The 106741-nt window shown below is 42.9% G+C and overlaps 2 protein-coding genes and 1 non-coding gene across 12 annotated transcripts; 1 reads left to right on the plus strand and 2 right to left on the minus strand.

Annotated features, from left to right (window-relative positions):
- Window positions 1-2941: 2941 nt before the first annotated feature.
- On the plus strand, window positions 2942-72499 carry Pxk (PX domain containing serine/threonine kinase like). 10 transcript variants are annotated; one of them, XM_075988546.1, is made up of 19 exons: window positions 2942-3146; window positions 21194-21244; window positions 23501-23548; window positions 32898-33084; window positions 40747-40824; window positions 41251-41324; window positions 42017-42091; window positions 44632-44736; window positions 45960-46061; window positions 49015-49176; window positions 49519-49636; window positions 50771-50849; window positions 52576-52624; window positions 57050-57127; window positions 57593-57679; window positions 59072-59138; window positions 62294-62356; window positions 67804-67825; window positions 71325-72499. In XM_075988546.1, the coding sequence occupies exons 1-18, from the start codon at window positions 3045-3047 to the stop codon at window positions 67821-67823; spliced, it is 1545 nt and encodes a 514-aa protein (XP_075844661.1). In that variant the 5' UTR covers window positions 2942-3044; the 3' UTR covers window positions 67824-67825; window positions 71325-72499. The 10 variants fall into 10 exon arrangements, with proteins under 10 accessions (XP_075844661.1, XP_075844665.1, XP_075844663.1 ...); XM_075988550.1 differs by having other exon boundaries at window positions 62297-62356; XM_075988548.1 differs by having other exon boundaries at window positions 67807-67825; window positions 71325-71465.
- A 1214-nt stretch (window positions 72500-73713) lies between these two features.
- Pdhb (pyruvate dehydrogenase E1 subunit beta) lies at window positions 73714-79387 on the minus strand. The gene is made up of 10 exons (XM_075988555.1): window positions 79268-79387; window positions 79141-79194; window positions 77813-77920; window positions 77657-77719; window positions 77540-77575; window positions 76908-77193; window positions 76325-76435; window positions 75945-76036; window positions 74668-74809; window positions 73714-74240 (listed from the first exon to the last, which is right to left on the minus strand). Exons 1-10 carry the CDS (start codon window positions 79307-79309, stop codon window positions 74095-74097), a joined length of 1080 nt encoding a protein of 359 aa, XP_075844670.1. The 5' UTR covers window positions 79310-79387; the 3' UTR covers window positions 73714-74094.
- Window positions 79388-86028: 6641 nt separating this feature from the next.
- LOC142859266 (U6 spliceosomal RNA) lies at window positions 86029-86135 on the minus strand. The gene has a single exon (XR_012912176.1). It is a non-coding gene; the product is annotated as a U6 spliceosomal RNA (small nuclear RNA).
- Between the last annotated feature and the right edge of the window lie 20606 nt (window positions 86136-106741).

Raw genomic sequence — 106741 nt, forward strand, 5'->3', positions numbered from 1 at the left:
AAAAAAAGAAAGTGTCTGTTGGTGGCCTCGCAGTCTGCGTGAGTCCCTGAGGTTTTCAAGCCTGAAACACCTGTTGCCCTGAGAATGTCTAAGTAGGTTGTGAAGAACTTCTCTCTGCTAGCACCTCCTGCCCACTTCATCACACATCCTGGTCTCTTGCTGCTTCAAGCAGTGTGGATCCCTGGCCTAACCTGTGACTTCACGTCATATTTGTTTCTAGTTTATGAGCCTCCAAAGTTTGACAGTAGGTGGCATCCGTCTTGTTTTTCTTAACTTTCCAATGCCAAACTCAATATTTGGTGTCTGGTGTCTGTTCAGTAGTTCAGCGGGTTTCTGATAGAAGCACAAATGGAGCTGAAAGTGTAGCTAGCATGCGAAACACTGGGTACACAAAACACTGGGTACACAAAACACTGGGTTCTTAAAGACTGTTCAAACCCCACATCTTTCATGAGCTGCCCCACAGTCCACTAGCTGTCGTTACTTCTTATCTCTTATGCTCCCATGGTGTCTGGTGCCTCAATCTCTGTACTTCATACAGACTGCCTTGCAGTCACTGTCTCTGTGACCATCTTTCCTTCCTCCTATCTATATTATTGGAAGTCTGGACTGGGGGTGCAGGTCAGTGGCAGAATACCTGCCTAGCCTGTGTGAGGCTCCGGGTTTGAACCCCAGCACCATAACCAGCAAAAATAAAACTTCCACTCATTTTCTGGTTTTTCATTTGTGGATCCTTTTGATCCAAGGCCTTCCAGTAGCACAACCGCCTCATTTTGTTTGTGCTGATACACTGGAAATGGAGCTAAGTACGATTTGCTAGATTCAGAGAGGCATCTGAAATCTGTGGTTTGGTAGAGCACTGGGCCTGGTTATATAATATTTTGCTACCTAATCATAAATATAAAATATTGTAATTAAATGCATTTTGAAAAATATGATTCTGTTTCCTACAGGAAGCACTTTGGTCTGTTTCCCTCTGGTGGTTTTCCTGTATCTATCTACAGAGAGATGTATTCCTCGTTTCACTTATTAGGTCAAGAACATTCTTGAACATCATTAGATAGTCTTAGACTGGTTTTGGTGTTAATGATTGATCCCAGGGTCTTGCGGAAATCAGTTCTCTATCTATCACTAAGCTACACCCCTAGCAAACAACCTGGGTTTTAGCCTTGCAGTAATGGCTGATTCTACCATGGTTCGTGTGATCTTATTGGGGATTAGATGCTTATCCTTTGTATGCTGTCCTTCACAACAATCCCTCATTGCTCCCTTGGTAGAACCCTCTTAGAGACAGAAGTCGTTTCAGGGTGAGATATCTTCAAGCCCTTCGTATGCATTATTAAACCCAGCACCACCACTCGTCTTATTTTGTGGTAGGTACCCAGTGAATAATTGGTGAATGAATTAATGCCCTCCCTGAGAATGAATCCAGCACACAGCAGCAGGATATGAGTATGTCTAGCCTTGTCTTAGTCAATCTCCACCATGACAGGAGTAATGCAGGGTTTGGGTTTCTGCTACTCTGACAACGAAGTACCCCATTCATTGTCATTAAACAAAAACAAACAGAGGAAAAGAGTTGGTATCCTTCTTAAGCAACACACGGTTTAGCTTTCCTAGATTGCTGCTTTAAAGCACATTGAGATGAAAATGAGATATAGGAAGAGTTCTCATTTATTTAGGGCTAAATTAAGAAGTTGCATTCCCCCTTATCTCCCTCTACTGAGCATTCCCTAAGGGCACTCTGTCCTTATCACTTGGCTGCTTGGGGTTGCCCAACAACCTCTTTGAGCTTAAAGTGCCATGGAGACCTTTTCTGTGACGTCAGTTGCGGTGGTGGTGGATTCACAAAGCGACTTTGTTTCTATGGATGAAATGAAAGAAAGTTAATGGAAACAAACAAGAGCTAGAAACCTGTTCTATGAATTGTCAGATTGTAATGTATATTTGAGATTTTTAATATGTGCAAAATACTTTCCCATCCTGTTCATTCCTATGACTTTCTACATAGATATTGGTTCAGTTTTGCAGGTGGAAAAGTGAGTGGTTTATTCAGGGTCACATAGTTGACGTGAATGCCGGATCATCTGATTGAAGTTTAATTCCATTATTATCTTGGAAAACTGTGATCTTGGATTAAGATAAGCAGGGTAGATTTGGTACTGAGAAGCGGATCTTCAAGTTTGATGGCTAAGTTTGAGGTTCTTGGAGCCAGAATGCTTAGACTCTCAGAGTCTAAGAAATCCGAAGGCTCTTGGGATTTGAAGACCTTTGGTCTAGGACCCAAGCATAGAAGCAGGGAAGTCTTTGCAACTGTTATTTTTTTTCCTTCCTAATTCTTAGAGCTTGTTGCTAGAGGGTTTTGGAGTTAAACCAGTTATAAGGGTACATGCAGCACCCAGATTCTCCTAAGGATCCAAGTTCAAAGCCGGAATCAGGATTTGGTTTAGAAAGTCTGGTCTACATACTCAGACTGAGGGTTCTCCCTGAAAGTGATTTTGTTGTTGTTGTTGTTGTTGTTGTTATTTCCTGATCCCTAGGGTCCCTGGGCAGGGAAGATGTGATAGGGAGCAGTAGGGTCTCAAATCTGCCCATTTGAGCTTTTGAAGGTTTCATCTGTAAAGGCTCAGTCAGGTCTGTTGGATTCCAGGACTCTAGATACAGCGTCTAGATCTGAGGATTCCTGGTGGTGATGGTTTAGTTTTGTGCTCCTGGGTCCCAGGCGGAGTGCTCATTGTAATGGGTGTACGATGCAGCGACCAGGAGGTGCCAACACAGCAACACGAGGCCTCTGACAGCAGCCTTAGGAGAGTCACCTACCGTGCGGTACAAGACGGCGCTAGGACCCAGCGTGGTCGGGCGGACGGGTGTTGACAGCCCTCGAGCCGAACCGACCGGCGTTAGGACCCCGCGGGCGGCGGCGGCGCGTGGGGCGGCGCGCGTTGACAGCAGCAGCGGCGGCGGCGGGACGCGGCGGGCGGGCGGGCGGCGGGGCTCGGCGCCTCCGGTTCCTTCCCCGGCTTCAGAGGCAGCGGCGTCCCGGGATGGCTTTCATGGAGAAGCCGCCGGCCGGCAAGGTGCTGCTGGACGACACGGTGCCGCTGACAGCGGCCGTCGAGGCGAGCCAGAGTCTGCAGTCGCACACGGTGCGCGGCCCGGCCGGGGCGGGAGGCCGGGGCCGAGGGCGGGGGCCGGGCTCAGGCCGGACGGCGCAGCCGGGCGCGGGCACCGGAGCCGGGCAGGTGTGGGACCCCGCTGCCCCGCTCCTGCTCAGCCGCGGCCGGAGCGCCTCGTGTTTGCCTCGGGGACCCCTGGAGTGGCAGGAGGGAGCCAGCCCTAGATACTCGTAGTAAACACAGGCGAGTTCGTTTCGCCTACAGACAGTCTTTTATGGGGCTTTAAGGCACGCTTGTTTTCATTTGCCCGTGCAATTTTTTTTTGAAAGGCGCTCTATGCATTGTAATTTACAGGCAATAAATCCAGGAACCATTGAAAAACCGGGGAGCTACTAACCTCTGGGACTTTAGTGAGGAAATGATGAATGGGGTGGGGGTGGGAGTGGGATTTCCTTAGATTGTAATGTTTTGTCAGGCCACCAAATCAGATTCCAGCTCACAGTCTTGTTTATCGTGTTTGGGGGTTCATCATTTGGAGACTAAAGCCCCACAACAGCCCTCCGTGTGTGTGTGTGTGTGTGTGTGTGTGTGTGTGTGTGTGTGTGTGTATGTGAGTGAAGTTCTTACGCTGTTCAAAGAGATCTTTCATTCTGTCGTATTAAAGCGGTACTTTTCGGAACCCCAGTTACCTCTCTGACAGCCTTGTTTTTAGGACCTGGATTGTTCAAAGCATTCAGCCTTATAGAAATGACTTATCTTTTTAAAAAGTGCGTTTGTCTCCCTAGGCTAAAAATCTTTTTTTTTTTTTTGTTTTGTTTTTTTGAGACAGGGTTTCTCTGTGGCTTTGGAGCCTGTCCTGGAACTAGCTCTGTAGACCAGGCTGGTCTCAAACTTACAGAGATCCGCCTGCCTCTGCCTCCCGAGTGCTGCCTAGGCTAAAATCTTAAATCCTATTCTAAAACTTGTGAAAAGGCACTAAATAGCCATGAGTTTGTTAAACTTGTAATTTGTTGCAAAGTGAGTATTTAAAAGGCCCAAGTTTAGGGCAGGACGTCATCATTCTTTCAAGTTATATTTTTGACTGGATTACTGGCAAGTAAGTCTTATAACCTCTTAGAGAACATGTTGAGTTGTTTAGGTCTAGTACTGAAGAGATGGATGTGATAGGTGCTTAGAGACTACTTCCTGTAGAAAACCTTCCTTCCTAGCTAGCTATTTCCCCTAGACAGACACCACTACAATCGTGTCCTTTCCTCTCTGTCACACTGTGACAGGGGAGACAATTCCCGTTCACTTTTGGGTCTCAGTCTGATAGTATTTCACTTGTGTCTGTTTGATGGGTAAGTAAATGAATTGTAGTCTCATTGTGCCCCTTTTCCTGTTTGTGTAAAGCGAGATGGTGAAAATCAGAATGAGGCTTCTGGGCTGCCTGCTCAAGTGCTCAAGTGAGGTGCTGAGAGATGTAATGGGATCCCATTGTTACGCGGAGCTTCTCATTAAAACAAGCACAAAGCGAGAATTTTAGGGCAAAAAAAAAAAATTAGCAGTTTTTATAACGATGACTGAACAGGAAAGACAGTGACTCACAGGAGACCAAGACAGGCAGATGTGGGATAAAAAAAAATGTATCATTGTCTTGCGTAATTTTTGACGATTCTGTGTTCTTGTCATCTTAGTGTGAGACTGAAAAATGTTGCATCAGCCCTAAACTTTATTGAGAAAAAGCATACACTGATGCAAACTTCCTGGACTGCGAATCCTCTGAGTAAGTCCCTTGGAAACAGAACAGCTGGAAAGAAGTAGTTATTGAAAGTGGTGCATGGGAGAAGAGAAAGGCATTGCTCTCTTTTGGGCAGATTGAAGGTAGCTTTACAGTTTGTTGGTCAGCAAATCATGTCTTAAAAGTCAAAGATGCATCCTTCAAAATTCTGCTTTCTAGGAAGTTGCTCCTTGGCCGTCGACAGAAACACATGGAGGGACATATAGTAGCGGCTGTCCTTTGATTTGAAGAGTCAAGCTGGAGTAGTCACATAACTTAGGACAAGTTGCTGACCCCTCCCCCCTTGTTTTGTTTTGTTTTATTTTGCGATGGGCGCCTCACTATGTATCCCTTACTGGCCAGAAGCTTGATGTGTAGACCTGACTGGCCTTGGACTAACAGAGATCCTATCCAGGGTGTATTCCAGCTCACTAAGATTTTTATTTGTGATGCTGCTGAAGCCGGCCTTGAACCCTAGCCTTCCTGCTTCCACTTTCTGAGTGCTGGGGTTACAGACTTGCACCCTCATGAAGCACTGAATGAAGGAGAAAGAAAGCAAGAAAGAGAAAGAAAAAGACATGGCTGCTTAGCTGCTCCCAGGTCTGGTGGAGGAGAGGTTTATTGTAGATATGTGGAGAGCTGGTCCTTGTGGGGGTAGAGGGAGAGGAAGAAATGGGGAGAGCAAGGGTACCAGGTGCAGCATCCAGGAGGCCCAAAGGCACAAAGGAACTAAATGGTTGGAGCGTTCGCGGTGGGGGGCAGGGTATGCCAGCCAGGAGGACCCTCAACAGGTAGGGATTCAGGGAAAACCAGGTGGCCAAGTCTGATTTGATGTGTTAAACAGGTACCTCGGCCTTATTTCTCTGGGTTCGAAACAACCAGTAGGTCTCTCTTTTATTTCAGTTTTGTGATATGTAAATAGGAATAATCAGTGCCTGTTCTCAACTGCTCTCCTCTTGTTACAAGGATGAAAAATCATCTTTACGAAGTATTTGCAACGTTGCTCCCTTCCGTCTCTTTATTTCCTAGTAACCTACATGTAGGGGGTTAGTCACGTGTAAGTATGTTATTCCAAGTAAGCTCACTTCTGTCCACAGTTACTTTAATTTGTCAAATTGCTTTGTCTTGGAAAACAGAATTTACAGCTCAAAATTATAGGGTAAATCTGATTTAGGATTTATGAAGGGAAAAATTGTGTGGGGAAAGCATATACACCAGGAGGAAAAAGGATACAGTCATTTCCCAGAAAGACACTTGGATAAGCAGCTAGCTGGTGGGGTGTGTGTTGGTAGGTGATTCATTGCCTGTATTGGGCTTGAAAGGTTTTCTCCTTCCTTCCTCCCCCCACCCCCCACCCTATGCTTCTTTCTTCTTTCCTTTTTTTAATGGAGCACAATGACTTTGGCTTCAAGAAATTGCTCAGAGAGGACTGAAGAGGTGTCTTAGCAATTAAGAGCACTTGTTCATGCAGAGGACCCAGGTTGGGTTCCTAGCACCCCCGTGGTGGCTCAAAGTTGGTTGTAATTCCAGTTCCAATTCAATCCAGTGCCCTCTTCTGGCCGTCAGGGGCTCCAGGCCGGAAAGTGGATGCACATAAAATAAACTCCCTCCCTCCCTCCCTCCCTCCCTCCCTCCCTCCCTCCCTCCCTCCCTCCCTCCCTCTCTCCCTCCCTCCCTCTCCTTCTCCCTCTTTCCCTCCCCCTCCCCCCTCTCTCTTTACACCCCCCCCCACACACACAGGCACGCACACCAAATAAGAAGGGCTGGTATTTAGGGGCAGGAGGCTTTAAGTGGAAAAGAGGTTTTCTAAACCAAGGATTATGGTAACTGACCATCAGGTGAGTTGTAAGCAAGCTTAGGAGAAATAAGAGAAGAAAGGGAAAATGCAAATTCTTGGCTACACGAAGGGGAAAACAAAGGCAATAGACTAAAAAAGTGCAGACTTCACAGAACTAGAGCCCAAAGGACTGTTATCAGGTGGACTACTATTCCTTCTTGCTGCGTGATAGGGTGGCCATGTGGCTAACCTTTTCGCTTCAGCTTTCTCCTGTTGACCATTCTGCCAGTTCATCTGGCTTAGGGCCCACTTACTCTGCATCTGGTGCATTCTGTTCTTGAAGTAAAAGATCATTGAGTGATATTTATAGCATAAACAACTAGACGGTTCTGGCTTTCATAGAACGTTTGTTGTATTGGATCTGAGGGCTTTCATTTTCTAAGGTTCGCACAAGTTACCTGCCATAACATATATGGGTTCGGAGGAGTTTTGTTTTGTTTTGTTTTTCAAGACAGGGTTTCTTTGTGTAACAGTTCTAGCTGTCCTGGAACTAGCTCTTGTAGACCAGGCTGGCCTTGAATGCACAGAGATCCACCTGCCTCTGCCTCCAAGTGCAGGGATTAAAGGTGTGTGCCACCACTGCCCAGCTGGAATTTCTTTTTGGTTTGTTGAGCTTAGTTAGTTAGTTTGTTTGTTTCTTTTGTTTTTGTTTGTTTTGTTTTGTTCTTTTTTTTTTTTTTTTGAGACAGGATTTCTCTGTTGCTTTGGAGCCTGACGTGGAACTAGCTCTTGTAGACCAGGCTGTAGACCACCTTCTTCTGCCTCCCAAGTGCTGGGATTAAGTGTGTGCCACCACAGTCGGGCGAGCTTAGTTTCTTTTGTTGTATTTCGGTTTTTGTTTGTCGACACAGGGTTTCTTTGTGTAGCCTTGGCTCTCCTGGAAGTTCTGTAGACCAGACTGGCCCCAACTCTCAGAGATCCACCCACCTCTACCACCTGAGTGCTGGAATTAAAGGCCTGTGCCACCTCCCCCGCCCCACCCCCCATCCCCCACAAAGCACATTTAGTTTCTTTTTTGTTTTGTTTGGGGGGGATTTGTTTGTTTGTTTGTTTGATTTGTTTGTTTATTTGTTTGATTTGCTCAGAGGCAGGTGGATCTCTGAGTTGGAGGCCAGCCTGGTCAACTTTGCTAGTTCCAGGACAGCCAGGGCTACACAGAGAAACCCTGTCTTGAAAAACATAAAGCAAACCAACCAACCAACAAAAAAAAAAAAAATGACGTTTGTCTTCAAAGCCTAAGTAAGCCAGTATTCAATGTCGGAATTATCTTGACTTCGTTTTCAGATGCTATATGGAGGTTTCTTCAGAAGTCCACATTATACTGAATACTTATAAAACAATTCCTCTGAAAATATTTGCATAAGCAAGTGCTGAGTATGTGGTAGGAAATGGCAGCGCTTGAACGCACTGCAGTAAGGTAGTGGTGGCAGCTCTTTTCTTGGCCTCCCCTCACTCATCTGCCGCCTCGTGTCTTCAGTTGTCCTGCAAAACTTGATTAGTGCAGTCGGAAAACCCTCCGTTGGGAGAGTTTAGAGACTGGCAATTAGTTCATGAGAGATTCTAAGTCATCTCTTCTTATTGAAAACATTCTTTATGCACCTAATTTAGGGACCAGTGATACCCAGTCCTTGTCTGTACCTCTTTTGAGCATTGCCCTGTTAGAAATGTGTTGTAATAGGGAAGTAAGAATGTGGCGATGTTCCCAGTGGGAAATGTGGGTTCCAGGGCAGGAGTTTGTTTTATGTGTAAAGAAAAGTGTTTTGTTCTTGCTGAAACAGCCATTCCTTCCGTTATGATCTTGGGATTGTTCAAAATACAGATAGTCAATGAGAAATTTGTGTGTTTGTTTGTAACACAGGGGCAAGCCCTCGGTTCTCCACTGCAGGCCAAGTGTCATTTCCTTCTAAGCTTCCGGAGGCTTTCGAGGGCTACATGGAAATAAAGCTACATAGGAAATGTTGCAACTTTTGGTGTTCTGAGAAAGGGGAAACTGGACCTGAACTGGAACTCTGTGTGTGCATGTGCGCCCGTGTATCTGCGTCAGTGCCTGTGTATTCATGTGTCTGTGTATCTGTGTATCTTTATATGTGTGTGTGTCTGTATATGTGTGTATCTGTGTGTCTGTATGTTTATGTATGTGTGTATCTGTGATTGTATGTATCTGTATGTGAGTCTGTGTGTGTGTGTTTGTATTTGTGTGTCTGTACCTGTGTATTTATGTGTGTACCTGTGCTTGTGTATGTGTCTGTATATGTGTGCATGTGTGTGGGGGGGCATATGTGTGTGTTTGTGTGTATGGTAGAGTTTGGTGTCTTCTTGTCTTTTTGTTTTATTAAGTACTTATTTTTTTTTGAAATGAGCTCTTACTGTGGAGCCCTGGCCGGGCCAGACCTCACAGAGATCCACCTGAATCTGCCTTCTGGGTGCTGGATTAAAATTGTTTGCCACCTTGCTAGAATCAGCCACCTTTTCTTATTTTTTAATTAATTAACTAATTTTAGATTTGCTTATTGTACATACTATATGTATGTGTGTATATCATGTATGTGCCTAGTGCCCATGGAGGCCAAAAGAGGGTGTTGGATGCCCTAGAACTGAGGTCACAGATGCTTGTGAGCTGCCGTGTGGTACTAGGAGTCAAACCCAAGTATTCTGCAAAAACCATCTCTTCAGCCCTTTTTGGCTTTTTTGGTTTTTGTTTGTTTTTTTTGAGAAAGTTTCTCATTGAATTTTCAGATTAGGCTAGACTGATGGCCAGTAAGCCTTAATGACCCTACTGTGCCTCCTGAGTGTTACCATTACAGGTGCATGCTGTTCCTGACTTTTTTATGTGAGTGCTAGGAATTGAACTCAAGCCCTTATGTTTGTGTTTACAAATGCTTTATGGACTGATTAATGCTCAAGTTCCCTTGGAACTTTTTATTTTTTTAATTAAAAATTTTTATTGTATTTATTCATTTATTTGGATGTGAGGAGAGAGTCGAGGCTGTGTGGGTCCCACAGCACACGTATGGAGGTCAGAAAACAACTTGCAGGAATTGATTTTCCTGTTCTTCCATGTGAGTTCTAGAGATCACATTTGGGCCATCAGGCATGATGGCAAAGCACCTTTACCTGTTGTGCTGGGATTAAAGGCAAGCATCATCATGCTAGATACACACCCCCACCCCCACCCCCCGCACACACACAACACAAACATACTTTTTTTAAACAGAGTTTTACCATGCAGGCCTGGTTAGTAAGGAATTTACAGTGTAGACCAAGCTGTCCTCCAACATGTAACCCTCCTCCTCTGCCTTCCAGTGCTGTAATTAACAGTGAGAACCTCCACACTAGCTCCCCCTTGGAGCTCTTAAGTGCTCAGGTTTGGAAAGGGTGTGGTCAACTCCTTTTGTGGGTTTGAACTGGGGGTCCTGGGAGTAAAGGGGAGATTCAAGTGTGCTATAAAGCGGTCATTGTCCTTTGTTTTCAGGTTGAGACCTTGACTGAGAACACAAATACTTTATCTTGGGTAAACACTTGGATTTTGGAGTCTCCAGTTGTGTTGCTGGTGACCAAACTTGGGGGAAGTCTGGCCATCTTTAGCATTTCCTCACACTTCCTAAAAAAACCACAGTTGAAAACCTAAAGGAACTTTTGCTATTATTGTTGCTTTGGAATAACTAACTGAGTGGTCATTTTTTGGTGACTAGGACACATGCTCTTTTGCTAATGTGATTATATTTCTTTCAGCTTGGGAATTCCACTGCATTGTGATAGTTTCTATTCATGTTTAGACAGTCAAGCACACACACTCACACACTCAAAAGAAGCGGTAAGCTGGAAGAGTGAGATGTGTATATTTAAAAATAATGTACTATACTATCATATATATGTTATTCTATGAAAACTGTACTTAAAACACTAGATGGATTATATGCCGCAAGAAAGAGAACAAACTGCTTTAGTTTGCAGCTTGCATAGTGCATTTTGGTACGTGTGCACAGATGACTAATTAGTGACCTAGGGGAAGGGCAAAGGGTTCTGGATCAGAATGTAGTGTGTATGAACCTTGCATTGGATCCACTTGTTAGTCTCAGCACCTTTGCTGCGAACATTTAAAGGAGTTTTCCCGTATTTTTTTGACTTGGTTTAGAACAAGTCGTTTCTCCTCATTAATTCATTTGAGCAGCCCCACACACCCTGCCATGATGAGGAAGGAAGGGGTCTTTTTCATTCAGGCCCTCCATTCTGCCCAGGGACTCATGCACTTCAGCCCTGCACACGTTAACCCCTTCCTCTTCTATGAGGCTGGAAGTAGGCGTGTGTACACCAGCCTCAAGTGTGTGGCCAGTAGAGAACAGCCCACTAGCCCAGCCAAGCACAGAGAATGGGCAGTCTCCTGTCATACCCTAGGCATTTCTGCGTGTGGGCCTGAAGATCAATCACCACATTAACAGGTTGTCTCACACTCCCAGACAGGGTGAAGTCATCAAGACAGTTAGGAGAGTATGTTCTACCAGCCTCTGACTCCCACGCTGCTACTGATGCTGCTACTTTTTTTTTGTAATTTCTAGGAAAGCCCAGAGACATTCCAGTTGACCACAGAATATCTGACTAGCTTCCTACAGAAGGCTTTCCTCTCCCCTGAGATGTGATAATCCTTCTACCTTCTTGTTGCCCAAGACATATCTCTATGTATGTTCCTTGCCAATTGCGTTCTGTGCAAACTTACATCTGTCTGCCTCCTATCTTGATTGGTTTCCTGGGTGAGCCCTCATGCTCAACCTGTCTGCTGCTTTCTCATGTGTGTGTGTTTGTTTATGTGTTAATGTGTATGGTGCATGCAGGTAAATATGTGTGCCCATGTATTGCATGACACTTTTCCAGGGAAGTTGCAATACAAATCACAAATGTCTGTTCAACCCAGGTCAGGAACTGATGCTAGAACTAAGTACAATATCACCAAAGTTCAACTTGGTGAGCCACTGAGTTTATTGGGGTCAGTAATAAGAGCAGGGATGACTCAGAGGCAGCTGCTTCACCAAAAGCCCACCCACCCCAGCATGGTTCGGGAAAGCTGCAGCCCTGGAGCTCCCTTCATGACTTGTAGGCAACTTGACAGGTCATTGAGTCTTTCCTCCTGGTAATTCCACTGGCTAGTCCCTTAGAGATAGATAGGCTGGTTGGACACTGCTCTGAGTCGCTTCCCCAGTCCTTACTGCTTATATAAACTTGGGTAGGAAGGAGTCTTATGTATCTGATAAATTTCAGGGACTTCTTGAGACTTCTGAGTTGTTTGCTTTCTGCATCTGGCTCAGTGACATAGTGCTGGAGCCACAGCATGCCCAGCCATGTTTGGCTTTCCACGTGTGTGCTGTGGATTTGAATCAGGTTGGCAATCAGTTGTCAAACATCTGAACAGCATTTTTCTGTAACTTGCTGTAGACATGTTCTATGTTATGGGCACTTGGGACGTGGAGTGCATGAGTTGATTCCTGCCTTTGTATATTTATTTCCATTTGTTCATTGTGGTGAGGGTAAATACAGAAAAGCGGTGTTCTCAAACCAGTTGTGGAATCTCTTGGATGCCAGGCTCAGGGGATTTGAGCAGCATTGAGGAATCTTGAGCAGGTGTGTAGCACAGGAGAATGATGTTTTAGGAAGCCTGATTTGCTGCTGGTATATAGGGTACTGTGTAGTGGATAAAGGAAGGACATAGGGAAGTCATGAATCAGTGGACCTCGGGATGCATCTCTGGTCTATAACAAGATGGGAGAAGGAGGAGAGGGGAAACATGGCAAAGGAAAAGTTGAGCAGGTGGACAAGTGCACCAGAGGTCAGAGGGTAGTCAGTCTTAAGGTCTAGACCTTTTTGGTTTTTCAAGACAGGGTTTCTCTGTAGTCTTGGCTGTCCTGGAACTTACTCTGTAGACCAGCTTGACCTTGAACTCATGGAGATCTGCTTGCTGCTGCTAATTGTAAACCTTTTAAAATAACACAGAAATGAGTGTGGTGATTGTCAGGCAGTTGATGTTGCTCTTTGCTAAGCTATAAAGTACTTCATGTCAATCATTAATTTCTTTCCTTTTCCTTCTTCCTTTTCTCCTCACCCCCATGTTAGGTTGGATTTGTTAAAGTATAATTTACATGCAAAAATTAATCATTTTTAAGTATTCAGTTTGGTAACTTTGAAAAAGACATAGCCGCCGGGCGGTGGTGGCGCATGCCTTTAATCCCAGCACTCAGGAGGCAGAGGCAGGCGGATCTCTGTGAGTTCAAGGCCAGCCTGGTCTACAAAGGGAGTTCCGGGACAGGCACCAAAGCTACAGAGAAACCTGTCTCGAAAAAAACCAAAAAAAAAAAAAAAAAAAAGAAAGAAAGAAAGGAAGAAAAAGACATAGCCACTATAACTATTTCTACAGCAAACATTTCTTTAGCATCCTTTGTAGTTGGTATCCTCTTCTGGTCCCTGGCCACTACTACTCTGTTTGTTGTTCCTGGCATTTCATCTTTTGTGGCGCATACTCTATAAGTAAAACTGTACATGGTGCAGTATTTAGTTTCTGCCTCCCCCACCCTCTCAAAGATCATTTTGCATCATCCTCTCAAATTTGTGGGAAGAAAGGCATGAGTTCAACCTTAAGGATTTTTTTTAATTGCTAAATAGTATTGTATTGTGTGTGTTTGTACCACAGTTTATTATCTCACACCAGCATTTAGTTATTTACAGTGTGTATTTTATTATAAAGCTGCCATGAGCATTTGGGCAAGTCATTGTGAAGATACATTTTCATTTCTGAATAAATACCTAGGGATGAAATATCTGGATGATATACTAAGTATATATTTTACCTTGTAAGAAGTCAGATTTTTTTCTAGGTTTTTCATTTGATCTCATAACTGTCTGAGTAGACCTAGACACCAACAATTTGGAAGTACCCTGAGAACCACAGAACCAGGCAGTGATTTGGGTGAACATTTTTTCAGTTCTCCACCCTAGCCACATAGGCATGGCATTAATTATCACACAGACTAGAGGCTGGGAGCAGCACCATCCAGTAAAGATGTCACATGAGTGGCACATGTAATTTTGCCTTTTCCAGTAACTACATTAATAGCAGTGAGAAGAGGGTGCTCGGACGGCCAGAAAGGCCATCTGTGCAAACACTCCCTGTGCAACCTAATGACCTGAGCTTGACCCCTGGATTCCTTGATGGAAGACCAGAACGGATTTCTAAAGTTGCCCTTCGATCTTCCCTCCACATGCATATGCATGTGTGTATCATGACATGGCATGTATGTGCCTACACTCACACACACATACACACACACATCATTCTCTCTAATAATTGAAAAAGTAAATATTAAAAAACTAAAAAAAGTGAAATAATCTAAATAAAGTATTTTGCTTAATATAATATATCCAAAATATAATCTAAACTTGAAACCAGTATAAAATTGTTACATTTTACATTTATTATTAAATTTTGCAATGTAGTGTGTATTTCAGACTAGTAATATTTTAAGTGATACAAAGCCATGTATTGCCTCTAGCTCCTCTACTGAACCACACAGGTATAGATACTGAAAATAGCCAGGCAGTAGTAGTACATGCCCTTTAATCCCAGCACTTGGAAGGCAGAGGCAAGAGGATCCCTGTGAGTTGGAGGTCAGCCTGGTCTGCAGAGTGAATTCTAAGACAGCTGCCTACTGAGTGCTTGGATTAAAGGCGTGTGCCACCACTGCTCTGTAAGATTTGTGGTGTGTGTGTGTGTGTGTGTGTGTGTGTGTGTGTGAATGTGTGTGAATGCAGTATGCATAGAATCCAGAAGAGAGCGTTGGGTCCCCTGAGACTGGAGTTATAAGGCAATTGTGAGTTGCTGCATGCCATTGTTGGGAACCAGACTCCTGCCCTCTGTGAGAGCAGCAAGCATCTTTAGCTGCTGAACTCTTTCCTGCCTGCCCCTCCTGTTTCTCCAGAACCTGCCAAATGTTGATGATAGGGAAAATAATGTTCATATTTGTACAGTTTCTCTGGTGCCCAGATTACACTCACTCCTGCAATTTGTACCCATGTGGTATGAGGTTGACTGAAACATTTGGGGGCACTAAAATCAAAAGGCTGTGTTCTGGGCACATCCTCCTGACCTGATAGACTGGTTCTGCCTACTGAGCTGAGTGACTGAAAGGAAACTACACAGTGTGAAAGTGTCTGCCTAGGTCGTAGGCACTGTAACAGTTCTGGAGACAAGCATTCACCTACAGACACCTTGGAAGCTGTGGTGCCTGGCCACTGTCCTAGATGCCTTAGCAGTGCTGTGTCTGTCATCCAGCATTCACCACAGCCTGTTGGAAAGATAAGATTATGCAGAGGCTCAGAAGAATTAGGCTGGGAAACTAGAAGGGTGGTAATCGAACCTTGAGTCAGGATGTCTGTTGTGGTTACCCAGTGTCCTTCTGTCCTGAGGACATCTAGGAGCCCTGTCTTTGGAGCAGTGGACGAAAGGAGGTAGCAAAGAATGTCCCCAGGAGTTGGGGACACTGTAGCCCTCAGTTGTACTCAGGTCAGTTTCCGCTGTATCAGCCTCCAGAGATCCAGAACCACAGAAAAATCATCACTGCCAGCAGGACTGTCTGCTTAAGACTTCTAGCTCCTTATGCGATAGGTAGTTCATGCTTTATGTTCAGTGCATCCATTTCTGCCGGTGGGTTTTTGTTATGTTTTGTTTTGAGACAGGGCTTCTCTGTGTAGCAGTCCTGACTGTTTTGGAACTAACAAGAACTGTCCTGACTGTTCTTGTAGACCAGGCAGGCCTTGATTTCACAGAGATCCCCCTGCCTCTGCCTCCCCAGTGCTGGGATTAAAGGTGTGCGTCACCACTGCCCGGCCATTTCTGCAGTTTTGAGACATTCCAGGAATTATCGAACAAATAAGTGAAAGCTATATTTTATTTAATAGTTTTGTTGGGGAGTCTGTGTGTGTTGATGCTTTACTTTGATATAAACATTAGTTACACAGGCGATGGTGGAGCACACCTTTAATTCCAGCACTCGGGGAGGCAAAGGCCAGGTGGATCTCTGAGTTCAAGGCCAGCCTGGTCTACAGAGCAAGTTCAGGATAACCACGGCTACACTGAGAAAACCTGTATCAGAAAACCGAAAATGAAACAACAAAGCCGTATTCAGAGTGCTTCCTTGTGTAACGTCTCTGACTGGAGCGTCATCTGTCTTTGAAGTCTATGCAGACCAGCTTTTCTGCTGGGAGAGAGACCATTCCACAAAGGACAGCATGAACTTCCAAGGCCCGAGATCATGGATGGCAGTTTTCACTGCAGGGATCAAAGTGGGCTGTGGTGCTTTTCTTTGACTACTCTGTGAACAGAGGGAAAGTACTCGGTTTGGTTTTGCATAAAGCAAACTGGGGGATTTTGTTTTGTGACGAGTAAAGCTCAAGGTGCTACGACCTGTAGTTAGGAGTTTTAAATAGAGTCGGTGGTTGGGAAGGAGATAGGCTTGGCTTCACTCACCTGCCAGAACTTATACTAAGACAGTTGTGGTTCTTCAGATGCCTTTAAAAACCCTCAAGATTTTTATTTGTTTGAAGATATTTTTTGCACATTATTGGTTTGCACAGCATTTGATGTAGAATAAAGTAGGTTCTAGCACTGAGAACCTGCAGATGAAGCAGAGAAAAATGAGTTTCAGAGCAAAGAGTAATCGTTAACTCTGTGAAACATTAAAGATGGTGAATAGCCAGGCAGGTGGCCAGTGAACTGAACAAATTTTTCTGTTATGGTTCTTCCTCAGAAACTTGGTGTCCCTGAGTAGGATGCCGCCTGCTGCCTGGGGGTTACAGCTGCACGCCTTGTAACTTCCTAAGTTTGAACCTTAAGAAGGTATATTTTATGCCAGGTGGATGTGGCACATACCTTTAATCCCAACACGCTGGAGAGAGAGGCAGGCAGATCTCTGTGAGTTTGAGGCCAGAGTGAGTTTCAAGACAGCTAGGGCTATTACACATAGAAACACTGTCTCAAAAAGGGGGAGGGGGGGCTGGAGAGCTGGCTCAGCGGTTAAGAGCACTTGGCTGTGATTCCAGAGGACCCAGGTTCAGTTCCCGACACCCACATGGCAGCTCACAACTGTCTGTAACTCCAGGATTGGAAGCCCTCACTCAGACACACATACAGGCAAAGAACAACAATGCACATAAAATAAAAATTTTTTAAAAAAGTATTTCTTCCCTTTGAGTCAAGGTCTCACTACGTAGCCAGGCTGACTGGAAGCTTATAATCTTCCTGCTGTACACTCAATACAAGTTATATGACAGCTATGGAAATACTATTTATCCTGCATTAGCCCCGTGAGTCTTGACATTAATTCTTTAGAGAGATAATCAGTCTGAGACTAATGAGATCTTGTGGAGCTTTGATTTTTACCTATTTGTAGGTATGCATGCAGGCTTCATCGTTCACAAGGGAGCAGTTAGGTGACTAATGTCCTGATTATTTGCTTTGTTCTTCTGCTGACCTCACTTTGTGCTGGGTGGGATCTGGAGCATAAGAAATATGTGATCCTAGCTCTTTAGACCTTAGTCCAGCTGGAAAGAACTGTTTCCCAAAATATTGATATGGAACAAAAATAGCAGTTAACATTTAAAAAGCTCAGCACTCCAGGATTTAAATATTTGGAACAGCAAACTGAGAGGCATAAAACAGGAATCTTTAGGATATAAGCAGTCTGATAAGGAAGCTCTAAATAGAAAGAAAAGGTTAGGTCAGTTTGGTCAGGATTTACAGGGATATCGAAGGTTGTCTGGGTATTTAACCTAGTGGGAGCCATGGAAAGTTCCAGAGCAGAAAAGTATTGTTTCTTCTTTATGGTCACTTGTTTGCAGGATGTTTCTGGTTCCTTCTAGTGAAGGCGAAGGTCTTGTAAAGAAGTGAGCTTGGGGGTGAACTCAGAGACTTAGCAAGGTTAGTGGGCCCTGGAGACAGACAGGCTGCCTGGCTCTCATAAAGCTCAGTTCAATTCTCCACGTTTAAAATCCCAAGGTGAAGTATGTACTGTGCCCAAGGAAATAAAAGAACTGAGCCCTTGTGGAGAGAAGAAGAAAAGAGGGCAAAGGCCTTTGAAGTTTGGTAGGTGTTTGGTTTAATTGTGCCCTCCCTCCCTGGTAGAAGCTTTTATTTCTGTGATAGAGCTCTGCTTCTGATTAGTTCCTTTCCTCCTTCCCTTTTTCCTTAGGCAGGGTCTCATGTAGCCTATGGTCTGCCTACTATATAGCCAAGGCTATCCTTGACTCCTGATCCTCTTTCCTTAGCCTCCCAAATAGTGCTAGGATCACAGACATGTGCTGACTGGCTCATGAGTCATCTTTTATTGGCTTTATTTATTTGTTTGTTTGATTGGTTGGTTTTTCGAGACAGGGTTTCTCCGTGTAGTCTTGGCTGTCCTGGAACTCTCAGAGATTCACCTGTTTCTGCTTCCCAAGTGCTGGGATTAAAGACATAGACTATAACTCTATTTATTTATTTCTAATTATTTATTTGTTTGTTTGTTTTCAAGACAGGGTTTTTTTTTTTCCTTTTTTAAATTTTTTTTTTGTGCAGCACTGGCCATCTCTCTCTGTAGACCGGGCTGGCTTTAAACTCACAGAAATCTGCCTGCCTTTGCCTCCTGAGTGCTGGGATTAAAGGAGGGCACCACCACCACCTGGAGATTGGTTTTATTTTTTAAGATAGGGCCTCACTATGTAACTCAGCCTGGATTAGGATTTACCATCCTCCCGGGTCTGCCCCCTAGGAGCTGAGATTACAGACCTTGCTTCCAGTTTTCTTTCAGAGGCTGTGGAACAGTAGTCATTCATTACCCTGGCTGTGTATTGGAATCACCTAGGGAGCTTGTAGTAACTGTTAATGCTTGTGTGTGGTTCAGACAGTGAATCGTTAACTCTCTCTGGGAGATAGGACCTAAGCAAACATAGAAATCTTTTCTTTCCTCTTAAGTTCTGTAGGTGATTCTGGATGATAAGACCTTCTGCTTTTGTGTCTGTAAAACATCTCTAGAGAGCTCTGTGTATGTAACCCTCTATCCTTTAAGTGTCACGGTGGTTGAGAGCTGTGCAGAAATGAAGAGACATGTTCGTGAGGGTGGTTGAAGGTTTCCTTAAGCCTCGTCTGTCCTTTGTGTCAAGATGTTTTGTGTTTGTAGCCTCACTAAAGAAACTTGATGCGAGACAGATTCAAAATAAAGTTTTCCTAGAATCTCATCAAACTAAGGCAACTGAGTATCCAGTCACTGTGTGGTAAAATCCAAAATATACCTCTGGAAGTGCTTGCTTGGAAAATGATCTGTGTTGAAAGCATTAATCAACGGTTTTGGAAATGCCTGCTCCTCACCCTTGCACCTTCAGGCCAGAGTTAATAGGTGTGCACCATTAGGGCAATCTAGTGAATTCTGTGCACTTGATTAGACCTCCATATTTTTTATTTGCGAGAAAAAGCATGTGTGTGGGGTATACATGTCCCATTATGTGTATAGAGGTTAGAGGAGCACCCACAGGAACTCTTTCTTCCATGTGGGTTATAGGTATCCAAGTCATCAGCCTTAGTGGCGAGTGCCTGTATGTGCTGAGCTGCCTCACCAGCCCAAGTACCAGTATTTTATTTTATTTATTTTTATTTTTTATTTTTTGGTTTTTCGAGACAGGGTTTCTCTGTGGCTTTGGAGCCTGTCCTGGAACTAGCTCTGTAGACCAGGCTGGTCTAGAACTCCCAGAGATCCGCCTGCCTCTGCCTCCCGAGTGCTGGGATTAAAGGCGTGCACCATTGCCCAGCTAAGTACCAGTATTTTAGAGATGTGGAAGTAGGCCAGTCTTACAGCTTCTGCAGGTCAGTGGAAACTACCAACCACATTGGAAGGTTGAAGGTCCTGGGAGTGATCAAGATGAAGGTTCTGGTTCCCAGTCAGCTCCGCCAAAGCCGTGCTGTCTTGGACAGTTCTCTATATCTTGCTGAGTATGAATTTGTCCCTTAGAGTGGCTGCCCAGAAGTCTGAATGACTAATGTAGAAGTTTAGTGTAAGTTTCCCGTTAATTCTCTTTTCTTTCTTCATGTATGCTCCATATCATGTGGTCTTAGTACATGTCCAGTTTGAAAAAACTTCAGCCCCAGACCACAATGACTTGCCAAAATGCCCACATGCTCCACCCTCCTTACAAGCCAAGGTTAAGTATGTGGTGTCAGGGGAAGCAGGAGGGAGGGGCCTCTCTGGGGAAGTGGCTACAGATGGCTAGGTTAGTGGCAGCCTAGGCTTCTTGGGCCTTGGTGATTCATACTGTCCTATCTACACATAGGGTCTGTTCCACATCAGAGAGAGTGAGAAGGGTAACACAAGTCACTGGAGAATCTGGGGTACCATTGCAGCCTGAAGCTCAGGAGAAAACTGACTTCACAGTCTCCTAGGCTTTCAGGCAGTGGGAATCTTCGTGAAGCATTTCATTGTGGCAGTTCCGGAAATCTGAAAAAAATCGAATGTCTTTTTAGTCAAGGAGGAGTACCTTTGATCCACTTTAGTAGAATCAAAATGTTCTGAGAAAAATTACCTTTCTAGTTTTCCATTCTTTTCGGTATCTTTAACTATACAACATATGGTGTCTCCAAAGTACAGAACAGCCTACTTCTCTTTAGATCTTCATAGGTTTAGTTCTTTACCAAATACATCAAATTGATTTTATGGGTCTCTTTAAAACTTAAGTTTATTTTTAAAATAAAAAAATTAACCGATTTTTATGTGTGTGTTTATGAAAGCAGGCATGCCCCTGCCACAGCTCTCATGCGAAGGTCAGAAGACAGCTAGCTCTCAGGAGACAGTTTTCTCTCACCATCTTGTAGGATTCAGGGATGAAATGAAACTTTTTAAGTTTCATTAATTTGTTGTTTAAGATGGGGTCACACATAGTTTTGACTTGGTGCTTACTATGTTGACAAGACTGGCCTTGAACTCAGAGGCCTACATTATTTTATGTGTATTTTTTCAGCGTGTCTATATATGTATACCATGTGCATGCCTGGTGTACTTGGAAGTCAGAAGAGGGGATCATATATCCTGGAACTGGAGTTACAGATGCTTGTGAACTGCCCCGTGGGTTCTGGGAACAGAATCCATGTCTTAACAGATGAGCCATTGCTCCAACCCTTTCTTTGAAGTCATACATTTACCATTTATCCATATATGAGTGTTTTATTGAAACAGAATCTCATCATGTAAAACAAGCTGGCCTCCAACTTGTCATTCTCCTGCTTTAATCTCCCTGGTTCTGGGAGTACAGATGCTGTCCGCCATGATCAGCAGCTCCCTGCTGCCCCTGTGCTAAGTATTGAACCCAGAGCCTTCTTCATGCTACTGAGTCTATGACCACCCAGTCACATCCCCTGCCCCAATTCTTTTTTTTTTTTTTTTTTTTTACAACTAAGGCTCTTTCTTTTATCCCTTTTAGGAATATATCATCAGGGTACAAAGGGGAATTTCCACAGAAAACAGCTGGCAGGTAAGTTTTTTTGTCTATTAGAAAAAAGTGTTTACATTTGTGGCCACTGGGTATCAGAAAATCTGGAAAAGTCAGAATATTTATATAGTACAAATCATATTGCTCTTGGGTGTAAGCCTTTAGTTTTCTTTTTGTCTTTTAAAATTATGTATATATGTGTGTGTCTCTCTCAGTGTGGGTTTGTGCAAGTGAGTTCCACGTCTACCGAGGCCAGAAAAGGAATTTGGATTCCGTGGGGCAGGAGTGACAGGCGGTTCCACATGACATGGTTGTTGGGGAGCAAACTGGGCCCCTGTAGGAGCAGTGTGAGCTCTTACCCCCTGAAGCATTTCTTCAGCATCCTAAGTCTTTAACTTTAATACAGATGTACAAAGCCTTTGTTCCTGGTGGTTGGTTACCTGGAACAATAAAAGCAGTTCTCCAACTTAGCCCAGAAACATAACGTGAGTCACCAGGTAACAAGAGTGTACAGTCAGGTCACTGTCCTTTATGGACTAGTTTACTCTTGCACAGCTGGAGCTAACTCTTTCACTGTCCTTAAGGAGGGCTCGTCTTGAGGTCCCTGGCTCTGCTTTTCTCAGTGCTGGCCTTAAAGAGAAAAAGACAGTGGGGAAAACTAGTGGTCTTTCCCATCCCAGTTGGCTTGCAAAGGGCAGCTGAATTGTTCATGGGGCTGTGGCCATCCTACCCCTTCTAATAGTATTGCCTGTGCTCTATGACCCAGCTCGAGCCTTGGCTCCACCTTAGGCAGTCTCTGACCACAGTGCTCCAAACAGTCTTTTCTTTGCCTAAAGTTTCAGACTGCTTTTATTTGGATATTTATCACATACATCTGCCAAGAGTTTATGAATTACTCACCACTGATTTAAACACATTAATTTACCCCACTCTTAGAGCACTCCTCTGTAGCAGCATTCTTTGCACTTTCCACTTCGGAGGTAAGTAACTGGTCTGAGGGCACACGTTTTCAGTGTTGACAGAGCAGCGTTGTAATGTGTATTTCCCTCCAGTGAAGCACTGTGCTACCATTGGCTTCCTTTATCAGGGTTGACTTACATGTAACATTATGTACATTTGACAAGAATCATCCTACCAGAATAGTCAAGCCCTGGTACAAGTTTTTCTAGCTCTTATTACCTTATATGGGGTACTTAACAAAAAATGGGCTCTTGGGCCCTACCTGAGTCCTACCAAATGAAGCTGTCTTATGGTGAGGTTCTAGGTGGTATCCAGGTAATTTATCTATATACATTATTTGATAACCAGTGATAAAGACTGAAGTCAAACTACTCAAAAGCACAATGATTTCCTTACCAAGATGTCTTATTTATGGCTTCTAGTTGTAATAAAACACTTAAGACCTAAGGCAACTTGAGGAGGAAAGGACTTATTTCACTGTACAGCTTATAAGTCCATCACTGAGGGAAACCAGGACAGGAACTCAGGGCAGGAACATGGAGCAAGGACTGAAGCAGAGGCCATGGAGGAATGCTGCTCATTAGCTTGTTCCTTATGCCTTGCTCAGCCTGCTTTCTTATAGTGCTCAGGACCCAGCCCATAGTGGCACACCCAGAGAAGGCTGGGTCCTCCCACATCAATCCTCAATCAATAAAATGTTCCACAGGCCAACATGTTGGGAACATTTTCTCAGTTGAGATCCCCTTTTTCCATATGACTTTAGCTGGTATCATACTGACATTAAAGTCAGCGCTAATGAGATTTGGCTATGTTCTAAGCAGTAACAGAAGTATAACCAAGGAATGACACAGGACATAAAAACTGAACTTTTGCTGAGAGGTAAAACAGTTTTACCTACAGGAACAGACTTATCTCCAGGGGAGGTGGCATGTCTACCAGATGATGTTTTATTCCTGTTGAGGACAAATAACATCAAAGCTGTCTGTTTCCCTTTGTTTTCTAAATCATTAATCTACCTACCCCTCTACGTAATCAGTTAATATGAAAGATATTTGAAAGGCAATTTGACCTGAAAACATGATAAATTTTTTGCTGTTGTTTAAATCTCTTGTTGATGCCTTGTGAATTTGGCCAGCATTAACCAGTTTACTGCAGTCCAGGCCATCCCTGGGAGACTTCTATGTGCATTTTCTGGACTTATCAATCAAAGTGAACACTAAGCAGCACTGCTCCGCTTGGCACAGATGCTCCAGCTCTGGAATACCAGAGAGTCCCAAGTCAGGAGGTGGAGAGGGATGCCTTTGCTGAATCAAAACACCACTGTTTTGTCTCTTACAGATTGTTAGAAGATACAGTGACTTCGATTTACTTAACAACAGCTTGCAGGTAAATGTTTCAAAACACTGGTGACACACATGGTTGCTTATGATGTCTTTTACTGGTTAGAAGTCATATGGATAAGCTCCTTTTGTGGATGAGGACTGACTACATAGGTTGCTAGAGTTCGTGCAGGAGTATCTGGGGCTCTCTCCTTTACTCTTGCTGGGCTCGTCTGCAGTTAGCAGTGTAGATCAGCATTAAAGCATAACAGTAGAGACTCAGTCTTTTTCTACTCAATGATTTCTCTGAAGTACACATTAGATTCTAATATTCTAACCTGATGCCCTTAATCAAAAGAAGGAAGCTCTGCAAGGACATCCAATGCCACTAGTAAAAGGCTCCTGGATAGTCTTCAGCACCATCATAATCCCTGGCCATGTTAGTACTGAAGACTGTCAGGCTTGTGCCATTCCTCAGATTTGTGTGGCAGTAGAAACCTTTCAGTGTGTGCTGGAGTGCTTAGTTGTTGACCAGATTAGCAGGGAGGCAAAGAACTGCTCCTTTCCTTAGTGATCTGGCTATCACACACGCTGGGTGACCTCTGATGGTATGCACCAAAGTCAGGAGAACTTCTGGATAAAAAGGAACATATTGCTTCCTTTTCCTTCAAACAGCCATGTTTTATGTCAGACTTCAGAAAATGGTATCAGTAGAGCCCAAACATTATTTACTGTAAAAACATGAGTACTTTTCTTCTGCAATTGACCCAGTAATCTGCAGGACACTATAGTTGCTTTCTGTTGTACCTTTGATCTTTGTTGTGTAGTTCTGGGGATTGAGTGCAGGGTGTTTCACATGCTGTCACATGATCTGTCTACCACTGAGCTATACCTTCAGATAATATTTGGTTTTAATTTTAGTATGACCAGTTGATCTCTAGATAACAAACATGTTGACAGAGATTGAATGATTGTTATTTTCTCGAGATAAATCTTGCCATGTACTGGCCTGGAACTTATTTTTGCTCCAGTGTAGTTTTTCTTTTTAAAATTAGTGCTTCTGATATGCATCTTATTTCAGATATTCACATACTATGTGGGGTAGGGGTTGTTTTGAGACAGAGTTCCATACTGCTTAGCTGGTTTCCAGCTTACTACATAGCCCAGTATGACCTTGAACTCCTCCTGCCTCTCAAATGCTGGGATTACAGGAATGGGCCACCACATCTGGCAGTGGAAAGTTTTTCTTCATCCAAGTAAACAAACAGAAGAAAGTATGTGCAGCTTTTTGGCAATGAAATAATTTTAAAACAACCTCTATAACCAAAGGACTCAGAAACCTCAGAATGAAACTCTGACCGTGGTTTTCAGTATCTGATTACTCTCTACAGATAAGTGGATTCCTGTGAAGGAGAGAAATATAATCTCAATCTCAAGTATGGAGTGGGTCTGAGTACAGTGGGACCAAACTTTCGTATAATGATGTTTCTGAATGTAAACTTACATGCCATATGATATAATTATATGAAATGTTTAGCAAAAAAAGGTTCGAAGGAAATATGCCAAAATGTTAACACTCATGATCCCCAGGTGGCAGGATTATGTTTTTTTTTTCTTTTAGCTCTTTATAGTGTTTGGTACTTTCCATGTTCTGTTAAAATGCATGTAGACTATATAAGTAAAAAAAGAAAATAGAAAAGTCTGTGTTTTCCAAAAAATTTTATGGTAATCATATTTCATAGGCACAGCACAGAAAAAAAAAGCACCATATTTCAAATAAATACAGTGTCAAATTAGCATCCAGCCAGGGAGGTCATGCATCAATGAAAAGGAAAGGAGAAAGGGGTTGGAGTGATGTGAAAACCCAGACTCTGGCCTGGTGGTAGACCTTGGATCAGCCATCTCTTCTTTTAGGTCTCATTTTGTCCTTCTCAAATGAAGAGTGACTTCTGTGGTCTCTCTTATTCCAAATGTTTTATGGTTTCAATTTTACAGCCTGTAGTTGACCTTGGAGAGCTTATTTTATGAGATAAATTAAAGGTTGTTGAGAGTTTAGAACACTCACTGGCGTATGGCTGAAGGTGATTGTTAAAATCTGATGACGGAAGGGAGTAAGGAGCATGACCAGTTCGGAGGTTTTACCTCCAGATAAAAGTTAAGTTCCTGGAAACATTGGTAGAGTCTGTGTGTAATTTAGAAGCTTCTACTAGGCCAGAGGACCAGTTTCAGGTTCCACCTTGGGGACCTTCTAGCTCTGCACTTCTCCCTGAAGTTGGTATAAGTGGAACTCAGGAACTTCTCTGCTGGCTTTGTACAGTCCCACCCAGCTTTCCCCTTCAAGGGAAGTTTTTTTTTTGTTGTTGTTGTTGTTATTGTTGTTTGTTTTTTGTTTTTATGGTTTTTTTTTTTCGAGACAGGATTTCTCTGTGGCTTTGGAGCCTGTCCTGGAACTAGCTCTGTAGACAGGCTGGTCTCGAACTCACAGAGATCTGCCTGCCTCTGCCTCCCGAGTGCTGGGATGTTTTTATGTTTTTTATTGATATTTATTGAGCTCTACATTTTTCTCTGCTACCCTCCCCGCTTCAACCCTCCCCCAAGGTCCCCATGCTCCCAATTTACTCAGGAGATCTTTCTTGTCTTTTTCTTACTTTCTACTTCCCATGTAGAGGAGATCTTTCTTGTCTTTTTCTTACTTTCTACTTCCCATGTAGATTAGGTCTATGTACGTCTCTCTTAGTGTCCTCATTGCTGTCTAAGTTCTCTGGAATTGTGGTTTGTAGGATGCCTTTCTTTGCTTTATGTTTAAAAGCCACCTATGAGTGAGTACATATGATAATTGTCTTTCTGTGTCTGGGTTACCGCTCTAAAAATAATGTTTTCTAGCTCCATCCATTTTCCTGCAAAATTCAAGCTGTCATTATTTTTTTTCTTCTGTGTAAGTACTCCATTGTGTAAATGTACCACATTTTTCTTATTCATTCTATGATCGAGGGGCATTTAGGTTGTTTCCAGGTTCTGGCTATGACAAATAAAGCTGTTATGAACATAGTTGAGCACATGTCCTTATGGCACGATTGAGCATCCTTTCGATATATATCCAAAAGTGGTATTACTGGGTCTTGAGGAAGGTCGTTTCCTAATTTTCTGAGAAATCACCACATTGACATCCAAAGGGGCTATACCAGCTTGTATATACACCAGCAATGCAGAAGTGTTTCCTTTTCCCCACAACCTCTCCAGCATAAGTTGTCATCAGTGTTTTTGATCTTGGCTATTCTTACAGATATAAGATGGAATCTCAGAGTTGTTTTGATTTTCACGTAAGGGTGGGTGTGGTGGTGGCACAGGTCAGTAATCCTACTACCCTACAGGGTGATGAGAGGCAGAGATAAAATTCCCAGCTTGAGGACCAGCTAACTTAGCACGTGAAGCAGGAACAACTAAAAGGCTCTGGCTCAAATGAGGTGGAAAGTGAGAAGTGACACGCAAGGTTGTCCTTCAGCCTCCATGCGTACACTGTGACACCAGCACACCTGGGTCCACACACACACACCATATACATGCAAAAGAAAGTAAAAAAAATAGATTGGTTGGGGCTTGGAGCTCTCACCATTCAAGACAGACATTTTAGGCTGGGGGGTAGCTCAACTGGTAGAGTGCTGGCCTAGCACACATGGAGCTCTGGGTTCAGTTTTCTGGCTCCATATAGAGTATGGTATTGTGGTACACACCTATGCTCCCAGCTTTTAGGAGGTGGGGGCCTGAGGGTCAGGCTCAAAGCCTTTCTGAGCTACCTAGAGAGTTTGAGACTACTCCCTCAAAATAAACAAGCAAACAAACAAACAGAAAAGACAACTATTTTATCAAATACATTCTTATATCCCCACCATAAATGGAAAATACTGGTGTTTGAATCCAGTGCTGCATATGGGACGATGTAGGACTCATCACTCAGTGGGTGCTGTTGTATGGACCATGCAGTCCAGTCTGTTCATAATAAATAAATAATTTTAAAAAACCTTGCCTAAAAAATCATTTTAATTAGAAAAAGAATGTTTTTCTCTTTTAATTGAGAAGGGTACGTGAGTATGATAAATATTTCATCACAGAATAAAAAAATCACAACCTGCTCCTAGAGATAGCTATGTGTGAATCTTTTAAAGAGAGTTTTCATGGGAGCTGGAATGATGGCTCAGAAGTAAAAGTATTGGCTGCTTTTCCAGAGGACCTAGGTTTGATTCCCAGCACCCACTTAGTGGCTCATAACCATCTATATCTCCAGTTCTAGGGGCTCTGAAGCCCTCTCTAGGCATGGATGTGGTGCACAGGCATAAATGCAAGAAAAACAGTTACACACATAAAAATTTAAAAAATTAAAAAGCTTTTGAGGAAAGAAAAAGACAGTGTTCACTCCCATATATGAGCACATCCATGGTTTAAATAAAAATAAGATTATATTCTACAAATTTCATAAGGTATTTTTAGGATATACCAGTTATGTTTTAGGCTACATTGATAAATAACCTTAGTAATGCTTTCTGCCCTTGAGCAACATCAAATAAAATGATTGTCATGCTGAGTGACATGCTTTCTTTGTACTTATGCATTATATTTAGCTAAGTAAGAAACTGTAATCACTCCTTGGCCTTTCTGCTAAGATAAAGGGAAGAAACTGCTTAGATAAAGCTTAATTTTATGAATGAGAAAAAACCCTTGAAATTTAAGTGTCTTATCTGGTGACAAACTGCTATGATAGAAAATGTATCCTAATTGTGTCTGAAACGTTTTCATAGTTTTACGGGAGAAATAGGCAACTTAGAGTTGTCAGCTAGCCGTTTTCCCATGACATTGTACTCTTTACTTTCTGTTGCTGTGGTAAAACACCGTGACTCATAGAAGAAAGTTTATTCTGACTGAGGTTAGAGCCCCCGATGGTGGGGCAGCATGGCGGCCTGAGCAGCCAGCTGGGAGTTCATATCTCGGAGTCCAGGCATAAAGGAGAGAGAACAAACTGCAAGGAGGGCAGGGCTGGAGGCTCTCAAGACCTGCCTCTAGTGAAGGCTCCTCCAGCAAGGCCACACTTCCCAAACCTCCCCAAACGGAACCACCAACTTGAGACCAAGTGCTTACCACATGTATGATCCTATAGGGTCCATTCTCATTCCAACCACACGTCTTAATTCATTGGACTGTGTCATTGTTGCTTGAAAAATCTAGAGTGGAACCTGAGTTAGGTTTGCCCCTGTGACTAGCTTACCATGCATCCTTTTCTAAATTTGAGATGCCCTTCTCATTTGGCCTTACCCTCAGTCAATCAATATGCATATCGTTTGGATTGCTTTTTTGTTTTTATTTTTATTTTTGGTTCAAGTGTCAAATAGCACTACTATAGTACTACTTTTTGAAAGTGACCTTACTTTGCTTTTCAAGTTTAAAAATAGTCTCAAAAGTTTGAAGTGATCTGGAAAATGGTAGGAGATTGAGCACCCGCTTTTACCTTTTCTTCCTCCATAGCTATTGTAAGCAATAATAAATTGACTTACACACATACACACACACACACACACACACACACCTTCAAGGACAAATAGAAATGCTGAAGTGAAAACCACAACAAAGCATTTATGTTGAAAACCCAAATGACATCTAGGTGTGGTGGTCCACAACTTTAATGCTAGCACTTGTAAGGCATAGGCAGGCAGATCTCTGTAAATTCATGGCCAGCCTGGTTCCTGGATAGGCAGGGCTGTTACACACAGAAAACCTGTTTAGGATTTCGGTTGCTGTGAAAAGACACTATGACCACAGCAACTCATATAAGAGAAAAAAATTTAATTGAGGTGGCATCTTACAGTTCAGAGGTTCAGTCCATTATCATCATGCCAGGGAGCATGGTGGCCTGCAGGCAGACATGCTGCTGGCTGCATCTTGATCAAAAGGCAATAGGAAATTGTTGGGTCACACTGAGCAAAGCTTGAGCAAAGAGATCCCAAGGCCCAGCTCCACAGTGACACACTTTCTCCAACAAGATTATACCCACTCCACAGATTCAACGCAATGCCCATTAAAATCTCAGCAAAATTCTTTAAAGTCCATGAAAGAATGGTATTCAACTTCATATGGAAAAGCAAAAAAACCCAGGATATAGCCAAAACAATCCTGTACAATAAAAGAATTTCTGGAGGCGTCACAATCCCTGACTTCAAACTCTACTACAGAGCTACAGTACTGAAAACAGCCTGGTATTGGCATAAGAACAGACAGGAGGACCAATGGAACCGAATAGAAGACCCAGATATCAATCCACACATCTTTGAACACCTGATCTTTGACAAGGAAGCAAAAAATATCAAATGGAAAAAAAGAAAGCATATTTAACAAGTGGTGTTGACATAACTGCATATCAACATGTAGAAGAATGAAAATAGACCCATATCAATCACCATGCACAAAACTCAAGTGCAAATGGATCAAAGACCTCAACATAAAGCCAGCTACACTGAACCTTATAGAAGAGAAAGTGGGACGTACACTTAAACACATTGGCACAGGAGATCACTTCCTAAATATAACCCCAGTAGCACAGACACTGAGAGAAACAATTAATAAATGGGACCTCCTGAAACTGAAAAGGACATGGTCAATAAGACAAAACAACAGCCTACAACAGAGAAGAAAAGATCTTCTCTAACCCCACATCAGACAGAGGCCTGATCTCCAAAATATACAAAGAACTCAAGAAATTGGACACCAAAAAAAATCACATAATCCAATAAAAAAAATGGAGTACAAACCTAAACAGAGAACTCTCAACAGAGGAATCTAAAATGGCTGAAAGACACTTAAGAAAATGTTCAACATCCTTAGTCATCAGAGAAATGCAAATCAAAACAACTCTGAGATTCCATCTTTCACCTGAAAAAATGGCCAAGTTCAAAAATACTGATGACAACTTATGCTCTAGAGGTTGTGGGGAAAAGGAAACACTTTTGCATTGCTGGTGGGAATGCAAGCTGGTATAGCCCCTTTGGATGTCAGTGTGGTGATTTCTCAGAAAATTAGGAAACAACCTTCCTCAAGACCCAGTAATACCACTTTTGGGTATATATCCGAAGGATGCTCAATCGTGCCACAAAAACATGTGCTCAACTATGTTCATAGCAGCATTGTTTGTCATAGCCAGAACCTGGAAACAACCTAAGTGCCCCTCGATTGAAGAATGGATAAAGAAAATGTGGTACATTTACACAATGGAGTACTACATAGAAGAAAGAAATAATGACAGCTTGAATTTTGCAGGAAAATGGATTGAGCTAGAAAACATTTTTAGTGAGGTAACCCAGACACAGAAAGACAATTATCACATATACTCACTCATAGGTGGTTTTTAAAATAAAGCAAAGAAAGCCATCCTACAAACCACAATTCCAGAGAACTTAGACAACAATGAGGACAGTAAGAGAGACATACATAGATCTAATCTACATGGGAAATAGAAATTAGAAAAAGACAAGATCTCCTGAGTAAATTGGGAGCATGGGGACCTTGGGGGAGGGTTGAAGTGGGGGAGGGGAGAAGCAGGGAGGGCAGCAGAGAAAAATGTAGAGTTCAATAAATACAATTTTAAAAAAAGACTATACCCACTCCAACAAAACCACACCTCCTAATAGTGCTATTCCCTGAGATGGGAGCCATTTACATTCATATTATCACGTTCCACTCCCTGGCCCCCATAAACTTGTTAGAGTATCATAATGTGCCAGGCGGTGGTGATACATGCCTTTAATCCCAACACTTCGGAGGCATAGACGGGCAGATCTCTGTGAGTTCAAGGCCAAGCCTGATCAACAGAATGAGTTCCAAGTCAGCCAAAGATACACAGAGAAACCCTATCTCTAAAAAACAAAAGAAAACAAAAAAAAAATCCACATAGTCTAGCACAGTCTCAACAATGTTTATAAGTCCAAAGTTCAAAATCTCTTCTGAGAGACATGCAATCTCTTACTGTTATCACCTGTAAAATCAAAATCAAAGAACATCTTATACTTCCAACATATAATGGTACAGGACATACACTACCATTCCAAAACATAGGGAAGGGTGCATAACAAGGAAATACTGAACCAAAGCAAGACCCACAGCCAGCTTGGAGTTTGGGAAAAACTGCAAACTCTGCATCTTCGTGTCTTATGTCAAAATTCACTTCAGATCTCCAACTCCATTCAGCTTTGTCGACTATAACACACTTCTTTTGGGCTGTTTCTGCTCCCTGTTAGAAGCTTTCCTCAGCAGGTATCCCACAGCACTGGCTTCTTTAACATCTTGGGTTCTTTAAGGCAATTCAGCCCTCAATTTCACAGCTTCACAAAATGGGCTCTCTGAGCCTCCATTCAGGGACACCACAACACATGCCTGGCCTCTGCAGCTCGGAGGCTAATTTCATTGCCTACATCTTCTGTCCTTAACTCTAAAGCCAGAACCACGTGGCTAAAGCTGCTAAACTCTGATGCTTGCTGGACTGGACTGTGGCCCCCTCGTTCAATTACACCTTCATCAACTTTCTGTCCTTCACTGACTAATCTTGACTGTCCTGAAACTAGATCTCTAGACCAGGCTGGCCTCAAACTCAGAGATGTAGAAAGGCAAAATTCTGAGATGGGAAGCAGATAACCTCATAGGATCCTATTTATAACACAAAATAGGCTCAGCAGTTGTGAATGTAATTGTAAGGAATATCATTTTTCCTAGTGTAAATACAATAATGTAACTGGAGGCAGGAGACAGGATATACAAGGTGAGGTCAGAACTATGAAAGAGAACTTCTTTTTTGTTCTTTGTTTTTTGAGACAAGGTTTCTCTTGTAGCCTGAAACTCGCTCTATAGACCACGCTGGCCTTGAACTCAGAGATCTTCCTGCCTCTGGCAGCTGGGATCACTGTTCAGCTGTGAAGGAGACCTTAATCCCATCACCCATCATGAAAATTTTACAAATACTGCCCAGGAATGTAGAGTCAAGACATAGCAATTTGAGCATTCCCCAATGCCAAAAGATCAGAACTGCTATGGTTGTTCCAGGGTCTGGAGAACCTGGCCCATGGGCTGTGGAGGAAGTAGTATCATAGGACTACTAATGTTAACTTTGTAAAAGCAATTTCTCTTGGTACTATGTCCAATAAATATACCAATAAAACGTTGGTAAAAGTTAAACAATCAGTTACTATGATTAGTATATAATTTTATCAATCATGAGATGTATAGTTTTATATATATATAATTTCTAATCTTTAAAGTCTGCATTGTTTTATATTTAATGAATTACAGATGTTTCAGGATTCAGATATCAAACTTACTTGTGGATATATAACACAACTATAACTCCCCTCTCATCTTCCTTTTTTTTCCTTATGTTCTTTCAGATTGCAGGCTTGAGTCTGCCTCTTCCTCCTAAGAAACTGATTGGAAACATGGACCGTGAATTCATAGCTGAGAGACAGAGAGGCCTGCAGAACTACCTTAATGTTATCATGGCAAATCATGTCTTGTCCAATTGTGAGCTGCTTAAGAAGTTCCTGGACCCGAACAATTATTCTGCAAACTACACTGGTAAGAAACAGGGTCTGTGAGGTGCAGTCACGTGGGGCTTGGGACTAATATATGGGAAAGCTCTACTTCCATGTGGAGAAATGTGCACATTTATAACAGGATAGTATTTCTTTGCAAAGATTTTCTTGATTGTATTTTTCTACATATTTTTAGGAGGGGCATAATTTCCTTCCAAAATATTTTTGATGCCTGTACAGAAAATACAGAAGAGAAACAATTGTGTCTGTACCTCTGATTGCCCATTATCTTCTCTTTGGAACAGAGCAGACAGCCCGCAGCAGTAGTGCACAGAGCACCCTCAGTCTGGTTTATGTTTACAGTGTGGAATATGTCTGCGTTTTCTTTAAATAGTTTTTAAATGTAATGTTGATTTAGAAGGGCTGTTCCTATGTCCTCACACCTTCTTCCTGAGGCTCTTGTGTGTCATGCACAGAGGATGGCTCCCCAGGATCAGGGTTTTTGCTTCCCTGCTAGTTACACACAAAGTCAGCATTAAATACCCAAGCCTGACATCAGCAGAAGGAAGAACTAAATATCTACTTCCCTCTGGTGTGGCCTTTAGGGGCCTTTAAAACTCTTACAGAGTTACCCTGATAAACAGAAAAAACAGATTATTTAAAGCCAAGCCATGCTTTAAGGGTTTCTAAATGGAACTCTGGTTGTTAATTTCTTGTTAAGGTAATAGATTCTGTTATTGTTTCTTTTTTTAAAAAATAGTTTTTATTTGTATTTTATGTACATTGGTGTTCTGCCACACATGTAGTATGCCTGTGTGAGGGTGTCAGATCCCCTGGAACAGAAATTATAAACAGTTGTGAGATGCCATGTGGGTCCTGGTACTTAAACCCAGGTCCACTGGAAGAGCAGCCAGCATGCCCAACCGCTGAGCCATCTCTCCAGACCCCTGTTACTGGATCTTTTAAAACATTGTTTTTTAAAGCCAGACTCATTCCTACAACTCTAGCACTTGGAAAGAGGATTGCCATAAGTTTATTCAGTAAGTTCCAGGCCAGCTTGGACAACAAAGTGAGATCCTATTTCAAAAATGCTAAACAAACACAAATTACTGTATCTGAATTAATAGGAAGACGCTTGTCATTCTGTTTGAGAAGGGACACCTGGAAGCCTATTTCTCGTTGGGCACCAAACCTTCCCAGTCAGTGCTCAGTCTATGTGCATGCCAGCCTGTGGAGTCTGTGAGGCTCCCGATCTGTCTATGCAGCTGAGTGTGAGCTCACTGCTCACAGCGAGGTTCTCTAGGCTTTCTCACCAGGTGTAGTTGGCATCATAAGAACTTGTCTAAAGAACAGAGTTGAGGCCCTTCCCAGACCTGCCTGATCAGAAACTGACTTTAAAGGTTGTCGGGTGATTTGCGTATGCACTGCAGTGTGATGAGCCTTGTTGAGGTTTATGCCGTCTTCTAGTGGATGTTATACAAGATGAAGGAAAATGCTTTTCCAGAATCTAGTCAGGGAAAGGAATGGGTATTAAAATTCGTTTACTGTAGGTTACAAAGTCAAGCATTGTATGGTTACAAGGATTCCATTATTTCCTTCTTAAGCACTTTGACACTGGACGGGAACTCAGAAGAGCTTCAGTTCTGCCGCTGCCTTTTGACTCTTTCATCTTTTCCTCCAAGTCTCACCTTGACTGTTCCAAAGTTGTCAGCAGGTCATTTTTCTTAAGGTTTATTTATTTATTATGTATATAGTGTTCTGTCTGCATGTATACCTGCACCCCAGAAGAGGGCACCAGATCTTCTTATAGATGGTTGTGAACCACTGTGTGGTTGCTGGGAATTAAACTCAGGACCTCTGGAAGAGCAGCCAGTGCTCTTAATCACTGAGCCATTTCTCCAGCCCCCCAGCAGGTCATCTTTAATGAATCAACTCAGCTCTCTTCACATTTGTCAGCCTTATCTCCTGACAGTGTCTGCTGATGCTCTCGTGAGGGCAGGTGTTGAGCTGTAGTGGGCAGGTAGCGATCACATCTATTCAGCATCATCAGTGACATGCCACACCGTGTGCCAGGATAGGCATGAAGCACATGCATTTCTTGTATTCAAAGAGCTTGGACCAGAGAGTAATAATGTACATGGGGTAACACAGAAGGCATCTTAGAGCTGTTATCTCAAAACTAACCATGTGTCTACATGTATGTATATGTGTATACACACAGCATGTGCACATGTGTGCTTGTGTGCGTGTGTACAAATGGATGTGTGCACATGGAGGCCAGAAGTTAATGTCAGATATCTTTCACTCCCCACTTTATTATTTTTGTTTACGACAGGGTCTCTCACTGAGCCTGAAACTTGTCATTTCCCAGGGTGGCCAGCCAGAGCACCAATCCTATCTATTCTGCCTCGGCAGCAACAGGATTCAGTGCTGACCAATGCCTCCGAGTTTTCACATGGGTGCTTGAACTCAGACTCCAGGTTGTCATGTGTGCATACACAGCAAGGATTTTGCTGGATGATTCTTCTCCTGGGTCCCAGCTGCTTTATAGATGAGGGAGCTAAGATCTTAAAGAGGCAGGGCTTACTTAGGCCCTGCACATTTGTTTGGCTCTGTCCTATCAGAGTTTTCCAAGTTAATATGTTATTTTTTTTAATATTTATTTATTTATTATGCATACAATATTCTGTCTGTGTGTATGTCTGCAGGCCAGAAGAGGGCACTAGACCTCATTACATACAGATGGTTGTGAGCCACCATGTGGTTGCCGGGAATTGAACTCAGGACCTCTGGAAGAGCAGGCAATGCTCTTAACCACTGAGCCATGTCTCCAGCCCCCAAGTTAATATGTTATTTGGCTTCTAGAAGTTTGTCTGTTTTCCTTCTGTTACCATCTAGGGATCTTGATCAGGTTTGTTTTCTGTGCCAGTTAAAGAACTAAAAGGCTGGAAAAATCCGGAGTGAAGCATGGAGCAATAGTAAAAATCTTAAACACAGCAAAGTGAGTCATCAGGTGAGGAAAGGAAGGCCACAGAGAGAAAACCCTCTGCACAGCTGAGCTGAAGCTGTCTTTCCTGGAGGGTGAGGGCTTTTAAGAGTTTTTAAGGGGTCACCATCCCTAATTCAGAGTTGATCAGTTTGAGCAAAGATGAGGAGTGTTATAGGTCCACAGCTTTGATAGAAGCAAGTTCAGATCCCACCTAGAACTTGTCTGACCTGTCCACATGCTGAAGAACCTATTAAGCTTTGGTCTCTGTTAAGGCGTGTGAGGAAGGTAGAACTTTGCCACCTTTATTAACTACTTATGACCCACTTACTGAATGCCCTCTACCTCTCCCGTTCTTCCCCTAGGTTGTACTGTCTTTCCTCCTTCCTGTCCCCCACAGCAGAGCTGAAGGTTAGGGTGGCCAGTCTAAGGAGGTTACGAAGAACTCCCTCCCCGAATCCAAATGCGCCAGAGTATAGAGCCCCTGTCAGAGGACCGAATCCTGAGATGGAGCAATAGCTCATGAAGCTGATTCATTTCTCTTTGAATAAAATATCAGAATTTGCCTTGCTGCTAAGTTGGTTTTCCAGCTGCTGCAGAAGAAGGAAACACAGGTTACTCCCTCTTGCCAGCTTTGGCAACCCATTCCTGAAATTTGTAGAATGGCCTTTGGCTCCTTCTGGTTCTCTGCTCATCCTCACATAACATTTTGTACTTCTTTAAGCAAGATCAAATCTCCCTTGAAATGTGGCTGATGCCTTTGCTTCTTTTCAGCTTCCAAATTATCTGTTTACTGCCCGTCTTCAGCAACATTTGAATTCTCTATTGGAGTGGTGACCCAAATCAGCATAGCGACTTTTCCTTGTCTAGAACACACTAACTGGAACCCTTGTTTGTAAGGGACTGTATTGCCAACCTGAGTTCCAGGGATGGGCAGCCAGATCTCCTAAGACATCAGCAGCTGTCACCTGTCCTTCCAAAGATAGCAACCTGCCCAATCGGTAATTAATGGGCCTTTATCTAATGACCAAGTCTGTAAGGGTAAAAACATACATGTACCCTTAGAAGAGGCTGGAGAAGGGAAGAACAGACCAACCAAGTTACTTACCTTCTAGTCCTAAAACTGACAATCTCTTGATTAGTGCTTCGGAATGAGGGTCCCAGTTGAGGTCTGTGTTCCTGACAGAGGCAGGATGTTCTGGAGGGAGTGCAGGCTGTGCAACCCAGCAGTGGACTGGGGATCTGGACTTCTCTCTGTAAGGCTGGAGAAGTCAGTGTTTATTCCCTGAAGTCAACCCATCAGGCTAGGACCTTGAAGTTCAAAGGCTGAAAGCCCGGCAGTGGTGATGCAAACCTTTGATCCCAGCATTTGGGAGGCAGGTGGATCTCCGTGAGTTCAAGGCCAGCCTGCCTTACAAGAGCTAGTTCCAGGACAGCTAGGGCTGTTACACAGAGAAACCCTGTCTCAAAAAAACAAACAAACAAAAAGGGAGACCTGGTACCTCTGAGTCTATGAAAGCTGGAAGCCAGGAGGCAGTAGGATGGACTGAGGGCTTGGTTTCCCATTCTCTGTCTTGAGCTTTTGTTTCTTGGCACTTAACTGAGTAGCCATTTTGCCCAATTTTTTTGGGGGTGGACTGTGGAGGGTGATGGTGGGGTATTGAGACAAGGATTCACTGTAGCTTGACTGATCTCAAAGAGATCCACCTGCTCCTGCCTCCCAAGTGCTGGGATTAAATGTGTACACCACTATCACCTAGCTAAGAAACAATACGTTTTCTTTGAGGAGGGGTGGGGGGATCTTTTTTCGAGACAGGGTTTCTCTATCTGTCCTGGAACTTGCTCCATAGACCAGGCTAGCCTCAAACTTAGAGATCCGTCTGCCTCTGCCAACCAGCATTTGGTATTAAAGGCATGTGCTACCATGCCAGGCTAAGAAACAATTTTTTAAAATAGCAAAATTTATAAATAAATATTATGAAAGAGATGTAAATAGAAGGCAAATGTATTTCTTTTCGGGGTCTGCACATTCTAATGGTTCCAATGGGAGGTTCCACATCCATTGGCTATGTATTGAATCTTTAGTTCTTTCTTCATCAAATATTAATTGAGCAGTATTGTATGTGCCAGGTGCTGAGTCTACAGCACGGCCCATAGCACTTATGCAAAGAGATTTCTCTGTTACAGAATGAGCAGGTTTAGAAGGTGCACCAGGCCTGTAGATAGAGGAGGGCTCCCAGAAGCAGTGCTGATATTAGCATCTGAGAGGCCAGTGGAGGTTATCAGAGTCAGGGGCCAGTACTACAGGAAGAAGAAAGAACCCAGAGTAGGGGGAATTAGTATTTCCAAAGGGCTCTAGGCTTTACTTAAATTCAAAGATGTCCTGCCAGCTAGAGTTTGCAGCAATGAAGAGAGCATTCCTAATTCAGGACCTGCATGGTCCCTGAGGGACAGATACCCTGGACATGTATGAGGAGGAGAAGGGTTTGGGAGTAGGGGAGCATTAGATCTGGGCTCAGCCTGAAGGATTAGCTGGTCCTTGTGGAAATGCTGCTGCTGGGGCCAGGCCAGGAGGATGTGGAAGGCAGAGCTCAGTGTGGCTGGTGAACCAAACACTGTGGGCCATGAAACCTAAGCCAGCTAGATACTTGTTTTAGCAGTTGGGTTTTGGTTTGGTAGGAAGTGGGAAACCCAAATGGGCTTGTATGCAGAGATGTTTAGGATTGATACTTAGTCCTGAAAGAGAGCATTAGAATTAATCACCATGGAATTTTTTTATGATAAGTAACAGTTCAGTGAAAAGAAAGTTTTCTTTCTCAAGCTCTCTGATCTGTAAAGTATAAAACAAAAATCTAATTCCCAGTCCCCAATTTATCAGGAACACATCTATCTCGTCTTATTTGTTCCCTGTTATTTCTCCATTTCTAAAATCGTGTATGACACATAGTTGAAAGGCCAAAACGTGGCCAGTTGGGTACCTTGGGCAGGCCCTGCCAAGACGTGCCACTGAAAGAACATGCCATGCACAACAGCAGAGTTAGTGCAAGAGATTTACTGGGGCAGTGAGAAGGAGAGAGGGAAAGAGTGAAAGGCCCACTCGGAGTGGGGACACAAGAGAGGCAGTCAGACAGACAGACAGCAGAGTAATAGGCAAGAGAGAACAAGAGGACAGACTGTGATAGAAGGGCACGTTCTAAAAGACGTGTGTGCTGCACAGTCGAGAGTGGAAAGCCACCTGCTGAGGTGATAAAAATCGCCGAGGCAGGCTGGCCGCCATAGTTGGAACTAACATTAGTAACATACAGTAACCTGTTGATTGATGGTTTATGAGTCACCTTTAGTTTTGAACCATTGTCCTGTATAGTTTCTTGAAGTGACAATGTAGTAGATAGAAAATTATTTTCCTGATTTTTCTCAAATTTGATATGAATGCTTTCACTTAAAATAGTTTTCTTTTTAACTTGTTTCAGCTTTCTTTGGAAATGATAAAAATGCTGTATCGACGACATTTATACAGAGGCCCAGCATGCCCAGAGCTAATAAAAACTGATGTTCTTATTAGCAGCCCCAAGCCCTTCCCAAAGTCCTGTGGCATTTTAGAGCAGCTAAGAATGTAAATAGAATGTAATCTGATAGAATCTAACAATGTAAATAGAGCCAGTTTTGCATTTTGTAGTCATGTGTTTCTCTGGGATATTTAGGGGACACTTTGCATAGTGAGTCAGTAAACACACAGCTGACTGTTGTCTCCTGCAAACTTCTTCACTCAGAATGTTCTGTAAAACATGCAGTGGTAATGTTTGCCAAGCTCTAGGGGATTCCAGGAGAGAATGTTGTTTGGACATATGGAGAGAATTGTTGGTGAGTCCAAGCCTCGCCAGTCTCTTTGGGATGTAATTAGCGCCAGGCTGAGGTGAAATTCCACTGTTTACTCTTTGCTTTCAGGGATCCGGAGTGATTTCACTTACCATATTGGCAGAAAATGCTATCCAGCCATGTTGTGTGTGTGTGGGGCGGGGTGCGGGAAGTGGGGGTGTAAAAAACAGTTATTCTGATAGTTTCTTAATACAGTGAACTTGGAGGAACTTCCTCTTTTCATTGTCTTTGTTAAAGGGGAAATGTTTGCATGATAAATGAACAACAAAAAGAGCATAAAAAAATCTGTAAGGAAACAGGCACTCTGTGCCACATCACAGTTGAGCCATGTTATTGTGAAAACATTTTTCTGAAACTCTGGCTTTTATTCCAGTGTCTACTTGTGGCTAATCACTTCTTTGTTTGTGAAAGCTGTAATCCCATAAGGAATGAAGATAGGATAAATATCACTTGGAACATGTTGTTTTGTGTGATTTATAATACTTTCTGAATCTTGAGCTTTCATTGTGGCCTGATTAAATTCCTGGTTTAGCCAGCTAGTTTATAGGTTACTTAGAGTTTTTTGTTGTTGTTGTTGTTGTTGTTATGTTTTTAAATAGAACCCTTGGAACTGGAGTTACAAACACAGTTGTAAGTTGCCATGGGGGTGCTGGGAATTGAACCTGAGTCCTCTGGAAGAACAGCCAGTGCTCTTAACCACTGAGCCATCTTTCCAAACCCTAGATTTCCTAGTTTAAAGAAATCTATACACTACAGGGATTTCACTTGTATGAACAATATGTGAGGCCATTGGTCTTTCCTAACACATCTGACTAATAATGGATTTCTACAATATCGTTACAGAGATCGCCTTACAACAGGTTTCCATGTTCTTCCGATCAGAGCCAAAGTGGGAGGTGGTAGAACCACTGAAAGACATAGGTGAGAGGCTGGCATGCTCATTCTGCCATGGAACTGTGCCTGTTCATCCCAGGGAAGCTCTTTACATCTGCTGACTTCATATTCCTTCTACCTCCCTACTGCTTGAAGAATTATCCCTAACTTTTAATACCTATTAACCTTGGTTAAAGCCCTGGAGAGGACTAGGGTGCTGGTAACTTTCAGAACCTCTATTCTTTCTTCTTTGGTCATTTTTAGTAGGTCTAGATTGTAGTGCTGTTTTATTAGCTTTTCCATAAGTAATTTCGTTGTTTATTGTTTTTTGTAGTATAGTCTTTCCATATGAACATTGTTAAGTGGTTGGGACCTACATATCTGAGGCTAAAATTGTTAAACTACTTAGTCTATACATCAACTGTTGCAAAAATGCTGACACTATAAGCACCTTTCTGCTTGCTTCTGTGGCAGGTTGGAGGATAAGGAAGAAATATTTCTTGATGAAAATTAAAAACCAACCAAAGGAACGACTGGTATTGAGCTGGGTAAGCTAATTCTTTTGCTTTAATTTATGTCAACAGATTAAATAATATATGCAAGAGAGGTTTTTTCTTTTGTTTTTATTTTTTGAGATGGGTTTCACTGTGTAGCCCTGACTGCCCTGGAATTCACTATGTAGACTAGGCTCTCCTCAAACTCACAGAGATCCATCCGACTGCCTCTGCTTCCCTAGTGCTGGGATCAAAGGTGTGCATGCCCACTATGGAAGAGAGTTTTGATAAAAAAGACCCTCAGAACTGTACTGAGCTCACACATGGTGATGTAAGGACTTTCTCAGTCCCACATCATGGAGGGTTGTTCAAATCCCGCGGCTATACATTTGGTCAAGTATCAAATGTTCAGAAGGATATAGGAACAGCCTGGAGTTAGGACTGACAGTTTTGGAATGACCTGCAAAGAAAGCTATTGAGCATTACCTCATTCTTTTCTCTATGGCAGTTCTAGTGACACATTTGGTATGGGACTGGATGAAGTCTCAGTCATACCTTAGTGTTCATATATGCACATACTACCTTTCCAGAAAAGGCCTTGAAGCAGCAGACTTGATATGGTTTCCATCTTTGATTTATAATTAAGAATTTGGGCAAATAAAATTAGGAAGAAGGACATAAGGATTTTTTTTTCTTTTTGGGGAGAAACAAAAGTGATACTCTGATATTTCTTCTTGTATTTCCAGGCTGATCTTGGACCAGACAAGTACTTGACAGATAAAGATTTTCAGTGTATAATCAAACTTCTGCCTTCCTTTGTGGTAAGTACAAGTCCTCCTGCTGTCCTCATTGCTAATCAGAGTCAGTGTTGTTTTGAGAGTGTACGTGGGTAGAAGAGCTGGAAATGCCCTGTAGGCTCAAGAGAATGGAAAGGTGCAGTGACTTTTAGTTCAGACCAGAAGTGAGCAGGGCAACGCCCTTAGATCAGAGGTCCTTTAAGCCAGTGCTTGAGACATCTTCGTAGCCCATTAATCAGAGTAATTTAAGTGTAGTCTTTGTATTTTAATCAAATACCAGAGTAGGAAAGCAACTCTTGTCTGAACCTCTTGGTTTTCGTTTTGTTTTGTTTTTGCTTTTTGTTTGCTTGAGACATGGTTTCTGTGCAACAGAGCCCCAGGCTGTCTTGAAATGTGGTTTGTAGACTAGGCTGGCCTCAGACTCGCAGACATCTACTTGCCTCTCCCTCCCGATTGCTGACATTAAAGGCATGTGCCACCACAGCCCATGAACCTCTTCTGTTGAATGTTTGAACACAGGCTAACTGCTCACTCAGGCTCTAGGTAACCAACCTGGGTGAAGGAATGACTAAATAGCCACTTGACTGTCTCAGGTACCTTTTACAGGCATGTATTATTTATACTAATACACAGTCTTAATTTAAGGCCATTTTTTAGAAGAAAGAACACTGATAGACTCAGAATATATACAGAACATCTTTAGCACCCTTCAGGTGGGTTAATAGTAACACCACCACCTGTTTTCCACACTCTACAATTAGTTGCTTGTGGAATGAGCACAGTCACATTAACTTGTCTGCTTAGATTGGCAAGTTTACCTTGTTAAAGCATTGAGGCCACTGAGTAGTGGTGGCGCACACCTTTAATCCCAGTGAGTTTGAGGCCAGCCTGATCAACAAAGTGAGTTCCAGGACGGGATGGCCAGGACTGTTTCACAGAGAAACCCTGTCTCAAAAATAAAAAGGCATTGAGGCCAAATATTAATGAGATGTGATTTTTATGCTGAAGAAAAATATTGTGGCCTTGAGTTCATCTGATTGTTTGACAGACTTTCAGCACTCAGATTTTTGTTTTGTTACTATTGTTTGCAGTAACTGAGATTGAACTTAGCACTTTGTATATGGTAGGCAGATGCTCCACCACTGAACTATTTCAGCCATAATTTACCATTTATTTTAAGATGGGGTCTCACTAAATTTCCCAAATTGGCCTTGAACTCACTCTGTAACCCAGACAGGGCTTGAACTTGTTAGCTTCCTGCCCCTACCTGAGTCTGTGATTATAGACCTGCACCACCAGGCTCAGTTACCACTGAGATTTAAATTACTTTCAATGAATGTTTAGGAAACACAACAAAAACAAGAAGGAAGAGACTGGAGAGATGGCTCAGAGGTTAAGAGCACTTGTTCTTGGAGAGGACCTGGGTTTGATTTTGAGCACCCATGAGGTAGTTCACAACCATCCATAATTCCAGTTCTAGAGATCTGTCACCCTCTTCTGACACCCACTATGGGCACCAGGCACACATGTAATGCATATACAATCATATACATGAGATAAAAATATTTAAAATAATTAAAAACAAAAAAAATTAAAACAATAAAAAAAGAACACTTGGAGTAGTGACCCAAGCTGTCATACCAGTATTTGGGAGACAGAGGCAGAGGTAGAAGAGTTACCAGTTCAAGGCCAACCTGAGCTACATAGCGAGACTTTGTCTCAAATAACAAAACAATCCTCTTCCCAACATGGTGCATGTAAGAAATACACATGAGTTGAGCTTGGTGGCTCAGTCCACAAGCACCTCCTTCTAGAATACAAACAACGTCGACCCATTTTCAGGCCAGACCTCAGACATATTTTGAATGTATACTTGTGGTAATCCAAGCAAGGTCTTGGATTAGGACTGTCTAATAATAAATAGTGCATTTTTCTGTAAAGGCCAGCTGATTAGCCTGTGATTCACCAGGTTATATAGAGCCTGAGCAGTTAGTCTTCTGGTCCATGTACCCAAAGTTCCAGGTTATAGGAAGACTTTTAAGTCTTTAAAGAATTTGTCTTTCCCTCACCTTGCTTGGTTGACATTAAAGTCCCCATCTGAGGAAGATACTAGGAGCTCAGGGAGGTTTGTGCTACTGGCTTCTGAAAAAAGCCAGGATGCAAAGCACACTGATCATGCTTTTCTCTAGTTGTTATGCTCCCTGCCTTGGCACCCAGACAGCAGTGCAGAGTAAGTGGTCAAGCTGTGAGCGGAGACACACTTGCCCTGGTCTCCTAACTCTGTGGATGCACACAACAAAGTGAGACCTTCCATGAGGAGCCTGTCTTCCATGAGGGGCTTAGCCAAGCAGAGCTCTATGTAAAGCTTGCCACGACACATCTTCCCATCTTTCTCTTCTCTGAGAAAGGTGCTAGTTGATCATCTACTATCATGAAAGTAGTGTGTGTTCAGGGAATGTCACTTTGTACAAACCTAAACCACCAACATGGCGTTTGACTCTATATAACCAGATCATGAATCATAAATCCTGATGTAAACCTGAATTTCTTTTTTGTTTTGGCAGCACCCTTACATATATCAGGTTACCTTTGCCACCGCTAATGAATCCTCAGCATTGCTGATTAGAACCTTTAATGAAAAAGGAACGTTGAAGGATCTGATCTACAAGGTATTACTTATAAACCAAGTTCATGCTTATAAAGTTCTTCAGTCCCTTAGTGTGATTGGAGGTTTCTCTTCCACCTGCCTGTTCTGAATAACCACTCAGAGGATTAATTACTTATAAGTGCTTGGCTGATGGCTCAGACTTATTATTAGCTAGCTCTTATATTTAAATTAACCCATAATTTTTAATCTACGATTTGCCATGTGGTTCATGGCTTGTTACCTTGGTGGCTGGCTAATGTCTCTCAGACTCCACCCCTTCTTCTCCAGTGTCTCTGCTTGGATTTCCCACCTGGCTCTATCCTACCTTGCTATATGCCAAAGCCCCTTTATTTATCAACCAATAAGAGCAACACATATTCACAGCATACAGAAAGACCATCCCACAGTACCTTAGAACCTGTTACTGATACTTGATACATAAAATTCCAGAAGTTGAGCAGGGTGTGGTGGCACATGGTTAATCCAAGGACTTGGGAGGCAGAGGCAGGTGGATCTCTGTGAGTCTGAGGCCAGCCTGGTCTACAGAGTTCAGGACAGGACAGCCAAAGATACACAGAGAAACCCTATGTCAAAAATTTTTAAAGAAAAAAAAAAGATGCCATTTTTGGGCTAGAGAGATGGCTCATAGGTTAAGAGCACTGACTGCTCTTCTGGGGTCCTGAGTTCAATTCCCAGCAATCACATGGTGGCTCACAACCATCCGTAGTGGGATCTGATGCCCTCTTCTGGCATAGGGTGTGCAAGTAGATAGAACACTCAGAGCACTCATATATATTAAATAAATAAGCAAATAAATCTTTATTTACTTTAAAAGAAGAATAAAAGCAGTCGTAGGCTAGGTGGTCTACTGAGTGAATTCCAGGCAGAAATTAGGGAGTTTGAGGCTAGTCTGGTCTACAGACTGAGTCCCGGGACAGCAAGGGCTGTTACACAGAGAAATCCCATGGAGGGGGTAGGGAGAAAAAAAGCAGTCCTGGAGAATTCTAACAGTAGGCAAGAGTTTGGGAATTGCCCAGGATGAGGCCAACTATGTCCCTCAGATACAGAAGAAACAGAGCCCAGTCAGCCTCTGTATCTCAGCTACAGACTATTGAATTACATAAGCCCCACATCTGTGTGCTGGGGCCCTGGCACCTTTAGTCCCATGCGGTTTTACCTTTCAGGAAGCCCCAGGGTAAAAATTGGCTCTTCTGTTACTTATGTGTTCTTGGTTCCCTTGTAAAGGCAAAACCAAAGGACCCCTTCCTAAAGAAGTACTGCAACCCGAAAAAAACCCAGGGTCTGGAACTCCAGCAAATAAAAACATATGGACGGCAGATATTAGAGGTAAGACATACTTGATTTTGTTTAAATTGCACTCATGTTTCATCCAAAATTACAATTTTTTTTAAAGATTTATTTGTATGTGTATGTCTGCCAAGTGTGTGGAGGCCTCCCTCTGTAGAAGCTGGAAGAGGATGTCATCCCCTGATGCTGAAGTTACAGGTGTTATAAGCCATCCAACAGCAGTGTGAGGAACCGAACTTTGGTCTTTGGGAGAACAACAAGTGATCTTAACTGCTGAGTCATTCATTTCTGCAACCCCTGGAGTGGCAGTTTCCATATGGGAAAGTTCCCTGGCAATATCCAAAAGCAGAGACATTGTTCTATTTATCTGGAACTTGATAGCATTGCTTTATTTTGCCCCAACAAGCAAATATTTGAGATGGCGCTAGCAGTAATATAGATCTATAAAGTTCTAAAAGTTTGGCTGAGTGTGGGTAAGTAAGCCATGCTATGTGTGAGACAAAAATCAAAGGACAGCTTTGATTCACAGTTCACAGACTAAACTCGGGTCATTTAGCCCAAGATTTTTTTTTTTTTTATTTTTTAAAGTATAACTCTGGCTGGCCTGGAGTACATTGTATAGAACCAGACTGACTTTGAACTCAGGGTTCTACATGCCTCTGCGTGCTAGAATTAAAGACATGCACCACCATGCCTGACCCCATATGTCTTCTTAACAGAACTGTAAAGGCTTTTTCCCTTTTGGGCAGGATGGAGATGTAGCTCTACTAGACAGTGTGTTTTAGTGCTTCGAGGCACAAAATAATCCTCAACACCAAGAGAGAAATGGAGGAGAAGGAGAGGGAAAAGAGTATCAACTTTGGCCTTGTCATCCTCTATGTAATATTCCCTAGGCTTCTTGGATTGTGCAAACCCATCTATGGAGATTTAAGCATAGTTCTGTGTTCCATGTTCTATAGATGGATAGATAGATAGATAGATAGATAGATAGATAGATAGATAGATAGATAGATAGATAGATAGATAGAGTTCTGTGTCCCATGTTCGTTCTCTCTCTCTCTCTTTCTCTCTCTCTCTGTGTGTGTGTGTGTGTTTGTGTGTGGATATGTGTAGATAGGTAGGTACATATGTGATTTTGTGTGGGCACACATGTGGAGGCCAGAGGTCAACAGCAGGTGTCTTCCTGTCATTGTCCACCTCATTTTTTTGAAACAGGATTTCTCACTGAACCTGGAGTTCACCGGTTACCTGTAGGCTGGTTGACCAGTAAGCTCCAGGGATCCACTTATCTTTCCCTTCTGCCCCAGAACTGGAGTTACAGATGCAAGCTTCCATGGTGCTGGAGATCCAAAATTAGGTCTTCTTGCTATGTACAGGCACTTTAATCCACTGAGCCATTTTCCCAGCCCCTTTTCCATGTTATATATATTTAACTATAAATTTACATATATGTACTGCTAGCAATATATTTTATGCATTACAAGTTTTAAAAAGAATAAGTTTTATTTACTTATTTATTTTGCAAGGCAAGGTTTGCCTGTGTGGCCTTGGCTGTCCTAAAACTTGCTCTGTAAACCAGGCTAGCTTCAAACTCAAGAAATTCACCTGCCTCTGCCTCCTGAGTGCTGGGCTTTATATACTACTTAAAGGAATACTACACCACTGCCCTGCCCGGTGGCAAGAATAAGTAATACTTTTTTTTAAGGATGAGATTTTTATTTATTTATTTATTTATTTATTTATTTATTTATTTATTTTAAAGCATGTGCCACCACCACCTGGCTTGTTCGAATTTTATTTTTATTTATTTATTTAGTATACAGTATTCTGTTTGCTTATGCCTGCGGGCCTGAAGAGGGCGCCAGGCCTCATTACAGATGGTTGTGAGCCACCACGTAGTTGCTGGGAATTGAACTCAGGACCTTTGGAAGAGCAGGCAATGCTCTTAACCACTGACCCATCTCTCCAGCCCAAGGATGAGATTTTTAAAGCCAGCAGCTGGAAAGAGGTGTTTCCGTGTCTCCTGTCTTTTCTGGATTGCTGGGCACTCCCTCCCCACCACTGCTCAGTTCCTCAGGTCCTTGTGGGGGCATATGCACAGCTGTTGCTGAGGGAGTCACTGTTTCTCTAAGTTGAAGCTGAAAAGTTTGCTCCTTTTGGAGAGGCCAGAAACCTACTTTGTATTTTTATTACCAAATATGTCCCAAGTAGATATTGAACCTGAGATGTTCTCAGCTTAACCCCTTTCCCTAAGTGATTGGCGGAGACACTATTGCCATAGCTTTATGAGTCCATGCAGGTGGAATGGGGACTCAGAAAAAGAGCTGGCCTGCTGGCACCAGGAAGTTCCCAAAGCAGAGCCTTTCACTATCAGAGCTGTTCCCTCCAAGCTAAAGGAGGGAATTTGGTGTTGTCTCACAGTCTCACAGCAGGGAGGCACTCTGTACCACTCCTCTTTCCAAAGAAAGGATGGAGGTGACATTTTAACTTTTGCTGAGGGGTTAACTCTTAGCCTCCTGCCTGGTGAGAAAATGCTACTGAGCTACAGGCCCAGCTGAAATGGTTTTTTTTTTACATTTGTTTACTTGTTTGTTTATGTGTGGAGGTCAGAGGACAATCTGGGAGTCAGTTCTCTCTTTCCTGTATGTCTGTCCCAAGGATTGACCTCAGTTTGTCAGATTCAGTGGTTACCTTTTACCCTGAGCCATCTTGCTCCCCCATCTTTTTTTTTTTCAGGGGGTGAGGGGAGGGGGGAGTTGGGTTTTGGTTTGTGAGACAGAGTTTCTCTAACCACCCTGTTTTGGAACTCACTTTGTAGACCAGGCTGACCTTGAACTCAGAGGTCCGCCTGCCTCTGCCTCCTGAGGGCTGGGATTAAAGGCATGCACCCCCACCACCCAGTTTCCCCAAAAAATATCTAAAACATGAATTTAACCTATGTTATATGGGCATGAATTGGGACCATTTCAGTGTGCACATATTTTTTTAATAGGTACTAAAGTTTCTCCACGACAAGGGATTCCCTTATGGCCACCTTCATGCAGCGAATGTGATGATGGACGGCAACACTTGCCGGCTGCTCGATCTTGAAAACTCTCTGTTGGGTCTTCCTTCCTTCTACCGATCCTACTTCACACAGTTCAGGAAAATCAATGTAAGTGTGACAGTCTTGTCAGGTCTGTGTTTAGGTACAGATTACCCTATACATCATGAAGTGAAAAATATAGTTAGAGCATACCTTGTTCCCATTTCTCTCATGGAGCATTGCTGATCTTTAAGAGGCAAAGATGAAATGGTGGGTGGGACAAGGAAGGGAATAGAATTGATTGAAAATGACCTATAGCTTAAGTCAGAAAAATGCCTTGTTTGAAAAAGGCTTTGGAGTTGTAGTGGGAATGGGTCTGCTCCTGCACCTTGCTTTGCAGTTGAAGCTTGGGCAGGAGCACTGAGGGCTAATGACTGAAAGGTGAACATGGCACTGCTCTTTCTTCCCCAGACATTGGAAAGTATAGACGTCCACTGCTTTGGCCATTTACTGTATGAAATGACTTATGGACGACCTCCAGACTCCGTGCCTGTTGACTCCTTTCCTCCTGCACCATCCATGGCTGTGGGTCAGTATAGAGCTTGGGAGTGGGGTCTGCTGGGACCTGGTAGTCTGCAGAGCTACTTAACCTCTTTCCAAAGTCCGAGAAAGATACAGAGGAAGTTGTCATCCTCCACAGACAGAGCACACATCAGTAAATATTCAGACAGCTTGTCTGTCTGTCCATCTGTCTCAAGCCTTTGGCAGACCTCCTCTAAACTGCATTGTAATTCTGGAAGCAACAGGGAGGAAAGAGAACTATGACCAGCTGGGGATTTAATTAGAAGCAAAAGGGAGGGTCAAGCAACTTGAAGCCAGATTTGAGGAACTAAGCACTTGTCAGAGTCCCATCCAAACTAGAATGGGACTTGGAAGGAACTTGAGAGCCGTGACTGGAGACCTGGAAAGTAAGGGCTTAGCTAGCTCATCCGTGCCTCCGGATGTTCAGGTAAGTGGGGTCAAGAAGCTGATACAGCCTTACCCAAGGAGACTAAGGAAGACCAAAGGACAGATAAGGCATAAGGACTCATGTAAACTCACCTCAGACCCTCCCGTCTTCTGAGTGGCCAGCTCAGAGCTCAAGGCTGAAAGAAAAAGGGCCCAAGGTAGCTTTTGGAACACTTTGCTTGACATGCAAATCACTTCATCAAGTTTCACTGTGCCAAATGAGGCAGTTTAAGAGAACAGACCCTAGGACTGTTTCCTGATGAGTTTGAACAGTAGCCTGTGAGTAGTAATCTGGCCCCTCGCTTGTAGCATCGTGTCGGGTGATGAAGTGACAGCACTTTTTGTCCGCTGGTTTCCTTTAAAAGCAAGCAAGCAACAAAATCTCAAGTTCAGAATTTTACTTCTGTGTAATGTTTGCTTCTCTCTAAAGAGAACAATTGTATGAATACAATCTTGGTGCTTTTCTCTATTTATCCTTGGAGTATACTTAGCTTTCTGTCAGCATGTGGTTTCTGAGGCATTTCTTTTGAATCATTGAAAATGCTAGCATTTCCCATCACTCCCACGTATGCCATCTGTCTGTGTGTGAAGAGTTTTTGACACTGTCCTGATCAGCCCGCAGACAGTTGTTGCAAAGAGATGTCAAACTTTTCCTCAGCAAGTGGATCTTTGAGAGTGTTCTGTGGAACTAAAATGTGTATCTGTTCATTTCAAGTGGCCGTGTTGGAGTCTACGCTGTCTTGTGAAGCCTGTAAAAATGGCATGCCTACCGTCTCCCGGCTCTTACAGATGCCGTAAGTCAATCATATGCATTGGTTGTAATCTTGATAACTGTGCTGAACCTTGGACCACTGTGCCCAGAGCCCAGTACCATGGTAAAGACTCAGTGGTGGTCCCTGCAGGGTTGAAGTGACCGGCTTATTGTGTGTCCCATACAGCATGATACCATAATCTTGCCTTGTGTCTCTCTGCTTAGTCCACTTGCTGTCCTAGAACACCACTGTCCTTTCCATATGTGTTTTATCACCATTAGCATTTGTGTGTGTGTGTGTGTGTGTGTAACTCCTGGGCTTTTGCTTGTTCATTTCATCACTGGGCACTAGCTATTCAACTCCTAGCTAACATGTACCAAACCTTGTGCTAAGGGTCTTATCCTCAAAAGACCTCCTGTCAACAGAGTTGTGAGGAGTTGAGAGAGCTGATACCTCCCTGAGGCCCCTCCTTTAGGTATTGTTCCTTCATGGAGAGGCTAAGGGTGGTATCACTGAAGTCAGACAAACTTGTGAATGGATCTCAGCTTCATTCTTTATTCCAGGAAGACTTGGGCAAGCTTCTTCCGCATGTTGAGAAATTTCCCTAGCTCTGCCTGCTTTGTCTGCACCAGCATGTTGTATAGCAAAGTTATTCAGGAAGTAGTAACAGCAGCCAACAAAGTGGGGGGAAAAGTGATATGACTAACTTCAGGTCCTTCATCCCTTCTTCTGACATGGTTAGAGAAGCCTGCTGTAGGCCAGGCTGGTGAGCAGAAGAAACAAGCCCTTGTCCGTGGATGTGACGCTGCGGCACCTGTTTCCAAGCCAGCAGCCACTGGTGACCATGTTCATGTGAAAGAACAGGTCCACTCTGAAAACTGCAATGTTTCCCACAGACTCCTAATCAAAGTGCATTTGGCTAGGGAACAGTGTGAGGCTGATGTACTTGAGTGTGCACTGGGTTCCCTTCCCCAGGTCTCTGGTTGTCCCCAGTCCCAGTAACAAGCACGTTTTGTCTTCTAAATCTTTGCACCTCATGGGCTTCAGCTTTGAGAACCATAGCTGAAGAGGTGTGACTATATTTAGTGGAAATATGAGGTCTGGAAGTCAGTGGATGAGCTGCAGGGAAGGGCCCTGGGAAAGGCAACTGCCATTTCTGCATGGGCTGAATTACTGTCTTTAGACAAGAATTCTCAATTAAGATCCCTTAACCACTTGGGCACTACCCAAGCAAGTCTTCTGACCGGAGCTGTTAGTGTTCCTCCCGCTGCTGTTTTTAATAACACACCTTTGAGGAAAGAATACAATCCAGAAACTGCTGCTTTAGAATGAAATATGAGAAACAGAAGGAAATTATTTTTTCTCTTAGAGTCCAATCATGACAATTCAAAATGTATTAAGTTCTAGAATAAACAACCTTTTCTGAGGCAAGAAAAAAAACAATTCTGTTTAGAAACATCTGCTAAATATATTATTTGCAACATTTTGTGAACTGGGGTTTATGAAGATTTTTTTTTTACAAATATTATATTGCTCATAGTATTAAGTATAACTGACCTGGTCCCCTTCCTAATACCACCTCTGAGGGTACAGCAAGTGACGTTTAAATGCCTTTGCCTTAACTAACAAACTTAGTGCTGAACTGGGCTGACCCAGGGACTGAGCTATCCTGAGCCGCTCTTACCTGCCCCAGAGAGTGTTTCTGGTTTAAGAAAGATTTTCTTCTTCATGTTACCGGAAATAAACACATTTGTTTCTTTTCTTATAGATTATTCAGTGATGTTTTACTAACAACTTCTGAAAAGCCACAGTTTAAGGTAAAGCAAATTATATAAATTTTGGATTTGTTGAATAAGTAAGTTGGCTTTGAAAAATTTTAAAAACAACAAAATAGTCATAATATAAAAAATTGGGAAACAATCTAAATATCCTGTAGCTAGTTATTGTTTTGATCATTTGTGATGCATGGAGTTGATTTGGTTTTGGGTTTGTTTGGGGTTTTTTGTTTTGTTTTTTTGGTTTTGTTTGTTTGTTTGTTTTAGCTGAAACTCGCAGCAATCCTCTCATGCCTGCCTCCCTAATGCTGGGTTATAGGCATACACCACCATGTCTAGCTATAGTGCATGTATCTAAAAATAAAAGTAAATGTATCTAGGCATTGTAATAATGTGGAAAGTGAATATTATTTAGGCTAATATCAACAAAATAGTGGTATCTAGAAGATAGAATATAAACCCAAACATCTGAATCTAAAGAAAAACCTGGAAAGAAGTCTCAAGAGAAGCAGTGTCTGTGGTAGGACAATCATGGGCTTGTAACTGAAAAGCCAGAATCAGGCCTCGCACTGCTCTGTGGATGCTAGTAACAATCTGATGTTTAGAGCCATGTCCATCTCTGTGCGGGGGCGGGGGTGGGACTGGCTGGTACACTGCAGCATAGGAAGCAGCAGCACCCCTGGCTCTCCCCGATGGCAGTCAAATTTCTACCTCCTCATGTGGTCCTTCAGTTGTTGTTTTTGTTTTAGAAATCTCCATATTGGTTTCCACGATGATTATATCATCATACTGACAGTACACAAAGTTCTTGTTTCTCTACATCCCTTCCAAGACTTGTTACTCTTTTTTATATGTATGAGTGTTTTGTCTGCATATTTGTCTATGTACGACACACATGTTTGGTACCTGCAGAAGCCAGGAAAGGGCATTAGATCCCCTGGAACTACAGGTATAGTTAAATGGCCACAAGCTGCCATGACGGTCCTGGGGACCAAACACAGGTCCTATGCAAGAACAGAAGGTGCTCTTAACTACTAGCCTTTCTTTTAGCCAAACTAGTTATAATTCCTTATTATATCTAGAGGTAACTCTAACCAAACAAGTGAAAGACCTGTATGACCAAGGGCTTTAAGTCTTTGAATAACAAAATTGAAAAGGGTATCAGAAAATGGAAAGATCTCCCATGCTCATGAATAGGTAGGCTTAACATAGTAAAAATGGCAATTTTACCAAAAGCAATCTACAGATTCAATGCAATGCCATCAAAATCCCAGAACAATTCTTCACAGACCTTGAAAGAACAATACTAAATTTCATATGGAAAAGCAAAAAACGCAAGATAGCCAAAACAACCCTTTACAATAAAGGAACTTCTGGAGGCATCACCATCCCTAACTTCAAACTCTAATATTGAACTACAGGCATAAAACAGGCAGATGGACCAATGGAATCGAACCGAAGACCCTGATATTAACCCACACACCTATGAATGCCTGATTTTTGATAAAGAAGCTAAAAATATAAACTGGAAATACGAAAACATCTTTAACAAATTGTGCTGGTCTAACTGGATTTCGACATGTAGAAGAATGCAAATAGATCCATATCTATTGCCATGTCCCAAACCCAAGTCCAAATGGATCAGAGACCTCTACATAAATCTAACCACACTGAACCTCATAGAAGAGAAAGTGGAAAGTACCCTTGAACACATCGGCACAGGAAATCACTTCTTAAATTATAACCCCAGTAGCACAGACACTGAGAGCAGCAATTAATAAATGGAAACTTCTGAAACTGAAAAGCTTCTGTAAAGCAAAGGACACGGTCAACAAGACAAAGGGGCAGATTACAGATGGGAAAAGATCTTCACCAACCCTGCACCTGATAGAGGGCTGATCTCCAAAATATACAAAGAACTGAAGAAACTACACATCAAATTACCAAATAATCCAATTAAAAAATGGGATACAGATCTAAACAGAGAATTCTCAACAAAAAAATTCTTAAAAGTGTCAAAAAACACTTAAGGAAATGCTTAACATCCTTAACTGTCAGAGAAATGCAAATAAAAACAACTCTGAGATACCATCTTACACCAGTAAGAATGGCCAAGATCAAAAACAGTTATAACAACTTATGCTGAAGAGGATGTGGAGTAAGGGGAATACTACTCCATTACTAATGGGAGTGCAAACTTGTATAGCCACTGTGGAAATCAGTATGGTGGTTTCTCCGAAAATTAGGAATCAGTCTACCTCAAGACTCAGTAATACCACTTTTGGGCAAATACCCAAAGGATGCACACTCATACCACAAAACATTTGCTCTACTATGTACATAGTAGCATTATTTGTAATAGCCAGAACCTATAAACAACCTAGATGCCCCTCAACCAAAGAATGGATAAAGAAAATGTGTAACATTTACACAATGGAATACTACTGAGTAGGAAAAAACAAACAAACAAAAAAGATGACATCTTGATATTTGCAGCAAATGGGCAGAATTAGAAAAAAAAAACATCTTGAGTGAGGTAACCCAGACTCAGAAAGACAAATATAGCATGTACTTATAGTATGTACTTATTCATCAGTGAATATCAAACATAAAGCAAAGGATAACCAGCCTACAGTCCACAACCCCAGAGAAGCCAGAACCCTCATCCAGAAACAGATGGAAGCAGATGCAGAGATCCACAACTAACTGCTGGGCCGAGCTCTCGGAGTACAGTCAAAGAGAGAGAGGAGCAATAATGACAACAAAGGGGTCAAGACCGTGATGGGGAAACACGTAGAATCAACTGATCTGAGCTAGTGGTAGCACACTGACTCAGGACTAACAGCTAGGGAACCTGCATAGGACTAGACTACGCCCCTGAATGCAGGTAACAATGGTTTGTCGTGGGCAGTATGTGGAGCCACTGGCAGTGGGACCAGGATCTTACCCTAATGTATGAACTGACTTTGTGGAGCCCACTCTCTATGGAGAGATACCTTGTCAGCCTAGGCACAGGGGTGGGGGGTATGGTCCTGCCTCAACAAGGTGGTGGGACAGACTTAGATGAATTCTCAGGGGAGGCCTTACCCTCTCTGAGGAGCAGAGCAGATGAAGGGAAGGTTGGGAGAGAGGGAGGGGAAACTTGGATTGGTATGCTTAAAAAAATACAAAGTATTGTATAATAAAAAAAAACCTTGTTATTCTTATTTGTCTGTTTTTTGCAACAGGGTCTCACTATGTAGCTCAAGTTGGCCTGAAACTTGCTATAGCCCAGGCTAGCATGGAACTTAAATTCTCCTGCCTTGGCTTCTCAAGTGCTGGGATTAAAGGAATGTGCTACCATGCAGACTGAATTTATGGTTTTTTTGATAGTGGCCATCATAATAGTTATGAAATGACATGCTATCTTAGTGTGAATTAAATTTGTGTTTCTTCAGTATTGAACATCTTTTTTACCTGGTGAAAAGACCATTTGATAATGCATATTTTTTTTTATCATTTATATTTTTTTTGAAGAAATGTCATTAAAACTTTTCCCATTTTAAACTGGGTTTCATTTTTGTTGTTCATATCTTCTGATATTAAGTCCTTGTTGATGGTATCCTTTGTTGAACAAGTTTTAATTTTGATGAGTCCAAGTTATTCATTGTTTTTTTTTATTGCCTATGTTTTTGGTATCATATCCAAGAAATCCTTTCCAGCTGGGTAGGATAGTATGTGCCTGTAATCTCTGAGGCAAGAGAGAGAGTGTGTGTGTGTCCGTCCTGGAGATGGGTGGTGGCAAACACAGCAACTGAGGAAGCTGCAGCAGAAGAATCTCAAATTCAAGTTTGCTTGTGCTTCTGAGTGAGTTCAAGGCCAGTCTGAACAACCCCCAGAGATGCTGTCCCCAAAACAAAGACAGACAAATGAATAAGCAAATTAATTTTTTTGAGTAAAAAGAAAATAATAGCCTGGTGGTGGTGGCACATGCCTTTAATCCCAGTACTCGGGAGGCAGAGGCAGATGGATCTGTGAGTTTGAGGCCAGTCTGCTCTACTGAGTAAGTTCCAGAACAGCCAGGGCTACACAGAGAAGCCCTGTCTGGAGGAGGAGGAAGAAGAAAGAAAGCTTTGACAAACCCAGTGCCACAGTGCCCCTTCCCTGTGTTGTAGCAGCTCTGCTGTTTTAAGTGTTACATTTTGGTCTTGCACCTGTGTTGAATTACTTTGAGATTACTTTGGCAATTCTGGAACCCCTTGAATTATTTGAAGCATGGTGTGTTTATGGTTTATTTATTTATTTAATTTTGTGTTTGTTGCTCGAAAGTTCTGTCGAGGTGAATATAGCTGACGTAGATGGAGTGTGCAGTTTTAACTGGTTCTATTCTAGAGGACGTCCCATGTGATCATGGCTACTGCTGAGTGTGTTCAGGACTCCGGAGACTCCAACCACTTCAATCATTAGTTCATGTACTACTTCTTTCAGATTCCCACAAAATTAAAAGAGGCATTGAGAATTGCCAAAGAATGTATAGAAAAGAGACTCATCGAAGAACAGAAGCAGGTAAGCTGGCAATAGTTCTTCAATATTAGTGTCCCTATTCCCTGCCCTGAGGTTCACAGTGATTGTCTTTGACTCTTTACTTGGTAAACATTGTGTGCATAGTTGCTCTCAACCAGATTTTGGGCTAAGTGCTGTAACGCAGAGTACCATATCTTACAGTCCAGCCCTCAGTCTGTGAGAAACAAGGACACACAGATGGTAGGGTTTCCTGGGTGGAGTGGTTGGCAGCACTCCTGTGCCACATTTTTCTGTAGAGTGAGGGTAGAAGGAACAGGAAAGTGAGAAGGATCATCACTTAGCATACCCTTCTCCCATAGATCTTGACATAGCCACGAGACTGACAGCAGGCTAAGAAAGGCCTGTTTATCCTAACAGTTTAATGTGATCGTACACATAGATGTCTCCTTAGGATCCTGCTGTAGATAGGATTTCCTTACACTTATGGGGGATTGTCATCTCTTAAAGATTCACCAACATCGAAGACTAACAAGAGCTCAGTCACACCACGGGTCTGAGGAAGAAAGGAAAAGGAGAAAGATCCTAGCTCGAAAGGTAAGCCTGTTGTCCCTGTGTGAAAGTGGAAATTGCACTTATTCTTTATTTTTGTGTGGCTTTTTTTTTTAATTTTTGGTTTTTTGAGACAGGGTTTTTGTTTGTTTACAGTTTGTTTTGTGTGTGTGTCTTTGGCTGTTCTGGAACTTATTTTGTAGACCAGGCTGACTTTGAACTCAGATTTGCCTGCCTTTGCCTCCCAAATTCTGAGATTAAAGGAGAGTGCCATCATATCCAATTATTTTATTTTTTTAAGGATTTTTAAAATCTTTTTCTTTATGCTTATGTGTATTTTAAGCACATTGTAAACCATTTAGAGGTTTGTTTTCTGTCTGAATCTGTTTTTATTGTATATCTCTATTTTTTTTGAGCACATAAGTCTTTAATCTGCTAAGCAATATTAAAAGAGCTGTGAGATTTTTGCCTTTAACGCTGAGTCAGAAAGCCTTTCTTAAAAGAGCTGTGCCTTCATTCACTGCTAGCCAACAGCTATTGGAGAGTCTGTGTTTGACTCTGATTTTGTATGTCTAGAATCCTTTTTTTTTTTAAGCTTTTTTAGACTTTACGTGGAATTTTTGCCCTACATTGGGCACCATTATGTAAATGGAGACTGTACTTTTGTTTCCCAGTCACCCAGACCTGTCTAATCACACAGAAACTATATTAATTACAACACTGTTTGGCCAATGGCTTAGGCGTATTCCTAGCTAGCTCTTACATCTTAAATTAACCCTTAATTCTTGTCTGTGTTCATCCACGTGGCTTGGTACCTCTTCTCACTGAGGCATTCTCATCTTGCTTCTTCTGTGTCTGGCTGGTGACTGCGTCTCTGCATTTCCTCTTCCCAGAATTCTCCTAGTCTGGTTGCCCCAACCTATACTTCCTGCCTGGCTACTGGCCATTCAGCATTTTATTAAACCAATATGAATGACAAATCTTTACAGTATACAAAAGCATTATCCCACAGTACCTGTGTTCTCTTTTTAAGTTCTTGACTGTATGTGAAGAAAATTCTAAAGCTAATGGTATACACTTAATGATATATTTTGTATTATATCCCCTTGAAAGCTAAAAGCACTTCCAGATGACTAGTTTGGAGCTTAACACACTCACAAGGGGGAGGGGGGAGGTATAATGGGCCATATAGTTTCCTGGTTTGCTAGGCCAATTATGGCAAAAAGTAACTGGAGGAAATGGTCAGCTTGGGGAGTTAAGTCAGCATTCTGGTTTTATTTTCCATTTTGACCTGTGGCTTCTTTTCACTGCATTAAGTTAGAAGCTGAGTATACCGTTTTTTGTAGCTGTTTAAACTGTATATCTGGAATTTTTTTAAGTCTCGCCTAAAGTGTGCCTTTTCTTTGCTTACCACCCACCTTTCTTTTATTTTTAAAGAAATCGAAGCGATCTGCTGTTGAGAACAGTGAAGAACAGCCAGTGAAGCACAACTCCAATAACTCAGGTAACTGGTCTAGGTGGCTGGAGCCCAGCGTGCAGAGGTGCAGGTCAGGACTCTGTAGGTGGTGTGGAGATTTGACTGAGCAGCAGTGATGAGTGCACAGATTAGAACTCTGCCCCCAGTGAATATTGTGACAACGCTCACACTCCCACCTCTGCACCAAACTCAGTCGGTCAGACATAGGAGCATTTGATGTGGAAGAAAAACAGGCCCTTCTTTGTACATGGAAATTCGCCTCAATCTTGCCTTCTGCTCTGGAACCCTTGTGGTTGGAGGAAGAGAAGGAAGTTTTCAATAACTCCTCAGTTTCACCCCTGGGGGGTGAGGCATGGGAAGGGGAAATTGAAGTTTAGCTGATTATACTCTAAGAAGATAAAGGACCCATATGGAAGGGAGGAGCTGAATATGCAAAGAGGAGAGTGTTTGAGAAGCCAGAGAGCCAAGGGTGAGCATTGAAAGCTCCACTGTCAGCGTCAGGTGTGGAGGAAGCCCATTCATTCATCTCTTCCTTAACACCAGTGAGGAGGCACAGGTAACTAAGCAGAAGGCTTTGAAAGTGGAAGACCTAGGCATGCATGTATTCCTAGCTACTCAGGAGACTGAGATTATTTAAGGCCATGAATTGGAGACCAGCCTGGCTTCACTGTATTGAGACTGGATGGATGGATGGATGGATGGATGGATGGATGGATGGATGGATGGATCAGTCGATCGATGGATTGATTTATCAATCAATCACAAGTCATGCCTCATTTTCCTTGGTCAATTCCGATAGGAAGATGTTTGCTTACACTAGAGGAGATACTGAGAGGCATGTAAGAGAATCGAGATGTATCTTGAAGGCTAGATTATCCTCAGCTGAAGAATGCCAGAGATGTGTGTAGAGCTGGAAATTGAAAGATTGGAATGCGAATCCTAGGACACTAGAAATAGGATGAGAATCATGACACTGTCACAGGATTCTAGAAGGAAAAGAGGAGGTCCCAGTAAGGACCAGCATGCTTGGGGTCGGAAGCTGCTATGACTGGCACATCATTTCATATTTGGAAATCTGCTTGCTCCATAGTGATAGGACGGATTTTTATAGGGAGGGGGAGAGCCATATATCCAACCAGCATGTCTATACACTAGTGATTCTGTTCATCTAGTTCTCTGTAAACCAGAAAAATCCTATACCTGCCCCCTTCCCAAGATTATGCCTGCACTCTTCCACATGCACATGTCACAGAGTGGACACCAGAGAATTCCAAGAGAGGGTTTAGGGTTATCCTCAGCTACATAGCAAGTTCAACGTCAATCTAAAAGACACACAAAACCTGTCTTAAAAACCAAAAATCTTAGCCGGGCATGCCTTTAATCCCAGCACTTGGGAGGCAGAAGCTGGCAGATCTCTGTTTGAAGCCAGCCTGGCCTACAGAGTGAGTTCCAGGACAACCAGAGCTACACAGAGAAACTGTTTTGAAAAATCAAACAAATAAATAAAAACAAAAATCATAGCCAAGACACCTCAGGAGTTTAGGAAAGCCAGGTACTGGTTATTGATGGAAATGTATAGGTTAGTTACCAGCCTGACTAGGCTCACAAGTCCGGTTTTCTGTCTTTAAGATCTGTTAGTCCCTCTCCATCTCTTCTGATTGATTTAAATTTGAAGTCAACTTTGTTAGAAATTAGTATGGCCACACCTGCTTGTTTCTTAGGTCCATTTGCTTGATAAACCTTTTCCCATCCCTTTACTCTGAGTAGGTACCTGTCTTTGTGGTTGAGGTGTGTTTCTTGTAAACAGCAGAATGTTGGATCCTGTTTTTGTATCCAATCTCTTAGCCTGTGCCTTTTTATAGGTGAGTTGAGTCCATTGACATTAAGTGATATTAATTACCAGTGGTTGTTAACTCTGGTCACTTTTTTAGTAATAGAGTTTGTGTGTTTCCCTTCTTTGAATTGTGCTGGTGAAGGATCTCTAGATGTTTGAGTTATTGTGGTCATTGTTGGACTCCTTGGTTTGTGATTTTCCTTCTATTACTTTCTGTAAGGCTGGATTTGTGACCATAAGGGATGCACCCACCCACGGAGACAGTGGGGCTGATCTATTGGGAGCTCACTAAGGCCAGCTGGACTGTGACTGAAAAAGCATGGGATAAAACATAAAATAAAAATAAATAAAAAGTAAAGAAAATCCAGGTTCAGGACTGCACCTCTCTAACTGAATGTACCTACCTGCTGGTAAAGTTGATCTTCAACAAGTCATGCCTCATTTTCTGTGGTCAATTCAGATAGGAAGATGTTTGCCTACCCAGAGGAAATACTGAAAGGCTCACGGGAGAATTGAGCTGGTGTGGTCACATACTACCTATAATTACAGTGCCCTGGAGGTTGAGCTAGTTTGGGCTACTTAATGAGACTCTGCCTCAAACACATGGATGAATGTGAGCAAAGCCCGAGTCGGGTGTAGTGGTGCACACCTTTAATCTCAGCTCTTGGGAACCAGAGGCAGGTGGAGCTCTGTGAGTTCAAGATCTACATAATGAGTTCCAGGACAGCCAGAACTACACAGAAAGAGACCCTGCCTCAGAAAAGGAATCTGATGTGGAAGTGTATGCTTGTGCTCCCAGTACCTGGGAGGGAGGGAGGGAGGGAGGGAGGGAGGGAGGGAGGGAGGGAGAGAGAGAGAGAGAGAGAGAGAGAGAGAGAGAGAGAGAGAGAGAGAGAGAGAGAGAATGTGTGTGTGTGTGTGTGTGTGTGTAAATTCTACAAGGTGCTCTTGTTTCCTTTGTGTGAGAATTCTGCCAGGCTGGTGAAGGAAATACACCTTGCACTGGAGGGAAACCTGCCACCACTGGGTCTAATTCATATATCTATAGTTTTTGTTTTTTCGAGACAGGGTTTCTCTGTGGCTTTGGAGTTGCCCTGGAACTAGCTCTTGTAGACCAGGTTGGCCTCGAACTCACAGAGATCCTCCTGCCTCTGCCTCCTGAGTGCTGGGATTAAAGGCGTGCACCACCACCGCTTGGCTTAATTTCTATATTTTCTGTTTCTCATCACATTGCTCCACAGAACATACTGGGCTAATAACAGATTCTCAAACAATGCTGAGTTTCTGCTCATGCCAAGTTTCAAATGTCTGTTTTTGGTCCCCATGAGGATTTCTCTGTTTTTCTCAGCAGGATCTGGGGCCAGCTCACCTCTCACATCCCCATCATCTCCAACTCCACCCTCCACAGCAGGTCAGTACTATGTAAGGCGACAGGCCTTCTTCTTCTCCACCCAAGCATTTCAGGACACAGACCCCACCTCTCTTCTCCAGAGAGCCAGACGCAACTGCAAAACGGGTGTTCTCTGGAGGGGCTGATGGGTGGTTCCCAAGGTCAGTGCTCAGGGAACGGGCTGGTTTCAGGAGTCTCCTTGGGTCGGAGCTTGTCTTTGGGCAAAGCAAACACATTGTTGTCCTACACTTTGTCCTACCATAGCTTCTCCTGCAGCCCCTTCCTGCTGTGGGCTGGTCACAGCAGAGCTCACAAGCTGCCTAGCACAGAGTGAAGCATCCCTACTAACAACTTCCGGATAACCGTTTGTTCTCTATTCTGCTCTGTAAAGCATGTAATTATCTGATAATTATCATTAACCTTCGTTTCACCTTGTGAATTAAATCAGATACTGTGAGGGTTTTTGGTTTTGTTGTTGTTGGGGGGAAAATACTGACAAAGAATTTGTCTTTGGAATTACATACAAGAACAGTCCTGTGGAGTAGTCTCACAATACTCTTTCGCCTTTCCTTTTTGAACTAAGATCTTTCTAACCATTTTGCAGTCCAGTAAAAACAAAGGGACAATACATTGCGTTTTCCTCCTTGAATGAATAATCATTCATTCAAGAACATTTAGTCTAAGAAGCTGGTTTTTCCACTCAGAGTTCATTGCTGTCCTTGGAAGAGTTCTTCCAGCTGTTTGAAAGGGAAGTCTTTGGCAGGATTGGTATATGAGCTGACGGTACCATATTCTCTAATGCTTATGGTATTGGCTGCCTTTAAATGACTCTGACTAAAGCTCCTGGGAAAAAAACATGAATGCAAGAAGGCTGGTTTGATTGACTCTCTCCTTGCTGGCTGAGAGTGTTTACTGGTCGCTTACTGTTATGTGTTCTAGGGCCGGGGCCAGTTTTATAGAGCAGAAATGCCAGATCATTGGGATGATTCTTTTATCTCTGACTTTCTCAGCAGATTTTGCAAAGAACTTCTTAATAGACAGAGTTGTCTTGTGGCGATTAACTGTTTGAGCTGAGCAGAAGTTTCTGGAAATCTACTATTCAGACTGTTTTGAGCCATTTCTAACTTAATATATGGTGTTAGTTTCCTCTCATTTTCATACACTAAGGAAACCAAGAGGGTTCTGAGAACTCTTAGCCCTGGATAACGGAGATGCCTGCCTAGTGTGCCGAGCACACTGTGTGTGAGCTGTGCTTCTGGGTAGCTCGCTTTTGCCTTTGGATGCCTGATTTCATTCATAGTCTGACCCTCCTGGTTACCTGTGCCTAAGTGGGAGCGATTTCATATAATAGCAGCTTTACCTAAGATGAGCTAACTTTCAGAATGAGAGAAGAAAAATGGAATTTTTTCTAGCAATCAGTCAATATGGGAAAAGATTCATCTAAGGACAGTGGGGGTGGCAGGGAGCAGTATTGTGAACTGGGGAGAACACATTTGAAGCCCAAGTACGTTAGCTGTCAGGAGAGCCTTTATTCCCTTTAATGATTTTGTTGAAATTATTGACAGAATTATTTATCCCAAAGACCATGCTCTGACCTCTACTGGCTGTTCCTTGTAATGAATCTTATATCCTTTGCCTAGCAAGCTAGCATTTTAGGTGCATAAACCAGATGTGCATAGTAGGTCTGCTTACCTCAAATGTTTTCAAGGTACATTTTCGTGTAGCCTGGGTTACAAAGAGAAGCGGACAGGCTCCAGCCGATGTCCAGTGCCTCAGAAGCTCCAAACTGTTGGAACACAGTTCAAATAGACAGAAACTTCCTGCTAATGGTCTAAAACCTGCTAATGTTTTCTCCCAGTAGTTCCTTTGAAATAAAAGATATTTCTCAACAGGCAGTGGTAGCACACACCTTTAATCCCAATACTGTGGGAGTTAGGGGCAGGTAGATCGCTGAGTTCAAGGCCAGCTTGGTTCACAGAATGAGTTATAGGACAGCCAGGGTGACACTGTACAGAGCGATCCTGTCACAAATCCTTTCCTCCCCCACAAAGATCTGTATCAAAGGTTGGCTTATCGGCAAACAGCATCTCGAGTTGAGCCCTGCACCTAGCACCAGGAGACTTTACTGTAGGTGAAGTGTTCTCAACTTTTCCTGGGTGAGGAGCATGATATAGCCTTGTGGAGCAGATAGGTCAAGACCTTCAGAAGAGGAGGGACCCCAGCAGGTCAGCGTTGGCAGGTTGAGTGGGACTTCTTCCCCCACAGCTTCAGTTTTAGGTGATCATGGTGACTAGAACAAGATGGACTTGTTTTAGCTCCTTAGGGTTTGGCAGAAGTAACAGGCACTTCCAACTGAAGAGATATTACCAGATGAGCCTTGTCTAGCAGCTGGGACCCTCTCTGCAGGACTTGTTGGTACTTGTTGAGATGCACACTAAATTGTTGGGACTAATACTGTTTCCTCAAGTCTGGTGGCAGTTGTACTTGGTGGCTGGCATTCTCCCATACTCTTTTGTAAGGCCCTCATTTGTTTGTTTGTTTCAGTGAAAAATTTTCTAATTCTTTTCTATTGTTCCATGAATCATAAAGGCCTCTTTGAGAAGGATTAAAATTCTGTACATTTGTAGAGCTGAGTGTTTTAAAATGCCCCAGTTTGCACATATACAGATATTTGCTCTCACTGTATTTGGGGAACAGACTGCAGGCCTATTGTCTTGGTTTCCTTTTCATTTATGTGTTTGTGTGTGAGGAATCATGCACATGTGTTGTGAAAATTCTGGGGGTGATCAGCAAAATTTGTTGGATCCCTGGAATTACAGCAGTTGGGAGACTTCTCATAGGAGTGCCAGAGATGGAACTCAAGTACTCTGGAAGAGCAGCTAGCATTCTAACCTCTGAACTAACTCTCTAGGCCTTTTTGTAAGGTAATGGTTAAGGTGGGATCTCATGTAGCCAAGGATAGACTCAAACTCTTCATGTATTGGCTCTTTTTATAAAGTACATTTACAAGAGTATGTTAAGGATGCTAAATAAAGGGGAAACATAAAACTGTTGTTTTCAGTAATCACATCTAAGTGATTTGTATTCATTGTCCCCTTTAATCCTCAACTTTCTTCCTGTCCAATAAGAGTAGATTCCAGTTTATCTCTATTTCACAGAAAAACTGAGCTTCTAGTAGAGTTGAGAACTTGACCAAGGTCACAGATAATGGAAGCTTCAAGATCTAGGATTTGAACTTGATTCTGCCTCCATTCGTTTACTCCCCTCATTGAGAGCCTGCTTTTTTCTGGGAGTATCATGACCATGGAAGTTAAGCGCTGCTCTGCTGGAGTGCATAGAGCCGGCTCTACCAGTTGCCCTCTGTAACCGTGAACAAATGAGTTCCATTCTTAGGAACTGTCTTGTTTTATTTTACTTTAATTAATGTCTTTTATAAAACAAAATTACTTTTAATTAATTCTAATTAATTTGAACTTCTAAGTTAAAAATGGTGAAGGCATGATAAAGGAATTAAGCTTTTGGCATGGTAATCAACATATAAAACACCCAGGGGGCTGGAGAGATGGCTCAGAGGTTAAGAGCATTGTGTGCTCTTCCAAACGTCCTGAGTTCAATTCCCAGCAACCACATGGTGGCTCACAACCATCTGTAATGGGGTCTGGTGCCCTCTTCTGGCCTTCAAGCATACACACAGACAGAATATTGTATACATAAAAAAAAAAAAAACATATAAAACACCCTACAAGTAATTTTTAGAGAGAAAAACAGTCTTGACAAATGAAAAAGCCCTGAAAACCTTGAGTCAAACCACGGCTCAGACCCTGTCTTATGCAGGTTTCCTTTTTCCTCTTTCAAATAAAATCTCTCTGTAAATCATCATCACTTTTAACCTTCCTCAACTTTATCTTCTGACCCTTCATCTCCAGATTTCCGTAGTGGAGGCTCACAGATATCTTCTCTCTAGATGACTTTCTGGAGAGCCGACTTTTAGAAGGATCTGTGGGCCAAGGTGATGGCTGTGTTGGTAAAGGTGCTTACTGCCAAGTCTAACAACCAGCGCTCTGTCCGTAGAACCCACATGGTAGGAAAGAACTGACTTCTGCAAGGCTTTCTAAGCAGTAAACAATCATAAGGTTAGGGTGGGGATTATGGAGAGCTTAAGGAGATGAACTGGAACGTGGGCTTAGAGAATGATAGAGCGTAAGGAAGAGAGAGCCAAGGAGAGTTAGGAATTAATAGGGGTAAGGATTTACACCATCTAGAGAATTTTGAACTTACTGAGAAAAATGAACTTACTTAAAATGTAGAATTTGCCTGGTCTAATCAAGTCTGAGGCCAGTGTATACCAAAATGTTTGTATTCAACTTTAACAATTATCTCTTTTCAAAAGCTATACACAAGCCTGGCGGGTGTATGCTTGTAATATTGGGAAGCTGAGGCAGGAAAGTTCAGAATTTGAGGCCAGCTTGAGCTATATATAGTGAGACAGTCTCAAAAAACCCTAGGATGTAGTTCCACCCTGGGTTTGGTCTCTCAATCCAGTAAGCAAAGCTGCACACACACAGAGCAATGTGTTTTCCCCTGAGCAGGTTGCCTGTCGTGCAGGGCTGACCATGGGAGTGCCTTGGTTCTGCCTGCCCTCCGCTGCAGCTTCTGCCCACTCTCTCATGCCCACCCGCCACCCCCAGTTCTAAGGGTGTGAGTTTCTCCTTGGATTTCTCCCCTGATGAAGGAAAAAGGAGTGACTGCGTGTTTGGTCTTGTGGCCACAGGGATTGAGGGGCCCATCTCAGACTGATGTTCTTTCTTGCTGTTTGTCCTGAGGAAATCTGGGGCTCACTGTGTGGGGAAAGAAGCATTATCGTTTTCTTTTAACCTGAAACCTAGTGAGTTTGAAAGAACAAACAAAGCCTTTTCCTTGCTTTTGCCATTGGAAGTTTCACTAGACTAAAGTGGGCTGGGGATGGGCTCCCACGGTTCTTCCTGAGAAGTCGCCCACTCACAAACCCCCTTATACCTGTTCTGTTACTTTGTTCTTCTCAGCTTAAAAAGAGAGTCTATTTTAGATAGCGGAAGACTGTTTTGTAAAACAGTGAGCTTTCCTTTGTTGAACCTCTTGATAAATATCCCTGGTTGGTAATAGGTGCAGAACAGACCACTGGCCTTGCCTGCTCTTCCGAAGTGCCTATTATGCTTGTAAATAAATAAAAATAGCATCTCACTGGCTTAGAAAAGTGTGAAAAGGTGGCTTGTTTATTTGCCGTATCCTGAAAGGTTCATGTTTGAGCTTGTACAGCACACATTTTGTGGTTAAGTGTACCCTAGTTTTCAGTGAGAATACTTAACATGCAATTCAGACTAACATTTTACTGTTACTGTTTGCTTAAATGACACTAAAGTCTAAATAATGATGTCTCTCTATTTCTCTCTCCTCCCTCCCTCCCTTCCCTCCCCCTCTGCTGTCTTCAGTAGAGCATGCACCACTTTGAACGTGAGTTTTCGGTAAAGTAAGCTCTGCTGATTCTCCAGCTTTAGAGATGCTGTGTTTCTGTGTATTTGTGTCACTGGTGGACATGGGAAGCCGAACAAAGAGCACTTCCTTCTTGGACTATCTCAGTGAAAACACAGCATCTTTAAAAGCCACCCAGTCACTTCATCCGTATCCATTTCATTTCCATCGTGACCTTCTAAAATCTTCATTTTCATTCCAATTTTAGTTTGGAAATGTGAGCTCTAATTGCATCTCAGTGGCATCTGAGTCCATTTTAATGTTGTAAACTGTTACTCTGAATATTGTGCTGCAGAACGTTGGTTCCTAGTTACTGAGGAAAACGTGGTATTAGGCAGTTAAGTTGTCACAACCTCCTGGTTTTTATAATTGATGACAGAAAAAAAAAGTTCTGACATACACTCGGGAATTCTTGAGATATGAGTCTCCTCATCTGCCTAAGGCCAAGGCAAAGATGGCCCAAAAAGCTGAGAACTACTGTGTCCCTGTGTCACTGCTGTCTTCTGGGTCTGGTATGGTCTAGTGGCCAGTTGGCTGACCCATCCAGAGCTACAGAAACCTAGAGAGACTACTGGACTTGACCTAAAAATAGGTAACTCCAAATGTCCTTCCCAAAAGAGTGTTACAAATGTTCCTGGCACAGCAACCTTCCCAGGGTCTAAAATATGTAATTTTTCGTTGTGTACCAGAATGGTACACAAAGCTGATTGCCACATTCCTATTGGGCCAGGTGGAGAGGCTTCTGGGAAAGTTAGATCAGCTAATTGAGATTTTTGTCTAAGAGAGCGTGAGATAGGAGAACTCAGGACTGTCCTGGTTGTCAATGTAGATGCACTTTTAGGAGCATGTCCCATCCTAGTTGTGACTTCATATAACCACCAGTCTAGCGTGGAGTTTGCTCTTTCCTCTTATGTTTGTTCTCTGTCCCATCTTTTTTTTCTGGACATTGTTTCTAATGGTCCTATCTTATACTCACTGACCTTTAAAAGAAGCTAACAGACTCACCAGGAGGTGGTGCTTACATGCCTTTTAATCCCAACACTCGGGAGGCAGAAGCAGGCAAATCTCTTGTGAGTTTTGAGGCCACCCTGGTCTACAAGAGCTAGTTCCAGGACCGGCTCCAAAGCCTCAGAAAAACCCTGTCTCGAAAAAACAAAAACAAAAAAAAAACAAACAAAGAAAGAGAGAAAGAGGGAGGGAAGGAGGGAGGGAGGGAGGGAGGAAGAAGGAAAGAAAGAAAGAAAGAAAGAAAGAAAGAAAGAAAGAAAGAAAGAAAGAAAGAAAAAGAAAAACTCCAAAACTCTGGTAGTACATGTGAGGTTCTGATGCCAGCATCAAGGGCTGGTTCTCTGAAGCCAAGCTGTTGTATGCCAAGGCCACCACCCATACTCGTGAATTCAAGCCTTCCTAAACCCTAGACTGGAGGGCAGCCAGTCTTAGGCAAGCGGTGGAGTCCCCAGTGCTGCTGCAGTCCAAGCCTGTCTTCTGAGTCTTAACCCTGTAGTGATTCTTCAACCAGGGACCTGGACACAAAGCTCAGTGGGGGAAACCTACAGCTCCTGGTCTGGTCTAATACTTCTACTGCCCTTCTCTGGCCATTAGGATAGTGCCTAGTGCATGGGTTTTGATAGCCATTCATCCCCACATGGGCAGAGCTTCTTCCTCTGGCAGCCTTGGTACTGCATGCTGTCAAGTCAAGAGAGTCCTCCCTCACTCCAACATTTCATTGGCATATACTCAGATGCCCTAAGTGGATGCTTCTACTCTTATTCCACCTGGGCGTCTTACCTCAGTCGTCACTTCAAGGTTACTATTCATTATAATCCTATGAGGTAAAGCCAGGAATGTCTTCCATAATCCATCCTACATAAAACCTAGTTGAATTTCATTCATTGTTGAGCAAAACCAATGTAAATTACATTTTATTCATTTGTCTGTATTTAATCTTTATTTGTATTGCTATGGGATCCTTGTTTGAGAATTCCATGATTGCAGAACACGAGACTGTGCATTTGTATGAGCCTTTCATTTTGGTTGCCTTAGGTTGGGCTAAAGGTATAAAGGAGGTAAGTGGGTTTGTGAACTGCAAGACTTTGACCATTGCTTGACCATTGCTTGCCACACTTGAGTATTTTATTGGTGACCTTGAGCCTTTCATTCCTGGTCCATATTTAGTGTACAATGTACCTTGTCTATTCCTCCTGCCCACAGCAGTGTGGTAACAACAGATAAGTAGGGTCTTAGAGAACCACAGTGTTCATAACTGCCATCCATTAAAGTCACCTGCAGCAGTAATGTCTCACTACTTTGGAAAGAACAGTTTACCTAGTGACTTAAAAAAGAACAAGAAAATGAAATCTAGTGACTGACTGGATGGCTCGTGGGCCCTAAGCCTTACCAACCTGAATTACAGTCTCTAGACTCACATGGTGCAGAGAGAGCTGGCTGTGCCACCACTTGTCCTCTGAGCTCCACGCGTGCACTGTGGCCTGCTTGTGTGGTACACATACACAGGAAATGAACGTTTAAAAAGTTCACCTGAAGGATGTGTTACATACTCAGGTTCCCTTTCTTTGTCCAGAATCCATGACATACATGGCCACGAGGACTCATTCTGCTCTGGGGTTGGGCTTCCCTATGAGAATGCCATTGCCAGGAAGAGACCCCTTTCTCAAATTCCTGTTGACAAGTAGTAGTATTTTACGTTTCTTTAATTCAGCCCAACAGGAAATCGTTCAAAACAGATTCAACAGCTGGCATTGGTTCCTTGAGTCCTGAGTGGCTTGCTCTTTAACAGGCCAACAGATGTCACTCCCGCTTTTGTCATCAAGTCCTGTTTCTACCTGGAGCCAAATAACGGCACGTAACCAACCGTAAGGCTTCTTCCCACTTAGGCTCTGATCTTTACAACAGTACACACTTCTCAAGTGAAGCTGCAGCTGTGTGGTGCTGCAAGATCGCCATGATTCTTGGAGGCCCTGAGAAATAGCAAGGAGCAGCAACACACACTTATAAAACTGCAAGCCTGGGGAGGTTGTGACAGGAGGATCCCTGGGGCTTGCTGGCCTAGTCTAGCCAATCACAGCCTTCAAATACTGTGTGTAGAAGCACCTAGGGATTGTTCATCCCTTTGGCCCAACTCTGCATGCAGATGTCTCACCCTGTACTCAGTAGGTATAGCTGACCTGCTGGGAACAGAGTCTGAGCCGCTCTAGGGATTGCTGTCACTGTGTGGTTTCACAAAATTCCTGATACTCAATTCAATTATCTTCTCACATTTGAAAGAAATAACCTTTAAACTCCCCCCCCTTTTTTTTTACGTTCTTTCCTTTTTTTAGTGTTTGAAAATACCCTGAATACTGGGTTCTTGGCCCCTCTGAGAATATTTAGTCTCCCCAGATTCTACTTTGCCCTGGCCCAAGTAGAAGCAGCATCAGGGCAGGTGGAAAGGTGGAACTCTGACCTTCTTTTTCCTCTACAGGGCTGTCTTCTGCATTACCTCCACCTCCTCCGCCTCCTCCACCTCCACCAGCAGCTCCCTCGACAACCTCGGGCACAGAGATGCCTGTCCCGCTCCTGCCCCAGGATGTGAATGGTGTGAATCGTGGAGCCTTGCTCAGCTCTATCCAGAATTTCCAAAAGGGAACTTTGAGGAAAGCCAAAACCTGTGATCACAGTGCTCCTAAAATTGGCTGATGTTTCCTGTTTACACTGGGAGGCCAAGCTCTTCTGTCCCACTCCCACCCAAGTCCCTCTTCCTAGTTGAGTCCTTGCACAGCCTCCCTCAAGTCCCTTTCTGGGGCGAGTCCGGCAGAGCCAATACAGCCAGTCTTGCCGACATACTCCAAGAGGAAAACACTTTCCAAGTAGAACAAAGTGGGGCTAGCATTGCTGCCTTAACATTTTGCTCCTGTGACTCTAATGGGCTTCCTTTAGGGGCAGCAGCATATGGGAATTATTTTCACCAGCTAAAGGAAAATGACAGAAAACAAAAGCAATGATGATATTCTGTCACAGCAGTGACTGGCCTGTTACTATCTCTGCCGCTCTATCGAAAGTGTTCTCACAGTTCAGTCTTCTCAAACATTTTCTGGTCATTTCTTACGTAGTTCACCTCAGACGCTAACACTGTAACCAAGGCAGTTAGTTATACTGCTGAGGCAGAGAAGCAAGAGCTCTCTCTTGATTCTTCCTTCTACAGGAGGGGGGAGTCTCACTGTGGCTGACAGCAGCCACTCTGGATTTACAGTTCTTTTCAGTTAGAATGTACCAAGACAGACGGGAAAACATTAACCACAGAAAAAGCTCTTGCCAGTTAAAGGATTGTCTTAATTCTCAGCATTTAAGTCAGGTTGGAGTAGAGGGAGAGTCATTACAAGTGAATCTGGCATCAATGGCAATCACTTCTGATTTGATGTATCCAATTTCAGCATCTTTTTTGATGTTACTCAGTTATTAGAAGTCTTTCGTTCTGTGATTTGCTTAAACCTTTAAATAAATTGCACTTTAAAGGATTATTAAAAATCCACGTTAAAATTCAAATACACACATCAGTGTTGGTTACTATGCAGAAAGAATGTCATTGTGTATAGTTTCATGTAATCTGTGATACATACTCAGCTGTATTTTTTATTAAAATAAATCATGTTAAGAAAATACGTTGTGGCTTTGCTAGGTATTTCAGATGAGAACTTCATACAGCACATTTTGTGAAGTGTGGTGTTACTCCTCTCCTCCTGTCCTGTCTCCTTATCTCCTTCATACCTGCTGATAACCCTTACTATTTAGAGACTATCTATACACTTCCATAACTTATTTAGGGGCTGGAGAGATGGCTCAGTGGTTAAGAGCATTGCCTGCTCTTCCAAAGGTCCTGAGTACAATTCCCAGCAACCACACGGTGGCTCACAACCATCTGTAAAGAGGTCTGGCGCCCTCTTCTGGCCTTCAGGCATACAGAAATAACTTGTCTAAATCCTTCCATCAAGTTTTAACGAGGCTCATATATGACAGTATCTGGTTTGAATACTGTGGAGGAGCACCTCACATGAATCTTTCATTTTAAAAGAAATCCTGTTAGGTCTGAAGAGTCGAGACACTGCACTGGGGATATAACTCAGTTGACAAAGCGCTTGTACAGCACTGAGGAAGCCCTGGATCATTACCAGCACTGTCTCAACTAAGTATGATGGTGTGTGTCTGTGGCACTTAGGAGGTGGAGGTAGGTGGGTCAGAATCTCAAGGTCATCATCATCTACTAAAGGAACCTGAGCCAATGAGACCCTGCCTCAAAAGAAAAGGGCTGTGAGGCGGTAGACTATTTTGATGATGGAAACCTGGATCGAGTGCTTCTGCTTTCAGTTTCTGCAATTTTGGATGAAGTTTTAGATACATGAATTAAAAGCAAATAGCATCTAGGGCTGTAGTAGAGCACTTGGCTAACATGCATATGGCCCTGGGGCAGTAGAGGAATGACAAATTAGGGTCAGGTACATGGATTATACTTTAGTGCCAGTTCTCAGGAGGCAGAGGCTGGTGGATGTCTATGAGATCCTGGTCTACAGATAGTTCTGGACCAGCCAGGGAAAGAGTGAAATCTTCTTAAAAACTAAGGAAGCTGCATTTATACAGCATATCAGGTTATTTTTCATCTGACACTAATTTCTTAATAGTACTCCAAGACTTCCACATACGTTATTTCACTAATATACAATTACTTGCCACACCTTTAATCCCAGAACTTGGGAGGCAGAGGCAGGCAGATCTCTGTAAGTTCGAGGCCAGCCTGGGCTACAAAGCGAGTACCTAGACACCCCGAACTGTTAAACAGAGAAACATGTCTTGGAGAAAAATAAATACAACTACTCATTGGTAGGAATCCCCTTTATTCCTTATCAAAACAATTTAACAGCAAATGTAGATAATATACTTTTAAAACATATAAGTTATCTTCTGGGGGTATATCTTTCATCAGGACTCTGCAACATTCTTGCCCCTTGTAGTGAAAGAGGGTAAATATTTATATTAATCTTATTCAAAGACTAGACTAACAGTAACAGACAAAGAAAGTATAGCATCTAGGGCGGGGAGTGTTTTCCACCCATAAGCACATTTACACTTCTTACCAGTACAGAGACACCTGCTGCTGCTTTAGCATTAACTTTATGATAGTAAAGTTTCTCAGTACACATCAGATGAAGTCCCAACAAGTATTTTAAATAAATGTCAATGACTTGATTTCAAAGTCCAAATTAGACATTCAGCGTCTTCTTTACTGCAAATATGATGTCTTTGACCTGAGGTATGGAGTTGTCTTCTAGGATCTTCGCATAAGGCATAGGGACATCAGCACCAGTGACACGAACAGCAGGAGCATCGAGGAAATTGAATGCAGGGCCTGGAGAAAAGAAGGCTCATCTGAGAGGCTGGTTTGGGACTCAGAGAAAAACAAGGTAATGAACCCTAGTTACAGGGCACTGCTTCTGACTGGACCTTTTAAAACATTTTCCTGATAGACAAAAACCCTAGACTGACAAGCAGAAAAGTCATTCGGTCACACCTAGCTTTTGATCTATGTATACTGTTCACTATAGCTTGATTGTATCCTAGAACCAGTTTTTTTTTAAAATATTTATTTATTATGTATACAATATTCTGTCTGCATGTATGCCTGCAGGCCAGAAGAGGGCATCAGATCTCATTACAGATGGTTGTGGGCCACCATGTGGTTGCCAGGAATTGAACTCAGGACCTTTGGAAGGGCAGGCAGTGCTCTTAACCACTGAGCCATTTCTCCAGCCCTAGAACCAATTTTTTTGAAATACCTTCCATGATTCTGGCACAAATCTCAGCTCCCACTCCAAATTGTGGCCAGCCTCCTTCCACAGTTACGAGGTGATTTGTCTTCATGACACTGGCTTCTATGGCTTCAATGTCCATTGGTCTGATAGTACGCAAATTTATCACCTACAAACAGTGCAGTAAATAGGCTTTATAGACTTCAAGAGAAAAATACAGCCTTGACTCCAAAACAACACTTTTTGTTTTTGTTAATCTCTGGGTTAAGGAAAACTGAATACACCTATTAATAGGTACACAAACGTAGAGACTAAAAGGAAAACCAGTAAGTTGGTGTAAACCTGTAATCCCAACACTTAGGAGGCTGAGGCAGGATGACCACATGTTTGAGGATAGTGTGGACTACACAGCAAGACCTTGTCTTAAACAAAAAGTCAAAGAACTTATAATTAAAGCGGAAACCTGTATTCCCATTACAGGAAACTTTGCTCACCTATAGGGTTCACTCACCCTCCCTGGTTTCATCATCCCTCTTACAAAAGAAATAGTTGAGTGTCCAATGTGCAGCAGGCCCTACATCATGACACCCAATGGGGAATTTCTATCATCCCCATTTCACAGCTTATAAAACACAGCAAGTAATACTTTCCAAGGAGAACTACACAGGAGATTAGGTAAGTCCAGCTCCAAGGCTGGATCTTGTGTGTGTGTGTGTGTGTGTGATATGTGCACTGTGAGGAGTCAGAGGATGACGTCAGGTTCCTTGCTCAATTGCTCTCCACCTCATCTTTTTTTTTTTAGAAATGGCCTCTCACTGAATCTGGAGCTAACTGATTGGTTAGACTGGCTGGCCAGGCTAGCAAGCACTGTCTCCTGAGGGCTGGGATAACAAACTCATGCTGCCACACCCAGCTTTTTTTGTTTCTGCTTGGTGCTGGGGATCCAAACTCAGGTCCTCATGCTGGCACAGAAAGCCCTTTACTGAATGAGCTGTCACCCCAGGCCAGCACGACTGGATTGTAACCTGAGAAAGGGACTTAAAAGATCCAGAATTGCCGGGCGGTGGTGGCGCACGCCTTTAATCCCAGCACTTGGGAGGCAGAGGCAGGCAGGTCTCTGTGAGTTCAAGACCAGCCTGGTCTACAAGAGCTAGTTCCAGGACAGGCTCTAAAACCACAGAGAAACCTGTCCCGAAAAAGCAAGAAAAAAGATCCAGAATCTCGTGTGTGTGTCCAACTCAACAGCCTTGAGTCCTAAAGGGAGTTTCTGATTTAAAGAAGGAGGGGAGCGAATGTCCACTTACCTCACATTCAATTCCCTCCTTAGACAATACAGCCGCAGCTTCTAGGCAGTGCCCCACTGGTCTTGAATGGGCAACTACAGTGATGTTGGTCCCTGAAATAAAGTGGTCACAGATTAGAGGTCAGTGGAACAGATATAGCACCGGTGATTCTGCTGCCGGCTGTGGTTCTTGTCTTATCAAGCCTTCACCTTATTTCAGTGACCTGAGATCGTATTTCTGGATATGAAATACAAACGTACCAGACAAAGATTCAGAAAAGCCTAACCTGAGCTCATTCAACCTTTACTTTTTAAGTCAAACTACTTGGCAGTAACTTCTGGCCTATGCAAACACAAGGGCTACAGTGAAATAGTCATTAATGTATACTAAGGTGTTCTTACCTTGCCTTTCGATTTTGGCTTTTCCAATAGGAATCAGAAAATCTTTTGACTGAGCTTCTGCAGGAAGTTCAAATGCAACTCCATACATCAGTTCATTCTCTAGCATCACCACTGCAAGGCATTAAAGTTTTCAAACAATAACTACAGACAAAATGACTAAGAATGTATAGACAGCGAAATCATTCATCTGAATACTCAGAAGCCTAGAAGCTTCATGATGGGTTACTTGCAGGCACCTAAGTTGGGTCAATATAAATCTTTTTTGTTTGTTTGGTTTTGGAGATAGGGTTTCTGCGTGCAACAGCCCTGTGGACCAGGCTGGCCTTGAACGCACAGCCACACACCCCACCCCCACACCCCAGATTAAAGGCGTGTGCTGTCCCCACCCAGCTTAGCCAATGGTGCAGATGTGCAGTAAGTAACCAGCACCTTCCAGCAGAGAAAAAAAGCACGATTTTTACTACCTTTTCTCTCTACAAACCATTAGCACTCTACATTTGCTGTGCCTCCATCTCACTAGGTGCCCTTGATAGTTCCTCACACGCAAAGAGTTCATGTCAGTTTCTAACGGTACCATGCTGACCTGGATTATCATCACGAATGGCCGATTTAATGAGTCCTTTTGCATCCTCGGAATTCCAGGGGCTGACCACTTTTAAACCTGGGCAGTGCCCATACCATGCAGCAAAGCACTGTGAATGCTGGGCAGCTACACCTGCTGAGGCACCATTGGGCCCCCTGAATACTATGGGCACAGGCTGAAGGCCAGCAGACATATAGTAAGTCTTAGCGGCTGAGTTTATAACCTGGTCAATGGCTTGCATTGAGAAGTTGAAGGTCATAAATTCACAGATGGGCCGCAACCCAGCCTGTCAAGTAGGAAAAAACATCAACATTAATTAGATTAAATAAAACAAGGAATAATACTAAATAACCACGCCACTCTTCCAACATTGCAAACAATATTTTCTTTCTTCTCCCCCCCCCTTTTTTTTTTGGTTTTGTTGTTGGTTTTTCCAGACAAGATTTCTGTGTTTAGCGTGCCTTTCCTGGAACTCACCCTGTAGACCAGGCTGGCCTTGAACTCAGAAATCTGCTTGCCTATTTCCCAAGTGCTGGGTTAGATTAAAGGTGAGTGCCACCAGGTCCAGGTCAATTATTTCAGAAGATAATATTAAAGGATATCTCTTAGATTTCATAACTAATAGCACATACCATAGCTGCGCCAACAGCGATTCCAGCAAAGCCCATCTGTAAAGAAACAGCAGTCTAAGGAAACGTCCACAGAAATAAAACTGAATCCTCAGCTCTAAGCCGGTCTGCAAGGCTCACCTCTGATATGGGGGTGTCTATGATCCTCTTGTCGCCGTATTTCTTCCACAGGCCTCTGCTAACCTACAATTAAGATGTAACCCCCTGACCTTCAAGGTTCTGTCAGGGCAAACGCGTACTTTTAAATTTTATATCAAGTTTACTTATTTCAGTTACCTTGTATGCACCATCATACTGGGCAACTTCTTCCCCAAGCAGAAATACCTTTTCATCTCTTTCCAGTTCTTCATCCATACCTTGATTAATAGCTTCACGAACTGTCAACTGTCACAGGAGTATATAAACAGGAAATACGGTAAAGGATTTAGATACTACGGAGAGTCCCTTCCTTATACTTACCTAGGCTGCCTACAACACAGAACATAAACTTAATACTCAAGCAGTTCCCTTTTAAAGTTCCAAGTATCTGAGGAGGCAAGATGGCCAAGTCTGATGAGTTTGATCGCCAGGTCCCACATAGTGGAAGGAGGAAGCTGATCCTCTTTAAGTGCACACATGCACACCCACACACATACACAAAGCAGATATACATAGCATACAAATTAAAGTTCAATAAGTAACACTGTCACTAATCCTTCACTAGATCTTAATGACAAGCTTACAGAATGCTTTTGTTGTGCTGCTTGATGTATATACCCAGGTGAGAAAATTGATGGACTCCCTAAACTAGCTGGCAGGCAGTTTTCTAAGTAGAAAGCATGCTAGGCTGTTTTATCACTATTCTTGGAGGCAGAGAACTAGCAAGGAAGTCTAACGCTAAGCACTCACTAGCACCCAACACTTGACATCTGCAACCCAGGAACTGTTACTTTAGTAAGTAGAATGGTAAAAATCTTCCACTTCTAGATACACAGAGGCCAGAGAATCAGGGACTCAAGCCAAATATCTATCCTTGAATAAATGTATAAAGTGTACAAAGGATAGAGTTCAACCTTTCAAAGGAAGAAAGTCTGATGTATGTATGCTACAACATGTATGAACCTTGAAGCTCCTGTGAGAAGTTAAATAAGTCAGACACAGAAGGACAAATGATTCAACTTATGTGACATTCTAGAACAAGCACACTGAACAAGAACCAGAAAAATACATTATGGTCTATAACAGCGGTTGGAGAAAGTGTGAGTTATAATCGTGTAATGGATAGCGCTCTCGTTTCGGAGGATCAAAAAAAGTTCTAGAAATAAATAGCGTATATGGTGAATGCATCTGATGCCACGGAACTTTACATTTTAACAAAAGGTTTGAAACTAATATTTTACCACAATTTCGGGGGTGGGGGGAGGTTACTGATCGTGTATTAGCCTGCCGCCGGCCTCGCGGGGAGGGTTGTCAGTGTGAGTGGCGCCGGGCGGGGACAGAGGCAGCGAGAATCATCCCCGGGACTCGGCCGCCGCCAGGGTCCGCGATGCCCCCCAGCCCACTCAGGCCTGCCCGGGAACTGGGACCCCCTCCCAGCCTCGCCCAGCGGCGTCGGCGCCGGTTACCTGCAGTGCGGCGGGCGCCGAGCGGTGAAAACGCCTCTTCAGCAGCCCGGAAACCTGGCAGGGAGAGAGAAGGAGGTTCAGGTAGGGCACGGGGCCGGCCGCGGGGGTGCCGGGGGCTGCGACCTACCTGCCGCAAGGGCCCCCGCACCAAGCCAACCACTACCGCCATCTTGCCCGTGTCCTCTACTGGCGGCCTAATGACAACACAGAAGCGCCGCAGACCAGGCCTGGCGCAACCAATGGTGGGGCGGGACGACCTCAGGGCCCGCCTCCGTCCGGAGAAGCCTATAGAGAGCGACGGCTAAGGGACCCGCCTTCCTCTGAGAGCGAATAGCAAGGCGCAATGCAAGAGGGTCCCGCCCCTCAGGCTAAAGGCACTGCCCTATAGGCCTCTGCGGCTGTAGCCAATGTCAGGGAGTGACGCCTGCGAGCCCCGCCGACCTTGCCCGTCAGCAGCCCGCCGGAGTGGCGGCAGCGGCAGCAGCTGATCCTTCCTGGCCAGGCCCACTAGAGAGGGCTTTGCCGGCGGCTTGCGGCCGCTCTCCGGCAACTAGCACGCCGTGCACACACCCCTGACTGCTGCCTGCCACGTGCTGAGACCCAGTGCGGCCTGGCTGACCGAGGATGGAGGGACCTTAAAGCCACCCCTTTGCGGGCACTGCAGGCCTCGAGTACCACGTGGCTTTTGCACAGAGTCCAGTGGAGGAGGACGAAATCAACGAAACGGAAAGGAAAGGAAATGACTGCTTCTCCGAATGGTGGAGGAGGAAGTTTATTATAGATGTATGGGAGAGCATGGCCAGAGGCAGAGACATCTGAGAGAGCCCTCACCATGTATGAATGGGCGCTGTCCACTGACTATAAGCAATAGCTTTCAAGCATGCATTGTGTCCACTTTCAGTAAAGTATTTGTGATGTGTGCTACATAAGTGATTGTAGGTGGTTTCTGTTTGTTTTGTCTTCTGAAGAGGTGAGGAAGTTGTTCTGATCATGCTGAATTTAGGTGGTATATCTTCTAAGTTTCAAACCTGGGACATATGGCTGAGGTGCCTGTTTAATACATCAAAGCGGACATGGTCACCAGGTTCTCCCAGTATCCTTCAGCCCTTACTGTTACTTGGTTTGTCTGGCATACCCCACCCCTCTGCCCTGAAGTCTCCAGCCAAGGGTTGAGTTGTCCTTCCCCCCCAGAAGCTCTTCCCTATATAACCAGACATTTTGGTTACCGGCCCTTTTGCCGTTTTGGCTGTTGTACCTGGTTTCCTGTTTCCCCCCCATTCTCCCCTAGTGGCCCAGCTCAGTCTGGTCACTTCCACTCTGGACTCTCCCAGATGCCCCTGCTTCTGATGACGCGCTCCCATTTTTCTATAATAAACTTTCGCCTCCGCCATACGGAGGAGCAGTCATGTCCTTTCTTTCCCTTTTTATCTCCTTTTTTTTTTCACTCAATGCCCAGACTGGAGAAGTCTGAAGCCTAAAGACTTGATAGGACTAGAGACAGACATTTGGGAATAGCTGCTTAGTTGTGGCCTTTATTCTCTTCATTCTATCTCATCTGTAAATGGAAAGATGGGCACTGAGGTATGGGATCAGCCCCTTCCAAATCTCCCTCTCCCTCACTACTGCCATCAAATGGTCACTCTGTAAGAAATATCAAATATGCGCCAAATGGTAGTGGCGCTGGCTTTTAATCCCAGCAGTCAGGAGGCAGAGGCAGGTGGATCTTATGAGTTCCACGCCAGCCTGGTCTCCAGAGCGAGTGCCAAGACAGCAAGGGCAACAGAGAAACTCTGTAAAAAAAAAAAAAAAAAAAAAAAAAAAAAAAAAACCAAAGAAAGGAAGGAAAGAAGGAAGGAATACCAAATATAGATCTGTTCTATCAAATACTTTAAAAATTTGTGTTTAGGATAAGGACTTTTTAATCTCCCCTGCTTTGAAAGACTTTCATGGAATGTCTTTTTGTTTTCCCATGAGACAGGGTTTCTCTGTGTAACCCCTGGACTATTCTGGGGTTCCCAGGAAATGGTGACAAGTCACATTTTGCAGAGGTTTAAAAAGACAAAGCCATAAGGCCACTGTATTTTCTATCGGGTCCAATCATAAGCAAGCACACATCCTGCACCGTCTGCCTACATCCAATCAGGGGCAAGCATATATCCTGATGTGTTTCCTGTATATGTACCTACTGCCCACATGTGATTAAGCACATCTGGTGCAAATGAGACAAACCTATTTAGGGGAGCACAACATAAACAATAAATAGCCTCCAGCATTTAACTTTGATTCTCATAGGACAATTTTTATTTTCGAGACAGGGTTTCTCTGTGTACAGTCCTAGCTGTCCTTGTAGGTCAGACTGGCCTCAGACTCACAGAGATCCGCCTGCCTCTGCCTCCCGAGTGCTGGGATTAAAGTCGTGCACCACCACAGCCTGGCATCACAGGACAATTTTATGTTCTATCATGTGTACCCTATATTATAAAAGAGAATCTATATATCCATATTATTAATAACTTAGTACATATACATTGTATTAGGTTCCCAAACCCAGAGCAAGTCTTATTCAGTATCTGTGGCACCTTCCAGCACTTCCAACCCCACCCCCTCCCAGGGGCTGGGCTTCCCTTCCCTCCTCCCCAGTCGGATCCCTATATATCCCATTTTGGCTACAGGGTTTGGTCTCTTTGCCTGGACCACCTCTTTGATCATCAGCTCCTTTCTTGTCCTCGTTCCCCATGGTCTAGTTAAGTCTGCCAGCCATGTTCAGGCTGGACTATTCCTTTTCCCTGCTTTCTCCCCCATTTCTACGATAAAAATCTCCTCCATACTTTAGAGTAGCCACCTCCTCCTCCTTGTATTTCATTTTTCATTCACATCGTTAGCAATTTGCTTGGTCTGAATGAATCTTTCTCCCACACCAGTTGCCCCTAGAGGATTACACAGTTGAAAGCAGAGGGGATACTATCTTGAGAGTCATTGTTTCATGTGTCTGAGTGCAAACACGGTCAGAGTGAAGAATGCCAGGGATGATAAAACATGGACATCACAAGACTCAGAAACACGGCTGACCACCTGAGCAGAGTAAGCAAGCCTGAGCTCCTGAGTGATTGACAGCCCTTTTCCATCCTGCACCCCGTCTCTCTGTATGCTGGGTGGCAGTGAGATATAATACAGATGTCTAGGATGTTGATGCCATGTTTTCTCAGACTCTCAGCTCTGATAAGGCGTGAAATTAACATCAGCTTCTGTGACTGCTTATTCTGCACTGTTGCAGTGGTTAGCTTTTGTCAGTTTGACACAAACTAAACTCACCTAGGATAAGGGAATATTAGGGGGATATTCAATCACACTGTGAACCCCAAGTTTGTATTTTTGTTAAGTAAATTAACCTTGGGTCAGGAGGCTGCATTAGCAGTAAGTTGACAGGAAGTAATCATAGAGCACCAGAAGGTATATGGGAGAGACAGAGAGACACAGGAAGTAGTAAGGAGGGATTTGGAGTGGCACAGCCTTTTCTGGTTGTTGAAGTGGAAGCCTGGGTCTTCCATGGTTGGGGATAGCTAGCTGAAACTCAGCCTCTCTGAGCTAACAGGATTGTACCCCAGCCTTTGAATCTCGAGTCTTAGTCATAATTAGAACGACAGAGATTTAGTTAAAGCTACCTTTAGTGGCAGCCACAGGACTGATGCCTGCGGGAATAGGATTCTTGCCAGGCTACTGCTAGGTAAGCAGGCTGGTGACTGCTGAGCTGCAATTGAAGGCTGAGATTAAGGGACAGCCACTGTGCCAGAGTTAAAACAACATTTGGCACTCCAACTAGTGGTGCAATCACATGGACGGAGACGTCACGCCAGACTGCTCTACCACAGTTGCCTTGGGTCTTTTCGCACAAGCACTCACAGCAGTGGCTGCTGCTTGCCAAGAACCAAATGGCAGGCTTGCCCTTGGAAACCGTGTGAGGGGCTTCAGTTCGCCACAGACGACAAACTACTGAGATGTCAGCAGATTTGGTGAGATTCCTAGGAAATCCTTTAGTAGAGAGTTAAATAATATTAAAAGAAAAATCTTTCCCAGGTTAAGACTGGGGAACACCAGAGTGCAGGGTGCTAGGAGCAGTTTGTAATCTCCAACAAGGCAAAACTCTCATTACTTCATCAAATATGTTTTTCTAAGGTATCTGTTTCTGAATCAGTCAATTAGATATCATTCATGTAATGGTAAATTATAGATTCAGGAAACTGTTTATGAATTAGTTCTATTGGCTGTTGTACAAAATATTGACATAAGGTAGGGCTGTTTAACATTCCTTGTGAAAGAATTTATGTCTTAAAAATACTTTTTATTGTGCAAAAGTATCTGTCACAGACATTCTGACATAAATATGCTACTGTTTATACAATGTATATGTCTAAAACTTCTGTTTTTACAAACTCAAAGAATTCTTGTGAGTTCCAGGGAGCTGAATTGAAGGATCCACCTTAAAGAGGTCAGATACATCCCCCTCAATTCCCTGGTCCTAAAATTTTTCTCTTAATTTAACTTTGTCCTCTGTTCTGCCAATACCTTAAAAAGGTATAAGAGACACCAGACATTTCCATACCACAAACACAGGACAGAAGCAAAGAGACTAGCTATGCCAGGATATGACCAGCACCCAGCCTGCTCAGGTCCCCTCCAAAGATGATGCCCCTAAATAAAAAGGAAGCAGTTTTGAGAATCTGCGGCCCCAATTCCTTTAACCTGTGGTGCCTAACCTCCCGCCTTTTTATTATAAAAAAAGAGATGGGAATGTAATGGTCTGCTCTGTCCCTTTAAGAGACAAGTCATGCCCACTCCTTCCTCCATCTGCTGAGGCAGGCTGATCTTCAGCTTCCAGCCTGAGTCCCTTCCTTTCTGTCTCTCTCTCTCTCTCAAAGAGGCAGCTTCTGTCTCTCCCTTCTCTCTACTTCTCCCCCTCACTGTTTCTCTTTCTGTCTCTCTGTCTCTCTCTGTCTCTCTGTCTGTCTCTCTCTCTGCCTCTCTCTCTGTTCTTCCCCCTTCTCGCCTTCCCTTCCATAACCCACTAAATGAATAATGCAGGTTCACTTTGCATGGCATGCCTATCTGTCTCTGTCTCTCACCTGCTACATGGCTTCCTGCCTGGGACCCGGCTGCCTTTGTGGTTGGCTGTGGTCTCGGGACCCACTGCCCACTGCCATTTGGGGACTGGCAGCATGGTCTCATGGCCTACTGCTGCCACTTGGGGATCTGCAGCATTTTTACTTAAACCATAACACTTACATCCTCAAAGAGTACCATGATTTGCAAAGGCTTTAACAGACCTATTATCCACTAAAAGTTTTACTCTTGTATAAAGACTACTACGAAGAGGAAAACTTTACCATACTCATTACCCCTTTTTCTCTGGCCAAACTTTGGTGTCACACACCTTTAATCTCAGAATTTGGGAGGGACAGGCACATATCTAGGACTTCAAGGCCAGCATGGTCTACGAATAATTTCCAGGACAGGCTCCAATGCTACATAGAAACCCTGCCCCCAATTTTTTTTTAAAAAAAAGTTTCTCTGCAGTATGATTCTTTCTCATGATTTTAAAATTGATAACACATTCAAAGGCTTTACAACATTGGATAAATTTGTAGGGCTTCTATCAAGTATGTGTTCTTTGATGGATATAAAGACTTCTATGACATACAAAGGCTTTACTACATTGATTATATTTATTAGGTTTCTCTCCAGTATGTGTTCTTTAGTGATGTTGGAGAACACTGACATATGAAATGGCTTTACCTGGGCTGGAGAGATGGTTCAGCAGTTAAGGGCATTGCCTGCTCTTTCAAAGGTCCTGAGTTCAATTCCTGGCAACCACATGGTGGCTCACAACCATCTGTAATGAGGTCTGGTGCCCTCTTCTGACCTGAAGGCATACACACAGACAGAATATTGTATCCATAATAAATAAATAGCCGGGCGGTGGTGGCGCACGCCTTTAATCCCAGCACTCGGGAGGCAGGCGGATCTCTGTGAGTTCGAGGCCAGCTTGGTCTACAAGAGCTAGTGCCAGGACAGGCTCCAAAGCAACAGAGAAACCCTGTCTCGAAAAACTAACTTTTTTTTAAAAAAGAAAGAAATGGCTTTACCACATTGATTACATTGATAAGATTTCTTTCCAGTATCTTTTCTTTCATGCATTTGGAGTTTAGAGAATCATGAAAAACCTTTATCACATTGATTACATTAAAGGGCTTCTCTCCTCTATGTGTTCATTTATGTTTGTGAAGCTCACAATGAATTGCAAAAGCTTTACCGCATTGATTACATTAATAAGACTTCTCTCCATCATGCTTTTTTATATTATTATTTTGGTTCCTACTAAGTTGTGAAAAGACTTTACCACATTGATTACATTCATAGGGTTTATCTTCAGTATGTGCTCTTTTGTGAAGGTAGAGACTACTGACCTATGAAATGGCTTTACCGCATTGATTATATTCATAGTGTGTTTCTCTAGTATGTGTTCTTTTGTGTATTTGGAGTTGAGAGCTCCTTGAAAACGCTTTATCACACTGATTACATTCAAAGAGCTTCTCTCCAGTCTGTGTTCTGTTATGTCTGTGAAGCTCGCCATGACTTGCAAAAGCTTTACCACATTGATTATATTGATAAGGTTTCTCTCCAGTATGTGTTCTTTGATGTACTTGGAGATTACAATTCTGCCAAAGGCTTTATCATATTTTATTACATTTTTAGGGTTTCTCTCCAGTATGTGTCTTTTGATGTACTTGGAGATTGCTGTTCTGTGAAAAGGTTTTATCACATTGGTTACACGTGTAGGGTTTATCACCAATATGTGTTCTTTTATGTACTTGAAGATGATGGTGAAATGCAAAAAATATGGAATGCTTCACAAACTTCTGTGTCATCCTTGCTCAGGGGCCATGCTAATCTTTTCTGTATCATTCCAATTTTAGTATATGTGCTGCCGAAGCAAGCACTATAGCACATTACTAACAGGATAAAACTTCATAATCTTCCCAAATATTTGTTTCTGCTGTTCTCTACAGACATATAATGCAAATGGTCTTTTTCAAGTCCTATTCCAATTAAAGCTTAAAACTGGCTTGGGAGTTGGAGTGTTGCTCTCTCCTTCTCTAAACCCAAGCATGCTGGTTAAAGGAAAATCTAAAAATCTCTGTCTCATGTCAGCAGAGCCACCTGATATGGGACAGAAGACAACAAAAATTAAGAGACTATCTATTGTAACTAAGATATAAATATTATCACTAAATTTATAATATGTCTCTATATATTTAAATTTATAATATGTCTCTATATATTTAAATGATATTAATGGTCATATAAAGTACTAACTAATTCTACAAATAGGCTTCATCTAGCTTCCTATACATGATTTTGGACTTAGTCTGAATCAGGTAACTAGGAATTAAGTTTGTGTACCCCAGATATACTTAATAGATTGTGGTTCCTTAACCTCTCAGAGATCTGCTGCATAAGACATTTAAGATGTTTTTCTGTAGTGAACTGTGACCATTTCTAACAGCAAACTTTGAAATCTCCAAAGAGATGATGGGGCCCCACAGCAATTCCACCTGGATTGTGGTAATGCCATTAAGCTGACAAACACCATCTAAATAGCAGCTTTGAACTATAATCCACGCAGGACAATTTCAACGCTGTTAGCTGAGATGGTTCATCCTCACAGACTATCTAGCCAAGACTTCAGATAAGCTCTACACTTTCCCATCACACAGAAACTGAACAAAAAATGATACAGCTAGCTCTCCTAGGGCTTAGTCATTAACCCACTTTCTCAGGGTTCCCTAAAGATGTCATTACCACATTACCAGGAATTAATTTTAAGAATATGACAACCACATTCCCAAGAGGTGGGGTGGATATTTCTGGTCATTTGATGGGCTATGAATGTTTGTCATCATTTGGGGGGGGGTAGCAAATTGTTGCCAGTCATGGTAAAGAAGGAAACTAAGCAAAGGTTGGATTTAACGATCTAGTTCTGGGGGAAAAAAAGACAGGGGGGATATGGATAGCATAGAATAAAAAGGTAGATTATTGAATCTATTTAAACTATTTATTTTTCTTTTTTATTTTTTTCTTTTTTCTTTTGGTTTTTCGAGACAGGGTTTCTCTGTGGCTTTGGAGCCTGTCCCGGAACTAGCTCTGTAGACCAGGCTGGTCTCGAACTCACAGAGATCCACCTGCCTCTGCCTCCCGAGTGCTGGGATTAAAGGCGTGCGCCACCATCGCCCGGCGAATCTATTTAAACTAAAAAGCAACTATTAATCTCAAATATTTTACATTGGTGTAGATTTTTATATATTGATATAAATTTAAGGTTTTTTATTAGAACGTACTCTTTATATATAGATATATGTTCGTACTCTTATTTAAGGTATTTTTGTATATTGATGCAAGTATTTATATATGTTGTAATGGAGCGACGGGGCTGCATCCCTGGCACCCGGCCTCCCACATGGCTAGTTTATGCCCCGAAATAATTACATGGAAACTGTATTCTTTTAAACACCACTTGGCCCATTATATCTAACCTTTTCTCGGCTAACTCTTGCACCTGGATTAGCCCATTTCTTATAATCTGTGTAGCCCACGAGCTGGTTTACCAGGAATGATCTTAACCTGCGTCTGCCTGGAGTGGGAGAATCATGGCGACTCCTGATTCAGCTTCTTTCTCCCAGCATTCTGTTCTGTTTTCTCCACCTACCTAAGGGTTGGCCTATCAAATGGGTCTAGGCAGTTTCTTTATTAATAAGAAATCACTCCCACATCATATATATATATATATATATATATATATATATATTCGTGTTTAAGGTATTGTACTTATGCAGCTCATTTTAAAATGTAATGTATAATTTAGAAATACAGGTTAGTAGTTAGTCATCTATAATAATCAAAATTGTAGTTATGTTAGGTATGTGTTCAGTGTTAAACAGAGATTTATTTTAGATAGATGGGTAGGCTTCAAACACCTCAGAGATCTACAGAATATGGCATTTAAGATGTTTCAATAACCTAAGGCTTTTCAAGACAATGAGACACATCTGTTCTTGGCAACACCAATTTATTTCAAAAAAGGAGGATGGGTACCAAAGAACCACCATTTGGAGTTTGCTTTTGTTGTGGCAAAGTTAGCCACTGAGCAAGAAACTGCCCTTGCCTTGACTGCTAACAGTTGTAGTAGAACAAGCAGGGCACAAAAGAAGGAGGCTGCCAAACTTTTCCAAGACAAGGTAAGACAGTCCTTCAAAATTCCTGCTTCATAGAAAAGTCTGTCAGATATTCTAGGCCTGTAGGCCAAAGATGGATGCCCCAGCATTACAGGGGAACCTTGGGTGACTGTCCAGCCAGCCAGCTGCTTCTGTCATTTCTATAGTTTTAGAAGATGCTTGCTCTGTACTTCCTGTTTACTCAGGTAATATTATCTCTTCCTTGGATCTCTAATGGAATTGAAGATGATATAGTTAATGCAGGTAAAAGGGACAACTGAAGCAGGAAAACCAACCAATCCTTGAGCAGGAAACCAAGCAATTCCTGAGTACCCTGGCTCTGAACCCAGAGCCAGTGAAAGAAACACACCCTAGATCTGAGACCTGAGCCAGGGAAAGAAATACGTTTAATTCTGAAACCGTAACTAAAGAAACATGCTCTAACTCTAAAACCACTGTCAAAGAAACACACTTTGTCCTCAGAATCAGAGCCAGTGAAAGAAATATGCCCTGGCCCTAAATTTAGAGCTAAATGTCTAAAAAGAACCAGTGAAAGAAATACAGTTTCACCGGGCAGTAGTGGTGCAAGCCTTTAATCCCAGCACTTGGGAGGCAGAGACAGGCGGATCTCTGTGAGTTCAAGGCCAGCCTGATCTACAAGAGTTAGTTCTAGGGAAAGCTCCAAAACTTCAAAGAAACTCTGTCTCAAAAAAACAAACAAACAAACAAAACAAAACAAAACAAAAACCCACAGTTTGTCCCTGAAATCAGAGCCATCTCTGCCCCTGACCACCTAATGTAACCAGTCCCTGAGCAGGGAAAGCTAACCAATCCCTCTTCTTTCTCTGCCCCTAGGAAGCCCTATGTAAGCTTCTCTGCCTGTTCAGTTGGAGGCTGTCTTTCACCAACCTGGCAGAGGCAGCCACTCTCCTGGACTCCTTCTTCCCAAATAAGTCTCTTTCTCAAACGAGTCTTGGGTGATGATCTTCATTAGTTGGTGCAGAATAGAAGAACCTAGCTGCTATGTCCCTTAGGGGACTGAGTTGAAAAACCTTGCTGAGGGGGCTGGAGAGATGGCTCAGTGGTTAAGAGCATTGCCTGCTCTTCCAAAGGTCCTGAGTTCAATTCCCGGCAACCACATGGTGGCTCACAACCATCTGTAATAAGGTCTGGTGTCCTCTTCTGGCCTGCAGACATACACACAGACAGAATATTGTATACATAATAAATAAATAAATATGTTTTTTAAAAAAACAAACCTTGCTGAGAGTCTCTCTTAGGGGGTCTGAGGAAGGTTGAGCAGAACAGAAGAACAGAAGCTTGCTGGGGTGCTCCCTAAGTGGGGTTGAACAAGGCTGAGCAGAAAAAGTGACTTTTCACTGGAGTCAGAGGAGATTGCTACATTTCTGTAGGGACTTCCACTTTGGCAGAGTGTTAGCAAAAGAAGTCACATCTTGGGTAGAAGAAGAAGCCTATAGCTCTGCTAGGACACTCCTTAAGGGGAATAGAGCACAGCTCAGCTGTAGCTGCTCTCCCAGGGAAGAGATTGCTATATTCTGCAGGGAGACCATCCCCCACCGCACCCCAACTTCCTGTAGTCTGGTTTCCCAACAAGTCAGAACACCTTTCCCGATAGGGCTGAGCTGTCCTGTTGTGGCTCCATCCTCCAGAGCTGTCCTATTGTGGCTCAAATATAGCCAGCCTGGCTTCCTGACAAGTCAGATACATTTCCCCCCAAGGCTGAGCTGTCCTGTAGTGACACCAGACTCCAGACTCCAGGACTGTCCTACTGTAGCCCTCTCTACCCTTCCAGAACTGTCCTACTGTGTCTCTAAGTATAGCCTGGCTTCCCAACAGGTCAGGATATCTTTGCAGCTCCAAAGCTGGAATACTCACACTTGCCTACTGTTGTAGTTACAGTTTTCCTTGTTACTAAATTCAGAAAAGAAACTCCCAAAAGAGGTATAAGAGGTGTAAGGTTGAGAGACATAGGAGCCTAAATTGTTTATCTAAGAAAATGTTTTGAGGTCTAAGAAGATAGTTTGAGGTTGGTAATACAAGTGAGAATAGAAAATGTATTAGTTACAAAACTTTGAACTCACCAAGAGAGGATAGATAATAAAGTAGTTACTTTGAATTTGCAAATACAAAAAAACTGGACTGCGTGAATCTAATCCTTACTTGATAATTATTATTATTTTTTTGTTTGTTTTTTGAGACAGGGTTTTGCTGTAGTTTTAGAGCCTGTCCTGGAACTAGCTCTTATAGACCAGGCTGGCCTTGACTTCACAGAGATCTGCCTGCCTCTGCCTCCCAAATGCTGGGATTAAAGGTATGTGCTACCATGCCGGGTTTGATAACTATTCTTATTGTTTATAGTTTTATTGTGTTAAAGTTAAAAACTTTCCTTTTTATTTAGACAATACCTAATAATTGTTCCTATTGTATATAGTTTTACTATATTGAAGTTAAAACCTTTCCTTTTTGGTTTTTCAACAAGTAGTTTTTTTTTTGTTTTTGTTGTTGTTGTTGTTGTTGTTTTGTTTTTCGAGACAGGGTTTCTCTGTGGTTTTGGAGCCTGTCCTGGAACTAGCTCTTGTAGACCAGGCTGGTCTCGAACTCACAGAGATCCGCCTGCCTCCCGAGTGCTGGGATTAAAGGCGTGCGCCACCACCGCCCGGCTGAAAATGCCCGATTTTTAAAGTCAAAAATTCTTAAAATAAACCTGTATTCATATGTTCCCTAGATTTTCTAGAAAGATTTTGGGAAGCATAAATTGGCCATACAGTCCTCTCTCAAAATCAGATCTTTGCAGAGTGAAAAGAAATGTCTGTCCTCGGGTTTCTTCAGGGTCTTTTCTCATCTTTTGGAAATCCCTTTATCCAAGGTTTTGTCGGAACTCCCAGAATGGCCTCAAACTTAAATCCTAAAGTTTCCTAAATCCTCTTGTCTCAATTTCCTGAGCTCTGGATTACTGGGATTGTAGATTTGGACTACCATACCTAGTACTGCTTCTTCCTTCCTTTCTTCCTTCCTTTCTTCCTTCCTTTCTTCCTTCCTTCCTTCCTTCCTTCCTTCCTCCCTCCCTCCCTCCCTCCCTCCCTCTTTCTTTCTTTCTTTCTTTCTTTCTTTCTTTCTTTCTTTCTTTCTTTCTTTCTTTTTTCTTCCTCCCTCCCTTTCTTCCTTCCTTTCTTTTTTGGACACAGGGTCTCAATATGTAGTCCTATCTATAGACCAGGCTGGCCTCCAGAGCACAGAAATCCTCCTGCCTCTCAAACTCTGGAATTAAAGATGTGTGCCACCATGCCTAGCTATGTGAATTATTTTATATGTTTATGTATTTTAAACATATGAATGTGCTTATATATGAATGTATTATGCCACATACAGATTCATGTAACCACCAACCAAATAAAAATACAGATTTTTTTTATCAACACAAAGAAACTTCTGTTGTTACCTCATAATCTTCAAGTCCCAACAATTGCTGATATGTTTCAAATGACTATAATTCATTCTCTCTCTCTTTTATTTTATTTATTTTTCAAGACAGGGTTTCTCTGTATAGCTTTGGAGTTTGTCCTAGAACAGCCTGCAACTCTCAGAAATCCGCCTGCCTCTGCCTCCTGAGTGCTGGGATTAAAGTTGTGTGCCACCACTGCCTGGTTGTAGTTCATTCTCTTATATTCTGGGCATAAAGTTCAGAGTCCTAGCAAGACACACACACACACACACACACACACACACACACACACACACACTCATGGAGAGAGAGAGAGAGAAGAGAGAGAGAGAGAGAGAGAGAGAGAGAGAGAGAGAGAGAGAGAGAGAGAGAGAAGGAGAGAGAGAAAGTTATATGAATGAAATCATGTAATATGTAACCTTTTGAGACTGACTCTCATCTTTAGAGCTATGCAAATCGATGTGTTCCACACATCTGTCTATTACATAATAGTCATATGACTAAATCAGCTGGTCCATTTGCTCTTTAAAGAACATCTGGAGGGGCTGGAGAGATGGCTCAGTGGTTAAGAGCATTGCCTGCTCTTCCAAAGGTCCTGAGTTCAATTCCCGGCAACCACATGGTGGCTTACAACCATCTGGAATGAGGTCTGGTGCCCTCCTCTGGCCTGCAGACATACATGCAGACAGAATATTGTATACATAATAAATAAATAAATATTTTTTTTTAAAAAAGAACATTTGGATTAGCCAGGAGGTGGTGGCACACACCTTTAATCCTAGCCCTGGGGAGTCAGAGGCAGGCGGATCTTTGTGAGTTCAAGGCCACCCTGTTCTACGGAGAGTTTCAGGGAAGCCAGGGTTACACAGAGAAATCCTGTCTCAAAATGCCTCCAAATAAAAAACATTGTTGACCATGCCATTTCACTTAACCTCTGTGAAATGTCAGCCAAGTGGCTCTAGATCTTTGGTAATATGTAGTGCTATCAGTCTTTTGGGTTTTGAACAGGGTTTTGCTATGTTCATAGCACACACTAACCCCAAACTTCAATCCTCTTTCCTGGACTCCTGTGTGCTAGGATTACATGTACATATGAGCTATGTTCATAGCACACACTAACCCCAAACTTCAATCCTCTTTCCTGGACTCCTGTGTGCTAGGATTACATGTACGTATGACACACTTAGCTGGGATGCCCCCACAATAGATAGGTAGGGTAATCCTCCCATTTTAATTGGATTTCCCTAATGGTTCTTGATATTAATGGTTTTTTCTATTTGCCTACTTGCAATACATCTTTGGTGAAGTGTCATCCTCTTTGGTGACATATTTTTTATCATTGGTAAAGTCTTTTGACCATATAATAGTTAGGTTGTGTTTTTCAAATTCGTGTACAAATTATTCAAACTTAAAATTTTACCATTTTTGAGGTTTGAAGTGTACAGTTTAGTGGTATGGATAATATTCACATTCTTCTTATTATTTATTCACTCATGTTTAATGAATGTCAGTGTACCCGGGTATATGCATGTGTACCACATGTGAGCAAGAGCCCTTGGAAGTCAGAAGAAGACACTGGATCTTTTGGAACTGGAGTTGCAGACGGTTGTGAACTGTCATGTGGGTGCTAGGAACGCAGCTGGGTCCTCTGCAAGACCAGTAAGTGATCTTAACCACTGAGCCATCTCTCCAGCCCACATTCACACTCTAACCATCCCCACCAGCCATTCTAGAACTGTCTCATTTTTCCAGATGAATCTTCTCAACCATAAACAGTACCTCCTACTCTCTCCTCCATTCCCTGGCAACCACAGTTCTACTTTCTTTCTCTGAGTTTGGATCTTTTAGGTACTGGATAAAAGTGTCACATCCAGAGCTTGTCATTTTGTAACTATCTTAATTCCCTTAGTATGATATCACATGGGTGTCACGTTTCTCTCCTGCCTGTGGCTGAATAATATTCTTTTGTGTGTTTATACCACATTTTGTTTACCTCACTCATTTGTTTTGAGTATTTGGCTTTTATGAATGCTGGTGTTATGAATATGGGTGTACAAATGACTATTCGAATCATGAGTTTCAGTGTGTGTGTGTTGCTGGGGATCAAACTCAGGGCTTTTGTGCATGCTGGGCAAGCACTCTGTCGCTGAGCTACACCCTAGCCCTCTCTTTTTAATTCTTCAATTTCATAGACTCAGAGGTGAAATGACTATATTATGAGGTGATTAGATGCTCAGGGTGTTTTTTTATAGTATTTCCTCATATAAAATTCCACAGCAGTTATATATGCACCAGAAATGCGCATTTTTCTATATATACCTTTCCCCCTCCTACTGTATGAATTTAACACTATCCTAATGTGTATGAAGTGATATCTTATGATTTTGGTTTGCTTTTTATCTAATAATTCTGTTGATAGATATATATCGTCTCATATATCTATCTATCTCGTTAATATCTGTCTGTCTGTCCACCTGTTTCATAGAGAATATCCAGGAAGAATTAGGAAAAAAAGCATAGCACGAAGTTTAAAAATAAGGATGACATACTAAATCCCACCTAGGGATAAAATACATTTTATAATTTTGGTGTATTCCTTTCTGATATATCCATATACACTTATGCTTATTTTGTTTTATTTTTTTTTTTGTTTCCCAAGACAGGGTTACTCTATGTATAGCTCTGGCTGTTCTGGAACTCATTTTGTAGACCAGGCTGGCCTCAGACTCACAGAAATCTGCTCATCTCTGCCTTCCAAGTGCTAGTTTAAACTTATGCCTTATTATCCTTTAGTTTTAATTTTTACATTTTAGTTTTTAAATTTTGAAGGCTGGGTATTGTGATGTATATCTGTAATCCCAGCTGTCAAGATAGTGAGAGCCTGGAGTCTTGGGCTACATACCAGGACTTCATCTCCAAACACACACACACACACACACACACACACACACACACACACACACACACTCCTCCACCATGCACACATTATAATAAGTTGATGAAGTAAGATGTTTTTGAGTGAGAAACCTATCCCATTGCAGGAAAACAGTTCCAATGGTGCAGAAAACCCAGGTAATCACCTACCTTCCTGAGAAGTCTCCAGAGAGCAGGGCAATGACACATATAGGTAAAGAAGTTTAGAGACAGGTACAGATGCAGATGTGTGAAGGAGATAATGAAGCTGAGAAGTCACTTTAAGCTAGAGGCAAATGGGAGAACCAGGGACCTCGGTCAGTGCAGGGCACCACAGACCTTGCTCAGTCTGCAGGCCTGAGAACTTGGGTGGTGCATGTAAAATCCTCAAGCCTGTATCTCTGATGGTGGCTGAGGTTGGAAGTGTGGCATCTCTTTCTCGGGAGATGGGGAAAGAACATACTTGCCTCTCCCTTTTCATTCCATCTGGGCCCTCAGCTGTGGATGTGGATGCAAAACAACTCTCCGTGCAAAGGGAATACGAGTTTATTCTGACCCAGATATGAGTGAACATGGCCTTGGAGCACAGATTCAGGTAGCCCCAAGTAACATGTTCCTTGTGGAAGCATTACATGGATTTTTATAGTCACAGAATGAAATAAGTAAAAAGCAAAAGCGTTTTTCAAAACACCAGGTTTGTTACAGCAAAGCAGGGAATAGTCAGCTCTTTCTATTTTTACTAATAATGAATAGAGAAATTTTTAAAAATGTATGTGACTATGCATGTCTGTGTACATGTTGTGGAGGTATATTTCCATATGCATGTTTGGAGGTTAGGAATCAACATTGAATATCATCCTCTGTCTATCTTCACCTTACATTTTGAGATAAGTCTCTCCCTGAACCTGGGGCTCATGGATAGATTGGAGCAGCTGGTCAGAGAGCCCCTGGGATCTTCTGCCTCTTCGCCTCCAGAGCTGAGGTTATAAGCTGTACCCAACATTACATGGATGCTAGAGATCCAACCTAAGGTAAGCACGTTACCCACTAAGCCCCGGTTTTGAAAATTGTATGTAGATGTCCTAGTTGTGGCACTATGCCATGATGAAACACCATGTTGTGGACAGGGTTTATTGGGCTTCCACATTATAGTTTATCACTGAAGGAAGTCAGCATAGTAGCTTAAACATGGCAGGAACCTGGAGATGGGAGCTGATGCACAGGCCGTGAAGGGTGCCATTTACTGCCATGGCTTGCTCAGCCTGGTTTCTCATTGATCCCAGGACCATCATCTATCATCCTAGGGGATAACCCCACCCACAATGGCCTGGGCTCTCCTCCATCAATTGCTAATTAAGAAAATGCCCTACAAACTTGCCTGCTTACAGTCTAATCTCTATCTATCTATCTATCTATCTATCTATCTATCTATCTATCTATCTATCTATCTATGTATCTATCTATCTATCTATTATCTATCAATCATCTATCTATCTACCATCTATCTATCTATCTATCTATCTATCTATCTATCTATCTATGTATCTATCTATCTATCTATCTATCTATCTATCTATCTATCTATCTATCTATCTATCATCTATCGGTTGGTAAAGGATGAAATGAGTACCGTAGTGGCCACCCTAAACAAAATGATTCTTTGGGGGGAAAATCCCTGCCACCTAGGAACCAGGAATTCCATTGTTCCCTCCTAATTACACCAAGAACAGGAATGTTAGAGATTTCCTAGACTCAGGTGGTCCCAAGGGTGAAATGCCTACAGTTCTTATCCCAAGCCTGAGGCTGTGAAAGGCAAGAGTTCAGTTAATAAATACAGAGAAATCAGAATGGTCTGGTAAAACGAAAAAAGAGTAAGACATAAGAGATAAAGTTCTCCATTCCCTTGGAGGCTTGGGGGAAAGTTCCTGCTTGATAAAGCAGTCCTGGCCCTTCATTAACACATAACTGGTGCGGTGCCGGTGCGTAAAGTCATAGTCAAGACTAGATTCCTCAAGGCCTGATCTCAAACCACACCCCAGCTCAAGTCCCCTTATCTCCCATTTAATCCTATGTGCAACTATAGAGTATAAAAGGTGCAATCTTTTTTCAATTAAATGCTGCTGGCAGCCATCCTGGTTCACCTTCATTGTCTGCTTCCCGCCCCCCTCCCCCCCCCCACCCCGCTGAATCTACACATCCTCTTTGGGTCCCCCACCCCCGAAACAGGTCTCTACATCACAGGCCGTGTGGAGCTGTGGTAATACTATATTCCCCTGTCTTCCTATCCTCTCCTGTCCCAGCCTGCATGCAATTAGGTGGTTCCTCCGTGTCGGTGGCAGCAACAGGAAAGTGTGCATTTGGAATTGAGGAGGACTCCTAGTCTGTGGCCAGAGCAGCTGTGTTTCCAAGATCCTGCAGAGAATCCTCACTGCCTTTCCTCTCTGGTCTCTTGGTCTCTGATGTAGAATCAGGGTTGGGAAATTGCACGCCAAAGCAGAGAAAGCTCGTCACCTATTCATGGAGTGATAGGCAGGGGGCGTGTGTGTGCTTTCTCTGGAGTCAGTCCTGAATTCAGACACTATCTTTTATGATGGCAATGAAGACATCTCGGACAACTCTTCAGTGCCATAAATCTCCCTCTTCCTCTTCCTCTCCTGGAGTCACACTTGAGCAGGGTCCGATCCAATTGCCCTCTGCTGGTGGAGAAGGCAGTTTGTAGCTTTTAGAGACCCGCTCTCACTGGTGTGGGTGTGGCAGCAACAGAAGCTGGGTGGAGGAAAGGCGGGGCCTCCGAGGGTCAGGTGACCCCCCCCCCCCCCATAGACTGGAATAAACTTTGATGTGTGAGCAAGAAGAAAACATGAGGCCTCAGACTCACGTGAGATATGATGGAATTAGCAGGCACTCAATCAACTGGTTTACTGAGCAAAATAAGAGGGGAAGGCCCTGAGGGCAAAGGGTTTGTCTGACCAAATAGCGTACGGTGTTGTAGAAAGAAAAATCGAGCAGTTATCATCAGCTAAGCCATGATTCAACGTCCCAAGTATCACTATCAGCAGGTCTCCTTGCAGAGGACAGAGGGTGAAGAGCAGTTCAGATTTTCCCAGGAAACGTCTCTTCTATGATGTCTTAAGTTAGTGCTCAGAATACGGGGCAAAGGGGATTCACACAGTTGCTGTCCACAGAGGCCTTGCCGCTTCTCTTGGTTGCAAAAGTCCGGCGGTTCTGCCAGCCGTTCTGACTTGTTCTGACTGGGGAAGCAGCTGTCCAGAGAGGCAGTCTTTTAGTTCTCATTTTGGTCTTGATGATGCTGATTCGTGAAAAGGCCTCCAAAGCAGTGCATATCTGCTATGGGTAGGATATAAAATATCCCCCATAGGAGGCTCATATGTTTGAATACTCAGTCACTGTTGGTGACACTGTTTTGGGAGGTTGCAGATTCTTTATGAGGTAGGGCCCTACTGGAAGAAGTGCGTCACTGGGGGTAGGTTTTGAGTGAGCACAACCCCACTTCACACTGAGCTCTGAGTTCTATGTTTCCTTTCCTTTTTTTTTCTTTACGATTTATTTATTTATTATGTATACAGTGTTCTGGCTACATATGTATGCCTACAGGCCAGAAGAGGGCGCCAGACCTCATTACAGATGGTTGTGAGCCACCATGTGGTTGCTGGGAATTGAACTCAGGACCTCTGGAAGGAAAGTCAGTGCTCTTAACCTCTGGGCCATCTCTCCAGCCCATGTTTCCTATCCTTGACAGATATGAGCAAGCATGTGCTGTAAGTCCCTGACGCCAGGAAGCCTGCAGGCTCAGAGTCGTGTCTTCCCCTGCTAGGATGGGTTGCACCAGCTCAAATCATAAGTTAAAATGTACCCTTTCTCCCTTACTGTCCAATCACAGGGAGGAGGAAAAAACCGAGTACAGCATCTTAATATCAAATTTGGGTTTTGGAAGCTTTAGTCATTCGGCTGTTTCAAAAACTCACCAAGGTGAATTCCCACGTGCTGTTTCTCAAAGATGACTATAGGCTTTTGCTTTGGACTTGATGTGTGTGGAGGTGTAAAGGAGGATGGCTTCCATAGCCTCTTCTATTTAAATACTTGGTTCCTAGTAGGTGGAACTGTTTGGGAAGGGTTGGGGGATGTGGGTGGTCCTGCTATAGGTTTGTCACTGAGGGTGAGCTTTGAGGTTTCAAAAGCCCACGCCAGGCCCAGTTAGCTCTCTTTGCCTCATGATTGTGTCTCAGGATGTGAGCCTTCAACTCCAGCTCCAGTGCCAAGCCTTCTTGCCCAATGCCATGCTTCCTGTTCTGATGATCGAAACTATAAGCCTCAAATAAACACAAATAAGTTGGGCATGGTCTTATCACAGTATTGGAAAAGTAACTAAGAGAATGTATTTCAGATTTTGAATGTTTTCCAGAGTTTAAAATATTTACATACACATAATAAAAAATCAGATTGGACTGAAGTGTAATGGTCTGTCCTGTCCCTTTAAGAGGCAAGCCATGGCCACTCCCCTCCTGAACCCTCCCCCACCAAGGCAAGCTGATCTTCAGCTTCCAGCCTGAGTCCCTTCCTTTTCTATCTCCCTCTTGAAGAAACAGCTTCTGTTTCTCCCCACTTTTCCCACTTCTCCCCATCCCCCTTCTGTTTCTCTGTCTCTCTCTCTCTCTGCTCTTCTCCTTTTTCCCTTCTCCCCTTCCCTTCCAGAACCCACTAAATAAATATCCAACCTCACCCTACATGCCTATCCATGCTTTTGTCTCTTGCCTGCTGTGTGTCTCCCTGCCCAGGACCAACCACCTTTGTAGACTCCGGCAGGGTCTCATGGCATGCCCATCTATCTATCTCTTCTCATGGCCTGCTGCAGCCACATGGGGAACTGTGCCATCCCTGCCTGGGACTGGCTGCTCTTGGGACCCGCTGCCTGCTGCCTGCCCCTGCTCAGGGACCTGTGGTATAGTCTCATGGCCTGCTGCCCACTGCAGCCACTAGGAAACCTGCAGCATTTTTACTTAATCCATTACACTAAGTCCAAACCAGAAATTAATTCATGTTTCATAAACACTATTTATGTTATTTTCTGTAATATTTTTAGGACATTTGTGTTTTGACCGTGATAAAGTATGTCACAAGACTGTGACCACATGATCACATGGATAAAACAATGAATTCTCTACTCCTGTCTAGAAATGAACACTGCATTCAACTTAGCAGTGCTCAAAATTTGGGGGTTGGAGTATTTGGAATTCGGGGAGCACAACCTCTGTGTTACTGCTGAGATGCACCATAGAGGGTGCTCTCTTGGCCTGACTCTGGCAGATGCCACAGAAAGTGGGAAGACCTGTTAACAGCCACTGCTATGTGACTAACAAGATGGTGGACTTCCAAAAATATTAGCACTCAGGTTCTCTGGCCTTAACCATACAGTGTCTGTGGGTTGCAAAGCTCAGATGTGGAGCCCACATCTTGACTTTGTAGCAGCCAAGGCTCAATGTTGCCCAGAAAGCTTCACCCATGCACTGTATAAAGAACTTTGAGAAGATGGGATAAAATGTTTCCAGGCACAAAAGAGACACTTCTTTAGAGTCCCAAACATGTTGATATCTGTTACTTAACTAAATAAAATACATAGGAACTAAAGAAAATACGTTGGAACTATCTAGTACTGAAGAGAAAAAAACATTTGCCTGATACATTAGAGCTGGGTTTTTGTTTTGTTTTTTGTTTGTTTGTTTGTTTGTTTTTGTTTTGTTTTTTATTTTTCTCTGTGGCTTTGGAGCCTGTCCTGGAACTAGCTCTGTAGACCAGGATGGTCTCGAACTCAGAGAGATCCGCCTGCCTCTGCCTCCCGAGTGCTGGGATTAAAGGCATGCGCCACCATCGCCCGGCCTTAGAGCTGGGTTTTGTGTTTCTCAGGTTGAAAGAAGTCTCTGAGTTAACTATCACTCAGACTTTCTTACGTGTAGCTGATAGACTAAAGGAGGCAGTGTTTCACCCCATTATCTCTGGAGCTTAGTAATAGTAAATGACATGAAAATAATGAGAATGTTCCTTTAAAACATTTTTGTAGGACCCATAAAAGAAAAAAAAACAATAAAATATATTTATATCAACACTGATAGGTAAAAGAGTAATTTATATTAACTAACTAGAAATACTGTTTTATTAATGTTAACTGACTACAGTAACTTGAAGTAGACTAACTTTTTTTGCCAAAGAAAATATGTATGCAAATATATATTTTCAGAATCTTGATCTTAAAAAATTTATACACTGGTTTAAAATACAGCATAAATTAGTAATATACCAGAGCTGTAAGGAAAACCAATGTTGCCACCATAAATGATTTTGCTCTGAAAACAAAAGTATAAAAACAATGGGAGGAATGAATTATGTATGAGCTGATTCATGACTATTTCTAATAACATTTATAGTAGCAAAGATGAAAATAATGTAAACATTCTTAGGTAATCTTTGCATTAAAAATATCTATGCTGTGCTTCTAAAATGGAATACCATGACCATGAAGAATGGTCAGGAACTTTCTGGGAATGGGGCATTTGCCATCTTAGCTCTTCACTAGAATCTCTACAAAATGATTACAAATCTGAGAAATCAGATTATCCTTTCAACTACAATTTTTTTTTCGAGTCAGTGTTTCTCTGTAGCTTTGGAGCCTGTCCCGGAACTAGCTCTTGTAGACCAGGCTGGCCTCGAACTCACAGAGATCCACCTGCCTCTGCCTCCTGAGTGCTGGGATTAAAGGCGTGAGCCATCACCGCCCTGCTGTTTTTTTTTTTAAGTTCTATATTGAAATAATTTTTCACGGAGGTTGCCAACATAGTAGAGAATCCCTCTGGTACCATATACCTACCTACTTTCTTCAATGGTGACGGTTCATAGAAACACAGCACAAACCCCAAACACGGGCACTGGTGCTGTGGTGGTATGAAGAATAATGGCCACATGGGCTCATATGTTTGAATGCTCTGTCATCAGCAAGCAGCACTACTTGAGAAGGATTGGAGGTGTGGCCTTGTTGGAGTAGATGTGGCCTTGGAGAAAGTATGTCATGGGGTTGGGGTGGGATTTGAGGTTTCAAGGGCCCAAGCCAGGCCCAGTGTCTCTCTCTTCCTGCTGCCTATGGATCTGGATGTAGAACTCTCAGTTACTTCTCCAGCACCAAGTTTGCCTCTATCACCAAGCTTCCCACTATGATGACTAAATTTCTAAACTGTAAGCAAGTCCTCAGTTAAATACTTTCTTTCCTAAGACTTGCCATAGTCAGTGTTTCTCTTTACAGTGATAGAGAATAGTGACTAAGAATGAAGTTGGTACCAGGAGTGGGGTATTGCTGTGATAGACCTGACCATGCTGCTTGTTGGTAGAATATGGACTTTGGATTAGGAAAACAGTTGAAGAAGCATGGAAGATGATGGTGCTGAAAACTATGTAGATTTTGATGACTTGACTAAAAAAGTTCAGAGAAGAATATTAGTAAGTGAACCACAGACCATTCATGTCATATTTTGTTGAAGAAATGTTGCTAATTTCTGATCCTGTCCAAAAATTTTGTCCGAAGCTATGTTGAAGAGCTATGGATTAGTGGCCGAGGGGATTCTATGGATTAATGGCAGACAGTCTCGGATTGACTATGTCACATGGTTATGAGTGACCACTCTTAATGCAGATAGATCTATAATTAAAAGGAACAAGCTGAGTAAGGAAAAAAACAAAATGTACGGTTTGAGGAGAAAAGGGGCACCAGGAAGTAGAATAGAGCTAAATCCAGTACCCAAGGAGATAAAAAATTTGAAGAAAAGCCTGATGCTAACTGGAATAAAGGGAGTGGTGCCTTCAGGGCAGGATCCTATCCAGTTAAACTTCCAGCTTGTAAAACGGAGATAACACATTATGCTCCATGAGGAAGGAGAGAGACAACACTTATGGTTCCAAAGATTTTAATAATTCACCACCTAAGTGGGTCACTGATCGATAAGAGCTGCAGGACAAGGACTTGGGAGCCTTCTTTCTCCTGACAGTCCCTAGTAGAGGCAGAAGTGGGGTTTGTAAGCATAAAATTCTCCAACATTTTTTGCCAAGTTACAATTACAATTTTCACTAATCAGGATTTAGAGATTAGGGGCTTCTTGAATGTTCCATCATTGTCAGTCAACATACAGTGCAAACCTTTCACTCCAACCAATTAGATTCATTTGTACTTTCTGTTGTTAGAAACAGTCATGTTTCTAAAGAACTAAAGATGTATAACGGCTATTTCTATGGTTTTTGCGAGGACGTGGATCAGCCATGGGAAGGTTCTCAGCTCTCCTAGGGCTTGGGAACCTGAACTTTATTTCACCCTGCAGGGAAAATGGAATCTGAAGCCAAAATGAATACTCAGGCCAAGGTGCTTTTGCCTGTTCCCTTCAGTAGCTAGGCAGTGGTGGCCCATGCCTTTAATCCCAGAACTCTGGAGGCATAGGCAGGCAGATCTCTGTGAGTTCTAAGTCACCATGGTCTACAGAGTGAATTCCAGGATAGCCAGAGAAACCCCATTTTCAAAAACAAAATAACACCAACAAAAAACCATAAACAAACTAAAACAAAAACAAAAACCCTCCAAAAACATTAGTGCAAATATAATTGAACAAGGAGATAAAGTTTCAGGCCCAGCAAGTAGTAGAACTCAGAAGTTTTGGCCACATGGTTCTTCTGGCTTTAGAGTCAAGAATACTTAAAAGAGGTTGTGGAATCTCCCTCTGCAACTAAGGAAAGCTGCAGAGGCCAGACACGTGTCAGGGATGTTCCTGTGTGGAGGCCCAGAGAGGTCATTGTGTGAAGTTGTGAAGGTGAAACCCGAATTACCTTTGAAACCCTACGACTTAGAGAGTCACGGGATACCTGCTGAGAAGAGATGCTAACAGGGAGTACAAATAGCCCGAGAGAGAGAAGTGTGTTGCAGTCAACAAAACCGAAAGCAATAGGTTTTCTGCTCCCTCTGCCCCAGATAATAAGTTTCTCCACCATGCAGTAAACCAGATAAAGTCAAACTGAAAAAGTATAACAATAGGTTTATTAGGAGCAACTCCCAGGGCAGATGGTCTGATCCCGGAGACTGAGGCCAGAGAAGTCGGATGTCTGAACTAAAGCAGGGAGATTTTATAGGTTGTAGGCAAGGGGTGATGATGTGTCTTTCTACAAGTTGGGTTTGTGCGCAAGTATGGTCAAATGCTGAGCACTTAGGTGGGGACTTGGGTGGCTGGCAACTTTAAGGGGGGGGAAGCTGCAATAGCCACCAAGGACGCAGAAGTGGGCTTTGCGGTGCCTTTTCTTTGTTTGGAGACTCTGAGCTAGTGGGGTTTGGAGAGAAAGAGAGACAGAGACACAGAGAGACAGTCAGAGGCAGAGAGATTGGGGCTTTCCAGATTGTGCAGGAGGGAGCACGAGGCTCCAACCAAACAGAGAAGAGGTGGAGATCTGAAGAGTATTTTGACTTTAGCTATGGAAATGCAGAGTTTTGAGTTTGCCCAGCTGGTTTTCAATCTTGCTTTGGTTCAGTATTTTCTCATTATTCTCCCTTTTGGAATGACAGTGTTTATTCTATCCCATTATATGTTGGAAGTATGGGACCTGCTTTTTGATTTTGATTTTATGGAGAGGTTACAGTTAAGAGACTGTCTTCAGTCTCAGAAGAGACTTTGAACTTTGAGCTTTTAAACAGTGCTGATACCGTGATAGACTGTCAGGACTTTTGAAGTTGGATCCATTATTATGACTACAAGTCTATGGGGGGGCAGGGAGTGGAATGTGTCAGTCTGAATAAGAATGACCCCCCCATAGGCTCATGTATTTGAATGCTTCGGCGTCTGCAAGTGGTTCTGCTGGAAAAGGATTAGGAGGTGTGGCCTTGTTGGAGTAGTTGTGGCTTTGTAAGAGGTATTTTGTCTCTTTGGGCTTTGGGGTTTCAAAAGCTCAAGCCAGGCCCAGTGTCTTTCTCTTCCTGCTGCCTGTGAATCCAGATATAGAACTCTCCACTTCTCCAGCATCATGGCTGATTGCATGTCACCATTCTCCATGTCCTGATGATAATGGACTAAACCCTTGAAATAGTAAGCAAGCCCTCATTTAAATGTTTTCTATGAGTTTTCTAGGTCTTTGTGTCTAGTCACAGCAACAGAAGACTGACCAAGAACACGCCTTTTGTGCTACTGTGTTGCACTTGTGGAACTGGAATTAGGTAACCACCATGACAGGGAAGACGCTGAACAAGTAGGGCCTGTGAGATGGCTCAGTAGGTAAAGGTTTTTGCTGCACAAGCCTGAGGACCCGAGTTCAGTCCCTGGATCCCACTTGTGGACAGAGAGAATTGACTCTCACAAATTGTCCTCTAATTGGACACACGCACACACGCACACACACACACACATGCACAAGCACACACATGTACACACACCCCACAAAATAAATTGTAAAGAAGAAGGAGAAGAAGACATAAAAGTACTCAGTCACCGCAGGCATCTCCCTCATGCTGGTCCTTTCTTCTGCTATCCTCGACCCTGGAAACTGTCAATCAGCTCTCCAACAACATCATTTTGTTATTTTGAGAATATTATATAAGCGCAACCTAGCATAAGTTTGGTTTTTCTCATGGAGGATAATGCCATTGACTTCTATTGCATCAGTTTTTTTTCCCCCCGTTTATTGCTGGATGCTGCATATTTCCTGGCATGGTTAGACTATCATTTAATTATTTACCTGCTGCAGAATTCTTGGATTGTTTGCAGCTTAGAGCTGGTACCAAAAAAGCCGTTACAAACAGTCCTGTCCAGGTTTCTGTGTGAACATAAGTCTCTGTTTCTCTGGGATAAATGCCCAAGTAGACTTGCTAGGCTGTAGGATGATTGTACGCTTGGTTGTTTGAGAAACTGCCAAATTTTCTTCCCGAGTCTGTACCATTTCCACTCCCAGCCACAGTTTTCTTTTTATGCAGAATGTTGCTGACTACTGTGAGGCACGGCACTAGGCCAGAGGCACATGAGGAACTGAGACACTGCTATGTTGTTAAGAAAATCAGTTTGATATATTTTAGATGAAGAAGCAAAGAGAAAGAGTCAAGATGAACCCCTTTGCTTGCCTGTAAGGTCTCATGCTCGACTCTAAGCTTATCAAAATGATCCCCTTGACATCATGCTAAACTTCTGCTGGCTAGCCTAGATAAGCAACACACTGCCAGGTCACCTGGCTATACCCATGACCTCTGACCTAGGTTCACAGTCTGTCTGAAGGTGCCTTTTGAAGCTCTGGCTGATTCTGGAAGGTTATGCCCCAAATTCCCAGAATTAAAACCATGTAGGGATCTTAGTCACTTCAGAACTAACCCATGGAGAGACCACTGTTCCTATACATCCTAACTCCACAACACTGGGCTGTTATGCCGAGATTATGGGGATCCCCAAAAGACCACCACAGATAATAGATCCTGTATGTAAAAGCAAAGAACCTTTATTCAACTTTGAATTTGGACTCTCCATGTGTCCAGTGCATTGGCACAGTCAGAGAACCTTGAGCTCAGTTGGGGTGGGGTTCTTATCATAGCAGAGGTTGGGGTGAGGGTTTTCTATGGTTCAGGACTCCTGATTGACTGACATTTGTTTAGGGGTGTCTTGGTGAAAGGGGATGGGTGTGTCCTGAGCTAAAAGACATCAGATGATCTTATCTACAATGGTTGGAGCATTAGGAATTTCCTTTGGAAAGCTAGGTACTTTCCCTTTGGATGGTCTGTTCCTGGGTGGTGCCTGGGTGGTCCCTATTTGTGGTCTTTCCTGGAACAGGTAATCTGACTCAGGTCTCTATTGAGCTTGTCATGGTTGGGCCCTCCATAGACCTCACATCCAAATGGTCTTTGAATTCTTCTTGTCTGACATCCTCCTCTATACCTCAGACTTTCTGT

Source organism: Microtus pennsylvanicus, chromosome 10 (genome assembly GCF_037038515.1).
Source record: "Microtus pennsylvanicus isolate mMicPen1 chromosome 10, mMicPen1.hap1, whole genome shotgun sequence".
In the NCBI taxonomy this organism is placed as follows: Eukaryota; Metazoa; Chordata; class Mammalia; order Rodentia; family Cricetidae; genus Microtus; species Microtus pennsylvanicus.

Coding starts and splice junctions, on each gene's coding strand:
- Pxk (XM_075988544.1), top strand. CDS start 3,045: ATGGCTTTCATGGAGAAGCCGCCGGCCGGCAAGGTGCTGCTGGACGAC. Junction 49,177..49,518: donor CACAGTTCAGGAAAATCAAT/GTAAGTGTGACA, acceptor TTTCTTCCCCAG/ACATTGGAAAGTATAGACGT. Junction 52,625..57,049: donor CTGAAAAGCCACAGTTTAAG/GTAAAGCAAATT, acceptor TACTTCTTTCAG/ATTCCCACAAAATTAAAAGA.
- Pdhb (XM_075988555.1), bottom strand. CDS start 79,309: ATGGCGGTAGTGGTTGGCTTGGTGCGGGGGCCCTTGCGGCAG. Junction 77,194..77,539: donor TCGCTGTTGGCGCAGCTATG/GTATGTGCTATT, acceptor CCTACTTGACAG/GCTGGGTTGCGGCCCATCTG. Junction 74,810..75,944: donor AGGAGGGAATTGAATGTGAG/GTAAGTGGACAT, acceptor CACTGTTTGTAG/GTGATAAATTTGCGTACTAT.